Genomic DNA, 108,988 nt, shown 5'->3' with positions numbered 1-108,988 from the left:
AGCCCAGGCACTGGAGCTACAGACTCGAGGAATCTGCATCGCCTTGAGGGAAAGAGCCAAGCATGAAATTGCAGCAGGAAAAACAAAATGTTAGAACAGCACGAGGCATCGATGCTCAGAGCAGGGCAGTTTTTCCACCTGTCACTGGAACAAGTTCTCACAGACGCTCAGCCCAGAGACCAAAGGACCCACATGCTCAGGCAGAGGGACTGAGACAGGCACCCCCATTTGGTACTAGGGGGGTGACCTATCGGGGCAGTGATGGAGAGAGTCCTTGGAGTCCAATAGACCTGGCTGGGAGTCCAGGCTCTGCCCAGACCGTCTGGGCCACCTTGAGGCTGCTATTTCTTTGAGTATCTGTTTCCAGATGTTTTCAAAGGGGGAGAGTTGCATTTCCTCACTCCCAGGATCATGGTGCAGTAAAGAGCTTAGCACCCTGCCTGCTACACAGAACAAGCAGCGACTGTTCACTGCTGTTGTGATGACAGTGCCCTGGCAGGTGACCTGTGCTCATGGCGTCCAGGTGCACACACACTCACATACAGGGTAAGGTAGCAGACAGCACACATGCCCGGCCACAGGCCCGTTTTAAGGAGTCGGGGTGGGTGAGGACCCAGGCATGGTGGAGGGAGGAGGGAGACAAGATGCCTTTTTCAGCCTCCTTGGTGTCATCCCACAGTGCCTCCCTCAGGAGGGGAAAAGGGAGGGGAGTGAGAAAGTAGCTGTTTAGCTGTGTTCCATACTGGCTGGTGTCTCACACAACTGGCCCCACCCCAGAGGACTCCTTGGGGACAGAATGGGAGTGTATCCTCAGGCACCTAAATCACAGGCTCAGTGCCTACACGGGGAGACGGGTCCCCGGCCCAGGGTCCCAGGCAGCTTTCGGGTGTGGGAGTGGATTGACACACAGCCCAGTGGTATTCACGCCCAGTGTGCATACGGGTGAATTCACACCCATTCCTTCACTGTCACGCTCGGTCCTGGGGGACGGCATGGCACCTGTGAACGTCACGGGTTGGGTGTGAGTTCATGGTAGATTCTCACACGCCAGCCTCACAAGCAGCACTGCTGAGGCCAGGCTTGCCGCCACCTACTGTATGGCCGGCCCTGTGGGCAAGCTGTCCTCCACCCGCCTCCCAAGGCACCATCCGGCCCAGAGTGTGCCCGATGAGTCATGGGCCTGGGTCTCCCCAGCATGGGCGCAGCAGGGGGGCTGAGTCCGCCTGAGCCCCGGTGCCCAGCTCAGGGCCTGGCACAGAGCAGATGCTGGTGAATGAACGTCGGGCTGGATGAATGAACGAATGACTAATGCCCACTCCCTCAAACCACCGGCTACACTGTCTGAGCCTGCGGGAGGGCAGAGCCCACGGGACCCCAGAAGAGGCCGCACCTTCAGACCTCCGCAGCTGAAGCTTTGCGTCCCAGGGTCGATGGGGGAGGGGGCGGGGCAGTCAGCAGCCGGCGCAGCGCGGGGCTCCCCTCCTTCCCGAGAAGGAATCTGGGTCTCAAGACTGAGCTGGAGGGAGCGGGGGCGGGGGGTTGTGGCGTCCTGGAGGGAGAGAGCTGCAGGACAAGGGGGCGCGTCCCAGTTCGCGTTGGGTGCGTGGGACGAAGCGGCGGCCCCGGGACATCCCCTTCGGTGGCAGAGCCCGGGTCTGCCTGGGGCCTCCGGGGGGTGCAGATGGCTCCCCACGGCGAGACCCGCCCGGAGCGCCGCAGACCTGGCCCTTTCCAGCGGGGTCGTGGGGTGGGGGACGTGGTGTCCCGCGAGGTGACCAGGGGTGCAAAAAGAACTGAGGGCGCGCGGAGCCCCCTCTCCACGCGCAGGAGGTCCAGCCCCACCACCGCCCCGTCCGCCCGCGCGGAACCTCCGCCCACCTGCGCGAGGGGCTCACCTGGGCCGGCGGCCCCTCCTAGAGACGCGCGGGTCCCTCCCCCAGGCCCCGGCCCTGCCCTCCCCGCGCCCGCCCTCACCTGCACGGCCCGCCTTGGCCATGTCCCGGGCGGCGGGCTCCGGCGGCGCTGCCCGCGCTCCTCGCGCCTCCCGGTCCCGGCCCCGGCTGCCTCCGGCCCCGAACGGACTCCCAGCGCCGTGCCCGCGCCCCCGCCCCGCTCGCCTCGGCTGCCGCCACCGCAGCCGCCGCCGCCTCGCCGCTCCCTCCCGCTCCCTTAAAGGCGCCGAGCGGCGGCCGCGCCCCCCCCCCCCCACGCGCCGCCGGGGAGGGACTGACGAAGGAAGGCGCCCAACGCCGCCCCCGCGGGCCTGCACCCCCGCCCCGGGCCGCGGCCGCCGCGCTCCAGACCGCTCCGCTCCGGCCCGCGGGGCCACCGCAGCGCGCAGGGGGCGACGGCCACCGAGACCGGGGCCGGCGCAGAGACGCGGAGACAGCCCGAGACACCGCGGGCCAGGCAGAGATGGGGCGCTGGACTGGGAGAGGGGCGCAGAGACCCTGAGACAGCGCTGGAGAGGGACGCTCCTAGGGCCGGAACGCCGAGGGGGAGGGAGAGAAAGGGAGAAATTCAGAGGAAACCAGAGACCCAGAGCCCGGCTCCTGGAGAGAAGGACAGAGAGCGGGGCGAGAAAGGAAGACAGGGACCCAGGGAGGCTCCTACGAAGCCAAAAAGAAAGTCGCTCTGGGATCAGAGACAAGAGAGGAACCCCGCCATCAGCCCCCACTCCAGGAATTCTGGATCATTTAGGGCGTCTGACCTAACCTCAAAAGAGAAGGGATCCCTGTGATTTTAACTCTCAAGGAATAAGTAAAACACTTGCATATCCACCTGGGGTTCCAGGCTGGAGCAGAGTTGTGGAGCCCAGTGGCCTGAGCAGTACCCGCCTTCCACTTCCCAAACCGGGATGCAGACAGTCTAGTGGACATGCCTCGTGGGGCTGGGGAGATTTGGGTTATGACTTCTGCTTGTGGGTAGCAGGGATCCACAGTCCAGGCCCAACAGAGGGCAGGAGATGGCCAATCGTAGTTGTCGGTGCCTGAGAGGTGGCAACCCTCCACTGAGAAGGTGTCCGCCCTGCCTCCCTCCAGGAATTGGTAAAGCTGAAGCCCAGTTGCCATCTGTATAGCCAGGCACCCCACCCACCCTGCCCCACCCCCACTTGACAGGGAAAAGGTCAATTGGAGAATTCCATCCATGGTCCAGGCTCCAGGGTCCCACAAACTCCTCTATGGAAACAGGGCAAATAGGGCACACATGGGGTTAGATGGGGCCTCTTAGTCCAGCAACTCCTTTGGGCTTTGACTCCATCCTCAAGATTCCTGCTAAGCAGTCCTTCAGCTCCTGGTTGTTTACCTCCAAGGACCGGAAGCTCAGTATCTTAAGTGAGAGTTCTTCCATCTTTTTTTTTTTTTTTTTTTTTTTTTTTTGCCAGTGCTGGCTTTAAGAATGTTCTTCCTCACTTGAGCTGAAATCTACATCCCACATGTCCCATCTATGAGTTCTGCTCAGCCTTCTGACACCTCACCGGACAAAACCAGGGCTTCCCAGAGCCCTCTTCCAAACTCCCTAGTGTGGCTTTATTCAGGGAGAAGAGCCATCCAGGTTTCCCAGGGCTCACCTCCCAGAAAACCCATCAGTCCCAAGAGCTTTGGATCCCAGAGCCAGACACCACCACCAACTCCAATAAATGTAGAATTTCAGAAGCTCTGGGCTCCCGAATCCAATGCTGTTCACCAGCACCTGCTATTGGTCACTAGCTGGGAGGGCAGGAATGGACCTTTGCAGCCTTTCTCCACTACCAGGATGGGAGTGGGAATTAGAATAGCAAGGACCACTGGTTGGACAGTAGGTATTAACCCTCATGCATTCTCTCAGCTACACTGTATTATCCTCAGTGTACACATAAGGAAGTGGAGGCTGAGAAAGTTTGGTGCTTGTGGTCATGCGGGATTCAATTTCGGGCCAGTGCTCTGTCTACTGGGCCTCACTGGCCTCACCCTTCCCTGAAGTAGGAGGCGTTTCAGAGGCCTGACAGCCTGGATAATGTCCAGGCGTGGAGACAGACCACTGGCTGCAGAAGAAGCAAAGCACCTGCCGCAGAGGGGCCACGTCTGGGCCTGAGCTCCTCCGTATCCCTGGCTCACAGCAGCAGCAGTGACCACAGTGCCTCAGGGGCCTCCTGTTTCTGGGCACAGCTTCCTGTTGTGTTTGTGTGTGTGCCTGGGTATGCGTGCATGGGGTGTACATGTGTGTGCTTGTGTGTGCTCGGGTATGCATGCATGGGTGTGTATATGCACACTCGTACACCTGCTGACAGATGCTCCCTGGGTGGGCACCCAGACCCCTTCCCTTTCCATCACTTAGTCCTCACAAACCCTAAACTAGTCACCCTGGAGGGCCTGGGTGGAGCAGTTAAGGGGAGGTGCCAAGTTGATGGGAATTTCAGAAACCCTCTCTCCAGACCACACTCCACACCCCATTTCTCAGATGGGAAGACAGCCAGATCTATCCCCTGAAATCCACGTCTTAGAGGCCCAGATCCATGGCTTCCGCTCTTTAAACCTTCACCCCAGCCTTGGTCTGCCCCCAAGGCAGCTCCTGAAGGCACTGACTGTTACCAGCTGCCAAGGAAGTTCCAGCTCAGCCTTCTGACAGAGCAAACACATCGGGACTCAAGGCCGTTAGATTAACTGGTGGGAGTTAACTTCCTGCATCAGAAGAATTGTCCTTAATTGAAGAAAGGGATAACCAGCAATTTAGCGATGCTGACCTCTGCTGCCCGGAGGAAAGAGAGGCAGGAGCCAGCCAGCGCCTCCTGGCCTCCCAGTTCCCAGTGACCAGAGTTACTGTGCCAGGGGTACAGACCCAATCCCTTCTCTGAGACCTGGCACCCAGGCCCTTTCCTCTGACCACAGCTTGTTCTGCTCCTGCCTCCACAGTGGCCAGCTGCTCCTGGGTCCAGGCAAGCATTCTAACCCAGAGAACCAGTAAACATGAGCAGGGCCCCATCCTCTCAATGGCCGTGGAGGACATGTGCACAGATGTGAACAGGTTGGAGAGCTCCAGGCGGGTAGGGAGTGGGAGCTGGCTGCAAGAGAACTCCTTGACATGACAGCCCCCAGGCCTGGTGATCCAGCCTGGACAGCTGGCGTCAGCACTTGGAAAGGTAAGTGACAGTACTAGGAGCCAACACAGCCCCTGGAAAGCTAGTCACGCCAGGCAAAGCTCGTTTCCTATTTAGACATGGTTATAACGACTGGTGGAGTTGGGCATCGCCATGCCTTCTGGTCCTCGCTTGGGGCACAACTGCTGCCCAGCTCTCTGATGGTAACTCTGTAAACAACGCAGGGAGTCAGGAGCAAGATGATAGCCTGGTGAAGCGGCTTGCCCTGGTCCACTCCCTGATGGACTCCAGTGGAGGGAGCCTCCAGCAGGGCTTCAGCCACACCAAGCATCTCAGCAAAAGTGCTCATGAAAGAGAATAAGCTGCATAAGAAGGATGCAGCTCATGCAGACTGGACAGATGCACGGCCATTCACCACGGCCTTGACAAGCTAGGACCATGGGCCAAAGCCAAGAGGATGAGATGAACATGGACAAGCAAGTGGGTCCATCCTCCCAGGCCGAACACAAACAGGAATCCCATCCTCTCCTCTTCCTCCCCATCCTCCCTCTCCTCTTCCTCCCCATCCTCTGGGTGGGCACCCAGACCCTTTCCCTTCCCATCACTTAGTCCTCACAAACCCTAAACCAGTCACCCTGGAGGGCCTGGGTGGAGCAGTTAAGGGGAGGTGCCAAGTTGATGGGAATTTCAGAAACCATCTCTCCAGACCACACTCCACACCCCATTTCTCCCTCTCCTCCTCTTCTCCCTCCTCCTCCTCCTTCCCCTCCTCTGCCCTTCTCTTCCTCTTCCTCCTCCTTCTCCTCCTCCCCCTCCTCCCCTCCTCTTCCTCCTCCTCCTCTCCTCTTCCTCCTCCTCCTTCTCCTCCCCTCCTCCCCCTTCCTCCTCTTCCTTCTTATCCTTCTCTTCCTCCTCCTTCTCTCCTCCTCCTCCCCTCTTCCTCCTCCTTCTCTTCCTCCTTCTCCCCTCCTCCTCCTCCTTTCCTCTTTCTCCTCCTCCTCCCCTCCTCTTTCTCTTCCTCCTTATTCTCCCCTTCCTGATCCTCCTCCTCCTCCCCTGCTCTTCCTCCTCCTCCTCCTCCTCCTCCTTCTCTTTGCTGGTGACTGTGGCTTACCTAGTGTGTGCTTTTTTTTTTTTTTTTTTTTTGAGACCTAGTCCCACTCTGTTGCCCAGGCTGGAATGCAGTGACACAGTCTTGGCTCACTGCAACCTCTGCCTCTGGGGTTCAAGTGATTCTCCTGCCCCAGCCTCCCAAGTAGCTGGGACAACACACCTGACTAATTTTTATACTTTTAGTAGAGACAGGGTTTCACCATGTTGGGCCAGGTTGGTCTTGAACTCCTGATCTCAAGTGATCCACCTGCCTCGGCCTCCCAAAGTGCTGGGATTATAGGCATGAGCCACTGTGCCCGGCTAGCACCTGCTGTCTTAATCCCATTCTCAGCAGTTATGTTGACAACCATGGCTTTGCCCTCAAGGCAGAGGCTGTAAAGAAGGCACTGATCACCAGCAGTCTTATGTGTGGTCTCCTGCAGAGGCAGGAAGATGCCCTTAAGGTTAACACATAACCTTTTAGGTGAACCCTCGACCCATGTGTAAGGACCCCTCCCCCACCCAAGACAGACTCCCACCCAGGAGACCAAGCTAAGTGTTCTGCCTTTACATGAGACTGCTTTCCACTTTATTCTCACCAGGGTGGGCTGCAAAATCTAGAAAACATACACATGCATGTTTCCTTTTTGTTTTCAAAAGACGCCTGGAGACATATGCAGAATCTGTCGAACTGGATCTCATCAGATTTTTATTTATTTATTTTAAATTTGAGAGTCTCACTCTGTCACCTAGGCTGGAGTGCAGTGCCCCAATCTCAGCTGACTGCAACCTCTACCTCTCAGGTTCAAGCAATTCTCCTGCCTCAGCCTCCCAAATAGCTGAGATTACAGGCACGTGCCACCACACCCAGCTAATTTTCATATTTTTGGTACAGATGGGGTTTCACCATGTTGGCCAGGCTAGTCTTGAACTGCTGACCTCAAGTGATCTGCTCGCCTCGGTCTCCCAAAGTGCTGGGATTACAGGTGTGAGCCACTGTGCCCGGCCCAGATTTTTATTTGAGATGCTGAAATGAGTTGAGGCCCAAGTCTAGATTTCATTTTCTCAGTTGCTGTTTAGCTTGCTTTTGTCTTATTGAATGGGGTGTGCTGGTAGATGGGATTTTGGAGAGGGGGTCTGGAGAGGCTGAGGGGTGGCTGGGTAGAGGCAGGGAGAGATCTAGCAGCTGCTGCAAGGAGAGGAATTGTGGGGCAAGAGCTTAATTAGGGTGCCCGATAGGTTCTGCTATGGACCCCTCCTGTCTGCCCTTGAAAATGTCAGCAATAATTTATCTCACTCATGAAGCTTTTGCAGGTGGATCTGCGTTTTGTGTTTGTTTGCTGTCAAGACTTGAGATTGGCCCCAAGCAAGCCCAGGTGTCTTCAAGTTACACCCAGACCAAAATTAGAAACTGGGTGAAAATCTAAAACTCTCTGCAGGATGGGCTCCTTGTGTCTGCATTCCTGCAAACCCCCATCAGCACCACGTGCCCAAGAACAAGCCAATCCAGAGGCTCTGACCTCAGTCGTGTCCCTCCCCTGCCCCAGCCTCATACACAATATTGTTTGTTTCTGACAGATTTCCAAAACTCAGAAAATCAAACGCAGTGGCAGATGATAAGGCAGACAGATCAAGGGGGAAGAAACTGCCCGATTCCGAATGCAACGGTGTTGGACAAGGGCAGAAAAATCTCAGTGAGATCATGTAAACTGATGATGTAATAGACGGTGACTTTCTCTGCATCTGGTTTACTGACTCCACCTATTGTGGCTCTTGCACCTTCCCCCTGGCTACAGGTTTCCTTGCAGGCTCTGCTGCTCTGCAGGGTCCTCACTCTGGAGCCCACTGTTGGTTCCAGCTGTGGCTGTGCTAGCCAGGTCCCAACATGCTTGAGGCTCTGGACTGCATCCTACCACCAACTCGTCCAACTGATAAGCCCTTGCGCCTGCCTCTCCAGGAAGTCTATAAAATTGGTGGTATTGGTACTGTTCCTGTTGGCCGAGTGGAGACTGGTGTTCTCAAACCTGGTATGGTGGTCACCTTTGCTCCAGTCAACATTAAAACTGAAGTGAAATCTGTTGAAATGCACCATGAAGCTTTGAGTGAAGCTCTTCCTGGGGACAATGTGGGCTTCAACGTCAAGAATGTGTCTGTCAAGGATGTTCATCGTGGCAACATTGCTGGTGACGGCAAGAATGACCCACCAATGGAAGCAGCTGGCTTCACTGCTCAGGTGATTATCCTGAACCATCCAGGCCAAATCAGTGCTGGCTATGCCCCTGTACTGGATTGCCACACAGCTCACATTGCATGCAAGTTTGCTGAGCTGAAGGAAAAGATTGATCGCCATTCTGGTAAAAAGCTGGAAGATGGCCCTAAATTTTTGAAGTCTGGTGATGCTGCCATCATTGATATGGTTCCTGGCAAGCCCATGTGTGTTGAGAGCTTCTCAGACTATCCACCTCTCGGTCGCTTTGCTGTTCGTGATATGAGACAGACAGTTGCCGTGGGTGTCATCAAAGCAGTGGACAAGAAGGCTGCTGGAGCTGGCAAGGTCACCAAGTCTGCCCAGAAAGCTCAGAAGGCTAAATGAATATTATCCCTAATACCTGCCACCTCAGTCTTAATCAGTGGTGGAGGAAGAACGGTCTCAGAACTGTTTGTTTCAATTGGCCATTTAAGTTTAGTAGTAAAAGACTGGTTAATGATAACAATGCATCGTAAAACTTTCAGAAGGAAAGGAGAATGTTTTGTGGACCCCTTTGGTTTTCTTTTTTTTCGTGTGGCAGTTTTAAGTTATTAGTTTTTAAAATCAGTACTTTTTAATGGAAACAACTTGACCAAAAATTTGTCACAGAATTTTGAGACCCATTAAAAAAGTTTAATGAGAAAAAAAAAAAAAAAAACCCTGAGGGATCAGCTGGATGCAAACCATCTTGATTTTGTTTTAACCTAAGGTGTACGTAGTAGGTTATAATAGGACCGGTGTTACAGTGTTACCCCACAAGGCATCTCCAACCATTCTGGGCACAGTCCATTATTAGTCTGCAAACCCCATTCCATTCCTCCCCTCCAGGTCCACTCTGAATTCACACATTTCCCAAGCTACTTTCTTTTTTCTTTTTCTTTTTTGAGATGGAGTCTCACTCTATTGCCCAGACTGGAGTGCAGTGGTGCCATCTTGGCTCACTGCAATCTCCACTTCCTGGGAAGAGATTCTTCTGCCTCAGCTTCCTGAGTAGCTGGGATTACAAGCACCCACCACAGTGCCTGGCTAATTTTTTGTATTTTTGGTAGAGATGGGGTTTCACCATGTTGGCCAGGCTTATCTCCAACTCCTGACCTTGTGATCCACCTGCCTTGTCCTCCCAAAGTGCTGGGATTACAGGCGTGAGACACCACACCCGGCGTTTTTGTTTTTTTTTTTTTTTTTTGAGATGGAGTCTCATTCTGGAGTATAGTGGTGAGATCTCGGCTCGGCTCACTGTAACCTCCGCCTCCCAGGTTCAAGTGATTCTCCTGCCTCAGCTCCCCCAAGTACCTGGGACTACAGGTGCCAGTCACCATGCCTAACTAACTTTTGTATTTTTAGTAGAGACAGGTTTCACCATGTTGGCCAGGCTGGTCTTGAACTCCTGACCTCAGGTGATCTGCCCGCCTCGGCCCCCCAAAGTGCTGGGATTATAGGCCTGAGCCACCATGCCTGGGCTCCCAATCTACTTTCTAAAGCTTTTCCCCATCTGTGTGTATGCAGAGCGTTATACACTTGTGTGTATGCATTTGAAACATTATGGAATGTCACCATGGGGACAGCATGTTCTGTTTCTTACTTTCCCCCTCAGTATTGTTTTTTGAGATGAATTCACATGGAGATTTGTAGATTTGGCTTGTTCCTTTTTAACTGCTGCATACTATTTTGCTGTGTGATATACCTCATTTTATTTTTCTAATCTCCTCTAAAGGGCCATTTAGGTCTCATAGTTCCTCACTGTTACAAATGGTGCTGCAACAAACATCCCCTGCACTTCCCGAGAGTGTCTCTGGGGCTCAGATACAGCATTGAAATTGTCAGGCCACAGGGAACTTGCACATTCCACTTCCCTAAATAACTCATCAATGAATTGCCCTCTCAAAAGCCTGTTCTGCTGGTGCCTTCAGCACCCGAGCCCAGAGCAGGAAAGCAAGCACTAGTTTTAGAAACTAAGTGTCTGGAGGCCAGGCACAGTGGCTCATGCCTGTAAGCACTCTGGGAGACCAAGGTGGACGAATCACCTGAGGTCAGGAGTTCAAGACCAGCCTAGCCAATACAGTGAAACTCCATCTCTACTAAAAGTACAAAAAAAAATTAGCAGGGCATGGTAGTAGACACCTGTAATCCCAGTTACTCGGGAGGCTGAGGCAGGAGAATCGCTTGAACCTGGGAGGCAGAGGTTGCAGTGAACCAAGACTGCACCATTGCACTCCAGCCTGGGTGACAGAGTGAAACTCCATCTCCAAAAAAAAAGAAGAAAGGAAGGAAGGAAGTAAACTAAGTGTCTTAAAATCTAACTTAGGGATCCCCTGGCCAGAACACTCCACTGCCCACTGCCTCTACTCAGTCTCCCGCAGAGCCAGCAGGGTGGCTGCAGCCTCATTGAGCAGGAACCTCTGCCCTGGGATAGAAACTTCATCTCTCTCCTCCTCCATATTCAAGTGCAGTGGTGCCCACGACAACCCTCCCAGGAGTCAGGGGAGAAGAGTGGGTTGTGTGAGCTGAAGTTGGCATGGAAAGGCACCCGGTGCAACAACAGAAATAAGCCTTGATGCCCCCCACCCCCCACCCCACTATCACACACGCACATGATGAAAACTCCCTCCCACTACAGCCCACCCTACGGAGGTAGAATCTGTGCCGCTGACCCAGACCTGAAAGTGTACTGTTCTTGACTCCTAAGAAAGGACCCCCTACTGCTGGGAGCCCAGGCAGCTGCTGAATAAAAGCCAAGACAGTCATCGTGGAGAGCAAGCCTCCAAGAAAGGGTCATTCTGTCTTTCCCTCCTTCTCCCTGATTCCGGACTTGGAGAAAACCTTCAGGCCTCTGCTGGCTTAAAACTTGTAGGGAAGAAATCCCTTCACTTATAAGGAGGCCATTCCAGTTCTTTAACTCTACCAGCTGGGAAGCTCTTCCTGTTTGCTCTATTTCTCTCCTGCTGTACAGCAGCACGCTGAGAAAAATAACAATCAGAAGAGTAACAGGAATAGATATTTGCTGAGTGACTATTATGTGCCTGGAAGTGTTTTAAGTGCTTTTCACGTGTTCCCTCCTTTCATCCTCATAGCGTCATTAGGAGGGAGAGATTCTTAGAACCATTCCCATTTTACAGATAAGGAAACAGGTTTAGAGCGCTCTCGCAGCTAATAAGTAAGTGGTAGAGCAAGTATTCAAACCCGCATCCCACTAATGTCCACACTCCCGCCTTAACTGCGAGAGAGAAGAAGACGGGTAAAAATAAGACAGAAACCAGACACAGAAAAGCAAGAGGCTGAGGCTCTGCCACTAAGTCCTAATGCAACCTCAGGGAATTCACCAAAGCAAGCTCCTCCGTGTCTATACAGCGAGCCTGCTAGACTCACCGGTGCCCTAGAGCCTTTGCGGCTTGGCTAGGATCCTATGGTTTTCCTAATCCCTGTGCGAGGTGCCCTGGCAAATAGAGAAGGTGAGGGAGGAGCTGAGTCGGCAGGATTCTCCAGGTCCCAGAGGCAGCTGCCTCTGCCTAGGCAGGGCCTCCTGGGGCTATCAATGCCTTCCTCCTTTGCGGCTGCCAAGCTAGTATCCCGGTCAGATCTCCCCGGGCTGCTAGGGCTATCTATTCATATTGCAATTTGAACGCTTCTGGTCAGAATGACTAAAAGGCTGAATTTTACAAGGGTTTTGAAAGTGAATTGACTCCACTTATTAAAGATATACTAGATTACACGCTGAGTGAAAGGACACTCTGGGGACTCCAGGCATCGCAGCCTTTCACGAAGATGGAAACATCCCTTTCTGAGCCGCTCCCAGTAAACCACAGTGGGAGACGTTGTACCAAGCAGGTGCCAATTAAATTACCAGCTGAAGGACACAGTCCATCAAGGAAACAACTTGGTCCAGAAGGGCCGCTGGTGAATGAAGAGGCAGTTCTGGAAATCCCCTCTGGTTATTTTATGTAAATCAATTTCTAAAGGTAGGAAGGCAAAGGCAAAAAGAAGAGTTCCTGGGAAGGCTTGACCTTCAGTCATGCAATTTATAAGGGAGAGAGAGAGAGAGGTGTGAGAGGTAGAGAAAGTGATGGGCTGGGAGGGGCACACAACTGCTGTTTCTTTTCAGGTTCAGAACACCTGCGGAATGAGTCCTAAGTGGGTGGGGTCTTCCTCTGTGCAGCTGGGGAAGCCAAATAGCTGGAAGGATTTCCTGGACTTGGAGCCTGGTGGAGGAAGAAGGCCCTTCCCAACCTGCTCACGGATCCAACCCCAGCACCTCACTGTACTGATGGGGGAGCTCAGCACTGGGTAATAGTGGTGTGTGGGGGGGTGTGTGTCAAAATCAGGGCATTTGGTGGCACAACTGGGACTGAAAGAGGATCCAGGCTCCTAACGCAAGGCTCTCTCCTCCCACCCTCCCATGGAGACGTAGGGAGCTGTCCCTGGCTTGTGTCCGTAAGTCTCTTCTCTCTCTCTCTCTTTGTCCCCATGAGAATCAATCCTTTCCACCCATCGTTGTCAAGAGAAGCAGCAGCATGGAGCGGGTACACAGACCGCAGTTGCTTGCAGAACTCATAGAAGGTCTAGGCAATGTGTATGCAACACCGATGCTTCCCACTGTAAGTAACAGATACAGACTCAGTCTCTCCAAAGCAGAAAGGGGGTTTACTGGCAGGCTATCAGCATCTCAGAGAATCAGAGGAGGCTGCAGGGATAGGCTTCAAAAGCAGATGGGGCCGGGTGGGTGACTCACGCCTGTAATCCCAGCACTTTGGGAGGCCAAGGTGGGCGGATCACTTAAGGTGAGGAGTTCGAGACTAGCCTGGCCAACATGGTGAAACCCCATCTGTACTTAAAAAACACAAAAATTAGCTGGGTGTGGTGGCGCACACCTGTAGTCCCAGCTACTCGGGAGGCTGAGGCAGGATAATCTCTTGAACCCAGGCGGCAGAGGTTGCCGCGAGCAGAGATTGCACCATTGCACTCCAGCCCAGCCTGGACAACAGAGTGAGGCTCTGTCTCCAAAAGGAAAAAAAAAAAAAGAAAAGAAAGAAAAAGAAAAGCAGATGGGAACTGAGGCTACTGGACAGGCCAAGAACTAGAAAGCACAGCAGTCACCTTTTAGCAGAAGGACTTTAGTCTGATGGTCACTCTCTTCACTATAGAAACCAGCCCCTGAATGAATGGGTTCTAAAGAAACATCAGGCCAGGCACAGTGGCTCACACTTGTAATCCCAGCACTCTGGAAGGCTGAGGCAGATCACCTGAGGTCTGGAGTTTGAGATCAGCCTGACCAACATGGTGAAACCCAGTCTCTACTAAAAATACAAAAATTAGCTGGGTGTGGTGGCTTATGCCTGTAATCCTGGCTACTTGGGAGGCTGAGGCAGCATAATTGCTTGAACCCGGAAGGCAGAGGTTGCAGTGGGCCAAGATTGCACCATTGTACTCCAGCCTGGGCAACAAGAGCGAAACTCTGTCTGAAAAAAGAAAAGAAAAGAAAAAAAGGAAACGAAAGAAAATAGAAAAGAAACATCAATTTTGAATCACTCATTTCAGCCAAACATGATTAGTCAAACCTGGGATGTGCATGCTCCAGCTTCCAGGGATGGGAGACGAAGATTGGAGGGTTCTGTCTCGGGAGGCAGGGACCTATATTCATATAACCATATTCCAAGGGCATGGAGAGTGCAATAGACTTCTGAGGGTTGACAATTCTCATGAGGGATTGCATCATGAATTCTATATTACTTAAACAGTAGGGGCTGTGTCTTCACACCTACCCAGCAATCCCCCTAGAATTCATCCTTAGACCCCTGCCAAAGTTAAGGGTTCCAGAAACCTTCAGAAATTCTGTTTACAGGTGTGTGAGAGAGGCACTTTTCTGGGCCACCTGTGATGGGCACTCCCCCACCCCCACAATGAGGACGTGAGAGCATCCTCTGCAGGAAACTGCATAGAAGGGGCTTGGGGACGAGGTCTCTCAGATCCACCACCACTCCCTATTCCCCCGAGGGAGGAAGAGGCTGCTAGTCCTCCCATAGAGCTTTTCTGTTGGGGCTGCCACAGGCTGTGTGCGTTTCAATGTTTCGACATTGCAATATTTCATACTTGGGAAGTAAGAACAACCATGATTTTCAGAGTTCTATTTCTTGACATTCTATTTCAAGCTGTAGAAAGTAATACTTCACAAAAGCCTTCTTAGCCTAAGATGAAGTGAGGCTCCACTGGGGGAATTGGATTTCTGCTCCCCTCCGCACACACAGGGGAAGAGTTATTGGACATTCCTAGGGTGGGGGAGGATGAGGTTTTCTGTTTTGGTTTGTTTGGGTTTTTTTTCATGCATCAAAAGGGAGCATGGGCTAAAAAAGCAAGAGGAAACAGTGATGTAGCCAAATGAGCACCAGACCTTAGGTCTAGTCCAGTTTTGCTGCTGATTTCCTGTGAGACCTGTTTCCACTCTGGGATTTTGCTCTCATTCACAGAAAAAGGGTAGTAAATCCTTCTCTGTTTGGGGACACTGCAATGTACATGAACTATTCCAGAGAGGTGGTGTTTTTTGTTGTTGTTGTTGTTTGTTTGTTTTGTTTTTTAAAACAGAGTCTCGCTCTGTCGCCCAGGCTGGAGTGCAGTGGCGCCATTTCGGCTCATTGCAACCTTCACCTCCCGGGTTCAAGCAATTCTCCTGCCTCAGCCTCCTGAGGAACTGCGACTACAGGCATGCACCACCACGCTCAGCTAATTTTTGTATTTTTAGTAGAGATGGGTTTCATCATGTTGGCCAGGCTGGTCTCAAACTCCTGACCTCATGATCCAACTGCCCTGGCCTCCCAGAGTGCTGGGATTACAGGTGTAAGCCACTGCGCCAGGCCCCTATGTGTGTGTCTTTTTGAGGAGAGGGTCCACAGCATCTTCCAGGCTTTTAAAGGGGTCCTGACCCTTCAAAATAGCAAGAACCCCAGTTTCAGTCAATTCCTTTGTTCGGATGGGAAACAGGCCCCCTAAGTCAGTATGAGGAGCCTGGGCCTTGTTCATGCCTAAGGCTGTGAACGATTATCTGAGTTAATTAAGAGTTTTGTCGGCCAAGCCAGCAGCCCCGTCCCCTCATGCCCAGGCGGCCTCTGTCACACATGCTGCAAGTCACAAGTGATGGATGCCGGTTCCAGGCCCCAGCCTGGAATGGGGAGTCCACCACATGCCCCTCCAGAGGCTAAACACAATCAACACAGACAGAAAGAGCCCAGGCCTCCAGGCCCTGCCCGGAGTGTCCTCACAAAGACCCAGACGCCTGGTTGGCCCCGCATCTGTTTCAAATCCCATGCCTGGGATTTCTTTCTGACATTAAAGTAAATGTTGGCCAGAGAGCCACCTACAAGGGTGACGAAGGCTGCCGGCTTCTCATTGGAGGGTGAGGAGGAGATTCTGCAGGTCTTTGAGGACTGCCAAGACTCCTTCATCACACTGAGCAGATATAAAATCCATTACCAAGAGCTAATAAAGGTGAGGAGGCCCAGCAGAGGACGTGTCCGGCTTGCTGGGAGGGCGCACTCGGGCCGAGCATGGCAGGCTCTCCAGGCACAGTCACTGGCCCTCCATATCTGCCCCTCCTGCACGCACCTCCCTTGGATTCCCATTGTTCTCGATTCAATCGTTTGGGCACCAATTCTGTTTCTCTTTGACTATAAAATCCCATGCCTGCAGACCTCTCTGCACATTTATTGTGCAGCTAGAATTTATGACAGATTAGATTTCAGAGGAGGGATTGATTACATACAGGGCCTGGGGCTCCCGGTAGACTCCCCCATTTAGAAATGGAATAAAGATTAGAAAGTGTGAGCAAGGACAATCTGAGATAAGACTTGCTTTCAAAGGGAGGGAGGGAGGACAGGATGGGGGAAGCTGCCCACTCCTACTCCAGAGAATCTTCCGGAAGCTGGACAAAATTCTTTGCCTGGTGGAGTAATGAGCTGCTGAGGCTACTCCTCACTGCCTTCAATACATTCAGTCTCCTCTGGCACAAGACGCTCTCCTGGTCACCTGGGATGGGCTGAGACGACAGTGTGGAAGTCTCAGCTCTTATAAATCCCACCAGCACCTTTACTGTCTAATCACACTGTGTTCACACCCATGTCCTCCTCTTTCTAGACTTCAGGCTTTGAAAGAGCATCAACTATCTTTCCAGGTCTAATTCAAATGCCACCTCCTTCATGAAGATCATCAAAACAACAACCTTCACTCAGTAACAGTGAATCGCTCCTTTCAGTGTGCAACCACAGTACGCAAGCTTCCCTCTCCTCCCTCTTTTGTTTTTATTCTGCTTTGAGAAGGTCTGTATCTAAACTCTTTGCATTTCCTTTTTTTTTTTTTTTAACTATCTCTAGTAATAGGTATAAGCAACCTTTTTTTTTTTTTTTTTTTCTGAGATGGAGTCTCACTCTGTCACCCAGGCTTGAGTGCAGTGGCACGACCTCAGCTCACAACCTCCACCTCCCGGGTTCAAGCAATTCTCCTGTCTCAGCCTCCCAAGTAGCTGGGACTACAGGCATGCACCAGTATGCCAGGCTAACTTTTGCATTTTTAGTAGAGAGATGGGGTTTTACCATGTTGACCAGGCTGGTCTCTAACTCCTGACCTCAAGTAATCTGGCTGCCATGGCCTCCCAAAGTGCTGGGATGACAGGCATGAGCCACCGCCCCGCCCCTTTGCATTTCTGTAGTATGTAGTGAACCTTAAATGAAAGGTAGTGCAAATTAAAATGTGTCTTATGACCAGGCACACTGCTTTTTATATGTGCAGCAGCAGTTTGTCCCTGTTCAGTGTGAACTCCTTCTGCTTCAGGTAACAGGGCCCCCATTTTCCTCAGGGGAGCTGCCTGCCCCATGATCAATCAGTCCCTGTAGCTGAGATGAAGCTGATCCATCCGCTTTTCCAGGGATGGACATATGACTCCCATCTGACCAATCATAGCATAGGGATTCGATGGGAGATGGGCTTGTTACTCAAGTTGGGCCAATCAGAGGCAGGCAGCAGTAATCCAGGGGCATTGGCAGGCCCTCTTGGGGATCACAGGCTTCTTTTCTGCTGTGATTGCTAAATAGAAGAAACATCAGGCTGAGGCTGCTGGGCCCATTTTGCCACCACGTGGGGAAAAGCTGCCTAAGAATGATGCTTTTGGGAGGCAGGGGAGGAAGCTAGACAGGAGAGCTGGGGATGCTGGCTTTGCTGGAGGCTGGCCTGGGTGCAGCAGAAAGTCATCTGGGGAACAGCACTGCATGGGCACAGCTGGCCCAGGGAGAACCCAGGCTAGGGCTGGTACTGGAATGCCCAATTCACAGTCACCTGGCACAGGTGGCCGAGGCCACAGGGGAGACCACAGCACAGCATCTGGCTGCCACCTGACTTGTGGCTTCAGAGCAGAGCCCCAGCTCCTAGCAGGAGACTCTGAGAGTGGGACGGTCTGGCCAGCAGCAGGCTGGATGCCAGGGCCCAGGGAGCAGCACTGCAGTATGCTGAGAAGAGTATAAAATCCGTAATGAGACCTGGTGACAACCATTTTCTAGATGGGAAAATCTGCACTTTGCTTGGTTTCTGTTTCATCTGTAAAATGGGATGATACTCTTTTTTTCTTTCTTTCTTTTTTGAGATGGAGTTTCACTCTTGTTGCCCAGGCTGGAGTGCAATGGCGCAATCTCAGCTCACCACAACCTCTGCCTTCTGGGTTCAAGCGATTCTCCTGCCTCAGCCTCCCGAGTAGCTGGGATTATAGGCATGCACCACCACACCTGGCTAATTTTGTATTTTTTTTAGTAGAGACGGGGTTTCTCCATGTTGGTCAGGCTTGTCTCAAACTCCTGATCTCAGGTGATCCTCCCTTCTCAGCCTCCCAAAGTGCTGGGATTATAGGCATGAGCCACTGCGCCCAGCTGCTACTCTGTATTTCAATGCTAATGTGATTCAGACAAGGCGATGTAAATAAAGCACCGAGGACATAACACTCGAGCAGTGGGGTGATTGCTACTGTGTGGGCAGGATTCTGGGCAGGGCCTAGCCCTAGCAGGAGTGTAGGGGCTCAGAAAAGCAGACTATGATGGAGTAGATGGAAACTGAGGCCACAGCTCAGCTCTGACCTGACTGTGCCGGGCCATGGCGCATGCCTGTAATCCCAGCTACTCGGGAGGCTGAGGCAGGAGAATCGCTTGAACCTGGGAGGCGGAGGTTGCAGTGAGCTAAGATTGCGCCACTGCACTCCACACTCCAGCCTGGGTTACAGAGTGAGACTCCATCTCAAAAAAAAAAAAAAAAAGGAAGTGAAGCAGGACATCTCAGTCGTCTTTATATGCCCAGAACTAAGCACAGTGCCTGGCAAAGAGTGGGACCATAGAAAATATTTGCTGACTTTTTTAAAATGGAGACTGCCCTTATATTTGACATCTGCTAAGATTGCCTAGGCCATCTAAGAATCATCTACTTGGGAGAAAGGTCAAACTGTGTGGTTGAATGGAAAGGCTACCAGACTTGAAGTCAAAAGTTCCAGGTCGAGTTCTGGCTCTGTCCCCCATGCCTGCATGACACAGAGCAAGCCCCTTCATTTCTACAAGCCTCAGCTTCTTCATCTGTAAAATGGGGCTAATACTTCAACTGGCCTGTAAGGATGTGGTCCAGTTTAGAAAGCTCTGGTGGCACTGGAAGCCCTAGAGCAAGGGCGTCTATCCAAGGCAGCCCAAGAGGACCAGTTGGAGCGGGAAGCTGGATGTCGGGCCCAGGGCAGCCAAAGTCAAGGCCAGGAAAAGTGCTGTTGAGTGTCCAGTGTGACAGGCAAGGCGAGGAGAGACACAGGATTGTAAGCACGAGAGGGCAAAAGGGGTGGAAGAAGGCCAGGGACACGCTTCGGAACAAAGCCTGTGTGGACAAGCTGAAAGGTTCCCTCTTAGGACATTCTCAATGCAGTCTAATAGGTAACATTTATTGAGCACTTACAGTCTGCCCAGTGCTATTCTAAGTGGTTTCACGGGTAGTTCCCTTAATCGTCACAGAAACCTTGGGTGGGTGCTATTTTTTTTAATTCCCATTTCACATATTAGGAAACCAAGACACAAGAATCACACAGGAGTTTAACTTGTGGCTCGAATTCTTAATGAGCCAAATCACTGTTGGAACACAAAACAGGAATGGTTATAGTGACCTAAAGAAAGAATATGTTTAAATGCATTTTATACATTGTAAAGTGCCAGCTAATACGTGAGATGTTGTTCAATTCAAAGCATTCAGGGAATTTCTTTTGACCTCTAGTAACTCTCCAGCAGCAGCATATTGGATAATCATGGTTAAGAAAAGCCACATCTCTTACTGAGCCTGGCCCTGGAGATGGCACTCTCCCCCAGGAGGTCTTTTGGGCCACATAGGGCAGTGGCTGCACAAATTTGGTGGCCAGTTTGATGTCCACGGCTCCCTGGACTCCCTGCTGCCCACGTTCGCTCAAGAAATCAATGTCTGCTGAGGGCTTCCTTAGTCAAATTCAGCTCAGGCTTAGGGAACGCTGGGGCTGTAGGGCAGATGGCAGAGCCCACATGTCTGGGATCGGAATGCTCCTGTCCCTCTTGATCACAGCATTTCAGAGCTGGAAGTCTCCCTGGAATTCTCCCCAGTCCACAAGAGTTGCCAGGCATGGATAGAGCTATCTCATTGCACTGAGGGACTCCCTCTAGCAGGTAGCAGGAATGTGCTGTGTTGTAAGCTTCCGGACATAGGCATGGTGACCTGCTGCAGGGCTCTGCAGCCCAGGAGTGGGAGGCCTTAGGCTGACCTCACCAAGACCCACAGTGAAGACAGAGGAACGATGTGTGGGTGGGAGATTCTGGGGAGCCAAGCAGAGCAGAAGGGAAATATGCATGACTAAGTTCAGGGAGGGAGGCAGCAAGGAAGGTGGGGGTGGAAGAGGCCACAGAGCAACGCCAGAAGAGGAGAGATCCCAAGTGGAGAGGGTAAAAAGGGATGGGGAGAAGGGCTGCAATGAAGGCAAAGGGCCAGCAGTGACCAGAGGGCATTACAGAGATGAGTATGTGGAGGTGGACGGGGTCTCAGCTGAGATAGTGTTTAAGGGTGCTTTTTGATGTAAAGATGCTTCAGAAACAACTGGGGAAGATCTTTGAAGGTTCTCCACAAAGGAATTTGAGGTGTTGGAATGAGTGGAGGGAGGGATAAGACCATGAAACCCAGAGTGTCATGGGGAATGAATGACACCATCAGGAAGAGCAAGGACAGCATATGCGAGTGACTTGGACTCCCCAAGGGGAGTAGCCACCTGTGACGAGGTGGGGGGCTGGAAGGCAGCCTCAGTGGTGGGAATGGATGGACCTAACTCCAGGCCACAGGCAGAAGACCAGTTGGATGGATGGAAAGCGAGCCAGGGAAAATAGTAAAAGGCAGCAGGTCTGGTTCCCGAAAAGGATTTCCAGGTACATGAGGACAAGAACAGCCAAGGGGACTCTAGGGAGAGCAGCAGATAAAGGATAAAGGGGTCATTTGGGAAGGCAGGTGCAGGCTTGGGGAGAAGAATGGGGAGAGTGGAGCAAGGCCCTGGGCAGGCTAGCAGAAGGGAACCCAGCACTGGAGCTGAACCGGGAGGGGAGCCTTGATTCCAGAAGCCAGCTGTGCACTCCAGGTCAGGGAATGATATTGCTGGGTCTGTTGACTGAGTTCACTTGGGCCTAAGCACCAGCCCAGGGTTCCCTATCTTACTGAGGACTGACAGGAAATACACAGGGTATCAAGTGGAAGACCCTTGAATCCAGGCCCACATTATTGGGCTTAGTCAACAAGACAGCCTTGAAAGAGATCTGAGATCTCAGCTCCTGAACTAAAGGGGCTGAATGGGGAAAGGCCACTGCCTTTTTGCTGCTCTTCAAGAGCCCAGAGACCCAGGAGCCCTTTCACAGGCTGGCGCCTCCCAAAGGGCTCTTCTGTGGTGATAACAAGCCCATGGTGATACAGACACCCCTGATTTACAGGTTTTGCAGGGAATTCTCACTACTGTCTCCCGTTGCCAAAACAAAGAGAGCACCTCTCAGAAACACAAAAGCGTGATGGAAACCTACACTGTGCCACAGAGAGCACAGGAGACTTTCTAACCCAGACCCTTCCCCTTGCTGTTGGCCCTGGGCTTCCCTCAGACCCTTCCTCCTGCCTTTCAGAACCACAGGCCACAGTGCCATTCATGCCTCCACCTCCCCCACTCCCCCAGCACACACACACAGAGCTCGCCTTCAGGAAAGCAGGAATTGTGAGCCCAGGGAGGAAATGGAGAGAGAAAAGCCCTCCTCTCCTCACTATCTCTCCTCCAAACCCTGGCACCAACAGACAGAAGGAGAAGGGACCACAGTGCTCAAATAGTAACAGAGCATGAGAGCAAAGGGGCTTCCGATCACATCCTTCTGTCGTCTTCTCCAGTCCTTGGGCCGCCCCAGCCCAATCCCCAGGAGTACCCTGGCCAAGGCTCACTCAAGGTCAGGAGCAGCATGAGGGGTACATCCCCTGCCCTAGGAGGAGGAAGCAAGTACTTGCCATCTGAGCTGGAATTGCAATGACAACAATACCTCCAAGATGGGATTATAGTTCTCAGATGGCATTCTATCTCGGGGTCACAAAAGGCCAACATAGGTTTCTGTGGACTGAGATGCGACAAACCCCCTGTAGGAAGTCAATCAGTCTACTTTATACCTTTCATTAATTCAGAAGAATTTACTGAGTGCCAACGACCAGCTAGGCAGAGTCCCTGCCCTCAAGGAACTACACAGACTAGAGGTAAGCACAGAAATACACAGAAATCCCATGTGACCAAGCTGTGCCGGTGGAGAGCTCGGAATGCATTTTAATGTTTGTGCATTGGGGACGGCTTATGCAGCACAAAAACACTAAACTCATGCATGTTTCTGCTTCTGAAAATAGTACACGGATAGGTCGTGAGAAAGCTGGAGGGAATTACACAATGACTTACGGTCGGTCAGCCCTTGTTCATGAAGAACAAAAATTCTAGATGTCTGGGCTGGCTGCAAGGCAATAAACAGGAACTTTTATAGTCTCAGGATTTAGCTTCCATTTCCAAATGAAAATGTTTATTTCTTGCAGTATATTTTTGTGTCTTTGGAGAATGCCTTTGGCTGCGGATGTTCGCCATGAGCCAGGGATATAAAGTCGACACCTGAACACTGGGGCTGGTTTAAGCCCCACCCATGTGAGTCAGAGAAGAGCACATCCACCTGGTGGAAGGAACAGGAGAGGGAGTGGGAAAAGCCCAGGCTGGGCCTTTCAGGTGACAGACAGGCTGCAGCAGGAAGTGTGAGGAAAGGGACTGCTCCAGAGGGTGGTGTCCAGCACACGCTGAGTGGGGATAAGGAAAGGCAGGAAGATGCTCTCAGGTGAACTCTCAAACTTGCTGCAATTATCTTCGTGGGAAAAAGTGAAGCCATGATCAAGGCATCACAAAATACAAGTTTGACCAAACTATCTCCTTCTGTGCCTCACTTTACTCATCTATAAAACGGGAACAATGATGCTATCCATCCCACAGAGATGAGTGAAGATTAAATAAGTGACTACATGGCGAGCACTGAGAGCAATGCTCTAGTATGTGCTCAGTAAATGTTGGCTTTTATTGTCATTTATTTTCTTCTCACGGGGAAGGGGTGGCAAATAATCCACTATACTCGTATCACATATAAAAGTATTCTCAGTGGTTTCTGTAAATCACATTTCACTTTGCCTGTGGGAACAAAAGGAGATGTAAATTATTTCAAATAGAGAGGCACATACTTTAAAATATTGGGTTTATTTTTAAAAATCAGCACAGTACAAACTGCCACACAAATTACTTTACACTAGCAACGACAGGTGCTCCTATTAATTCAAGTATACACATTTCACTCCCCAGATTAAGGACCTTGTAATTTACCTTGAAGCTCTTTACATTCTGAAGTTATAAAAATTAAGCAGGAAAACATTAACATTAAATGAAAATCAATTTTGCACAAATAAGTGTGATCAAGCAGCTTAAATCATCTGAATTTCTTGTACGTCAGAGAAAAATCCCAGGTGACAACACTGTAGCGGTTCTAAAAAGAGTTCCATCATTCCCTGGGGAAGTCTCAGGCATTCTTCCCGCACATTTCCTTCACCAACCCTCAGGCTAAGAATTGAGTGAAAGTCTTTCCGGGCCGTGGCCTGAGTTTCACACACATTCCTTTTTCTGAATTCAGTTTCTGAAAACACAGGCTTTTCTCTTGGCAAACATGATTTGTAAGATGTTGGAGGACCAAGCTATATTGGTTCTTCCTTTCTCTGGGGAGACACGGAGGTCTTCACGCCATCCATCTGTTCTCCACTCCCACTCGGGGTTCCTTTGTGGTCTGAAATGGAGACACTTCTAACCTCACTGGAGATGGGGTGAGCGAGCGCTGTACCTTCACCCAGGCACAGCAGAAGGCCTGGTCCTCTCCTGATGTCCTCAAACTTCCTCTGATTTCAGAGAAATTTTTTATACCAGATTGTGTCAACACACAGCAATAAAATATGCTGAGGAGCTAAAAATGTGATAAATCACCTAGGAGTGGAACATTAAGGAAATGTGTGTCTATTACTGTGCACTGATGACGAGCAGACTCCTGTTTGTAATAAGCTGCAGCAGAGCAGAGGTTTGGCCACAGAGCCAAACTGTGCTCTCCCTGAGTCTACAGTCTAATAGGGACAGAGGTCCCGACAGAAAATCGTCAAAGATGCAAAACAGGAGTCCGGTGACAGGACCAGCTAGAAGCTGCACTCGTGTTGGCATTGATGCCACCGAGAGTTCAACAGCACACTGAATCCCTATGTGAAATATGAGTATCAATTATCTTTCAAAACATTTTCATCACCAAACTGAGCCAGAGGAATGAAGATCATATTTCAATAGGAAAAGTCTACATTCTGAAAATACCATCATCATCAAGTGATGTTTCTGGGCACTGGTAAGTGTAATACATTGCATCATACATTTCTAGAACCATTGCCATGACAAAAGAAATGCAAAGTGAGGATGGCTCCCCCAGCACTGCCTTCCTCTCAGTGGGCAGCACCTTCTGGGTGGACAGCTGAGGATAAACATTTCCTGTGGGCCAAAACAAAGGGTGGTGCCATCTCTTCTCCAGTGTGACACAGAGGGCCTTGCCTCAAAGAGCCTTTATGTAGCAGCCGCTAAGAATTCTGAGGTGAACACAGCTTCTGCATAATCTTCACACATATCCTGAAGTTCAGCAGCCACGGCACCCAGAGCTTCATCTACCAGCTCTTCTGAAAAGCTGGAAGACAAACAACATGACTAAAGGTATGTACAAGGCTGGGCACAGTGGCTCACACCTGTAATCCCAGCACTTTGGGAGGCCAAGGCAGGTGGATCACCTGAGGTCAGGAGTTTGACACCAGCCTGGCCAACATGGTCAACCCTGTCTCTACTAAAAATATGTAAAATTAGCTCAGCGTGGTGGCAGGCATGCCTGTAATCCCAGTTACTTGGGAGGCTAAGGCAGGAGAATTGCTTGAACCCAGGAGGCAGAGGTTGCAGTGAGCCAAGATCACGCCATTGCACTCCAGCTTGGGCGACAGAGAGAGATTCTGTCTCAAAATAAATAAAATAAAGGTATGTACAGCCATATAGAGGAGCCATTCTTTTACTCAGCTGTGGAAATTAACATGTCAATTCTGAAATCTAAATGGAAACTGAGAAGGCCAAAAATTGCCAAGATACTTTTAAAGAAGGAAAACAAGGTGCAAGGCCCTGCTCTCCTAAACAGAAGGATGGTGGTGCTTAGATCCCAAAGCCCTGCTAGAGGGATAGGCCTTAAACATACACAGGATGGACTTCATCCTCAATATGTCTGAAACCAGAGGTGACCAGAAACCAACCAGCTGCCACCTAGCCCCACCTCTAACAGCTGCTTGACTGGCTAACGGAGGAAAGGGGTGTGCCTTCTCTGCAGAAGCCCAGGTGCTCTACACACACACACACACACACACACACACACACACACTCTCTCTCTCTCTCTCTCTCTCTCTCTCTCTCTTTTATTTTCTGAACTGTTTGAGAGCAGGGTGCAGGCTTCATATCTCCCAAACAGCCCTACACACAAGGACATTCTCTTAAATAACCATGGTACAATTATAACAATTACAAAATTAACATTGATACAAAACTATTATCTAATCTTATCTACAGGCCTTATTCAAATTTTGCCAACCGTCCAATGTCCTTCAAAAGAAAATTTTTTCTAGTCCAAGATTCCAGTCAAGGATTCTATGTCACATTTAGTTGTCATATCTTAGTCTACTTTAATCTGAAATAGTTCTTCAGTCTTTCTTTGCCTCTCGTGACCATAACATTTTTTAAAGAGTAAAGGCCTTTTTTGGGGGGAGAATGTCCCTCAATTTGGGTTTTTTCTTTAGGATCAGATTCAGGTCATCTGAAAGAAATGTCCCAGAAGGATACTGTGTCCTTTCAGTGCACCATGATATCTATTTACTATCCTTTAATGATGACAGTTAATTTTGCATCCCTGGGTTATGGTGATGTCTGCCAGGTTTCTCCCTTGTATTACTGTTTTTGCTTTTGTAATTAATAGGTATAGTGGAGAGAGATACTTTGAGACTACATAAATTCCTGTTTCTCATCAAACTTGCCTAAATCAATTATTACAGGGTTGCCAAACACTGATTTTATAATTCCATCATTCCTTCTTCAATTAATAGCTGGCATTCTACTGTAATGAAGAGCTTTCCTTTTTCCTTTACTTATGGATTCATTCATATCAGTTTGGTCTTCTAGATTCTTATTTTATTGTATAGTTTGTAATCCACTACTATTACTTATTTTGAAGCTTGAAAATGTCCTGGCTTTGGCCAGTAGGCACCTCTTCAAGCTGGCACCTGTAGCATGTCCCAATCATTTTTTGAGCACTTCCTTTCTAGCACTGTATGTTTAAGGCTTATCTTACATTTTTCCAGCCCCAGCCCCAGTCCTGTAACCACCCCTTCTTCCAAGAAGCCCTAGTACCTTTTCAAGGAGAACAGTATTTAGAAATCAAGATGTGGGTAACAGGTGTGCTCATTGCTACTGGTGCCTCTGCTTCTGGGCCTTCTTAGCAGACAAACAAGAAAGACCCTGTATCTATTTCTACATCTATTGAAAACCATACATTCATCCTAGCCTTCCCCTAGAAACCTTGCTGCCATTATTCACAATGTACTTATTTGACCAATGCTAAAATATAGAGAAAGTAGTTTTAGAACTGTTAACCCATGCCACTGTGTAAAAGGAACCTACGAACTAGTATCCAGTTATGTGTTTACAGTTCTTTTTGTCTTTAGCCAGAGGTATAGAATCAATGTTTAAAAGTGACTTAGGCTTCATCCCATTAGTGTGATATTATTTATCTGAAATACAATTAGGTTCATGTTTCCTTTTATATTCAATTTAAGGGTCCCCCCCAATTCTTGTTGAGTAGAGGGGATGTATAAGAAACGTTCACATGGTTTCAAAAGTCAGAGTTACACAAAAAAGGTAAATAAATGCAAGTAAGTTTCACTCCCCCTCTCTTATCCCTTCTACCCCATTCCCACCCAGTTGTTTTTGTTCATTTGCTAATCTGACCATCTTTTGTCTTTTAACTGGCATGTAAGGTCCTTTTTCATTTAATGTTATTCCGATACTTTTGAATTTATGCTTCTAAAATAATAGGTATTTTCTGTATTTGTCTCTTTGTTCTCTCTTCTTTCTTGCTTTCCTTTAGATTTTGTGATTTTTAAACTACACCTGTTCTTCTCTATTGACTTGGATGTTACATGCACTTGTATTAGTCTTTGAGTAGCCACCCTAGGTCACAAGTATCTATGATTGACATCTAACATTAATTGATATCCTTACTTTTTTTCCTATACAATGCAAGGACCTTAGAATACTAACTCTACTTAACCCCTTCCTGATGTATATTCTTACATGCTATATCGTTAATGTATATTTTAAATGTGCAAGTACACATACACATGCATTCATAAAACATCAGTATTTTTTTTGTTAAGACGGGGTTTCACCATGTTGGTCAGACTGGTCTTGAACTCCCGACCTCAGGTGATCCGCCCGCCTTGGCCTTCAAAGTGCTTGGATTACAGGCGTGAGCCACCACGCCCAGCCCCATAAAACATCAGTATTATTGCTTCATACAGACAATATTTACTTTAACCTACATGTTTACCTATTTTTAAAACTCATGCCTTCCTATATTTCTGACCTTCCATCTGTGACTGATTTTAATATTTCCTAAGTGATGGTCTACTGGTAACTCAGCTTTGTTAGGAAACTCTTTTTTCACCTTGCCTCCTGATACATCCTCACTGGGCTTAGAACTCCAGATCAGTAGTTCTTTTGGAATTTTAAAAGATATGCCAAGTCTTCCAGCTTCCACTGTTTTTGTTTATATTTTTTTTCCTCCTCTAGCTAATTTTAAGATTTTCTCTGTCTGCAATTTTTCAGTAATATGAAGACATGAATAAGTATGGATTTCTTTATATTTTTCTTGCTTGGGGTTTTTGGAACTTCTTGAATCTATGGCTTGATGTCTTTTGCTACTCGGGGGAAGTGATGGCCATTATCTCTTGGGATGTTTCCGACTCATTTTCTCTTTCTCCTGTCCTGAGATTCCAACAACATGTTAGACCTTCTTACCTCCTCTATGTCCCTTTCCCACTCTTTCTTCTTCACTTTTCATCTCTGGGAATCACCCTGGATATTTTCTTCTATCCTATGTTCCAAGTCTCTGATTTTTAATTCTGTTGTGTCTAATTTGCTATTGAGCCCATGTAATGAATTCCTCATTTCAGAAACTTTATCTTTCATTCTAGAATGTCCATTTGGATTTTGTTTAGTTCCCAGTTCTATGCTGAAGTTCTAAGTCGTGTCTTTCATTTCTGTGAATGCACTAGGCACAGTTATTTTAATGTCTGTGTCTGATAGCTCTATATTTGAATCTGCTGTAGGTCTGTTCTTGTTATTGTCTTGTTTCTCTGTTGCCTGGTTATTTTTCACCATATACCAGACATTGTATTTGACAATTGTAGAAATAAATTGAGTCCTAAGATGATGTTATTTTCCTCCAGAGAAAATTTATGTTTCCTAATGCTTGGTGCCTGTGGGGCAGTAACAATCTAGAATCACCTCAATCCAATCTGAGATAATTTGGAGCTGAGTGGAGTCCATGAGAGGGCCTATTTATATCCAGGTCACCTGTACTTCCAGAGTGCAATCTTTTAGGGTCCCAATTAAAAGTGAGGGAAGTTCACCAGGACAACTCCCCCACTTTGGCAACCCATGGATTCCAACGTCCGTCCTCTGATCTGAAAAGGCTGTCAGAAGTACTGCTCATCTCTCTCCAAACTGAATATCCAGTGCTCAACAAAGGGCTAACCTCCCCAGGGCTCTGTCTTCTCCAGGATTCTGGCCCAATTATTCTTCATTACCTAGTTCACTTCTTGATGCCTTCAAGAATATAGGTTTTATTTTTAATACAGCTTTTCTATTAACAGTTATCCTCAGTGGGAGAGGTGGTCCAAATTACCAAGTGCGTCATCACTAGGAGCAAAAGTGATTACCTCGTTTTTATATTTGCTTCATTTTCTATATTCCTATCACTAATTTATACCCAAACTGCGAGAGAAATGCAAGGGTACTTCCACTACCTTCCAACACATTAGGTACATTTTCTTCTTCCTTTTTAATCTTCGCTGTTCTGCTTTTCCCCTTGTGGAACCATCCCCCTAAAGTGCTCTATCCCACTACTCTAATCTGGACTAGTTCTTCTCTATGCTTACTGAAAAATGTTGTCCTGGAAAGGCTTTTGCCATTCTTCTGGAAGTTCCATCGTAGAGTCTAAGTTTCCTAAAACCCAATTCTTCTTCTTTCTTAATGTATATCTTGCATTGGTAATTTAGATCTTCTAGTAGCATGGGAACTAAATTTTTAAACACTTTGCCCACCTGAAAATGTGTTTTTGTTTTTTTAAGAGATGCGGTCTTGCTCCATCGCCCAGGTTAGAGTGCAGTGGTGCCAACTCGGCTCACTGCAGCCTTGACCTCCTGGGCTCAAGCAATCCTCCCACCTCCGCCTCCTGAGTAACTGGGACTACAGGCATGTACCACCATGCCCAGCTAATTTTTTATTTTCTTGTAGAGACAAAGTCTCACTATGTTGGTTGGGCTGGCATCAAACTCCTTGGCTCAAGCAATCCTCCCGCCTCAGCCTCTCAAAGTGCTGGGATTAGATATGAACCACCATACCCAGCCCTAAAAAATGTTTCTATTCTATCTGTCCTTATCTTTAATTGATAATTTATCTGAGCACATAATTCTAGGTTAAATTTTGGAAGTAGGCTCTAATATCTTCTAGTTTCTGGTGTTGCTACTAAAAACAGTATGCAATTCTCATTTCTGATTATTTAAATGTGTACAGTCATTTTTCTTTTCCTTATACTGAGATGCTCAAATTTTCATAATGATGTGTCATGGTGTGTTCTGTTCTATTCATTTATTCCTTCACTCACTCATTCACTTGTAAGTGGACAGCTGATGAACCCTTTCAATCTAAAGACTAACAGCCTTCCGGGAAATTTTCTTATAGCATTTCTCTGATAATTTCCCATTGCTCCTATTTCCCTCTTCCCACATTCTGGAACTGCAGTGATTCAGATGTTGAATCTCCTAAAACAGTCCTCTAATTTAAAAAAATATTTTCTTCCTTATTATCTAGGTTCTCGTCTTTTTATTCTACTGCCTGAGACATTTGACTTTTTTCTTTGGATCCTTCCAGTGAGTTTACTTGAGCCATCATGTTTTTAATATCTCAGAACTTCCTTTTCATTCCCGGAAAGTTCCTTTTTTATAGTATCCTGTTCTTGTTTCATGATAAAACAATTTCACTTAGCTCTCTAAGAATATTAACTCTAGTCTGTTTTTAATGTCTTATTCTGCTCACTGTATTGTCTCTGCTTTGCTTCCACAGAGTGCTTATCTATTATAACAGCCTATGTATCCTTCATGGGTTTTATCAAATGTCTGGTCATCTCAGCTGTCTGCTCATTTTCAAGAACATGAATTTCAACCAAGCCTCCTATTTCCTGGCTCACCTGTTGATACTGTTTGTATATTTGTTCCTGCTCAAATCTCATGATGAACTGCAATCCCCAGTGCTGGAGGTGGGCCTGGTGGAAAGTGTTTAGATCATGGAATAGGATCCCTCATGGCTTGGTGCTGTCTTCACAACAGTGAGTTTTCATGAGATCTGGTCATTTGAAAGTGTGTGGTATCCTCCTCAACCCCTTGCTCACTCCTTCTTTTGCTATGTGATGCGACTGGTCCCCACTACACCTTCTGCCATGATTGTACATTTCCTGAGGTGTCCCTAGAAGCCAAGTATATGCCAGCACCATGTTTCCTGTAAAGCCTGCAGAACTGTGAGCTAATGAAACCTCTTTTCATTATAAATTACCCAGTCTTGGGTATTTATAGCAATGCAAGAGTGACCCAATACACCTATATCCATGCATTCACAAGCATCTGATGCTTCAAATTCCTGAGTCTTAACCAGTGTTCTTTACAAATAAATTTGGTTCTTGCCTTCATCCTCATTAGGCATTTAGCTTTCCCTAGCCTGCTAAGTCATTTACCATTTGTTTAACTGCTTTATGGCTTCCAAACTTTTATTGATCTTTCTTGTTTGCTGTCATTTATGGTTTCATGTCTTTTATTCATTCTTCTAGTGATATATAGTGGGATTGAGATATAGGAAGTAAAGATAAATATATACATTCATCTGTCCTTTTCAACCAGAATTCACTTGATTGTTTTTCAAACCAGGAATTCTTAAGAGTCTGATTTCAATAAAAGCACTGTCACCTTAAGCCTTTCCTTTCACAATCACTCTTTGATTTGCATTCAGTTTATATTACCTACTCACACTAATTGCTGGAACAGTGCTTTTCTTCAGGTATAAAGAGGAATAAAGACATTAAAAGAAAAGAAAAACCTCAGTTTTCTCTTTACCCAAGAGGCTATTAGATGAAGTCAACTGTCTTTGGATGCTTTTTAAAGATCTGATCAATATAACTCTCATCTTTGAGATATGATAATAATCAAATCATTAATTTTAAAAAAAGAGATAGTGGTTCATGCCTGTAATCCCAGCACTTTGGCAGGCTGAGCCAGGTGGATCACTTGAGGTCAGGAGTTCAAGACCAGCCTGGCCAACGTGGCAAAGCTCTGACTCTACTAAAAATACAAAAATCAACTGGGTGTGGTGGCTAACACCTGTAAACCCAGCTACTTGGGAGGCTGAGGCAGGAGAATTGCTTGAACCCAGGAGGCGGAGGTTGCAGTGAGATGAGATCGTGCCACTGCATTCCAGCCTGGGCAACAAAGTGAGACTCTATCTAAAATAAAATAATAAAAAAAAAGAGATTATAAACAAAACAGAGCTAAAATGTTCACATGCACTGTCACTTGAGGTCAAAGGCCAGCAGAGGAAAATACTGTAAAAATCCAGGCATATTTTAATAGCTCTGTCCTTTATATTTTAGCCTGCTATAGGCTGGCAGGTTTTCCCTACATCTACCTAACAACTATGAACAAAACATATCATTTGATCAGGTGGTAAGAACACACAAGGAACAGTCTACCTTCCTTGGCTTGCTTTTGGATTTCCCAATATGCTGGTTAGCAAGCCAGATAGGTTACAGAAAAACGAGTACATATGCTACAGGACTGTGTTAACAAAAGGAAGCAAGTTGCATTTACTTCTTTTCTCCCAGATAATCCTTCAGAATACATGTGAAGACAAATGTGTATCTCTACCAGCACAAGGCATCTTATATACTTTGAAGGGATTATTATATATACCAAAGAGAAATCTCAAGACTTCAGGGTCAACCCGAGTGCTTAAACACAAGTGATTATCCCTGATCCCACCCCAAATCCTACTTAAATACAAGAAAATAGATAAACAAACACATATTAGCTACAAAAAGAGACACAAGTGGATGAGAAATGTCCAAGATTTTCGGAAGATACAAGCATACAGAAGAATCATAACTGATTTAGCAGCACAGAGGAAGCTGAAACCTAAGCATCTGTAAGGGGAGGTGGGAGGGATGACAGGCAGAAACAAGCTGATTTGTCCCTTTAAAACACCAGAAAGGCTCAGGAAGTGAGAGTACTGAGAATCATAAAGATAGAGTGCAGTATGGGGTAGAAAATGAGGAAACTGGTTGAAGCTTTGTAGAGCAAGCAGTGAGACTGACAGACTCCACCCCTATTCTGGCAGCTAAATGACAATCCCTTTGCCACCCTCACAAAAGAAGGAAGGTATACTCTTTGGAAAGAAATAAACCAGTAATTTTAAATTCAGCCAAGTCATCAATCAAGTATGAAGGGAGATACTTTCACACTTGTAAGTTTCAAGAAATTTCCTCCAATACACAAAGCAGGATAGGCTCCATCAAAGTAAGAGAGTAAATCAAGAAAGCGAAGACAAGAACATCAGAAAATAGAGAATCTAATTCAGGGAGACAGAGCCTAACACGAAGGGTGATGAGGAAGGGAAGCCCCAGGATGCAAGCCATCCAGCAGATCTGGAGAGCAGCGCGGACTTGGGTAGGAGGAAAAGGGGTACCTCAGGACAAAAAGTAAGGGTGGGGCTGAGTCACAGAGACTAACTGATATTTTTGATCCTGACAAAAATTATATTATTGAGAGGTTGGCTACTGTGTAGGTAAAGTTAACAAATATATAAAACAACTAGCAAATAAAAAGAGGCAATTATTAACTCCTGGAGCATGTTTTAAAAAGAAATGTAATCACAGTATACTACTTAGCTCAAAGATGGAAAATATCTTGCATGTTTGTACCAAAGTGTTAACTTGCTAGGAATTTAAATGTGGGCCCTATTTAAAAAGAACAGATTTATACAGATCTTTTAATTAAGTACTTATAATGAAAAAAGGAGCAGGATCTTGTTTTGTGACTCCATAAAACTACCTTACCCACATAAAGAAAGGAGGAGAAGGGTTAAAGAAAATGTAAAATCTGAGGCCTGCTGCTTATAAAAGGAAATTTGTCCCCACCAGGAAGATTTCACGCTCATGGCTGTTTCCTGCCCGGAACATTTTGCGTTCTCTGATGGGACAACATGAGCATTAGCAGCAACAGGAAATCAGCTCTAATTGACCCCTGAGTATTGCAGCTCTATTGTTAGTGTCTCAATGTCTGTGTTTCCTCTGTATTCATATGTTGAAGCCCTAACCCCCAATGTGATAGTATCTGTAGTGGGGCCTTAGGAAGATAATTAGGTTTAGAGAGGTCATGAGGGTGGAGGTCCCTCAATGGGATTAGTGCCCTTCTGAGAAGAGGAAGAGACCAGAGTTCCCTTTCTCTGTCACGTGAGGACACAGCACGAAGATGGCCATCTGCAAGCCACAGGGAGAGGGCCCTCACCAGACGCTCAACCTGCCGGTACCTTGATCTTAGACTCCCCAGCCTCCAGAACTGTGAGAAATAAATTCTTGTTGTTTAAGTCACACAGTCAATGGTGTTCTGTGATGACAGCCTGAGCTGACTAGGACCCTCTGCCTAGGAAAAGAAGGCTGCAGAGTACCCCTGCAGATGGCACCACTCAGGCTGTTGTACGGTTCTGTGTCTGAGAACAGGCAGTTATTAGAGAAGGCCTGTCTCCTAGCCTAGCCAGAGAACAACCACTGAAACTCCAGGGCCCAAAAGCATGGAATGAGACCTTGGTTAATCCTTTCGCCAGCTTTTTTTACGTCTAAAATTTCGCACTTGGTTCCTAAACAGAGGACTGTAACATTTTACTGACCTTTCAGCTATCACCCATGGGTTGAAGGAGCCTACAGCCTCATGAGACAGGATCCGAAGGTACTGCTCAAAACGACTGCAGTAGTCACCAATGCTGTGACGCATACCCGCTGGGACAAAGAGGCGAGCTCGGCCTTCGTTCTGTTGAGAATCTTCTGCAAGGGAGAGAAGGGGAGCCTCTCTTTTCTCTGATCCCTCCTCTGTTCCCACACTTTCATCCAGGGAACTGAGAACAAATAATATGATGAAAGCATTCACAATCATTTGTAAACAAGGCTAAATAAACTGTTAATTTACCCTCATGGTTTGATAGCCAAAGGCTTATCTTGATTTGTCTTTCTCACACTGAACAAAACTCAACAGCCTAACACCAAACATTGCTTCCCCTTTTCAATGAACCAATCCTTACCACCGTGGGAATACCTGTCCCTTAGACAACAGCATTCTTAAAGCAAATCGTGCAGTAAATATCAGTACAGCCCACATGTACTGACGTGATGCTTTCCACATTAAAAAAACAGCTAAGTGTTACTGAATATGGAAAAGCTCCTTAAGATGCAACACACTCAACGCCCATTTTATAAACATGCTATTTACTCAGCCATCTTGGTGTTTGGCAAGATCTTGCTCAAAAGAAGAATCTCTCTCTGTTTTATGGGAACTGAAGGAATTCAAAATTTAATAACATCAAAGGTAACCAACTAGAATGAAATCAGAAAGTGTCTTTGCCACTTACTTGCCATTACAGGGCCTTTCTAACATGATGTTCACAGCTGGATCCTTGCGATCCACTGTCTTCATGATTCTGATTGGATGAGGAGACAGAGGCTTTTCACTTATTGCTGAGATTTTTTGGTCTAGAAAAGGAAGGTCATAAAATGACTGCATATAAAGAATACTTGGTGTCCATTTTAGAGCTGTCCTAGTGGCCAAGAACCTGACAGCAAGTTACATGGACAGCTCTTAAGCACAATAGGGTTGGCTAGCAGTGCAATGGGTAAATGCTTGTTTTAAATGCAAAGGTGGATTTACATGTTACAAAGAAACCAATGAGGAATAAGTTTTAAGAAATAACGAACTTGCTCTGAGGAAGGTTTTTTAAGGAGGTCTATGAAAAGCCCCTGGCTACATGGCTTCCATTAGGACCCAGCCACCCACTCAAGGAGTCTTAGCAATTGGGTTTTTTAACCTTTAAATGCTTTGATTACTGAAGAAGGGAAAAAAAACCCACTCACACCTGAACACTTAATTAGTTGATTTAATTTGTCTCTGGGCAATGCTGAAAAAATCTGCATGATGATAGTCAAAACATTAATTTATTAACTATAACTTGCAGACTTGACAGCTCTTCTGAGTTTCAGATTATTTATAATTTTAAATGTATTTCAAGTGTAGGAAGAAAATTTGTCCTCTTAAGTAGGGAGCATCTATATGTCAAGCGACTCAGCTCACATTTCTATGCTTATAATTTATTTGCTGTCAGACAAAAGTACTACATGTCAGGTTCCGTAAAACTATGACTGAAAGTGCAATCAGATTTCAACTGTTCTCAGAGGAGATAAGAGATATAGATACTGCACAACATAAATATCACTTTAAATTAGGTTTTGTCATGCAATTAAACAATCAGAACAAGTAGAAACAGGACTCTTCCTATGATTCCATGATTCCAGAACGTGTCCAAAGCCTTGTTTCAGTTCTTAGTGTCCTAGAGAGATCCTTTTAAATGCATACCTAGACTCTCGGCAGAGTCACAGATAGTGACTAATAATTTAAATCATCCTTGGAAACAGAGAACACGAAGTACTCCGCAAGACTGTCTTCTACGTGATGCAACCCAACTTTGTGGCCAGTGGCCAAACCATCAGGAAAACAAACTGCCCTCCAACATTTACCTTTCCTCTGCTTCCACACAGAAAGATGCTAAAATGCCCATGGACTGACTAAACAATGACGAAAAGGGCCCTTGCCGTGCCAACCCTGTTCTAGGCACAGTAGGGAATACACAATGACAAACTCTCTGGTCCCAAATAATCTGTGGCTTAGTTCAGAGAGATAAGACACCTTCATTAACACCTTGAATGCAAGGTAGGACATGCCAGAAAGTGCTATGGGCATTCACAGGCCAGGAAGGGAGCTGAGTTCCAGTGCAGAGACACCAGGGAAAGCATAGGCCAGTAGGATCACAGAGCCTGGCTTGAAGAACAGCTCGACTATTATGTGAGGATGAAAATGGAGGCTGGAGGAGGACTGAGGAGAAGACAGAACAACAGGAGCAAAACACATCGCACTTGAAAACAGAGAACACACAAAAGGAACACATTAGTGTTTTGTTTAAATGGCTCATCTTTTGGTCAAAATATGACAAAGAGAGTACTTTTTCTAACACAAAACCTCAAAGTCCTATTTTACATAATTAAATGTGAGGTTTACCACAGGCTGCTGTGGTAAACCTTCTATGCCCAATTTCCTTTTGTCTTCATAAGGGCAGAAGTCATGGTGCTTACATTCCTGTAGAGGTAATGTTTAACCATACTTTCTTCTCCTCCTTTCCTTGAGTAAGGCAGAAACTGACAAGCATGAGTCAAACAGAATTTGAGCTGAATGCTTCCCAGCCAAAGTGGGGATAGTAACCTAGTGATTGCAGCCCAAATACATATGCACAAATTTTGAAAAGCAGAAAAGCAAAAATCTTTTCAGTAAACGGAACTAGAACAAATGGATATCCATTAGGAAAAAACAAAATTAACCCTAACCTCTACCTCAAATCACAGGCAAACTTTTATGTAAGATGCATCATAGACCTACACATAAAATTAAAACCATAAAGCCTCTGGAAGAAAACAAGAGAATCTCTTCCCCATTTCGAAGTAGGTAAAGGTTTCTTAGGTCATAGAAAGCAAACACCACTCAAAAAAAATTGATGTTAGACTTTTTCAAAATTAAAAATGTCTGCTCATAATAAAACATTTTTGGAAATAAGCAGCCGAGCCACCAATGGGAAAAAATTTTTTGAAAAACCTCTGAGTAGACTGGTGGCTGCCAGGGTGGGGGAGAGAAGAATGGGGAGTGATGAAAATGTTCTAGAATTAGTTGTACAACTATGTGAACATACTAAAAACTAAAGAATTGTACAGTTTAAAAAGGTTTTAAGTATTTACATACTTAAAAAAATTTAAGTAAATAAATTACCTCTTTAAAATTATTTTTAAAAAACAAAAAACCAAACAAAAACATGTATCTGAAAAAGAACTTGGGCTGGGTGTGGTGGCTCACGCCTGTAATCCCAGCACTTTGGGAAGCTGAGGTGGGTGGATCATGGTATCAGGAGTTCAAGACCAGCATGGCCAAAATGGTGAAACCCCCTCCACTAAAAATACAAAAATTAGCCAGGCATAGTGGCGGGTGTCTGTAATCCCAGCTACTTTGGAGGCTGAGGCAGGAGAATCATTTCAACCCAGGAGGCAGAGGTTGCAGTGAGCCAAGATCGCACTATTGCATTCTAGCCTGGGTGGCAGAGCAAGACACAGTCTCAAAAAAAAAAAAAAAAAAAAAAAAAAGGGAAAATAACTTGTGCCCAGAATACATAACGAAGTTCTATGACTCAAAAACACAAGCAACTCAAAAAAAAAAAATTGACAAAAGATTTTGGATGCTTCACAAGAGAAAACATACAAATGCCTAAAAATCACTTAAAAAGAGCTAGGCGCAGTGGCTCACGCCTGGAATCCTAGCACTTTAGGAGGCCGAGGTGGGTAGGTCACCTGAGAGCAGGAGTTTGAGACCAGCCTGGCCAACATAGCAAAACCCTGTCTCTACTAACAATAAAAAAAATTAGCTGGTGCTGGTGGCGCACACCTGTAGTACCAGCTACTTGGGAGCTGAGACAAGAATTGCTTGAACCTAAGAGCTGGAGGTTGTGATGAGCCAAGATTGCACCACTGCACTCCAGCCTGGGCGACAGAGTAAAACTGCGTCTTAAAAAAAAAAACACTTGAAAAGGTTCTAAATATCATTATTCACCTTCACCAGGATGGTTACTTTAAAAAGACTGATGACACCAAATGTTGGCAAGGATGTTGGAAATAGGAGCAAGGCCACTTTGGAGTAGATTTGTCAATCTTTTATAAAGTTAAACACCAACTAATCAAGATCTGGCAAGTTTATTATTAGGTATTCATCCAAGAGAAAAACTTAACATACACACAAAGATTATACACATATATACATTCATAGCAGATTTATTCCTAGTAGCCCAAAATTTAGGAGCCAAAAGAAACAAGGAATAGATTCTTCCCTAGAGCCTCTAGTGTGAACTTGCCAACACCCTGATTTCAATCCTTTAAGACTCACTTCAGACTACTGACACCCCAGAACTGCAGGAGCATAAATTTGTGCTTTAAGCCACTAAATATGTAGCTTAAACTTGTTACAAACTTAAATTTGTTAATAACAGCAACAGGAAATAAACAATATAGGTAAATCTATAAAACACTATGGTGAATGAAAGAAGTCTAAGCAAAAGAGTGCATATGGTATGACTGCATTTAAATGAAACTCTAGACAATCAAAGCTAACTAAGAAAGCACAACGGTTGTCTACGTGGTGGCGAGGGCGGGGCATGAGGGAACTTTCCAAGGTGATATGTTCTATATCTTCATAGGGGTTTGCATAACAGACATGTATCCAGTTGTCAAAAACCAGCAAATGGCACAGTTAGAATCTGTGCATTTTATCATTGTAAATTTTATCTCAGAAAAAAAAAGCCATAAGTAAATATTAAACTCCAGTTGATAATAGGTATGCTGAATATTTAGGGGTAAAATGTGCTGATATCTACAACTTTGAAATGCAAAGATAAGAAGAATTGATAGATGGATAGAGGGATAAACAGATATGTGACAAAGCAAAGAGCGTGAAATGTTAACTGTAGAATCTAGAAGGGGAGTATATGAGTGTTTATTATATAATTTTTTCTATTTTCCGTATGTTTGACATTTTTCAGAATAAAATGTTAGGGGAAGCCTGGGGGAAACACTCACCATTGTTTTCTTCCTGCATCCAAAGGTGAGGATCAGCATATACAATTTTATGATATCTCTGACGAACTGACTCCTGGTATTTCTTTTTTTAAAAAAAAAGTTTAGGAGAAAAAAATGAGTTTCATTACAAAGCAGAACTAGTAAAGATGTAAAAGTTCAGCAGACACAACTGATACAAACATACTGTCAGAAATGGGCATCTGTCAGGCTAGGAAGTAATTAGTTCATGAGAAAAAGTCTAAAATAAAATAAAGCAATGAACATAAATATAATCTAGACCAGCACTGTCCACTAGAAGCTGCTGCAGTGAAGGAAATGTTCTATATGTGCCCTGTCCAATACAGCAGCCACTAACTATTGTGTTTAATTTTAATTAATTAATTTACATTTTAATAAGCACCTGTGGCTAGTGGCTACTGTTTTGGACATCCCAGGCCTAGACAACTATCACCAAGGGGAAATTTCAAGACTGGGGTAAATTGCATACCTTTAAACTTTCAAAAAAAATTGTTTTCCCTATAACGTTTCTATTTATCAGCAAAGCAGAAATTAGAGTTAATCATGGTACAGTTAAAAAGAAAATGCTGAACTGAGAGTCAGGAGACCTGGATTCCTATTTTGGCTCTGCCAGGATTTTTTTGTAACCTTGGTCATGTCACTCACTTCCTTATTATACCTCAATTTCCTGCACTGAACAATCCACGGGTTAGGCTGGGTGAAGCAGCATCACGGAAACTGAAGAAGATAAAATTATCTATGATTTGATAGGATCACACTCTAACAGGGAAAAGGAGGCAAACTGAATAGTACTTACAGGCTGACAGATGCAAAAGCCTATGATCCCATCTGTGGGCCCAGGCCCTGGTCTCAGTGTTCTTGGAATTACACATCAGTGATAGCAAGAGTAATAATGGTCACTTACTAGATTACATGGCAAGTAGTGTGCTGAATACTTTCTGCCTCATTTTATCCTTAAACTCCCTACTTATCAGAGGGGTTGTCTACACCAAGGTCATGCACTTAGTTGGCAATAGAGCAGGGATTTAAAACTGGGGACTGTGTGACTCTGACTTATGAAGCTGCAGAGACCAGCCCCTAGCGGTGAGCAAGAGCCAGAGCCCCAGACCTTACTTCCATTTCTTCCATTCGGCGCATCATGATCTCCAGATCTAGACTATCTTTGCTGTCCTCAATGGTGGCTAAGTTTTCAGACCCCAAGATCTTAGCATGAGTCATAGCCCAGAGCTCACGGGCAGAATCTTCCAAAAAATCATCAAGCTGATGAATGTTGTTGGATTCAGAATCAACAGCTGTAACCTACCAGATGCGGGGAGAGGGGAGGCATGGCGTGGATTAGGGGTGGGAAGGTGATGTAACGAAAACAGAAACATTTAAAAATTATTGTTAATCATAATAAACCAACAACATACAGATTCAAATGGCAGAGTTTCTATGCTAAAACAAAATTCTAAGTCAGTATCAAAAGCAATAACATCAAAACAATTTTTATCACAGTCATTTAAATGATAGCACTAACTAATACCATTACTGTCCACGTAAATTATCATTATCATCTGTTCTGCCAGTTGGTGGAACAAATATCTTCCTTTTGCTGCATTCAGGAGAATCTCCAATAGTTTACAAGTCACACATTTCAGAGGATGTAACTATTCTCTTTTGGTGCAGTGCTTCTGTGAAAACGTCTGTTCATACATCACAAAGTTCAGGATTCTTTGTCTTTGAAACTCTGTACCTATAATCCACTTTCCAGTTTCCAAAAAGCACTTTCCAGTTTCCAAAGCAATTTTACATGCATTGTATTTCTCTTGATTTGAATACATGTTTATAATCTGCCCTGAAAGAGGCTTTTGCAAAGAATGTTTGCTGTGGGAATTAATTGTATCAGGCAACAGAATGAAATATTTCTAGAATTAAATTCTGGTTCTCCCCACTCATAAGCTGGAAACTTTGGGCAAGTTTACTTGACCTCTCTGGGCCTCATTCCTCTTATCTGTAATATGGAAATACTCTTATATATCAGAGCTGTAGGGATTTCATAAGAGCTTGCATGTTGAGACACTTAGCATAGTGCTTGGCATGAAATAAGACACTCAATGAATGGTTGCAGCTATGGCAATTTAAGAAGCCTTTAATGATTCACAGAAGAAAATATATTAATGGCCAACAAAGATAATAAAAAATGTCCAACCTTAATCAAAGTTAAAGAAATAAAAATTAAACTGAATAACCAGTATAATAAAATTACAAAAAATCTAGAGACAACCAATAATGCTTGCATGCATATATTTTCCATCTATAAAGAATAGAACACCAAAAATACTATGTGCCATTATAAAAGATAAGGAAGGTCTCAATGCAATGATACAGAAAAAGCACAAAACTACATTATAAATAAAGAAGCAGACTATAGAACAGCAGATGGCACCTGCTTATGGGGAGGTGTAACTTTTCATATATGTCTTCTGAATTATTTAAATTTTTAGCCATGTGCATGTATAACTTTTAATTCTAAAAGAACTCATACATTTTGGAAAAATATATTTAATGTGCATGTTTAGTTAATGACAACAATAGCAGCAACAGACAGACATGTTATAATGGTACCTTTACAAGAGCTTTTTCCTGATATCAGAGATAATCTTGTCTACAAGTAAATCTACGGAGAGCTGCATTTCACTTGCCAATGTCTCCTCCATTTTAAAGATGAGAATACTGAGAGAATCTGTGTTCAAGGTCTCCCAGCTCTTTTATAAGTTAACATAGTAAAAACAATTTTCTATTTCATGCCAACGTTTATGAGTTTGTCTGCTTTTGTTTGTTTTCATTCAGTTTTTTGTAAACATTGACTCTTGATGGTGCTGTCTGGAATACTCTGCAATGATGTTGCTATTTAACAACAGCCCAGAATTCTAAATACTACATAGAGTTACTTTTCTGTTTCAAAGAATTGTGTTAAACATCAGGTAACGCCTACAAAATAATTCTAATATATAAGGCTGATCATTCCTAGTACACTCAAACATGTCTATTTCACTGCCAGTATTCATCATCACTTCATTTTCCTTTCATATTATAGTGCAGGATGGAGTTGCCTCTCTAGGTTAAATGTTAGCCTCATTATTCCTCTAGAATAAAAAATACATATATATAAAATTTAGTGGTTAAGCTGCAAAAAACACAAAGCCATAACACACCAGAATTTGCAATGGCCAAATGTAGGCTTTTAGCTTTCAGTCTTAGAAGTCTCACTTCACATCAGATTATGTCATAAAACTTTGGTACAATAAAGTTATAATCACAGAGATTATGAAAATATGTTACAGCTGAAATATTGTTTAATAATCAGAATAGGGATACATTCTTGAAATCTACCTTCTTCCTGCCCCTAAGGTCATTGGGTTGATGGAACTTCATTCCAATTTCCTTCTGCTCTGAAGCCTAGGAAGGAAGTTGGAATGAAGCTTCCTCTCCTTGCTCTGGGCAATTAAAGAAATAAATGTCTCTCCAAGCTCCAGAAAGATTAAATGGATACAACTTGCACCTTCCACTCCACAGCTCTAAGCCTAGGCAAGGTAGAAACATTTCCTCAAATATTAAAAACAGGTCCTCCAGAGGAAGCATACAGAGTGGACAACAATAAAACATGTTTTGATTTTTCTCAAATTTTCTCATTTTTTCCTGGATCACCTTTTTCTCTCTGCTAAGCCAGATACTGGTCACATATTAGGCACCCAAAACATGCTTGCGTAACAGTAAATATTAGGCCCCAAGTATAAAGAAAATTAGGACAGTAATGAGTAAAACTAGGCTGAATGAAAGGAAATGAGGGCAGCTATTCTGCCGCAAGCCATCGACATTCAGGGCCACACAGGGCACCTACACTCTGTTACCTGGAGGAGGAACAAAGAGCCACTAACAAAAACCTGTCATTGTAAGATTTCTGTGCTCTGCTTGCAAGGCTGACCTAAGTCATAATACTAAATATACACTGAAAGAATTTGCATGCCAAATGTGGAAAATAATATTCATACTTATTGAGTAGGATAATCTAGTGTTTGCAAAGCACTCTGTATATCATTTTTGTTACAACTGAAGACATTATCAAGCAATAATACCAGAATGCCAACACCACACAACACATACCTCCTGTGCAGGCTGGGCTGTCGTGTTTACTGATGAACCATTCTTCAAGTGAGTATCTGCTTCTGTAGCTGAATTGACTCTCTAGTAAAAGAGACAAAATGGAGTATAAAAACTTACAGCTCCTATTAGTACAAATGAATTCTACTACCAGAATAACTTGTGTGGAACCATTCATCAGCTTTAGCTACATTAGGCTTCTGCAGCAATTGAAAGCACTTTGTCTTCATGGAAATAAATGCCATGTGTTGATCTTGGCTTTCCAGCCTTTTTCTTCCCTCAACTCTGTAAACATTGCTAGAATAGCTGCATGCTTTTATGCAAGTCATTCAACCTCTCTGTTCCAGTTTCCTCAATGATAAAATGAGAAAGTTGAACTACTTGATTTCTTTTATTTTTTTTTTCTCAGCCACTCTACAGCTCAAGGCTACTTGATTTCTAAGAGTCTTCCTAGTTCTATACTACTGATATCTCCACGGACTCTAATAAAAATGTAACATTTCTCTAACTAAAAAATAGAGAAGTTCAGGGGCCTGTTTAGGGACCCCAAATGTCATTCATTTCATTTAAATGTATAATATTCTTCTGTGGCCTCATCTAGTCATACACACAAGATTGTTTCTATTTACAGGGTGGATCAACAGGGTCTGGCTACAGAATTGAGCTTACTGCTTATGGGAGGATGGCACAACCTCTTGGTGATACCATACATAATTTCATCCTCAAGAAGGTACTGGATTGTTCACAGAAACCATTGTAACATCTCTCTCCTTTGAAAAATAAAGCCCATCATTCCAAACCACTGAGGTGAAAAAACACAGCATTCGAGTGAAAGCTGTTAATGGAACACTAACTTCACCAACAGATCTATTTCATTAGGAACAAGGATTACAATCTCAACTTGCTTCCCAAACTGAAATCTCAACTTTCTCAATGTAGGACTTTCCCCTTGTCCCTTTATCTCTATCCCTTCTCCATGACGGAGGGCACGTCAGTAGTGTGTGGTAGTCTGGGGGCATCTTCCAGCTGCCACAGAGACACTTGGTCCTATAAAGGATCAGTGAGACCTCTGTAGCAACTCTTTTTAAATCTAGAACTTCCAAAAAGCAAGGAAATGAAATGAACTAGATTACCTGGGCTTTGACCAAGAGAGGCTTCAAACGATCCAGAACTGCCTCCTCTACCTTGTCTGCTAACTGGGTGGCAGAAACACTATTTAGAAATAAAACTGAAAATTAAAATCAAAGGCAATAAAATATCCTATTTTGCATATTTATTTACCACTCCAGGTGAAGGGAAATAGAATGATTATAAAAACCATGAGCTTCTCTAACCCTTAATGGCCATACCAATTAACCCAGGGATCTTGTGAAAATGTAGATTCCAATTCACTTGGTCTGAGTAAGGCCTGAGAGTCTGCATTTCCAACAAGCTACTAGGTGATGTGGCAGAGCTGGCCTTGGGCCTTACTTTATGCACAAGGATTTAGGTAACATGTGAAGTGTTAGGCACTGAGTACCCTTTAAAAAAATAATGGCTGCCATTAACAGCTAAAGAGGATAGCAAACTGAACAAAAGAAACTAATTTTATTCCCTCTCCAAATCCCACTGAAACAAGGGGAGTTAGCTTTACACCCACAAAAACAAAGAAGAAAAAAAAGGCGCTGGAAAACAAAGGACAAAATGATAACTAACTTAGCTGATCTGAGGAAGTTGACTTCTAAGGCCAGTAATGGGAAAAACTAGAACCCACACAATTTGTACTGCTAACTTAACCAGGCACACAACTGGTAGTACCAGGTACACCTAGGCCTGGGCTAAGCTGGGAGGGGGAGGTGTAAAAACTGACAAGAGCCAAATGACGTTTGAGAAATTAAGACTCCTAGATACCTTTCCCTGCTTCAAACAACTACACAGCCGCCTCTTTCTAACTCTAAGAGAAGTCTGATTGCTCATTCTCTGTGTGAGGGTCTTTTGACTAGAGGCAGCCAATCACAGCTGAGGCTGTAGGTACCACACTGAAAAGAGGTGGGGGTCAGGTATGCACGCTGAATGCTGTGTCATTAGACTCACAGTCCTCTTCCCAACTCGGCTCCTAGGATAGCAACATCCTGATCCTTACTCTCTGGGCCAAAGATCGGAAAACTTCTCTGGGCAGTCTGACCCAGGCCAAAGGAAAGACCTAAAGACCAACCTAAGTGTTCTTAACAAACGATCCAGACGTTACTTTCATCAGATGGTGTTGGAATAGCTAGATATCCATGAAAGAAAATGAATTTTGATCAGTACTTCATCTCATACACAAAAAATTAATTCTAAATGGATCACAGACATAAGAATAAACACTAAAACTATAAAGCACTTAAAAGAAAACATAAGAGAAAATCCTTGAGACTCTAACATAGGCAATGATTTCTTAGATAGTTCCCCAAAAATGACTAACCAGAGAAGAAAAATTGATAAACTGGTCTTAATCAGGATCAAAAGACACCATTACGAAGACATATGGACGAGCCATAGTACTGAGAGAAAGTATCTGCTGCACACATATCTGGCAAGAGGCTCATGTCCAGAAAATACAAAGAACTCAAATCAATACTTACAAAAAATTTTAATGGGCAAAAGACTTGAACAGACACTTCACAATAAGCACTAGAAAAGATGCCCAACATCATTCGTCTTCAAGGAAACACAAATTAAAACCACATGGAGACACCACCGCATTCTCACCAGAATCACTAAGAGATTGACAAGATCAATTATTAGCAAGAATGTAAAAGAACTAGAAATGAACTCCCATGCACTGCTGATGACAGTATAAAATGTTACTACTGGCCGGACATGGTGGCTCCTGCCTGTAATCCCAACACTTTGGGAGGCGAGAATGGAGATCACAAGGTCAGGAGATGGAGTCCATCCTGGCTAACACAGTGAAACCCCATCTCTACTAAAAATACAAAAAGTTAGCCAGGTGTGGTGCATGCCTGTTTTCCCAGCTACTCAGGAGGCTGAGGCAGGAGAATCCCATGAACCCAGGAGGCGGAGGTTGCCATGAGGTGAGATCGTGCCACTGCAGTCCAGCCTGTGCGACAGAGTGAGACTACGTCTCAAAAAAAAAAATTTGTTACTACTCTGGAAAATGTATATGGCTGGTTTAATAAAATTAAACAACTGCCAATCTAATACCCAGAAATTATACTCCTAGGTATTTATCCAAGAGAAATGAAATCATATTTCTACAAAAAAGCCTTGTGCAAGAATGTCTGTAGCAACTTTATTCATACTAACTATAAATAGGAAGACCCAAATGTCAATTACAAGAGAATGAAAAAGCAGACTGTGGCATATTCAAACAATGGAATACTATTCTGCACTAAAATGGATGAACTATACTGATACACATACAATGTGGATGAATCTCAAATATTTCTTGAGCAAAAGAAGCCAGATACAATGGAGCAGATCTTGATAATTCTATTCATATAAAGTCTGAACAGGCAAAGCTACTTACAGTAAAAGAAATCAAAGTAGCTGCCTCTGTGAGGGATGGTAGGGAGGAGGGTGGAGTAGAGAATGACCACAAAGGACATGTGGGAACTTCCTAGGTTGAAGAACAAATTATTTATCTTGATTAGGGTTTTGGTTACCCAGGTATATACACTTGTCAAAATTCATTGAACTGTACCTTTAAGCTCTTTGCATTTTACTATATGTAAATTATACCACAATAGAAACAATTATTTAAAAAAACTAAAATACTAATTCCAATCCATATGCACTGAGGTTTTGATCAGTAATCAGTCCTACATTTAAACATGAGAAGATAGCCAAGATTACTAGATATCTAAGGAAGGAAAGAAAAAGATTATGTCGGTCAAAAGGCAGGGGAAACATGTTAGCATACTCAAAATAGCACTGTATCTATGAAACAAGGATAGGAGACTACTGAGTAAGAGATATTTGGAGAATATAATACAGCTCTCAACATTTTTAATTTTAAACACTGTGGCAGAAATGACAAACTCAGTGGGTTAAATATTAAAGATGGAGGAAATCTCCTACTGGGGCAGGGTAGGGGTGGAGGTAGAAGAGAGGAAAGACAGGGAAAGAGAGAAAGAAAATAGGAAAAAACAGATAAGAAAATCAGAGGACCAGTCAAGGAAGTCCGACAGCAAAGAACAGGAGCTTCAGAAAGAGAGAATAGAGAAAACAGAGGCAGAAAAAAAAAAAAAGAAAGAAAACTTCTCAGAACTAAAGGAAATAAACTGCCTGATTGAAAAGGTCTACTGATGAATGAAAATACACCCATAGTAAGTCCTATCATTATGACTTTGAGCTACCCTGAGGAGAAAACAGAGTCTGTAAGCCTCTAGAGAAGGATAAAAAGCAATTTTGATTTCTCATTGGAAATGCTCAGATTTTTGCTTCTGAAGAGGTTGAAAAAATGTACTTTCCTGTATTCTTCCTGTTAATTACAACTAAGAATCCTGGACATTAAATATACGCACTCATGAGAGGACTTGGAAAGGAGTACAGAAGGCACACCAGCTAGGAACACTGGGACCAAAAGAATGACAGGGCAGCGAGTTCTCTGGGATTTCTCTTTGCCTCATATACCCCAGAGTAGGTACTAGAGAAGCCAGCAACCCAGAAACACCAACACACACAGACAAAAAAGAAGTCTCCAGTGCAAATAAAGTCTGCTCTCTCTAGCAACAGGACCAAGAACGGGGCAGCCTAGAAAGACGGAAAACAGAAAATAACTGCCCTACTGCAGCCAAACCCTGCAGAAAAACCCACGGCCGCATGCCACAAACAAACACATGAAAAGACGTTCAGATGCCACGATACACCCATCAGAACACCTGAAAGAAAGCATAGTGACACCACCACGTGCTGGCAAAAATGCAGAACAACTGGATCCCTTAAACACTGCTGGTGGGAACAGACAGAGCCACTCTGGCAAACAGTATGGCAGTTTGGAACAAAACAAAACAAAACATACAACTAGCATACAACCCAGCAACTGCCCTCTGGGCATTTATCCCAGAAAAAAAGGAAAACTTATGTTCACATAGATACTCGTACACAACTGTTTATAGAAACTGGATTCATAATAGCCCCAAACTCAGATTTTTTTTTTTTTTTTTGAGACAGGGTCTCACTCTGTTGCCCAGGCTGGAGTGCAATGGCACGATCATGGTTCACTGCAGCCTCGACTTCACAGGCTCAAAAGATTCTCCCACTTCAGCCTATTGAATAGCTGAGACCACAGGCTCAGATATTCTTGAAGAGGTAAATGGTCAAACAAACTATGGTTTGTTTGCATCCACGCCATGGAATACTACTCAGCAACAAAAAGGGATGAACTACTGATACATGTGATAAGCTCAATAAAATTTCCAGAGAATGATGTAAAGAAAAGAAATCCCAAAAAATTATATACTATATAATTCCACTTACAATAACACTCTTGAAATAACAAAATTATAGACAGGGAGAGCAGATGAGTGGTTGCCAGGAGTCATTTAGCCAAGCAGTGAATGGGGGCAGGAGAGAAGGGGGTGTGGCTACAAAAGGGCAGCATGAAGGATCCTCTCGGGGTGGGAATGTTCTATATTTTGACTATACCAATGTTAACATCCTGGTTGTAGTACTGTACTGTAGTTTCCCAAGAGGCTACCATTTGGGGAAATTGGGTTTTTGTGTGACTCTATAATTACCTCACAATAAGAAGTTTAATTTAAAAATTTCCAATAAAAATAATCTTCTACACCCAGTAAGGCTACCAGCAAATATGAGATTAGTAAGGTTTATCAGCAAATAAAGACATTTTCAGACTTGAAAGGTATGAAAGGATTTACTTCCCATTCATCCTTTTTCAAGAAGCTAAATTAAGTAGGGTACAGTGGCCCATGCCTAATCCCAGCATTCTGGGAGGCTAAGGTGGGAGGATCACTTGAGCCCAGGAGTTCAAGACTAGCCTGGGCAACATAGTGTGACCCTGTTCCTAATTAAAAAAAAAAAAAAAAAAAAAAGCAGCTAAATTAGCATGTGTTCCATCAAAACAAGCAAGCAAACTGAAGAAAATTACAACACAATATGGGAAATGGGAGATCCAAGCCTAGATTCCTGGCTTGTCTTGCCCTTTTGCTGATGAAATTTCTGCTCTTCCCTCCATGATCTGCTGTCTGCTAAGGATACTCATCTCATCCCCACCAGAAAGATCTGAGAAGCAGTGTGTTACAAGACAGCCCCTCTCCTGACCAGGCTTCTTCCTGAAGTCCAGTGGACCTGGCTCACCTACAGCCCCTCCAGATGGAGGATGCCCTATGTGTGCCAGGACTCACTCGTGACCCTGCTCAGTGACCTCCTGAGTGGGGCACCTGCAAACTCTCATGAAAGCACAAGTCAGATTGGGATCCAGACTCCGTTCAATCTGTCCTCCCCTAGGAGTCTTCAGATGATACCACCATCAACACTGCCCTTGCCAATTTCAGCTAGATTTGTGCCTGTTTCTCAGTTTTCAAAATTAAACAAGATATTGTTAGGGATACACACATAGACGACAGGTCTATGAAGAAGAGTAATGAAAAGATTAACATGAGAATCAGGACAGTGGCTGCCTCTGGGGGGAAAGGGATGCAACCGAGGAGGGACACACTGGAAACTTCTGCAGTAGCGGCAATGGCTGATTTCGTGGCTTACGATGGTGGTATGTGCAGGTTCATTCTGTAATATTTTGGATTGTACATGTGCATTTAGTATGTTCTTCTATATGTATGATATGTTTAATTTTTGAAGTAAAAACACACAGAGAAATAAATGGGGCACAGAGGATTAAGCTTTTGCTATATGGCCCAAAGGACAAGTGGGTAAGAGTTACAGAGAATCAAATTTCAACACAGCCTAAGGTCACACCTTCTTAGCTATAAATGACCATGAGATGGATTCCCTCAGACAGTAGTGACTATCCCAACACAAAGGGTGTGTGTAAATATACTGTACAGTTCCTTGATGGAGATAGCAGAGAGGAGTCAAAAGCATCAGTTGGAGGAAAAAGATCCTTCAAATCCCAAGATTCTGAAATTGTATGAGTTGACAAAAAGTCTCAGCCCTCTAATGATATACCCACAGCCCTTCTAACCTGAGATGAACAATCCATCATGAATGGTGACAGAATGCACAGATGTCTCAATAAGTGTTCTGTTAATGTGACTACAGAGTGAATTATTATCAGAGTTGGAAAAATGAGGCAATTGCAGCAGTAGCTGAACTAAATCTTTTAACAAGCTTCTTTATGCCTACAGTGCCTATAGCTTTGAAAACACTTAGGGAGTGAATAGAAAAAGGGAACTGCATTTGAAAACCATAGCCTGCATTCAGATTAACATGTGAAACGAAAGTAGCTATATGTTGACTTGTATGAGCAGCACATCATACTAATCTTCTGATCTGGGAAGGACTGATATCTGGCTAGAGAAAAGTACTTTTGAGGGTAGTCCAAACAAATCAACATAAGACTCTGATCTTGGCCAGGCGCGGTGGCTCACGCCTGTAATCCCAGCACTTTGGGAGGCCGAGGCGGGTGGATCACGAGGTCAAGAGATCGAGACCATCCTGGTCAACATGGTGAAACCCCGTCTCTACTAAAAATACAAAAAATTAGCTGGGCATGGTGGCGCGTACCTGTAATCCCAGCTACTCAGGAGGCTGAGGCAAGAGAATTGCCTGAACCCAGAAGGCGGAGGTTGCGGTGAGCCGAGATCGCGCCATTGCACTCCAGCCTGGGTAACGAGAGCAAAACTCCGTCTCAAAAAAAAGACTCTGATCTTTCAGACAGAACTCCAAAACTACAGATTTTGTTCAGTCCTCCTTCAAACTCCACACAAAAGAAACATTTCCTGCAAAAACTATGGTATAATATACAGGTAGACATGCAGGTATTCATTCATTCACGTAATGAAGTTAGGCCTTAACAGTCCAGGTTGGTTGTTAGGACTATCCAGATCAATTAGAATAGGCAAGCATCCATTATTCTTCCTAAGAAGCAAATACATACCTCAATTTTTGGAGTCTATCCATTTCTTCAGCTTTGAGAGCATTAAGTTCCTTTGCTCTTCTAGAAGTTTCAGCATCAAGCCAGTCAAGCCTAGAGAACAGTATCAAGAATCACCCCAACTCTCCTCTAAGCAGAGTCAGGACTCCCTTGAGCTCCAGTCTTGGCTCCCTGTAGGCTTCTTAGGTGACTTCACAGTCTTTTAAGGAGGCAGAAAGCCAATAAACATAAGAAGGGTAGCTAGACCTAAACAACCTCTATTTATTGCTAATGTATAGAGATGTAGAATAGGCCTGCTTAACTTTTCCTACCTCAGGAACAAATACTTACCTCTGTTTTTGCATGTTGTCAATTTCTTTGGCTTTTAATTCTTCTAGTTCCCTCAATCTTTTGGAAGTTTCAGCATCAAGCCAAGCGAGCCTAGCAGACAGTCAGAAGAGTCAAACCAATTCTGACTCAACACAGCAGGGTGTCATTATCACAGAAACAGACCAGAAGTCAGGACCCCCCTGCAGAGCACCAATCCTGGCTCTATTAAGGAACTCAGTAGGTAACATAACCTCTCAGTACCTGTAAAGCTCTCTAGAACGTGTTCCATGTGAAAACACTTTTATGCACAAAAGTACTCTGAGTTAGTGTACAACGCAGTAAGAACCTGTCTCAAAGGTTCTCAAGAAAACTAGCTATCACTTGTACTTTGGGTTTCTTATTAGACTCAAACAAAATCCTTGCTGTATTTTCAAGTTTAGACTAAACAATGAACCCCCAGGAGCCATATAGGCATAGTGAAGTCAAATAAAAACAAAAGGGAAAAGTTAACTGTGGACAACTCTGTTGTATGTAAAAATGCTTTGATTCTTTTGGTTTAGGATACATGAATATTGTCAAATTATTTAATGGGCCACTTTCATTTTTGCTTTCCTATAATTGCAAGAATAATTTCAGCCAAACAAATGTAGAGAAAGCTGTTTTCACTGCTCTCTTCCTATGGTGGAATGTTCTCATCTCATCTCCCATATTGAAATCCTGCCTGTTCTTCAGGTCCTAGTTTAATTTCCATCTCAATCCATGAAGACTAGACCTCTGCAGCAAGAAGTAACTTTCTCCCCTTTCTAAACTCTCTCAGTTCCTAGGTTACACACCTCGTTCTATCTTAAATTATAGCTAATTACATATCTTCTCTATTGACTGTAAATAAGCAAGGGCTGGGATTATGGCCTATTTGCCCTTTTTAAAGTCTCCATAGAGCTCATAACAGTGTCATATACAAAACTAGCAACTGATATATAATTGACACACATATAATTTATGAATGAATGACATAAGAAAAAATAGAGGAGCTCACTGCAAGCTATATAGTTTGACAGAAAAGTTTAATAAACTACATTTCATTTCTTTTTTTTAATAGCCTACATTTTAAATAACCAACTTTATACACAGAAAAGAGAAGAAAGGGTTGACTTCCAAGTCTATGTAAAAGGAGCTCTTTAACTCTCAAAGATCTGAAAAATAGCAGCACAAACCTGACTGCCTCATGCTCAACAGCACCTGTCAAGTGATTTTCCTCTTGAGTATCTTCTTGCTGGAGAGACTCTTTTATGGCATCTCTGGGGCTAGATTTCACCTTTAGCCATGCAGCACTGCAAAAAATGGAAAAGCACCTTTGTCATCATTCACTCCGTGTCCAGTGACTCATCCAAGTAGATGCCAGCTCAGAGAAGACGACAGCATTAAATTAACAGTGATGTGTAGCATGGGGTCCTAAAGTAGAAGCTGCATGTGAAGAAGAGTGAGATCCTCTAGCACTCAGGCTCAGTGTCAAAGGCGAGAAATTCTCCTTTGCTTCAAAGAAGCCATGAGGATTTTAAATGAGAAATAGTGATCAATTACAGAATACTGGGTGAATGTCAACAAAACTGTTACAATATATAGATTTGGATCACTAATTACATTCCATAGTATAAGACAACTCTGTATCTTTACAAGGCCTAACAGTACTGTGAGCCTAGAAGTCCCACCCACCGTCCCCTGCCAACCACCCATGCACTCTAACAGACAGTCCACTGTATATTTGGTTTGCAATACAAACTTCAATTGAGCTTACCAACTGAAGGTACATCTCCATATTAATACTTGTATACAAAAATACAGAAAACAGAATACAGTAATAAAAACAAAAAAAGCATATTATGAAATCAGAAGACCTGATTTGAGGTCTGGCTGTTAGATGTAAGACATTAAATTCTCTAAACATTGTTTCTTTAACTTTAAAACGAGAATGGATGGATGAGCACAGCCATTCCTTCACATTCATTTGGAATCTTAGGGGCTTCTCTTCCACCAGGCTGCTCACCCTGACTTCTGATGGCTCCCAAAGACAGAACCCTCCAGTCACCTATCTTCTCCCTTGTTCTCCCCAACATTACTGCTTTTTACTTCTTTCTTTTTTCTGTTCCACCTCCTGGTCCTTTCCATTGTGTTTTCAAGAACTACTGTCTCATGGCAAATAAGCTCCCCTTTATCTTCAACCAATTCCCCCAAAGATTATTTCCACCTAACTGGATGCTGCTCTTCTTCTCTCTAGCCCTGTGAAATGGCAGCTTCTCATTCTCCATGTGCTATGAATGAGGATGACAAGACAGTAATGTCAACATTATCCTAACTGCTCCCCACAGCTAAGACAATGTTGGTGACATCTACATGGTTTTACAGTTCACAATTATCTTGATACAGAGTTAGAATTATTTTAAAATATTTATTTACTCAGCTAAGATTTACTGAATGCCTACTATACACCTAGCACTGGACACTCAAATATAAAAAAGAAAGTCCCTGGCCTCAAGTTTCTCAAATCAATTGGCAGAAGAGACAAGTGAAGCGAAGCCTATCATCTTCCATACAATGACACATGTCCCGGGTGTTGGGGTGGGCCATGGAAAAGTTGTTCCAACCACGGTCAGGAAGAAGGAACCAACAAGCTTCCAGACAAAGACTTCTGACGTATGACTCACCCAAAAAAGCATTTCTTCTTAATGGAAAAAATTAAGGCTACTACTTCATTTGCTCCTTATGAGCTATAGGTCACCTTTGATATGTGGAGGAAAACAGAATCACATAAACAAACGGTCCCATGAGTTTTCACATACCATTTAGGAGATGCTGGTGGGGATGTGGGGTTTGGGGGTATCCATGATGCCTTGCAGTCTTTCACAGGCTGTCGGTTCATTTTTAATCTGGATGAAACTGTTGTCTGCTGCACTCTGCTTTTACTGTGAGGTTGGCTTTGTCTACTTTTTTCAGCTTTCTGGAGTCCCTGTGAGAGTAAATAAGAATTACAAAGCCAAACAAATATCAAAGAAACTATGGTTTCAACCTCTGACTCACTGAAGCTTCAAGTTCTCTATGTTATTCATGCATCCATTCAGTAAAACCTGAGTAGAAAGCACTATGGTAGAAATTTGGAGGAGGGTGTAAATTACACTGAAACAACCATGGTAGGGGATGGGAGTGGAGCATATAGAATTGGAATCCCTGGCTCTGCCTGACACCTTTAAACATATAAACTATATATAAAATACATTTTTATTTATTTACAACTTTTTTCCTAATTAAACAACAACAACAAAAAAAACTCATTCCATATTGTTAAATTATTTTTCTATTTTCTTTTCTTTTTTTTTTTTTAGAGACAGGGTCTCACTCTGTTGCCCACACTGGTGTGCAGTGGCATGATCACAACTGACTGCAGCCTCAAACTCCTGGGCTCAAGTGACTCTCCCGCCTTAGTCTCCTGAGTAGCTGGGATCACAGGTGTGTGATATCATGCCTAATTTTTATTTTTTGTAGAGCCAGGGTCTCATTGTGTTGCCCAGGCTGGTCTTGAACTCTTGGGCTCAAGTAATGTGTAAAACATTCTTAGTTAAAACACTTAACCTCTCTGAACCTTAGGTCTAAATAGAATGAATCTAGCTATTTAAAAAATGCTATAGAGAATGAGGCTCTGTCTCTGGAGAAGAGCATCCATCTGAATTCTTAGAAGTTCAATCTTGACATCTCAATGACCCCTGCCCCCCAATCCCCATAAAAGTTTGGGAAGAAATGGACTTGATCCTAATCCATTATCTGTCAATAACTTGTGGTAACTGCTAACTCTCTTTTTTTTGGAGGCCACCTGAAAATAAACAGATTTGCTACAGAAGCCTTTGGGCAAGACCACCAAATGTCACTAATACAATAAAGGTGTTCAACTAGGAGGTGGTCTTTCAGCCAGTTTTCCACTGATAGGGCCATAGGTAAGTTAAAACAGAAGCTTAAAATATAACATAGTTTCAAACCAAGTTTTACCTTGCTGGCTCTCAAAGCCATATTAGAAAGCACTCACCCTAGGATGCCCTTTCAATATTCAGTAATTATTATTGATCAATATTTATCTTTAGCAGGAACCAACTTTTTTTTCTTTAAGACAGGGTCTTACTCTGTTGCCCAGGCTGGAGTACAGTGGCTCAGTCATAGCTCACTACAGTCTCAAACTCCTCGGCTCAAGTGATCTCCCTGGGACTACAGGCATTAGCTACCACATCTGGTTAAGTTTCTTTTTAATTTTGTTTTTAGTTGAGATGGGGTCTCACTATGTTGCCCAGGCTGATCTTAAACTCCTGGCCTCAAGCAATCCTCTCACTTCCCAAAGTGCTGGGATAATAGGTGTGAGCCACCACCCCTGGCAGGAACCAGATCTTAATCCCCTCAAATCTCACACTTCCAAATCAGAAGCAGAAAAAAAAAAACTGAATTATAAAATCTCCTGCCCAATTAGTTATTGGTATCATATTAGTTAGAATCTTACCGAACCAGGAATAGAAAGAATTCTCTATTCTAGTAACAATATTAAAAATTGTTATTTTTTTTGTTAAAATATATAAATGACTTAAATAGCCAGACTCAAGGACTCTAGCATCCAACTGCCTGAGAACTGGCTCCACCACATACCAGCTTATATGACCTTGACAATGTCAGATAAATATAAATGGGCCAAAAGAAAGGAATGATTTCATACTTGCTGTCTTGCTGGTGCCAGAGTATCTTTCTTCCTAAATGGCACTTTCTCAGTCATAGGCTTCTTTTGCACTGCTTTTGTTTTTGCCACGGCTAACGCCTCGTCTTTGAAGTTTGCACTTTGGTCTAGGATAAATGGTCCTTCTTCCGGAAGGATATCCGCATCTAATACATCAAGCTCACTCTGCAACCTCTGGGTCTCTGGAAGTTCCATTTCAGGCTGATACTTATCTACATGGAGATTTTTGAAGAACAAACTAAGGAAAATGCTATTCAAATCAAATTGTTGAGAATGATTATCTATACACAGATAAGCTCCAAATATCTATCCTAGCCCTGCTGAGAAGCGGATATTTTGTTGTTAACATTGTTCCTCCTCCTATGAGTATTATTCAGGTTTATAAGTAGAAATCCAGGTGTCACGGTTGACTCCCTGAATCTTCGCTCTCATGTTTACTCATTCACTTGGTCCCTTTGATCCTAATTCTAAAATAGCGCTTACATTTATTCCTGTCCTTCCTTCCCTTTTGCTATTACCCAAGGTCAGGCTTGCCATATCTTGTGACTAAAATAATAGTGTCTCCTAACTGATCCCCTGTTTATCTTCACACTGTCTCCTGGCTACCAAAATTTTTCTTCTCAAATGTAATACTTAGATGTCACTTATATACTCAAAACCTTCAACGGCTCCTAATTTGATAGAGAATAAAGTCTGAACTACATACAAGACATTCAACCTGCAATGGGAAAGGAAGCTGTCTTTATTTGAAGATGAGACAATATAGAAAATCAAAGAGACTCCACAGACAAACTATTATAGCTGAGAAGAGGGGTTAGCAAGGTTTCTGGACATAAGAAGATGAACACATAAAATCAGTATTATCTCCACATTATCAAAATAACTAATAGAAAATATAAGAGAAAAAAAATCTCATTAACATTGACAACAGAAACTATAAGGCATGTTAGAAGAAATCTAATGAAAGAAGCATAAGGCTTTTACATAAAAATGTAAAAGGTAAAGGACATGAAAGAAAATCTAAATACATTGTTTTCACAAATGAACAGACTGTAACGATGTCAGTTCTCCACCCCAAGTAATGCATAATTTCAAATGCATATGCAATTAAATCTCTAACAGATTTTTTTTCATGGATCTAAACAAGTTGATCCTAAAATTCATACAAAGTATAAAATCCCAATAGCCCAAATAATTTTGAAGAACACCAACAAAGTGGGGAGTGGGTGGAGGCAGGAATCTTACTCTTGCAAAGACAAAGTCTTAGTGAGAAAGCATCAAAGGCAGTGTGGGAGTGATGCAAACACAGGCAGAAATCAATGAAACATGATGGATGTGACAAAGGCAGCATGATAAATCATTAAGTATGAACCGGATTGTTCAAAAAACAGTGCTAAGATCACTAGTATCCATAGATTAAAAAAAAAACAGGATCCTTGTCTCACAATTGAACACTTAAATTCTAAATGGAATGAAGACCTAAATGTGGAAAGAAAACCCTAAAGCTTTAATTAGAAAATACAGGAGACTATCAGTATGACACAGGGGCAGAAGAGACTTTCTTAAGCTCAAATATAATACTGACATATTTGAACTTAATTGGGCTAAACTACAACTTCCATCTGACAAAAAGACATCCTTAAAGTCCATAGACAAGCCAAAGTATGGAAGTAGATCTCTATAATGCATATAATCAACATAGGATGAGTATCTAGACTATATAAAGAACACCTACAAAACTATAAGACAAATAAACAATCCAATGGAGAAACAGGCAAAGGAAAGAAACTGGCAATTCAGACAGAAAATCTGAATTGTCAATAAAAATATGAAAAGATGATTGAATTCACCTAAAATAAAAAATATTCAAACAATGACATATCATTTTAAATCCATCAAAAGATGTGGAAAAACAAGTACTCTCACAGACTACGTGGCAGTAAATTCCCCAGCTGCTTTGGAAAGCAACCTGATGGCTCTAGTACAGTTGAAGATCTACATACACTGCAACCAAGCAATTTCAATCCTGGGTATATACTAAGCCTAGAGGAACTCTCTTATGTGCACAGAGGAATGAACATTCACTTCATTATTGTTTATAAAAGCCAAAAAACTGGGAACAACCAAAATGTCCATCAATAAGAGCTGAAAAATAAACTATGGTATATTCATATAAGGGAAACCTATACAGCAGTAAAATCAATAAATGAGAATTCATGTGTCAACATGAGAAAATCTTACAAACGTAAGTGGGGGGTAAGCAAACTGCAAAATGATGCATATCATAAGATATTTACATAAAACAACACTATACATGGTTTATGGACAGACATACAAGCAGTACAAATATAAAAACAACGGGTCTAGAATATAATAACAATAGTAACTTCTAGTGAGGGAAAAAAGAGAATGGAATGAGGAGAAAAATACAAAAGGGACCTCAACTGTACTGTCATCCCATTTCACTTTCCCCAGTTTCAGTTATCCTTCAGCAGCTCTGGGTCCAAAAATATTCAATGGGAAATTCCAGAAATAAACAATTCATAAGTTTCATTCTTTTTTACTTTTTTTTTTTTTTTTTTGAGACAGAGTCTCACTCTGTTGCCCAGGCTGTGCAGTGGCATGATCTTGGCTCACTGCAACCTCTGCCTCCTGGATTCGAGAAATTCTCCTGTCTCAGCCTCCCAAGTAGCTGGGACTATAGGTATGTGCCAACACACCTGGCTAATTTTTGTATTTTTAGTAAAGATGGGGTTTCACTATGTTGGCCAGGCTGGTCTCAAACTCCTGATGGCAAGTGATCCACCCACCTCAGCCTCCCAAAGTGCTGGAATTATAGGTGTGTACCACCACGCCTGGCTAATTTTTGTATTTTTAGTAGAGATGGGGTTTCACCAAGTTGGTCAGGCTGGTCTCGAACTCCTGACTTCATGATCTGCCCACCTCGGCCTCCCAAAGTGCTGGGATTACACGTGTGAGCCACCATACCCAGCCCATAATTTTTAAACTGTGTATCCATGCTGTTGACACTCTCTGCCTGCTAGTCACCTAGTAGCTGTCTCGGTGATCAGATCAACTGTCCCGTATTGCAGTGCTTGTGTTCTAGTAACCCTTATTTGACCTCATAATGGCCCCAAAGAGCAACTATGGTGATGCTGGCAATTCAGATATGCTGAAGAAGCTGGAAAATGTGCCCTTTAAGTGAAAAAGTAAAAGTTCTCCACTTAATAAGGAAAGAGAAAAAATCATATGATGATATTACTAAGTCTAGTAAGACTGAATCTTCTACTCATGAAATTGTGAAGAAGGAAAAAGAAATTCAAAGCTAGTTTTGTTGTTACATCTCCAGCTGAAAAATTATGGCCACAGTGTGTGATAAATGCTTAGTTAGGATGGAAAAGGAATTAAACTCATGGCTGGAAGACATGAACAGAAATGTGTTCCAAATGACGGCAAATGAGTTAGGCACTATCTTCAGTGTTAGGTATACACTGGGAGCTTTGAAACGTATCCCCTGTGGATATGAGGGACTACAGGTTGAGCATCCCAAATCCCAAAAATCCAAAATCCAAAATGCTCCAAAATTGGAAACTTTGAGCGCCAACAAAATGCTCCCAGGAAATGTTCATTGGAGCCTTTTGGATTTCAAATTTTTGGATTTGGGATGCTCAATCGGTAGGTGTAATGTAAATATTCCAAAATCCAGAAAAAGTTTAAACCCAAAGCACTTCTGATTCCAAGGATTTTAGACAAGGGATACTACTCAACCTGTGCTGTATTTTATTTCTTAAAAAAAAAAAAAAAAATCTGAAGTAAATAAGGCAAAAATGTTAAAATTTATTAAATCTAAGTAGTGGATATACAATATTATTCTTTTTATTCCTTTCTGTATATTTTAAATATTTCTAATCAAAGGAAAACTACATTTGGACTACTTTAATAGTCAAGGGTCAGATTTCCTGGCACTACATCCTCTTTAATTAGGTACTTTTCAAAGCTATAGAAGTTACACAGCAAGGAAATATAAATCAGAAGAGAAGAATGGTAAAACTAAATCCTTGGTCTGTAATTTATTTAATTCCCAAGCTTATATATATCCAAGCAACTCTGACTGTAGGTCCTGATACCTTTCCAGTTATGATTTGCATACTGTAGGTCCTGCCCTTCCAGTTATGATTTGCATAGATCAGCATGTAAATGCAGCATAAGTTTCAGGAGTGAGTTTGAGGACACTACTGATAGTGGGAATGAAGCCACCATCCTCATAGCTGACAAGTTACACTAATGCAATCAACCACTGCAAGAACAGTTCAGAAGCTACAAAGAAACTGTACCAGCCAACTATTATGTAAATCACAGGACAGCTGATCAAATCAGGCTCAAGCATATATCCCAAATGAAGAGTGCATACGGAGGGTTTTCCCTAGGGTAAAGTGATTTCCTAGGGTATTTTCTCAGGGGTGGGTGGGGAAGAGGAGACCTCAGGAAATCAGAATGGAAAAACTCGGTAGAGCGATACCTAAAACAGAAACAGGAAAATGTAACCTGAAATCCAGATCATAAGGACAAGAAAAAAATAACAAATATAAAATAAGACTAAGAAGGTTACCACAATCTTAGGTGTTTTACTCAAGGTCCCAAGGAGTGGCAAAGCCAAGTCTTCTGACTTTCTGTCCCAGGCGAGACCCATTCATTCTGCCCTGTCAGGGACTATAGAGCTGTTCCCCATAAATACATTTCCCAGAGAGCTGAAGTTTACTTCTCTATGACCTCAAAAAACTCCTTTTAAAACAGCCACCAAATATTTGTTTGCTTAGTTAGAATATGCCTAACATAATCTAGCCTTTTCTTAACAACTTGGCCCTATTATTAAGAACTAAAAATGCCACCTTACATTTTCACAGCATTTAGCAATTAGATAATTTACCACTTAAAACAACTAAGTCAGTCACAAAACACAAAGACTATCCTTCCCATTTTATAAATGAAAAAATTAACATTCAGGCCAGGTGCGGTGGCTCACACTCATGATCCCAGCACTTCGGAAGGCTGAGGCAGGTAGATCACCTGAGGTCAGGAGTTCAAGACCAGCCTAGCCAACATGGTAAAATCCCATCTCTACTAGAAATACAAAAAATCTGCTGGGCAGGGTGGCACATGCCTGTAATCCCAGCTACCTGGGAGGCTGAGGCAGAAGAACTGCTTGAACCTAGGAGGTGGAGGTTGCTGTTGAGCCAAGATCATGCCACTGCACTCCAGCCTGGGCGACAGAGCAAGACTCCGTCTAAAAAAAAAAAAATAAGATTCAGACAGATTAAGTCAACCCAGATTTACAAACTGGCAGAGCTGTGACTGGAATCTAGGTCTTCTTGGTCCAAGTTTTCTCCTTCTGCCTCCCAGCCTTCTTACATTTGTTCCTGTAACAAGTTTTAGGTCAGCAGGTTTTCCAACTTCTCTCTGAAACTGGTCTCTATTTTTCACTAGTCAGCTGATGGGCACCTCAAATCTTCTAACTCATTTAGCAAATACTTCTCTGTGTGAAGGCCTGGAATGTTCTCTCCATTTCCTCCAGTCTATCAAAATGAGCTCCCTAGCACCCAGGATTCAAGTTACTGTGATTTGCTGCTCAGAAATCTTTTCTTACTCAATTACACTTCTTCACAGGTCTTTCAACAAGCACTTAGGTGCCTAACTATATGGCAGATGCTGGGCTTGGCATAGAGAATATAAGGGCAAATAAATCTGACACCCACCCTCAAGGGAAAGGCTGGCAAATGCAGCCTTCCTAATTAGAAGGAAGATACTATATTAGTTCTACCTGCCTACCAATGAAGGAAAGAGAACATCCCATTAAAGTGAGTAAATATCTAATGGAAATGAATTAATTGGATTTTTATTGTAATACAATAAAAAACATATATCTGGTCTCTAGCCCAGTTTCTGGAACAGAGCTCCTAAAACTACTCTAATTTCCTGAGCATTAGGGGTGCTAGGTTCATCTTTTTTCCTAATATTTGGTCTTTAACCCCACTGCCTGATACAGAGCTCTCATCTCTTGGAATTTCCTGGCTAAGGAAACTTTTTTTTTTCCTCTAATGAGGTGACTCTTGGAGGACTTCTGGATGGGAGCTGGTCACCAGAAAGAACATGCAATGATTAGAAGCTTGGAACTGCCAATTCCATCCTCCATCCTCCAGGAAGCGGAGAGGGGCTGGAGATTGAGTTAATAATCGATCATGCCTATGTCATGAAGCCTCTGTAAAAATCCCTGAACTACAGGGTTTGAAGAGCTCCTGGGATGGTAAACATGTGGAGGTCCCTGGAGGGGAGCTTCCCTAAAGAGGGCATGGAAGCTCCATGCCCCTTTCACATGTTATACTTTGTCCTATGCACCTCTTCCATCTGTGTCCTCTATAAATAACCTTTCTGATAAATGGGTAAACATAAGTAAAGTGTTTCTCTAAGTTCTATGAGCCATCCCAGAAAACCCCAGGAGTGGGTCAAGGGAATCCCAATTTTATAGCCTGTTGATCAGAAGTATAGGTCACAACCTGAAACTTGGGATTGGTGCCTGAAGTTGGGGTGTCTTGTGGGACTGAACCTTAACCAATGGTATCTGACTCTAATTCCAGGTAGATGGTGTCAGAATTGAGTTGAATTACAGGATACCCAGTTGGTGTCCCCTGGATAATTGTTTGGTGTGGCAAAAAACACCCACACATTTGGTGTCAGAGTTGAAGTACTGAGTCTTAAGTAAGTAGGAAAACAGTCCTGTCTCTTACAGTTAACGCTTGTGATAGAAGTGGCACACTAAACTATTAAGGTTCCACAGAACAGTGGCAGATTGAGAAATAAAGCAGCTGAATTCTGGACTGATAGATATATAACTTTCAAATCAGTGAGGAAAAAATGAAATAAAATCTTGGATTAATGTAGTAAATTACAACAAAGAAAAAAACTTTGGCAAATGAAAATCAAAATAAGGTAGAACAAAGTTCAAATATGTCATTAATCTCATTAAATATAAGTAGATTAAATATAGAACTCTAAAACAGTTAAAAACACCAGTAACAGGCCAGGCAAGGAGGTTGATGCATATAATCCCAACACTTTGGGAGGTCAAAGCAGGTAGATCACTCGAGGTCAGGAGTTCAAGACCAGCCTGGCCAAGATGGTGAAACCCTATCTCTACAAAAATACAAAAATTAGCCAGGTGTGGTGGCACATGCCTGTAATCCCAGCTACTCAGGAGGCTGATGCAGGAGGACCACTTGAACCTGGGAGGCAGAGGATGCAGTGAGCCAAGATCGTACCACTGCACTCCAGCCTGGGCAACAGAGCAAGACTCTGTTTAAAAAAAAAAAAAAAAAAAAAAATCAGAATAATCTGGGGAAGATGAAGAAGATAAAGATTGAAAGGGGTGACTCAAAGGGGAATTTCTTAGGTGCTGGTAATGTTCTATTCCTTGACTTGGATGTTAGTTATACAGATGTTTTTGTTTTCTGGTAATTAATTGAGCTATAAATCTATATTTTGTGTACTTTTCTATCTGTATGTTCTACTCTTTTTTTTTAAATCAAGGGCCCACTCTGTCACCCAGGCTGGAGTGCAGTGGTGCAATTTCAACTCACTGCAACCTCCACCTCCTAGGCTCAAGTAATCCTCCTGCCTCAGCCTTCCAAGTAGCTGGGATCACAGATGTGAGCCACCACTCCTGTCTGTTTTTGCACTTTTTGTAGAGACAGGGTCTACTTATGTTGCCCAGGCTGGTCTCAAACTCCTGGGCTCAAGCAATCCACCTGTCTTGGCCTCTCTAAGTGCTAGGTGTGAGCCATGGCACCCAGCTTGTATGTTCTACTTTAATTTAAAAAAAAAAAAAAAACAGTTTACTGGATTTGTCCATATTTATTTATAGGTAATCTCATCTGGCTAGAGAAATATAAGAGTTAAGTAACCAAGCCTCATATTTCATCAAATCTAAAACATTAATTATAAGACACATCAGTAGTTTATACATCAACAGGAATTTTAAAATGTTTAAAATGTTTACAGTGTTAAAATGTTACAATTAACTACAAGTTATCATCAACTAATAATGATTTCAGAAGCATTCAAATGTGTACCTCAGACCAACAAAATGCAGTATCATAACATATACATCCATAAGCAAAATACTTAGAACCCAGCAAGGAGATGGATAAAGAATATGAACAGGCAAATTACAGAAGAGGAGATAACATGGCTAAGGAGCATGTGAAGGAAACAATAATCCTCACCAGGAATCAGGAAATGCAATATGAAACAAGAAGATGCCACTGTCCACTGAGACTGGAAACTTTTTAAAACTTTATTATATAATGTACTTGGTGAAGATGTGGGGAAATATACACTGATGTCACTGCTAGACAAAACATAAATGTTGCCCACTTTAAAGGGGCAAGTTGGCAGTATCTCTTTAAATGTGTATACTGTATCACCTAACAATTCTGCTTTTTGGAATAACAAAAGATTATTTAACTATCTGAGAAAAAAAAAATATATATATATATATATCGAATGCATGTGTCTTTTCTCTGTGTGTGTTACACACATCAATCATTAAAATAAAATAAACTTTTTTTTTAAAGTAGGGTTCTAGCTTCCAGCTCTAAGGGAATTTGCCTTGGGTAGCCCAAACACTACAATGTAGCAAAAGGAAATGTTACTCTCAACCTTCCTCTCTATATAGAATATTCCAGCCTCTAACCTAAGGAAGCATCTTGGTTGCTATTTACTGATCCTAAAGTTCATCTGTTGTGGGCTAGGTCCTAAATCCTGACTTTCCCGAGTGCAGTAACTGTTATAGCCCAGATAATTTTAATGAATAAAATATCCTGCAATAAAAACTTTAAGAGACATACCAGCAAGAAGCTTCTTTGCCACGGGAGGGTGACTTGTTTCCTGTGGAAATGTGTCCTTTGCTGTGAAGGGTCTCCTCTCACCCCTTGGTGATGTACTTGGCCATCTCTCTAAGGTCTTTTGGCTACCAATAGGAAATCTGCTCCGAATTTCACTGAAACATTTTTTCACCTTTTTTGGTGATAGTTTCTTTTCCAGGAGAGATTCCAAAGCCTGCCATGAAACAGTCAATTATTTTTAGTTTATCTCACAAAAGTATACTTTTAATCACAAAACTGAAAGTAAGGACTCCAGAGAAATGTGTTATTAAATGGCTATCTCTGACAGTTAACAAAATCTTAACTTAAAAATGTCATTATTTAGGATATCTAATTAATTAGTAACAACAATTTCTGTGAGTTCTTTCAGATGTGTAGCTCACCAAAGCCAACAGCAAAGAGATAATGAATATGACTACTTTTAAAGGCCTCCAAATCTTAAAGGATCATCATTTCAGAAATTATATTCTTCAGAATATTATCCTATCTGCTTCAAAAGCAATTTAATCATCAACAAAAATCTCATAAACTCAAACAGTCTTTGAAGTGGGCAAACATCCTATATTTAACATACATTTTCATGAACTAAAGGACACTTAGTAGGTCCAGTGGCTTTGGTCACTTGTCCAACACAACAAGGGTAGAAGATCTGTGTCTCATCTTCCTAAAAAAGGCATTTTCTCTAATTAAGTTCCCACCCATTCATTACCGGGAAGTCAGGGCCCAGTCTCCACCTGGTCAATACAGATTAAGGACAACTGCACACAGTCAGGAAGATTTAGTTCAGAGAATAGTAACATAGTAAGAAAATGCGCTGTGAAATGGTGTAGGGCCACAACAGGAAAGATAACACATGTCTTGCATTTTGAAAAGTAGGGGAGATAAACATTCTGTTTAAGAAACATGTTGGGCTAGGCACAGTGGTTCACATCTACAATCCCAGCACTTTGGGTGGCCGAGGCAGGTGGATCACAAGGTCAGGAGTTCAAGACCAGCCAGGCCAATATGGTGAAACCCCATCTCTACTAAAAATATAAAAATTAGCCAGGTGTGGTGGCAGGCACCTGTAATCCCAGCTACTTGGGAGGCTGAAGCAGGAGAATCACTTGAACTTGGGAGGCGGAGCTTACAGTGAGCTGAGATTGCACCACTGCACCCCAGTGTGGGTGACAGAGTGAGACTCCATCTCAAAAAAAAAAAAAAAGAAAGAAACATGATGTTAGAGGTACTCTTACTCAAGTTCAAAATGTGGGAGAGGGCCTAGACAGTCTCTTCAGATCCCTTCTAGGATTACGAAGATGTATACTCTAAATGAAGTTATTTCAGCCCATAAATGCTTCTTATGGATAAGTTAAAAAAGCATCACATGACTAGATATGCTGTCTAAAATTCTGAGGTCTGCATTTGACAACAGCATTCCTCACAGTGAGTTCTATACATACGAATGTAACCAATGAAAATCACAAACACATTTTGCTTGATAATGAACCTGTGAAGGCAGAAGGGGCCTTAAAGACCGCCAAGAGCTAGTTAATGGTGGCAGAACTGGAGTGTCATTAATCTAGAATTCTTCTACAGCTAACAGCTTACTATGCCACACTAACATAAAGATCACCTTTCTATTTGTGGATGAAAATGTATGGCGTAGGGGAACTAATACTAGCATGGGAGTCAGAAGATAGAATTTGATCTCTAGCTCCCAAGAAAAAACTGTCATCTCTCCAACTTTTGCTTTTTCTAAAAAAATCCTAACCTGTACAACAGTAGTAAAACCAATTGCAAAGCATACTGCCACAGAAAAGTTCAAACGGCATAATTATTCGGTAACACCATGCAAACTTCGGAGAACTATAAAATTAATAGCATATTGCTATTGTTGTCTTTGTCACCAATGAAAACTAAGGATATTATCGATTCCTGTCTAATACACGCCAGCTGAGATTTCTAGAAGTCTCTAGCTATATCACAAGATTTGAGGCTCTGATTCCACATACTGTATCTTTCAGTGTTTCTTCTTTTCTAAAATCCATCTAAATTAAACACTGATATTCTAATTTAAGAATGTTTTACTGGTTTCCTTTTCTATATTTTTTTCTTAAATGGCATGGGCCAGGGAATGGAACATTCTGTTTAGTTAATGAACCTGGTTTAAAGTTGTTATATGTTTTATACTCAAGTCACCAATATTCAAAGTAGTGAAATACGATAATATAGGCTAGACCGTAAAAATAACAAGATAAAAATGAAGTGATCCTTGGGCCCTCTGCAAAGCTTTAATTCACTAGGTAGCAGCTTTGTCTTGTATTCTCCATATATCCTAATGAAACTAGGTAATAGTAAGCATTACTTGCAATACACCCCTAACAAAAACTGTAATCAATTCCATACCTCAATTTGTTGCAGAATGTCTATAACCACATCAGGAACAGAAGGGTCCGCATCCAGCTTGGCAGAACAAAGTGAAAGCTGGCGAATAAGGCTGCCCAGTTCCCTGTACCGAGCAGGAAGGGGGTGCTCCCCTCGGTCAGTAAACTGAGTGACGAACATGTGCAAGGCCCGAATGGCTCCTCGATGGGCAGCTGCCAGCCTAGACATTGCCCATGACTGGTAACAAACAAGATGGAGAAGTTATTTCCACACTCAGAACTTCCTAACATTCACCCAGCTTCTAACAATATTTATAGCCTATCTTCTTTCTGTATAAAGTGCTTTCTATAGTGAAAACTTTTTCATAGTAAAGGGAGTGGTAAAGTTTAAAGTTTTCTAGTGACGGTGTTTTCCCTACGACTCCCAATTTCTTATATCAGCAGCAACAACAAAAATCTATTTTTTAGAACCTGTTCCTTGGAAGGCAACCATATTCAGAATATTTAAGGTGCTCACTCTCTCACTAACAGGTTTCTATAAGTACTGAAAATAACATTAGTGCAGAGGGCCCTATACAATAGTAAGAAAACATTGGGAAATGTAATTTTTAAATAAGAATTGATCATAATTTAATTGCAGCATACCTTCTTAGTGTGTTTAATTTTATGTGGACTCAATTTATCCAACTCTTCCTGGATTTCTTTTACCTGTTTTGTAAAAAGGGGAAAGAAGAAACTTCATACCTTTCCACTGATCTTTTTTGTAGAAAAGGATACACTGATATATCTTGTCTTGTCCAAACATAACCATTATTAATTCAAGTCACTTGAAAATGAAAAAAGGCACCCAAAATACCGTTACTAGTTTTCAGCTCAAGATGGTGACTAGGCAGTGTTCACCTTCCATCCCTTGGTCCCCAGTAGAATAGGAATTTATCATGAAGGAGTGAAGGTGGAGGTGACTCTAGAAATGGAGGCGGGCCGGATCATGAAGTCTTACATGCCATGCTGAAGAGTTTAGCTTTCATCCTCTAAGTTACAGAGAGCCACTAAAGTCTTTTCAGCAGAGGTCTGACAAGAATCATGTTTTAGAGCAATCTCTACAGCAGCAGTGTAGAATAAGAACTGAAATAGAACCCAAAAGAATACAGTGCAAAATCTAACTCAGACATTTTCTTTTAAATGAAAAGTACAGTTTTTGGTTCAAGCAGTAAGGCTACCAAGTGACTTCAGTGACCAGAAATGAATAAAAGGCTTGCCAATGTATAAGGCATTAAAATCAAAGCAAACACTTCTTTAAAATCCATCACAATGTAAAGAATATAAATGTCTGTGGATCAGCCACTAAAGATGTCCCGCAAGACAGTTAAAGTGGTCTTTACTCTTTGCTGTAAAGAATAATCAAATTAATAAAGGATAATCAAATTATTTACTATCTACAAGCTTCTAATATTACAAACATGAAATACATGGGAAACTAACAAGGTCTCTTTCCTCTAACACTAGGGTCCATAGCTGGGACCAAGGGTTCAGGGTAACTGATCCACCTGACTTCCTATACAAAAATATGTGCTATAAAATGTATAAGCATCTTGGGGATGGGGAGGAGTGGCTTTTAATAGATTGTCAAAGGTCTATGACCTCAAAAAATCAAGAACCTCTGTTTAAGAAGTTTGGCCACACACACACACAACGGCAGATTACAACAAGAATGAGAATTATTTGACCATGTGTTCAGGAAATTGAGCCTCACAAATCTGTCAGAACTCCTATGGGATACTCTAGCACTAAACTGTCTGAGACAAAAGGAAAACTGAAACTCTCTAAGGAAGCAGTACACAAGGCTAACTGCACTACTTCTCCCTGAACTTTTCACACCTGCTGCTGGAGGACGTAGAGCATTCGGGCAGAGCGAACAGCTTGCTCCTGTCTCCTGATACGGACTCGACGTTCTTCATCTGGATCCAAAGCTTCTTCTAGTCTATCTGAAAATATTAATAGTTTTCCCCAAAAGTGGATTATAAACCTTATAATAAAGCTTATAGAAGTTGATTACTTACAAAAATAATAAAGTTGAAGATCTCTGGTTTTATTAAGAAAAAAATGAGGCTATCATAACAGAAAATTTCATTTTTCATCAGCCAAGAAACCAGCAGTAAGTGGACCTGTGCACTGACTGAGAGATGGAAGAGACATGAAGACATTTATGCCATCAAGCTCCCCTCCAGCCAGAATTCCCACTGGACTGCGATTTCACTGTGAGGCATCTCTTACTATTTTAGAATTCCTTATATTGAGCCAGAATCTGTTATTCTTGCTATTTTTTCAAAAACTCCTTATTGGCCTATTTTTATGTTTAGCAAGATTAGTTTTACAATGTAAAGAAGGTATTAATAAACGCCTGTTTATCAGCCACTCGATATGTCCTGAAAGACACTTAACACGCTCTTTACTCTTTGCTGTTTAACAGAGAATAATCAAATTGTTGAATTCAAAAGAGAAATCCTGGCCAGGCATGGTGGCTCATACCTATAATCCCAGCATTTTGGGAGGCCGAGACAGGCAGATCTCCTGAGGTCAGGAGTTTGAAACCAGCCCAGCCAACATAGTGAAACCCTGTCTCCACTAAAAATACAAAAATTAGCCAGGCGTGCTGGTATGCACCTGTAATCCCAGCTACTCGTGAGGCTGAGGAAGGAGAACTGCTTGAACCCAGGAGGCAGAGGTTGCAGTGAGCTGAGATCGTGTCACTACACTCCAGCCTGGGCGACCAAGTGAAACTGACTTTGTCTAAAAAAAAAAAAAGAGAGAGATTAAGATAGCATCTTATCTTAATCTTTTTTTTTTCTTTTTCTTTCTGAGGCAGAGTCTCACACTGTCACCAGTCTCATACTGCAACCTCCACCTCCCGGGTCAAGTGATTCTCATGCCCCATCCTCCTGAGTAGCTTGGACTACAGGTCCACACTGCCACTCCCAGCTAATTTTTGTATTTTTAGTAGAGACAGGGTTTCACCATGTTGGCCAGGCTCATCTCAAACTCCTGGCCTCAAGTGATCTGCCCACCTCAGTCTCCCAAAGTGCTGGGATTACATGCCCAGCCTTAATCTTGAATTCAAAAGACAAATCCTTTTTCTAACATATTAAGATAGCAAGTCTCAAAATTATTTGAGTGTCTAGAGTCTTCATGTATTTCTCAGGAAGCATCCCCTTGTACACACTGGTGCTCTACATCTTCAAAAGATTGGTTCAAAGAAACTTTCTGGAAAATTGCCTGAAGGAGATACAATTTTTCTATTCCTTCCAGGATGTGGTTTTCAAATACACTTACACAAACAAATTCTTATACAAAACTTCAATATATTCCAATTGTCAAAGAAAAGACAATCTTTAATTAGTAAAAGTATATTTTATAAGTTCAAATTTTTAATACTTACTCTTTAAAACATCAAACAGGCTGACAAAGTGAGACCTCCGTCTCAAAAAAATAAAAATAAAATAAAAAAGAATGATATGGGAGTTAAAAAAGAAACATCAAACAATGCAAAGAGTGTAAGGCTGTTTGGAAGAAAGCAGAAATCTGCAGTCAGGAGCTGTACATACAGATGCAGTCTTATGAGAGCCTATATGTCTAACAGTTTTCATCTCTTGTTTGGGCTGCATGGTAGGGAGAAAATCTGGATTCCTATACTTATATGAACAGGAATGGGACAGGCTTAGGTGGCGGGTTTTGAAGGCTCATTGCAGACGACTCTGATGCAGCACTTGCATCAGTCTACAAAGCAGCATTTGGGAAGTACAAATGGGTGCTTCGGGGTTACTTGAAAGAGGATTTGCAGCAAGGGGCTATCACAAACTATTATTAGTCCATGAAAGGTAAGGACAGAAATTTAAACTATACATTTATGTGTTTCCATACCAGTTTGCCACTACTGTGACATTTTTATTATAGTTCACAAAGTATTGACTTGTGACAGATTGAAAATCTTTGTAAATAAAATAAACCAACCCAGTCCTTCCTCATGGAGACTTTGAAAGCTCTATTCTAACAGTTCCCCCGTATTAGGCCAGATCACCAGAGCAGTGGACTTCGTGGCTTCATTCCCCTGGTAGCAGGGCTTCTATTCAAAGTGTGTAGGGAGTCATGCCACAGGCTGACACTAAGGAGTGTCAGGAGAAACAAACCACAACATTTCTGTTACTTTTATACTGGAACATTTTTGAATTGTTCATGATATTATATAACATACTCTTTAAGAAGACCCACAGGAGAAATTTCTTTCTGGCCTTAATATGTGGAATAATTGTTTTCCTTACACAATAGCTTTTTTCTGTCATAGACTTTGTAAATTCTCCAGGTGATTGAAGTTCCCTCTTTAGCTGGCTTCTAGAAGCTCAGAAGCAAATTTGTGACTCATCCCTAGTAAATGTTTTTCCTTTCCTTATTTTTTCCTCTGCCACAATATCCTCATGTACATTTTTGTTTTATCTTGTTCAATCACAGGTATTTCTTAAGGTACCTTAAATTCTTTACATAAGATGCACATATGTACATATGCATATATTAAATTGAAAATGCAAAAAATAATTCTAGGCTGTGTAGTATCCTAGTGCAACAGTTTCTTTTGATGCTCAACTCTGTACCCCTTGCTGTCTGAAAGCTGGGCTTGATTTCCTACTTGTTAGTACAGTAACCCCAAATTCTCCATGTGGAACCAGTCTTCTCCTCAGCAGGGAAATGTAAGGGCCCTGAGAACACTGCAGAACTGTAGAAAACCATATATGATGATTATACTCCTTCCTTTCTACCCTGTGGTCAAACATTTTACACATATACTCACAACTTCCCTTGTCATTGGTGTGTACTTACCTAAATATTGCCCAAGGAAGAATGGGTTTTATCTATAACATACAGACATTATGCTTTTTTGTGAGCAAATTAAAAAAATAATTTTCCCAGAAGAGGGAAAACATGATAGGATAATTTGCACTCAGGAGCCAGAAGACCTAAGGTTCAGACAACATTAATGCCACCTCCTAGGCTGGGCCCTCAGGCAGTGCACATTCCAAGGGCAGCCACAGTAAGGAAGTTCCTTCATGTCCCTCTGCTGGAAAGAGGAGCTGGGGCAAGATATGGGTCAAACTCCAAGCCTGTCTTGTCCTGAGTGCTCACACTCCAGTGAACCAACACACAAAGGAAGGAATGAAATTGCTGTAGGGGCTAGGAGTCCTGAAGGAATGCATTTAAACTATCCCACACTCACAAGCCTTAGGTCGAAGTAAAGAATCAAATTTTTCTCACCTTTTTTAGTTACCTCTTCAATTTTGTGGATACAACTGCTCAATTCTTTCTGGAGTCGCTGGATTTCCAGTAGGCTTTTCTGTTCACTGATGTTTTTGTGGTCACCTAACCTGGGATGAGGCTGAAGTCCCGGATCATGGGTGGGAGGTGAATTTGGCATGGTGAGATCTGACTGGTCTGGATGAGATGAGTAAAGGTATACTTTGGCGCCCGAGCTGGAGATTTCTACTTTGGATGGCTGGTGACTGCACTGACAGACTGCTTGACTCTTTGGTTCCTTCCTTTCCACCCTGTGGTCAGGTATTTTATATTTAGTATGTCCACACTTCTGAGAGCTTTGAGGCTGACTTCTGAGATGATGTTCTTTTATGTGTTCTTCGAATTGTCTTCGTTTCACATCTCTTCTGGCCAGGTGGATGGCATAGCTAAGTCTCTCTTCTGATATGACGGAAAATGAAACAGAACTGCCTAGGTCAGGACCAACTCTACAATCTGCATCTTTACAATGGTATGATTCGTTGTACGAGTGCTTCAGTTTTTCAATTCTAATGGCATGTGGGCAAGAATATCGGATTGCCAAGTTGTTTGAATGGGTAGGAACATTCCTATTAAACTGCAGCTGGTTCTTTAAAAAGCAAATACAAGTAAGCAGACATTAGAAAAATTACCTATTGCACAATTGGTACACATCTATAATCAAATTTCTAAAATTTCGCCCACCAGATAATTAGTGCTAAGAAGTATTTTTCGGTTTTACTGATAGACACAGCCACTCTCCTACATCCTTGGGTTCATCGCATAGCCCTGGTTCTATCCTGCAATCATCCAGTCTCATACTATTATCCTTCTGGGTACTAATGTCATACTGGGAACCACCTCTAAAAGTCAACCCAGAAAGATTCAAGTGACAACTGCTAAGTCCTTCAATTTCCCAGTTACGGACTTCTGTCCTATTTCAAAATGTCAGGCTCCAGCAAGTGGCCAATATAAACCATTAGAGCTTTCTTAAAATTTGCTCCAGGGATAGTGTCACACAGCACACCAGACCCAAGCCATCTGATAATACTTCTTCAGGTCTTCCTGAGACTTCATCTGGTGGCTAGATCCATCTTTTATCCTGCCCCTAAGAGCATCTTACTCGAAACAGTCCACTTATGCTTTCTTACACAGGCTCAAGTTTTGGTCAGTTTTCCTCATAATAAATAACAAGTTTGTTTTGTTTTGCACTTAAACATAAGCATGTTTCCATATCCCTACAGTTCTTATTTTTCATGGTTGCATTTTCCAAAATCCAGTGAATGGTCTTTTCATGCTTAACTATAATCTTATTATCAAACATTTAGATTGTTTCAGTTTTTCCACTAATAGAAATATTACCTCAATTAATATCTCCACACATTTAGTTTTTTAACCTTTTAAAATTATTTCCTTAGGCTAAATGGTCTGTTCTGGGATTATCAAGTTAAAGGAAAGAAACAAATATATGGCTTTCAATATGTACCCTCCTTAGGTCTTCCAGAATGAACCTATCAAAGACAGGTAAATAGCCTGAGGAGGATCCATGCCTACAAATTGAATCAACCAAGTCCTGTGATGCCTTTACCTTGGAGATGGCCTCCCCAGCTCTCACAATGAATGTGTTTATATAATCACATGCATCAAGAGTCACTTAAAAATAATCCACAGTGATAAAACTTCAGGAAAGTATTTTGGATTTTTAAAAAGTAGTTAAAAACCTCACTAAAGAAAAAACAAATAGATATCACCTGACAAGTACACAGACTAATGAACAGTGTTTGGAAAAAAGTTTCCTTCCAAAATTAAAAATAATCTTAAAATATCTTAAGGATTTGACAGAAGTACTAGAAAAAAAAAATATGAGTGAATTTCACTTTAAGCTAGGTATAGGGAAAGGCTTTCTAACTGACACAAAATCCATATGCAACAAAAGAAAAAAGTCACAGGTTTGACTACATTAAAATTAAAAAAAACTTTAAACTTCTGCCTGGCAAAAAATACCATAGGTTAAGTCAAAAGAACAGAAAAACTGTAAGAAAATACTTGCTAATACAAAGGGCTTCTATACATTGACATTTTTTTAAAACTGAGGTATAGGCCTGGTGCAGTGGCTCATGCCTACAATCCCAGCACTTTGGGAGACTGAGGCAGGTGGATCATTTGAAGTCAGGAGTTTGAGACCAACTTGGCCAACATGGTTAAATCCCATCTATACTAAAAAAAAAAAAAAATACAAATTAAAAAAGGTCCTTAATACATAAAAAGAAGTTCAATCTCATAAGACAAATTAAAAATACATGGAAATACCATCTCCTACCCAACTGATTAGCAAACATTTCAAAGTACAGCGATACATGTTGTTGGTAAGGCTGTGAGAAACAGGCACTCTCATAGAAGAGGTGCTGGTGGTAATATAAATTGACATAATTCTTAAGGAGGGAATTTGGCAATATCTAACAAAAACACATGCATTCATCACTTTTTTTTTTTTTTAAATTAAAAAGCTTTACAGCAGGAAAGAAAGAAAAGACACTTGAAAGAGACCCAAGCAGGCAACTTGAAGGACAAGTGTGGCATTTCCCTTTTGACCCAGAAGTCTCACTTCTAGGAATTTACCCTGCAGATACACCTCCCACAATATACATGTATAGAGTTACTCAATGCCATGTTGTAATTGTAAATTACTGGAATCAATCATAAATGCCCATGGAGGAGAGTAGCTGAATTAACAATGGTCTATGCACACAATAGAATAAAACAAAGATGTAAAAAAAACATGAGGAAGATCTCTATGGCATTTCTACGAATTGATGTGGAGAGATTTATTTGTAATATACTACCCTTCATATAAAAAAAGATAGGAAAATATATATGCATCTGAATCACTTGCGCAAAAAGAGAAAACAAAAATCAGAGACTAATGAGATTATTTACAGGAACAGGTAGGAATAGGATGGAAAGGCAAGAGGGAATGGAGTGGCAGATAACTTTTCTGAATACACCTTTTTGTATATTTGGAACCATGTTAATGTTTCACATATACACAAGAGACAGGAAGAAATAAATAAATGAATGGAGGAAGAGGGAAAGGAAGAAAAAAAATCCATAAGTATAGTGGAAAACGCTCAAATAAATACCAACAGAAATCAATGAACCAAACTGAATCTCAAATAATATAATCACACTAAAAAATGAAGATGAAACAACTTAACCCCAGTAACTTTTGAACATAGCATTTGGACTATACGTCTTCAGACTAAAGATAAATGTACTCTAAACAATTACTGAACTCTAATTTGCAGGCTTCTTTTTTCACAGAGACACAGATTACAATTCTGAAACTACTTTTTGTACATTCTAGGATTGAGCAAAAAAGTAAATGTATTGTGAATAATGAGAGCCAGCGTTCATGCTCTTGGACAAGGGAGTTAGAAATATGGAGTGTTGCATTTGAATTGGGGATTATCTGTGTGAACTCATGAATTTTAGTACAGACATACAGGCAGACAGACACAGAGATACATAGAAGGAGGAAGAGAAGAGGAAAAAAAAAGAAAGGAGATGAGAAAGTGCAGAGATACATGTGAGTGCGGATGTCCATTTATGAAGGAGTGTACATGTGTGTATATGCACACAAGTATACATCTATTTCCTAGTTCTGTCTCTGAGAGGGCCTAGAAACAGTGACACAAGGAGCACATCCAGCCCCAGATATTGATTTTCTAAATTTCATTCTCCACTGAAGAATCAAAGTGTCCTTGGATAAATGGTTAATTCCAGAGCTACGACAAGGAAAAGACAAACTGAGCCTGGAGTATCTTTTTATTTTTAAATTTTTTTTGAGATGGAGTCACCCAGGCTGGAAAGCAGTAGCACAATCTCGGCTCACTGCAACCTCTGCCTCCAGGGCTCAAGCGGTTCTCCTGCCTCAGCCTCCTGAGTAGCAGAGACTACAGGTGCACACCACCATGCTCAGCTAATATTTTTGTATTTTTTAGTAGAGATGGGGTTTTACAATGTTGGCCAGGCTGGTCTTGATCTCCTGACCTCAAGTGATTCTCCTGCCTTGGCCTCCCAAAGTGCTGCAATTACAGGCACATGCCACCATGTCCAGATAATTTTTGTATTTTCAGTGGAGACAGGGTTTCACCATGTTGGCCAGGATGGTCTTCATCTCTTGACCTCGTGGTCTGCCTGCCTCGACTTCCGAAAGTGCTGGGATTACAGGCGTGAGCCACCATGCCAGGCCTTGGAGTGTTTTTTAATACCATAAAGTGATCAAAGACTGATGAGACCATGTCAAAGAGACACTGGGGCCAACTCGAAGTAGCTGTCACTGGCTAAATCAAAAACCATTTGAACATCAAAATAAATATCTGCATATCAAAATAAATAAAGGTAATAAAAGTAATAATGAGTCTGTGCTCAACTAAATACATAAGTGCTAGGAAAAGAAGGGAAAGTTCTTCCTTACAGTAACAAGGCAACTAGTAAATGTAGAAAGAAGGGTAAAATTAGAAATCCCCATTAGCCAACCATCATAATAAAATTTTGATTCAGGCAAAAATGCTCAAAGTAGTTGGTGAAAGTTTGAGGTGTTAAAAAGACATTAACATAGTCTCAAACACAAATAGTTACAAAAAGCAAAGGAGTAACTATACAGTGAAAAAACTAGGCAGATACCACCTTAATCAAATGATGAAAGTCAACACTGTCAGTGCTGGGACTAAATTGGCAGCAGGTACCTCCTGATACAGTGCACTGAGAAGCACTCAGTATCATTCAGTGGTTCTCCTGCCAAAAGTTCATTACCTGAATGTAATTGTAAGAAGATATCAGGCAAATCTAAATTGAGAAAAAATCCACAAATAACTGGCCTATATTCTTTAAAAAATCAACATAACTAAATATAAAAACAGACTCAGAAATCATTCACATCAAAGGAGACTGAAGAGACATGCCAATGTAATACACCTTATGATCTCGGATTTTCTTTTGCTATAAAGGACATTATAGGGACAACTAACAAAATCTCAATAAAGTCAATAAATTATATGATAGTAGTAACTTAACGTTAATTTCCTGATTCTGAAAATTGTACTATGGCTATGTAACAGAATTCTTCATTTTTAGAAAAAAAAATACTTAGAGGTAAAAGGGCATTGTGTCTGCAATTTACTCTTAAATGGTTTAGAAAATACTATGTGTGTGTACAGAGATAGTGAGAGAGAGAAGGAGGGAATATGTAGCAAAATGTTAGCATTTGAGGAATTTGGGAAAAGAGTATCCAGAAATTCTGTGTACTGTTCTTGGAACTTTTCTGTCAGTCTAAAATTATGTCAAAATTTACAAAAAAATTTCTTTGTACACCACGATGTTACTACACACCCACCAGAATGGCTAAAAAGACAAGTGTGGGCAAAGACGTGGAGCAACTGGAGCTCTCATACACTGTCAGTAGGAATGTAAAATGGTACCGCTAACTTTGTAAAAAGTCCAGTGGCTTGTTGTAAAACTAATTATACACCTACCCCATGACCCACCAACTTCACTGTTAGGTATTTACCCAAGAGAAATGAAATCATGTTTATAAAAAGATCTGTATAAGAATGTTCACAGCAGCTTTGTTTATAACAATCCCGCCCAGGTGTCCATCAATTGGAGAATGAATAAACAAATTGTGGCATACTCATACTATGGAACGAGTAAAAAGGAATAAACTACTGATACATACAATAACATGGATAGATCTCAAAAACTTTACAGCTAATGAACTAAGTCTTAATACCAAAAAGTATGTATGATCTCATTTATATAAAGTTCAAGATCAGGGAAAACTACTCTGTGATGGAAAAGATAAGACTGGTGGCTGCCTCTGGAGGGGAGGAGTGGGGATTGACGAGGAAGGGGAGAACTTTCTGGGATAATAGAAATGATCTATATCTTGATAGAATTATGGGTTATACAGGTGTACGAGTTTGTCAAAACTCAGCAAATGTGAAAAGATGTACACACTGCAATGTATCCATCATTTCTGATGTAAAATGTATATTGAAAGAAAAAAACAGTAAACAGAGTGAATTTGAATGTACAATATGCATGCAGAAGTAGTTAGGGTACTCTTGTCTGTAACTGACTTTGAAATGTGTCAAAATATAAGATGGATTGATGGATGATCTCTAGAGGGATGACTGAGTGAAAGATATGCAGTGAAACAAATATAGTGAAATACAATGGAATCTAGGTGCTCACTGTAAAATTCAACTTTGCTGTATTTTTTTTTTTTTTTTTTTTTTGAGACGGAGTTTCGCTCTTGATACCCAGGCTGGAGTGCAATGGCGCGATCTCGGCTCACCGCAACCTCCGCCTCCTGGGTTCAGGCAATTCTCCTGCCTCAGCCTCCTGAGTAGCTGGGATTACAGGCACGCGCCACCATGCCCAGCTAATTTTTTGTATTAGTAGAGACGGGGTTTCACCGTGTTGACCAGGATGGTCTCGATCTCCTGACCTCGTGATCCACCTGCCTCGGCCTCCCAAAGTGCTGGGATTACAGGCTTGAGCCACCGCGCCCGGCCTTCTTTGCTGTATTTTTTAAGATTTTCATAATGCTAGAAGAAAAGACATTTTTGAGATAACTGAGTAAAGCTGAATAAAGACTAGTTACTGAGTAACGGGATTTTTTTGTCCATTTTCTTAGGTATGAGAATAATATTATGATTAAGTAGGAGAGTTTATTTTTAGGAGAGGTATTCTCAAATATTTAGAAGTGTCATAACGACTACAACTTACTTTGGGGTGATTCTGCAAAAATTTTAGAGACACACGTTTTGAGTATGTAGAAAAACAGGAAAAATTGTTAGCAATTGCTGAATCTAGGAGGTGATTTCAAAGAAGTGTTGTCCTTTTCCTTCAAATTTTATGTTTGAAATATTTCATAATAAAAATCACAGGTAAAAACAGAACTACCTGGGTCTGAAGTACTGTGGGGCCACTCCTCCCATCAAGTTGGGTCCTAGATGCCAGATGAACACAGGTTGAAGCTGGCTGGCCTGGTCCCATCACGTCAGGTTACAGAACAATAGTAACAGCCTTGTCATCAGGCAATAGTCTTCCCTAAAACCATTCCTAAAACGAAACAAAGCTACTTCAGACCAACAGCATTCAAACAGGAGGAAAGAATAGATAAAACACAATGCCATGCTCATGTAACAATATGCTAGAAGTAGCCAACAGCAACCTCACACTGAGAGTGATTGCTTAAAGACAGGTAAATGACAGTTTCTTCATTTATAAAAGCAACCACACTTTGGAAGTTCCCGATTTAAAAAAAATAGGGGAACACTTACTATTTTAAAAATAATCTCTTGGGCCCTTTCCATTCTAAATTTCAAAGCTCAAAGGTCTCCAATAAGACATTATTTCCAAAATAGAGCTTTGCCCTGGTAAACTAGCATGTTCCAGCAGGGTGGTTTTATGGACGTGGGGTCTACATTCACAGATCTTAACACTACTGAAAAAGAGTATGCTTCACTCTATCGGGTGGCCCAAATGCATGTAACTCTCCATGACTCTAAGGAAACCTGTAGGATCACAATTCCTAGATTCAGGACAGGATCTGCCATTTAGAGAGCTGAATGATCCTGCTCAATCTTCATTTCCCTCCGTCTTTCCCCTACCCTACACATATGTACACAAGATAATAGATATGAAAGCATTTGATCAGCTGTAAAGGGCTCTACCCTTATCATTGCCTTGCCCTACTCTGAAGGCCTATCGCCTTTATTATCACTGCCACTCACATACTTATCACATGTAGTGTTGTCTCATGCTGTTATTTACCTATTTCACATGTATATGTCTCATCTTCCCAGTCAGACAAAGCACCTTGAGGTAAGGGCCTTGCCTTGCTCTCCTATTTCCCATAACAAAGTGCTTGGAGCATAGCACATAACTTGACATGTTGAGTTAAGCTCATTTTCTGTAAACTGACTAGTTTTAAATCACTGGGGAATTTGTTCTCTCAAATAATCCTATAGTATATCAATCAGGAAATTCAAGGTTAAAAAAAAAACACTTAAATTTAAGCTTTTGAATAAATCCAAAATTTGCAGACTAGATTTGCTTAAAGACAGACACATCTTAGGAATATAAAGACAGCTGTCTAAGAGTTCTTATTTCTAAGGCTGTAGACACACAATCAAAAAAGCAGATGGGAGGAGGCACATGAGCAAGGCAATCCGAACTGGCTTGATGTCGTCACAGGTAGTGGGCAAAGTCTGCAGAAGGAAGTCTGCGGAAATAGGGCCCAGGTATCTCCAACTCTTAAATGGTTAGTTCTTTCCCCCCGGCTGCTTCCATGTGCCAAACGCCAAATAACCCATTCTCCACTAGAAAAAAACTAGGCGATCCCTAGCTCCAGGATGCCTCAAGTGATGCTACATACACACACACACACACACACACACACACACACACACACACAGTGTCCAGGGATACCCTCCCTGAAACTATCCCCCTATACAAAGTTCTGGGACATTCCTTGCCATCTGTCCCTTTCCCACTGCTCCAGTAAGCTTCCCAATTTGTCCCTCTACAGACACTGAGGCATCTCCACAGAAAACCTCTCTTCCCCCATCCTGAGATGCCTACAGCCTGTGCTTTCATCACCCATGACAAACCTCCCCATAACCTGCTCCCTCCCACAGAGCCCCAGAACGCCTACCCCCAACTTCTTCCCTACACACACTACCGGAACATCCCCCTCAATCTGGCTTCCTCCTCATAACTCTCTCCCAAATTGCTCCCTCTCATTCTAACTGCAGACACTCCTCCAGCCAGCCTCCTCTCACTTGGCTGTGGGAGGTCTCTGAAATGGCCAAGGCCTATGTCCTCTCTTGAAACTGGGGGTATCCCCACAGCTGTTCTTGTCCCTGACATGCCTAGAGCATTCTCATAGGCCATTTCTTCCCCCGTAGACCTTGGACAGCTCCATAACCTCGCCGCGGGGAGACAGGTGTGAGATGCCCCCACAGCCTGGCTGCTCCCAGCCAGTCTCAAAATGCTCCCACCTCCTGTCTCATCCTCTGAAGCCCCCACTGTGGACTGTCTCCACATGTCATCCTCTGAAGCCCCCACTGTGGACTGTCTCCACATGGTCAGACCTGAGACACCCCCATCTGCTTCTGCTCCTGAGGACCCAGTCACCCACACTGCAGCAGGCGCACGCCCTGCCATGGGAGCTCCTACAGCTGCAAGCACCCCCAGAGGCAGAGGCACCCTTCCAGCCTCGGGAATGGCTCCACCATGTCTCCTTCTCCACAGGCCTGAGACAATTTCAGGGCCTGTCCCCGCTTCCACAGGTCCAGGAACCTTGGCAGTGGCAGGCCCCTCAGTGGCCAGTCTCCTTTCCCATGTGCTTGAGCCATCATCCCAAGAGCTGGTATCCCCTACCATTGGCCCAGGGAGCTCGGAAGCTGTGGGCACTCCCACAGCCATGGAACCTCTAGCAGCCACAGGCCTCCCAGGAGTCTGCCTGCTTCCAGACAGGCCAGAGACATGCTCAGAGAATGTCCCCTCCCTCACAGACCCCAGCAGCCCCACAGCCATGGACGCTCCTGTAGTCTGTCTGCCTCCCAACAAGCCTGAGACACCCCCAGAGCCAGTCTTCTCCCCCGTGGGCCCAGGCATCCTGGTGGAGTTGGGTACCCCCATCCTTGTGGGACCCTTGGCATCTGCAGGCCCACCTACTGTCTCTCTTTCTCCCCACAGGTCTGAGCCAGTTTCCTCCTGCATAGGCCTAGGCACCCCACTAGCTGCAGACAGCCCCACAGTCCCAGGCATTCCTGCAGTTTGCTGCCTCCCCGACAAGCCTGAGAAGCCTCCAGAGCCAGGCTCCAGCTCCAGAGAACCAGGCATCCCAGGAGCCAGGAGCACGTTAGTGGCCACAGGGGCCCTGACCCTCTGTCTCCATCCCCAAGGTCTTGGGATACCCCCAGAGTCAGTCTCTTCCCCAAGTCCAGGCCCCTCAGGCACCATATGAACCCCAATAATCTGTCTCCTTTCCCATGGGTCTGGGAAAGCCCCAGAACCACTATCTTCCCCACCAGACCACAGCTCCTCCCGAGCCACAGGTCCCCCTGAAGCCACTGATAACTTGGCAGACTGAGCCCTTTCCCACTGGCTCAAAATGTCTCTAGAGCTGCCTTCTTGACACACAGGGCCAGACACCCACACAGCAGCCGGCACTCTAGCAGGCACCTTTCCACAGCCTGGAGCACTCATCGCCGTGGGGACCCCTTCTGCCGCACACCTGTGCTGGGTCCCATCTGCTGCCCTGGGTATGCCCATTGTCTCAGATACCCCCACAGCCTGCCTCCTCCCACACAGGCATGAGACATCTCCACAGTCAGCCTCCTGATCCGCAGACCCAGGGATCCCTAAAGCTGAAGGCCCCAGACTCTCTGGCTCCCCTACAGCCTGCCTCCTTTCCCACAGGCTCAGGACATTCCTACCATCGGTCTCTTCTTCAAGCCCAGGCACTGCCTCAGCTGGGCCGCCCCCCAGAGCTTGCTGTCCATCCCACAGGCCCAGGGCCCTGCTGTGGCTCAGCTCTTCTCCCAGGGCTCCCGGTACCACCACAGCCTGGGGCACCCCTACCGAATGTCCCACTCTCCACAGCCCTGGGACACTCACACAGCCCATGTCCTTCCCCAAGGCCCTGGGTATCCCTGTAGCCTGTTCTATCCCCCACAGGCCTGCCGCCTGCTCCCCAGGACATGATGGCTCTGCAGTCTGTGCAGCTCCCAGTGACCCTGGGTCACCCCCAGAGCCTGTCTCCACCCACATAGGCTGTCCCCTTTCCCTGAACCCTGGGTCACCTCCGTATCTAGTTTCCTCTTCAATAGCACAAGGCACCCCGACAGAGTGTCCTGTGCCACACAGGCCGGGGATACCCACAGAGTCTGTCTCCTCCACAGCCTGTCTCCTGTGCCATACACCTGTGGCCCCCACAGAGGTAGGCTCCTCCACCACTGGGTCGAGCACCCCCACAGCCTGTCCCCTCCCCCATACACCAGGGCTGGCCCCACAGACTGCTTCATGTGCCAGAGCCGCAGGAATCTGCGGAGACTGTCCTCTTCCCCATTGCCCTGCGGCACCCCCGCAGCCGAGCTCTCCCTCCACAGTTCTGGGCGCTCCCACAGCACCAGGCCACCCCACGGCCCCAGGCTCGCCCACAGCCTGTCCTTTTTCACGAGGGCCTGGGGCAATCCCATAGCCTATCTCCTCCCCAGCCGCGGGAACCCCCACAGCTTGTCCCCTCCACAGATGTGGGGCCATCTCAGACCTTGACTCCAGAGCCCCAGGCACACCCGCAAGAGGAGGCACCCTCCCCGCCTGTCCCTGTCCACAGAAGCCTAAGGCTCTTTTGTAAGCTGCCCCTAAGCCCAGAGCTGTAGCCCCTGAGGGGGCCCGAGGGAACCCCCTTGCCTGTCCCTTCACCCAGGGCCCTGTAAGACCGCCGTGGCTTGTTTCTACCCAGGAAGCTCGGCCAGGAACACCCCTTTCGATGGGTCCCTCTCCTGCAGGCACGGGATGGAGCTCGACTCTACTTCCTTCCGCACATCCCGAGGCGGCTCTCATAGCCTGCACCTTCAGCCACAGGTGAAGAATGCTCTCGTGGCCCAGAGATCCAGGGCGACCTTTTCTTTCGCAGCCCCGGGGACTCCTATCTTCGGTCTCCTCCTCCCCAGACCCGGTCACCCACACAGCCCCGGCAGGCCCCACCACCTCGGGCTCTCCCACGGCTCCGTTCACCCACACAGCCCCAGGGTCCCTTGCAGCCTCGATGGAGCCTGCGGTCCCAGGAGCTCCCGAAACCTCATTCGCCCCGGCGGCGTCGTTGGTCTCCGCAGCTTGTCTCATCCCCCACGGCCGCCGACAGCCCTGCGACCTTTCTGCACTCACACAGCGCGTCTCCCACTCCGAGGACCTCGCCCGGCGCCTTGCTCCAAGGCCTCGGGAGGTCCCCGCGTCCCGTCTCTTCCCCCAAGGCCGCCGAACTCCCCGCCCCGACCTGCTGGGCCCCACGCAGCGACCCGGCATCTTAGCCGCTTGCTCGCCCCCGCGCGGCCTGGGCAAGGCCCCACGGCCAGTCGCCCGGCTCATAGCTCTAGGGCAGTTCCCTCTCTCCCTAAGGCGGCCCTGGGGGTTGTCTTAGCACCTCGCTCCCTAAGCTGCTCCACACACGCACTCATACACTCAGCTCCCGCCTCGCAGCCTTTCTCCCTCCCAGCCCCCAACCCATCCCACCCCCGCCAAGGCTCGGGAACCCGCCCCCAGTCCCAGGCCCCCCTAAAGCCTAGACGGCAGAAAAGGTAATTGGGGAGACATAGCGACAAAGGCTGTCTGGGTCAGGTGTCCTCTTCCGCAGCTTCAAGACTCAAAGCAGCTTCCCAGAATCCCCCCCGAAGCCCCGGCCCGAGCCCACCTGGCCTGGGGCGAGGCGCGGCTACTGGGAGGCAGGCAAGGGGGGCCCTCAACTAGGCCGCGCTTCCGGCCGCCATCCCAGTCGCCATAGCAACAGGCGCAGGGCGGCTTGGGAGCTGTTGAAGCTCCTGAACTACTTAAGGATTCAGGTGTTGCAAGGCGGTAAGTTTCGCAGCCAGTGTCCATGGGGCCGGGGCTGGGACTAGATTGGGGTAGAGGCCTGGGCTTGGGAGTGCAGCTAGCCCAAAAAGAGCTGAGAAACGAGAGCAGAAAGCTATGCGAGTGCATTATGGTCCTCAGAGGCTCCCGTACTCTACAGCGGCTTAGACTTCCGTAGGCCCAGCCCCTTCTTGTCCGCCCGGAAGCAGCCTCGCTCCGCCCAGTGGGCCCCGCCCGCGGCGGCGAGACGTGCAGTCTTCTAGCAGCAGTTCCACGTCGTGCCAATGGCCCACTACGAGGAGGTGAGTGTGTCCGGCTTCGAGGAGTTCAACCGGGCCGTGGAACAGCACAATGGCAAGACCATTTTCGCCTACTTTACGGGTTCTAAGGACGCCGGAGGGAAAAGCTGGTGCCCCGACTGCGTGCAGGGTGAGGCCGGGATTCGGGGGCTCCTGTACAGCGGAAACAGCAAGAAGGTGGAGGCTACGGCCAGAAAGGGGGCTTAGTGGAGGCGGAGTGTCTTGATTCCAGACATCCGCGGGGCAATCTGATCTGTCCCCGTCTCCTCCTATAAAATCCTACCCTGCCCTGCCAAGAGCACTCTTTTTACCATTTTACCCGGATGATCTTGGAATATAGTTCCTTAAAACTTCTCACTTACCCATTACTATTAGTGTCTTACAGGATGCGTGAGTTGGTCAGCAAATGCATGTGCTTTCCATTGTTATGGGCGCGGTGATGCGGGGGCAAATTTGGACTGGAATTTAGTCCTTATCCTTAATACGGTTCTAAGACCAGAAGTGAACGCCTGACTTCTGTTGACCTCTTCAGTTAGCTGCAGGTTAAAGTCTGAGTATTTACCAAGACTAGGGGAAGGGGAAAGGAACACTGTTTATTAGAGCTCGATTGTAGAGTTGACGGGTTTATCTCAACTTTTTTTTTTAAGCTGAACCAGTCGTACGAGAGGGGCTGAAGCACGTTAGTGAAGGATGTGTGTTCATCTACTGCCAAGTAGGAGACAAGCCTTAGTAAGTGGCAATGTATACTGTACTTAACAGACATGCACTAATTGTAAACTTAGGCGGGAAGGGCCTCAGGGACTCACCCAGTTTCTCTGTTACAAGGTTATGTCTGACAAGTTAAACAATTAGAAGCTATTAAATACAAATTTAAAATGCCCACCTGAATTAAGTAAGGGTAATTCAACGAATTTGGTCTGGTGTAAACCCAGAACTTAGCTGATTTTACTTTTATATCTTAGTCATGCTTTAAAACTTTGCACAGGGTAATTAATAGATGAAGCCATAGTCCTCAAGGTTTTTTAAGTGTCTGCAACAACGATTACTAAAAAATATAGGATATGTCAAATATTAAGCAAACTGTAATAAACCAAGTAAATTTTTTTCATGGTCACTTTTTCTTTTGGAATAGTTGGAAAGATCCAAATAATGACTTCAGAAAAAATTTGAAAGTAACAGCAGTGCCTACACTACTTAAATATGGAACAGTAAGTATCTTTAAATATGCTGGGCCTGTAATTCACTGTCAAAACTCTTTTAACTTGCTCTAGATCAAACTTTGAAAAGATCTTGACATTGCATCTCAGTTCCACTGTGGTTTAGCGTGCTGCTGAGAGTCCATTCCTATGGCCAATCCCAATAAACTAATAATGTAAATATCTAGCTATTAAGTCTTTTTCATGGTAAGTCACTGTTAACAAATTCTATAACCAGAAAGTAGGCTGACTGATAATTCCTTAAAACACTTGCATCAACAGTTGTTTTCTATGTAATTCATAATTCTGGTTAAAAAGGGCACCTCCTCTACTTCAGTCATGCCCCTGGGATCCTAAATTACAGAGTTGAGGGGAAGAAAAGGGTACTGGGCTTGCTGTCTCCTGTTTTAGTCTGTGGAGCTTCCTGGCATTTGGGATTTAAGTCCCTTGAGCCAAGTATGTTAGTGATTCATCTTACAGCAAATATCTTGATTCTTTCATAAAACTTGTTATAACTAGTTGATAGGTTCTAAATTGCATAATTTCTGTCTTCAAAGATTAGTGTCATTCAATGCAGAACTCATTCCACTCCTAGTAATGTTTTATAGGAGTAGTTAATATTTGACTGTTCTTCTCTTACAGCCTCAAAAACTGGTAGAATCTGAGTGTCTTCAGGCCAACCTCGTGGAAATGTTGTTCTCTGAAGATTAAGATTTTATGATGGCAATCATGTCTTGATTTCCTGATTTTAGTATCAATAAACTGTATACTTGCTTTGAATTCATATTAGCAATAAATGTTAAAAAAAAAAAAAAAAAAACTGGCATGTGTCTATAAACAAGAGTGCTATTAAAATGCCCATGAACCTAGAGTTTGCCTGTAACATATCTTCAGAAGTAGCAGTAAAAGCTCAAAGGAATGTATTATTGAAAGTGACAGAAATGCCTAAAAGCCCCTAAAGGTACAGAGGACACCTTCCAAATCTCTAAAAAGATCAGGATCTTTTAAATTCTATGCATCTGCAAAGCAACTGATATTCTTCACCCCTTCTTTGATTTTGGAATGTAGAACCTAACCTCACCACTGAAGGGAAGCACAGTACCTCTAATCCAGCCTCTGTTTAATTCAGGCAGTTTTGTTTCATTTATTAAAAAACAGACTCCTGAGCAATAGAGGCAGTTCGTTTTACAGCTATCTCAACGTGCTTTACTTGGGATGAGGCAGGTGGCACAGAGGGGCTAGAGAGACTATATAACCTAGTGGTGGGAAGAACAACCTGGGAGTCAGTCACACTGATTCTACCACTTACTAGCTGTGTAACCATAGGCAAGTTAAGTTACTCACCCTGTCCAAACCTCAGTTTTCTCTTCTATAAACAAGGTTCTGAGAATTCAAGGAAGCAGTTAACATAGCACCTGGTTTGTGGTACCTCCCAAATCAGTGTTAGCTTTCCCAAGTGAGCACAAGTATTTGAGGCTCCTCATCTTTGTTCTAAAGTCAAGAGATCAATTAGTAATTAACCACTAGTTGTCCTGCCCTGCCTAGGTCAAGGGAGGTCACAGTGATTCTTAAAGCCACCTTGCAAAGCAGGTATACAGGTATTTCCTTTCCTGCAGAATTTAAGAACCTTTATGCAGTTCCTTTCTGGTGACTTAAAGAAGTCACTGACTCCGCTACTCTCACTACATAGGTAACAGTGGTAGAGTAGTTGATCTGAGACACAGGTTCCAGGAGATGGCCTTGCCCTACTCTATGTCAGGAAGAGCTAGCCTTAGAATTCAGTATACTTGGTGGCCCACCCCTACCCTATGCCCCAATGCCTTCTTTATTTTGTCTAAAGCACCGAACTTTTCCATTCTTAATCAGTTGATTATACTAAATGCTTAAAAAAGAAACCCCTTAAAATCCATATGGAAATCAAAGTAGAACACTTCAGGTTTAACAGTGATAGTCTATTAACAATAAAAAGTTAGTTGGATTAAAAAGCACACTAAAGGTTCTAGGGGCTACCATAGTAAAGCTAGATAGGAAGAGTTTTCATTTTTTTTGTCTTCACTGTACATAATAAATACATTATATATATACATATATCTTCAGAGCCTCGTCTGTATCCAGTTTTTCATTTTCCTGATGTGTTATTTTGCTGTTGCTGCTCTGCCAAGGCTTGCTGAAGGCGCATCCGCTTCCGGGAATAGTGCTGCCAGTGTAGAATCTGCTGTTCATCAATAAATTTCGCACACTGGGCATTCACCAGCTCCTTTCGGAAGTGTTCGTACTGGAGCAGCTCTAACATGTGTAAACACTGAGGGTACCTGGGTTTAAGTTTATAAGTGAATGAACAACATAATTTAAGTAAATAATGCCAAGGTCTAATACAGTTATTCTCTTAAAAATGATCTTGTAGCCTACCATTTCTACAACATTAACTTAGTATACTCTAGTAGCACAGGGTTTTTCCCCTGCATAATCAAAAGTCAGTGTTCAGCAAAATTTTCAAGTGAGAAGGTTTAAGTTCAGAAAGATTAAATTAACTTGCTCAAGACTACAGAACACAGTAACTGGTAAGCAGAGTGAAAATTTAGGGACAAACCGTGCTATTCCCTTCTAGTGGCTTCCAAGGTGAAGAATATGAACGTATTTTAGTAATTATGTGTTTAATTGATAGTTACTGGTTTTTCCATCGATAGTGATAAAAAGACAACTTTCAGTTTGAAAGAGGACTATGCATATACATTGTACTCTTGTCCGCAGGGGTATACCAATTCTGAAATTAGGTATACTCTAGGATTGGACAGTAAATATACTGTGGATACAGAGAGCCAAATTTCTGGCTATCAGAAAAGGATTTATAGACAAGTAAAGGAAAAAGGCTAGAATGAACCCTGTGTTACTGAGCTGGTATTGAAAACAGCATGTACTTATGCCTTTTAATATATAGAGACATAGACAGATATATATGTGTGTGCATGTATACACATACATACATATATAGAGTTCTTGAGCTTTGTGTACTGAGAGGGCCTAGAAGCAATGATACTGTAGTACTAATGAACACACAGTGCCCGGTTTCCAAGGAGCAGGTTTCCTTGGAGAAAAGGCTGATTCAGGGATAAGACAGGGAAAGGACAAGATGAGCCTGGAACATTACATAATGCCAGAAGAAAAAGTGCTAAAAATTCTGGGGAGGATCAAAAGTATTCAGGAGCCAACTTGAAGGGACCCCTAATGGCCAAATCTGGAATACTCAGAGCAAGAAAATACAAAAAATTCACAGAATAAAATAAGAATCCAAAAGTCCATTCTAAATGGATGTAAATTTCTTTAATAAAATAATAAATAAAAAACAAGGAAAAGTACTTCCCTACAATCGAATTCCAAACTAATAAATGGAGAATGAAAGAATTAGAAAATCACCACAATGAAAACTGTTTCTTCAAAAACAAGTATCTTCAAATGATGCTAAAATTAATAGGCAAAAATATATGTAATATGATATTTACATAGTCTCAAAGGATTTCCCCATAAGATACTTATTAAATATACAAGGAAAAATAGTAACTTGATATGGAGAAACCTAGAAGGTACCACCCTCAACCAAGTTATCAAAATTAATATCACCAGTAGTGGAACAAACAGACTTCACGTGACTGTAGATGTATGACGGATACAAAATCATTTCTGTCATAGTCATGGCAAAGAAAACACCACTGAGATTAAAGGAGACTGAGAAAACATGACAATAAATGCAACATGCAGGCCTAGACTGGATCCTGTACTGCATACAGCACGCCAGCAGGACAACTGGCAAAAATCTGACCTCTGTAGATTCGGTAATAAATTCATATTAATGTTCTGATTTTTGCTGATTGTATTGTTAAACATCTGGAATATCTGGGTGAAGAACATACAGGAATTCTCTTTACTATTTTTTCAGGTATTTTGTAAGTAAAATTATTTCAAGTTGAAAAGACATAAAAGCATTTAAAAGAGACAAAATACATTGAAATATAGGAAGTATGCAGATAAAGCCAAAGTTGTAGGAGTGATATGCAAATGACTAAAATTTGGAAAATAGGATGCTAGAGCAACGCTTCTCAAACTTTAATGTGTGTATGAATCACTTCTTAAAATGCAGACTGACTCCTTAGGTCTGCAGTGGGGCCTGAGCTCTGCATTTCTAAAAAGCTCCCAAATGGAACCAATGCTGCTGATCTGAACACGACACTGAATAGAGGGCTTAGTACCATGCTTCTAAGAGAGTAACTTCCAAGGTAGTAAAGGTTTGCTATCTACACACTAAAAATACACAGTTGCTCTAATTGCTGGCTGCTTATGCTAGAATGCTCTATTCACACCTGCCCTGGCTAATTCCCTTTCATGACAGCATGAGTAGTTAAAATGACCAGGATGTAAGTTCCAGCCGGGTAGCCTTTAACAAGGTACTTAACCTCTCTAAAGTTCAGCTTCTTCAGCTGTAAAATAATGTGACAACCAAAAGAAGTCTCAAGTAGCACTTGGTCAATAACTAGAATTTAGACAGGCAGCGTTTATATCAGAATATATTAGATGACAATAAAGAATCATACTCTGGAGAGGCTACAAGTCAACAAGATGAAACAGAAGCAGTAGAAAAGGAAAGTTCTGCATTTGGTGTTTTAAAAAATAAACAAGATAGGGAGACCTCAACAGCATTGATGAAAATAAGAACTGAAGGATTTTAGTTGACATTAATGCTCCCAGCAAGTCAACAAGGTGATCCTCTCCCCATCCCCACCCCAAAAGTAATATAAACCTAAGTTTAATTAATAGAGGTGTATGTCCACATAAAGAAAAGAAAGGACCTCTGGCCCACTGTACTCTGACCACATCTGAAGGCCTGTGTTTAGTTCTTGGCTGAACTGCATAAGGTACAACTGCCAAATATCCAAAGGAGGGAACCTGAACTCATGAGAAGTCTGGGCACCATGGCACAATGGCTGAAGGGAATTGAGTAAAAGAGATATAAGAGAGATGTTATAGTGGCAGCTACTGGTTAGCCATGAAGCAGGCCAAGTAGTAGAAAGTCTCTTCCACCAGGTGGAAAGCAGCTAGTAGTGACAGCTGCTCTCAGCTTCAGCCAGTTGTTGACTTGGAAGAATTAAGATCTATGGTTGCTAGATCTTCCAGATTTTAAAGAGTATCTGGAAATCTGCATTTATTAAATAAAACTTTCTGATCTTTAAATGTTGGCAAGCATTAAAAAAAAAAAAAACTAAAATCTTGGGCAGACTAAATAAAATGGCCAAAATGGGCTAATTTGCAATCTCTCTTGAATGTAAATATCTAAAAGGCTGTTGTCCTCAAGAGGGTATAGAATGGTTCTAGCTTAATCCAGGGGACAAACAGATTGAAGCTACAAAGAGGTATATTATATCGCAATATAAGGAAGAACTTTATAACTTCTGGCTAACAATCAAATCAGCTGCCCCTGACAGAGTAACATGGGATCAATGGAAACTTCCAAACAGAGTGTAGATGACCATCTCTCAGCAACATTGTGGATAAAATTAAACTTACTGATGGCTAAGGCTTCCAACACTGAGTCTAAATCTATATACATACAACATTTGTTGAAATATACTTTTTAAAAAGTCTTTTCTTTGGATTATTAAATGGATAAAAAGCCAGAAAAGATACAAATGGTCCTGCAGGCAACACAAGATGTATATGCTTCATGAGTCAATTGTTACTGCATATAGAAAAGTGACTTCAAGACAAGTTTGAAACATTTTCCTCTCAAATTTTTGTTTAAAAAAAAGTTCACTACTGCTTTCTGACTACCTGCTTAAGACAAAGCAGGGGTGTGAATTCAAGGTGTAGTTTTTTGTTTTTTACCATTAAAAGGGAATTGCTTTCTGGTTATAATATGCTTCTTGCAACTTAGTAAGCTTAAACAGGAAAGTGTCTGCTGAACAACCTGAATGGTAAACGTATATATACACATAAATGAGTAAATGCGTGTGAAGTATTTAGCACTGTTCTTGGCACACAACAGGCCTTAAAGAAAAGATGGCAGTTCTAAGATTCAGGTAAGACTCCTCCAAACAACCCCAAACACCTTCCTTACAGATACCCTCTTTTTGTGTTAATTTCAGCCCATGGCTATGTCACTACATTTACAGATTGTGAGTTCTTTGGGATCAGAAACCTAGGGAGACGGGGAGGTTGGTAAAATACAAGGTCAGACAAAGCAGAGCCAGATCATACAGGGGTGTAGCCCAAAAAAGAGAAACTGGATTTTATTCCACATGGAATGCAAAGCCATTGAAAGGTTCTAGGCAAAAAGTAAAGTGTTCTGATTTATATTTTTCAGTGATTAAGTTGGCTTCTGTGTAGAAAGCTGTTTTGCTTTGTTTGGTTTGTGGAGAGGGGCAGGGGAGCAGGAAGGTAAAAGTGGAAGCAGAGATAACCAGGGAATAGATTACTGCAGTGATACAAGTTAGAGATGAGGGTGTCTTGTATTAAGGTGGCAACAACTAAAAGAAGTGGAGAGATTCAAAATACATTTTTGCCAATGTGAAACTAAGAAATCTATTATATAATAAAGTATACACATGCTTAGGATTATAAAAATTAAACTTACTTTAGATACTTGGCATATTCTGGGTCTTTCCAGTAAAGCAAGTATTTAAGATAATTAACAAAAGCTTTGTCTTTGAAGTAACCTCTTTGGGCAAGAACTGAAAAGCATTAAAAAAAAAAAAAAAGAAAATCTGTAGGTCAAACCAATTCTTGAACTATGATTTGTTACCCCTAATATAAAGGATCTATTTACATAACACTCCCGCCACCAACACACATCGGATTCAAAACACAAGCCCCAATGTGCACAATTACATCTATACACCAGCATAAGTGTAATTTCATTTCATTGAGAATGTGTACAAGCAGATACTATTTTGAATTGCAACTCGTCTGTCAGAAATTAATAGCTACTCAATTTAATGAGGTGCTTAACAACTTACAATTAAGGTAATTTGGGTTGGCTAAACATTGCACAAATTCCAACTCCAATTGAAACCGAAGTCGATTTCCAGCATCATCTAGAAGACAAGACAGCAAAAATCATAGAAAATAAAGGTCACTGTATATAATACTGATTTGTGGTAAGGAAAGAATAAAAAAACCTGACTAATATTGAGATAGTCTTCCTAAACTGGGAGTGGGTGAAGATAAACCTTTCTTCAAAATCTAAGCAGAGCCTTGATTAAAAGGATTAAGTTAGAAGTTTCTCTAAAGTTAAAGAGAAATCATCAAAGAAAACAGCCACACAAGCGGAGCAGAATTCCTACCAACTCGTGGGCCACTTTGCAGGAATTTTAAGTGATCACTTAAGTAAGTTGTAATAACTGTGGCTTTCCCTATTTTAATAATGCGTTGTAACAATTGTTAACAGTGATTAAGTTTCGCAAAAGCTACGTGCTGAATCCGTTAAGAAAACTTAGGATGCGAGCCGAAAAAGAGACTGAAGAGAGCCTAAAAGATCGTGGAGTGTATGCATATGTGAGAAGCACCAGCAGCAGAATGATACACAAGTCTAGCGACGATATTTCAAACACGCAAGCTCGTGAGAAGCAGAAAACCAATCAAGGAGGACACGGTTTAACACACAAGTCCTCTCTTAATCTCGCCCACGCTGCGGAGCTGGTGGTTTTTGAATAGCAAAGATATGGAATAAACCAAATTAGGAGAACTGCGAAATGTACCTTAGACTTTCTAGACGTCACAAGAGCCTTCTCTCCTCCCTGTCCAAATACGAACCCTGCAGAGTGATGCCTGGAAGAAAGCCCCGGAGAAGCGGTCTGGGCCTAGGAGAGTTCCATCTGCGAAGACTCCAGGCTCAGGGCTACTCACCTGTCTCCATAGCGACGGCAGCGGCCATAACAAACAGAGACACCAACTCGCCACCAGCCCGACAGAGCAAACACCCAGACTGGCAAACGCCCAGAGTGGCGAGGGAAGTTCCGGAAACCACGGTTCCCTCTTCCGGTCCCGGGGCATTGTGGGATATGGGGCCGGCCCGCTCCATCCCCGCTGGCTCCCGGACGGCGAGGGGGCGGGGACAGGGCCGTGGGAGCGCCCAAAGGGCAGGAGCCCAGTGTTTTCGCCTTCGGAGGACCATGGTGCTTCCACGTCATCGTGTTGTGGCGCTCCCCTCTGTGGTAGTACAGTAGTTTTCCTCTCTTCTGCCTGCGGTGACGGTTGCTGTGTGGGGTGCCCAGAGGCCTCCCTGGCCCCCTCACGCCTGGCAGAATGGCCTCAGCCCAGGGGGCAAGCAGTCTTTGCCCCGGTGGGGACCGCCCGCTACGCAGAGACGTCCACGGTCCGCGTGGAGACGTCGTCCCGATAGGTGGAGACCTCACAGGGCCACAGCGAGGAGCCTTCCCTCTCCCCGTCGGGAAAATGGCTCCCTGGCGTCCTCGAGGCGTCCTCCTGGCACGTGGAAGCCTCCTCGCAGCGCATGGAAACGACCTCCCGCCACGTCAGGGACCCTGCGGGTGGAGACGTCTCTGCACCGCGCGGAGAGCCCGGCCCCGCGGGCCAGGCCGGCCGCCCCCCAGAGAGAAAAAACAGCCTGATGAGATGCTGCTTCCCCAAAGGCCACCAAGGGGCCAGGGCCCTCAGCCAGGACAGAAAGTCCTCCAGTTGCCAGCCAGCCAGCTGCCAGGTGGACGAATCTTTTTCGGTTTCATGGAAACAGCCCATAAATCAATGTAAGAAACAGCTAAGCTGCGGTTCCTGAACACAGCCAACGTTTTTTGACCATCCTGCCGGCGTCTTGGACCAGCCTGCTTTTGACCTAGTGAATTATATTCACTTGAAGCTAGCACAAAAGGTTTTCAGGCCCAGGATGCTGTATAAATCAGGTTGATGGACAAAGAGGCTGTTTGAGCCTCTGAGCCAGGTGAGTTTCAGATCCAAAGCCCTCAGATGACCTTCACCCCTTAGGAACAGAGACCAAACTGAAATCATGACCTTTGGATTGATTCCATGCCTGCTAAAAGCTTGAGAGGCAACAAACATACTCATAAATTATTAATTGGCCTTTGTTTGTTTCAAAGTAAATGGTTTTCTTTTACCTGGCACCCCCATTCACACACTTTTTTAAGGTAGGTTAGATGTAGTTAAAAATGACAGCAAACCCACCAGCAAGCAAAAATCATCTTAGAAGAGAAAGTGAAAGGAGGTCATTGAAACCTGACCTGAGGTTTGAAGAAGATGGACAACAGTCATATTTATTGAGTACCTGCACTGTGCCAGGCACTACAGATGCTCCTCTACTTATGATGCGGTTACCTCCCAATAAACCCACTGTAAGTAGAAAATACGGTAATTTGAAAATGCACTTACTATCTACAACCTACTAAACATTGTAGCTTAGCCTAGCCTACCTTAAACATGCTCAGGACACATTAGCTTAAAGTTGAGCAAAATCATCTAACAAAGCCTATTTTATAATAAAATGTTGAATATCTCATGTAATTTATTGCTTACTGTACTAAAAGTGAGAAACAATGGTTGTATGAGTACTTAAAGTAGTATTTCTACTGAATGTCACTTTTGTACCATTGTGAAATAAGTCAAACTGTACTAAAAGTGAGAAACAATGGTTGTATGATTACTTAAAGTAGTATTTCTATTGAATGTCACTTTTGTACCATTGGGAACTGTCTGTATTCTGGGACCTTGGACTATAGCAGTAAAAAAGGCAAAGACCCAACTCTAGTGGAGCTTACAGTGGTGAAAAGGCAGACAAGCAATGATGAAACGAGACAATTTTCTACTGTGATTAGCATTGAAGGAAATATATGGGTAATGTGTTAGAGAATGGAAGTAAGACGTTTCTTTTGATAAAATGGTCAGGGAAGACCTTACTGATTAGGTAACATTTAATCTGAGATATGTGTGAGTGAACAGTGATCTGGAAAGGGTGCATTTTAGGCAGAAGTAACAGCAAATACAAAAGGTGGATGCAACAAGTTTTGAATGTTCAAGGAACAGAAAGGAGGCCAGTGTGGCTGGAGTGAGAGAGGGGCAATTATATATACATGGAAGCAGAATGGAAGACAGGAGATTAAAAGCAAGCAGGGGCCAGTCCACAGAAGGTCTTCTAAGCCACAGTAAGGAGTTTGAGATTTATTCTAAGGTCAACAGGAAAATACTGGAGGGTTTCCAACAGGGGAATGACATGATGCTATTTACATTTTTAAAATATCCTCCTGGCTTCTGTGTGTAGAATATGGGACAGTGGTTCTCAACTAAGTGTGATTTTGTCCCCTAGGCGATATATAGCAACGTCTAGAGACATTTTAGTTTGGTGGAAAAGTTGGGGGGCGGTGCACAGAAGGTGCTACTAGCACCTGGTGGGTAGAGACCAGAGATGCCACCTCACATCCTACAGTGCACAGGTCAACACCCCACCCTCTACCAACAACGAAGAACCACTGGTCCCAAAATGTCAATAGTGCCGAGGCTGAGAAACACTGACAGTTCTAGCAGTTTGAAAAGCTAGAGCATGGTCCACTGGGGCAGCACCCCACTTCTGCATATCAGGATTGTAGTGAGACCTAAGAAACAGTCATGGAAGAGGGTTACCTCTAAAGTTAAAAAGAAGTCATCAAAGAAAACAGCCACACAAACGGAGCAGAATTCCTACCACTCGTGGGCCACTATGCAGGAATTTTAACAGTGATCACTAACTAAGGTAGGCTGTAATAACTGTGGCTTCCCCTATTTTAATAATGTGTTATAACAATTGTTAACAGTGATTAAGTTTCCCAAAAGCTACGTGCTGAATCTGTTAAGAAAAACTTAGGATGCCAGCTGAAAAAGAGACTGCCGAGAGCCTAAAAGATCATGGAACATATGAATATACAAGAAGCACAAGTAGCAGAATGATACACAAGTCTGGCGACAATATTTCAAACTTATGCAAACTCATGTGAGAAGCAGAAAGCCAATCAAGGACACGATTTAAGACACAAGGAGGACACGCTTTAAGACACAACTCCTCTCCCTTAGTGTCGCCCACGCCGGGGAGCTGGCGGGGTCGTGTGTGAACAGCAAAGATGTGCAAACAAACCAAATTAAGAAAACTGCAGAGTACCTTAGCCTTTCTAGACTCTACAAGAGCCTTGTCTCCTCCCTGTCCACATACTAACCCTGCAGAGAGTGAGGCCTGGAAGGAGGCCCCGGGGAAGCGGGAGAAGCAGTCTGGGCTGAGAGGTCTATCTGCGACGACTCCAGGCTCAAGAGAGCTACTCACCTGTCTCCATAGCGACCGCAGCGGCCATAACAAGCAGACACCAAATCAACACCAGCCCAACAAAGCAAAAGCCCAGAGGGGCGGGAGAAGTTCCGGAAACCACGGCTCCCTCTTCCGGTCCCGGGGCATTGTGGGATATGGGGGCGGTGGCTCCGCCCATTCCTGGCCCTGCCAACTCGGCCCACGCTCCCGAACGGCGAGGGTTCAGTGCCCGACTGTGGGAACGCCAGAGGGGCAGGAGCCCAGGGAGGCAGAGAGTTTTACCCTCAGATGGAGTGAGTCCCGGCCGGGCGCGGTGGCTCATGCCTGTAATCCCAGCACTTTGAGAGCTTGAGGCGGGTGGATCACGAGGCCAGGAGACCAGCTTGGCCAAGATAGTGAAACCCCATCTGTACTAAAATACAAAAATTAGCTGGGCTTGGTGGCGCGCGCCTGTAATCCCAGCTACTCGGGAGGCTGAGGCAGGAGAATTGCTTGAACTCGGGAGGTGGAGGTTGCAGTGAGCCGAGATCGCGCCACTGCACTCCAGCCTGTGTGACAGAGCAAGAATCTGTCTCAAAAAAAAAAAAAAAAAAAAAAAACTCCTAAAACTAATAAGTTTAGCAAGATGGCAGGATACTAGCAAAGAACAACTGAAAACCAAAATATAAAGAAAAATATTTAAAATAGGTCTAAAAAATGATTAACTTAGGCATATAATCTGACAAAAATGTGTATAAGATCTGTATGCTGAAAACTACAAAATGTTGATCAAAGAAATGAGAGGAGACCTAAATAAATGGGAAGACATACCATGTTCACTAACCAGAAGACTCAATGTTAAGATGTCATTTATCCTCCAATTGATATATAGATTCAATGCACTCAGTCAAAATTCCAGAACTTTTTGGTAAGTATTGACAAGATGATTCTAAAATGTATGTGGAAAGACAAAAGAACTGGAATACCCAAAATAATTTTGGAGGAATCACACTGCCTGGTTTTAAGGCTTACTATAAAGCTAAGTAATCAAGACAGTGTGGTATTGGTGAATGAACAGATCAACTGAATACAATAGACAGTCTAGAAATAGATCCGCATGTTATAAATATGGCCAGTGGATTCTTGCCAAAGGTATGAAGGTAATTCATTGGAAAAAGGATAATTTTCTGAACACATGATGTTGAGACCACTGGACATCTTTATACAGACAGATGAACTACAAGCCACATTTCACACTTTACACAAAAATATGTTCAAAATTAATTATAAATCTGAATGTAAGACTTTTAAAAGAAAACAAAGAAAACCCTTGTGACCTTATCCTTATTCTCAGGCCACATGGTCATCTCTGTGGCAATTCCCAAAGAATCTACAAAAATAACACCAAAGCATGAGCCATGAAAAAAAAAATGTCAAACATTATCAAAATTCGGGCCAGGTGCAGTGGCTCATGCCTGTAATCCCGCACTTTGGTGGGTGGATCACTTGAGGCCAGGAGTTTAACACCAACCTGGCCTACATGGTGAAACACCATCTCTACAAAAAATACAAAAATTAGCCAGGCATGGTGGTACGTGCCTGTAGTCTCATCTACTCAGGAGGCTGAGGTAGGAGAATTGCTTGAACCTGGGAGGCAGAGGTTGCAGTGAGCCAAGATTGTGCCACCACACTCCAGCCTGGGTGACAGAGGGAGACTCCATCTTAAAAAAAATTTTTTTTAATGTGCTCTATGAAAGACACTGTTAAAGCAAAAAGACAATCTCAGACTGGGAAAAAATGTTTATAAGTTACATCCAACAAAGGATTTGTATGCAGAATATAAATAACTTTCAATACACTACAGTAAGAGAAACTCAATTTTGAAATGGGCAAAAGACATTTCACAAAAACAGAGTATACAGATAGAAGATAAGCTCATAAAAAGATGCTCAGCATCATCAGCCATTAAGGAAATGCAAATTAAATCACAATGAGGACACTCACATGATTTAGATGCACATATATTTAAAAGGTTGGGCTAGACCGGGCTCAGTGGCTCATGCCTGTAATTGTAATCCTAGCATTTTGGGAGGTTGAGGTAGGTGTGTCATTTGAGGTCAGAAGTTTGAGACCAGCCTGGCCAACATGGTGACACCCCTTCTCTACTAAATTTTTTTTTTAATTAGCTAGGCATGGTAGTATGTGACTATAATCCCAGCTACTCAGGAGGCTGAGGCAGAATTGCTTGAACCCGGAAGGTAGTGGTTGCAGTCAGCCAAGATCATGCCACTGCACTCCAGCCTGGGCCACAGAGCAAGACTCTGTCTCAAAAAATAAAAATAAAATAAATAAAAGGTTGACTGGGCATGGTAGCTCACGCCTATAATCCCAGCACTTTGAAAGGCCAAGATCACTTGAGCCCAGGAGTTCCAGACCAGTCTGGCCAGCATGGCAAAACCGCATCTCTACTAAAAGTACAAAAATTAGCTGGATGTGATGGCACACACCTGTAATTCCAGCCACACAGGAGGCTGAGGCAGGAGAATCGCTTGGACTCGTGGGGCGGAGGTTGCCATGAGCCGAGATCGCGCCACTGCACTCCAGCCTGTGTGATGGAGTGAGACTTTGTCTCAAACACACACACGCACACATACACACACACACACACACATATTTAAAAATTGTTTAATGCTGACAGTACCAAGTGTTTACAAGGATGAGAAGCAACTAGAACTCTCAGACATTGCTGGTGGGATTACAAAATGATATTCCAAACTGTCTGGAAAACAGTTTGGCAGTCTTATAAAGTTAAATATACTTTATAATATGACAACAATTCTTAGGTATTTACCCTAGAAAACTTAAAGTTTATATTCACACCAAAACCTCTAAATAAACAGTTGTAACAACTCCATTTATAATTGCCAAAACAGGCCAGGCACTGTGGCTCACACCTATAATCCCAGCTCTTAGGGAGGTAGAGGCAGGAGGATAGCTTGAGCCCAGGAGTTTGAGACCTGCCTGGGCAATATCGCAAGACCTCGTTCTCCACAAAAAGTAGGGGGAAAAAAAGACGAAAAATATATATAATTTCCAAAACAGCAACAACAAACAACTGGAAACAACCCCATATCCTTCAATGGTGAATGGATAAACATAATATTCCTCAGTGATAAAAAGCGATGAACTATTGATACATGCAACCATTTAGATGAATCTTGAAGACATTATTGAATGAAAGAAGCTAATCCCAAAATGTTACATACTGTATGATTCCATTGACATGACATTCTTAGAAGGACAAACCTATAGTGATACAGAACAGATCAGTGGTTACCAAGGCTTAGGGATGGGATGGACAGTGTGATTACAAAGAGGTAACAAGAGGGGTTTTTGGAGGTAATGAAACTGTTCTGTATCTTGTGGTGCTTACATAAACCAACATAAAATTCATAAAACTGTGACCAGTCACAGTGGCTCACACCTGCAATCCTAGCATTTTGGGAGGCCAAGGTGGGAGGATTGCTGGAGTCCAGAAGTTGACACCAGCCTGGACAACATACTGAGACCCTGTCTTTATCAAAATAAAAAATTGTTTTAATTAGCCAGGTGTGGTGGCAGCCTCCCAGTGACATAGGAGGCTGAGGTGGGAGGATTGCTTGAGCCTGGGAGGTCAAGGCTACAGTGAGCTGTGATCATGCTACTGTGCTCCAGTGACAGAGCAAGACCTCATCCCCCCCCAAAAAAAATTATAAAACTGTCTACCAAAAAAGTCAACTTTACTGAATGTTAATTCAAAATTAAAATTAAAACATAAAGCTGTAAAGACAAAGATATTTTCAGATATGCCAGGTTTTAAAATTTTACCTCCTGGAGCATCACACACTGGGGTCTGTTGGGGGCTAGGGGAGGGACAGTGGGGGGTGGGGAGGTTGGGGAGGGATAACATGGGGAGAAATGCCAGATATAGGTGACGGGGGGAATGGAGTCAGCAAACCGCATTGCCATGTACCTATGCAACAATCCTGCATGATTTGCACATGTACCCCAGAACCTGAAGTACAATAAAAAAAAAATTTACCTCCCACACACTCTTTCTCCAAAAGCTACTGAAAGATGTGCTTTTGTGATGGCATGATGAAGAGAATAAACAAGAAGAAGGAAAACACTGGATCCAGACATGAGAATCAACACAAAAGGAAAATGATGGAAACTTCTTGAACAATGGTGAAGACAAGTGCCAGGAAGACAGCTGTACAGTGTGTCTAAGAAGTAACCTGTCCAATTTGTAGTAGGATGACAGAGAGCTCCCAGAGGATTGACATCAAAAGAAAAGTGGAACTGATAGATCATTTGGGGTGTCTGAACAAAAATCAAAAAGACTTCCAGTTCTGGTGGAAAATTTCATAACACAATAGTATAAGGAAAACAACACAAACAAAAAAAAAGAGGCAATTATTAACTTCAGGAAATAAAAAAGTTACAGTGTAATTATAGTACAGTATATAACTCACCTAACAATGTTAATTGCATTATCTTGATAATATAAACACTAAACCAATGGCATACCAAAGATGGATGGTGAGGGCAGTCTGCCTCAAGTGCTGGCAGTAAGAAGTGCATTACTGAGGGTATCCTTTTTTTTTTTTTTTTGAAACGGAGTTTCGCTCTTGTTACCCAGGCTGGAGTGCAATGGCGAGATCTCGGCTCACCGCAACCTCCGCCTCCTAGGTTCAGGCAATTGTCCTGCCTCAGCCTCCTGAGTAGCTGGGATTACAGGCACGCGCCACCATGCCCAGCTAATTTTTTGTATCTTTAGTAGAGACGGGGTTTCACCATGTTGACCAGGATGGTCTCAATCTCTTGACCTCGTGATCCACCCGCCTCGGCCTCCCAAACTGAGGGTATCTTTGAAACAATCATAAAACTAGAAGTCAGTCTGGTTTTCATTGTCACTTGCACTAGCAATTCTAAATAATGTCAATTATAAAATTCTTAAAATTTTTTGTTTGTCTAATTTATAATTCATAATTTCTGAAGTTACTGTTGAGCTTTAACATTATATTTGCAAGCTTCAAATGAACACATTCTTATTATTTATTCTTTAATAAGCATTTTAATATTTTACCTGAAAGCTAATTGAGCAACACCCAGTTGTACATTCCGTCTCCAACACACACAGATTCAGCTACAGGCAATTGTTTGAGAGTAAACTTATAATAGTTCACAATCACTGTTCAGGTTCATTTCTAATTCAGTTTATGTCTCTGCCCCTGTGGTACCACACATTCCTGCTTTTAAACAGTATACTAAAAATAAACAATGCAAGCACAGTATTGTAATGGCAAAGAAACAGAACTTGAGTTACTTCAGCTTGTCATCCTGTGCAACCAGGAGTTTAAAACCATGAAACAGTGCACACACAAAGGTACAATATAATATTTTTGGTGGGTAAACACCAGGTTTTGTTCATATATGATACACTTTATTTAATTTAAATAATTTTAAAAAAATTTTTTTGGAGACGGAATTTCGTTCTTATTAGCTGGCTGGAGCGCACTGGCGTGATCTTGGCTCACTGCAATCTCTGCCTCCTGGGTTCAAATGACTCTCCTGCCTCAGCCTCCTCAGTAGCTGGGATTACAGGTGTGCACCACCATGCCCAACTAATTTTTGTATTTTTAGTAGGGATGGAATTTTGCCTGTTGGTCGGGATGGAATTTCGCCTGTTGGTCAGGCTGGTCTTGATCTCCTGACCTCAGGTGATCTACCCACCTCGGCCTCCCAAGATGCTGAGATTACAAGCTTGAGCGATCATGCCTGGCCTAAAATTTATTCTTTTTAATTATTAGGGTTTTTAAAAAATTTTTTAAGTATTAGTTTTTTTAAGCTAAAAAATGAATCCAGATAATTTAATGTGTAATTAGTGTTGTTATTAGTAATTTCCCAAATGGTACCCTTTGGAGACATTTGTTTTATTTTAAAAGATCACTTAATAGTTATTGAATAATTATGTACCTAAAATATTAATAAATCAGATTGTAATGAAAGGATAAAAATTTTTAGGTAGATATAAGAATTCTTTGATAAATAGTTGTGGTTTTTTGTGCTCCAGGAGCTTGGAAGAACTTGCAGTCATTTGTAATATTGTTGTGAAATCAGCAACTGATTCAGTTTGTAATTACTCTGAATTTTATAAAGAAATTTGAATACCAACATGAAACAATATTAATCTAGTGGACTTCAATAGGGAAAATAATGTAAAAAAAAAAAGCAATGTATGGCTCTATCTTGAAACATATAATACCTTCAATATTACATAAAGTTACTGAAAAAGCTAAAGAATTACAAGCTGGGCATCCAAAGCACCCACCCTAAAAACAATGCAATATTAGGATGATTTTTTTTTTCTTTTTTAGTACTGCAATATTCATTTTTTATTTTTTACCATTGTTTTTATATGATGTTCAATAAAAGAAAAGGCTTACCGTTTCTTTTCCTTACTATTACATATTTGTTTTTTTCATGATTAATATTAGAATAAAGTTTATCACCTAGGAGGTTATAAAAAAAGATCCAGTCCAGGTGTCATGTATGTTGGCAGGCCTCTGCACTGGATCTTGATTTAATGAAAAGTGGTAGCAATTATATTTGGAGGATGAGAGGAGACTGAGCATATATATATGTGTGTTAGGAGAGGTCTAGTAAATAATGGAAAAGCTCAATTGCCGTAGCAAGAAGTCATTGTTTGGGGGCTGTGAACCTGACAGCAAAGGAGATCATTGTAAGAGGTAGGATTACTCCCTCAGAGCTGTGAGGTTTGGATAAATGAAAATATGGAGCAGAGAAATGCAATTTTTCATGTAGGGCCAAGTGGTGAAACTTGACTTTTAAAACTATGTGCATGTCTTACTTTGAAAAGAAATCATTACAAAGCCAAAAGGACTTAAGAATAAAGAAGACAGTGCAAAAAGTTTGGGAAGTAAGCTTTAGACACTAATTATAAACGCTAGGAATTACAATTATAGAACAAATATAAATAATGAAAATCCCAACAAGAGGAAAATCAATATAAGTAACAATATTGGGAGATTGACAAAGGGAAGAGGAAGTGTAACTGTGCTAACTACCTCACCTTTTATAGCTGGGGATCAATCAGTACTGTCTGAAATTGAAATGCGTGAGGTTTGAAAAATCAATGACTCTAACTTCTTTATGATTTTATGGTTTTCATAATCACTTGTCCTTAACATTATAGGGATCTTTTAGTAATTAATATCTCCTGGGGTGGAAACATTATTTAAAGTATAGCCATTCCTTCAGATCTACTTCAATTTATTTTTCCTCTGTTGAATTTTGTTAAAATTTCAGAAGCTTAATTTATATTTTTAATAAAATGTAGAGTAGGGATTAATTTTTACAAAATCATTTTTTTCTAACTTTATCTAAAACTTTCTCTTTCTATCCATTTATTCTTCTTTTGTTTATAGGCATAGAAAGATATTTGAAATAATACCAGTTACTGTCTTTACCATTCTAAAATACTGATTTTTTTTTCTTTTTCACATATAAACAACTCTGAAATCTAGTAACCAGATAATGGCTGACAGTCAGGTGGCAACCATGAAGTAGTTGTCATTGCTGACATCTTCTGGTAAGATCAAGCAAGTGCCGGCATCAAAACTTAAAGCAGTACCTTGGAAATAAAGTCCAGAGACAATAGCTGAGCACTCTTTTAAGAAATGCTGCAGGCCGGTTGCGGTGGCTCACACCTGTAACCCCAGCACTTTGGGAGGCCGAGGCGGGTAGATCATGAGGTCAAGAGATTGAGACCATCCTGGCCAAGATGGTGAAACCCTGTCTCTACTAAAAATACAAAAATTATCTGGGTGTGATGGTGGGCACCTGTAATCCCAGCTACTCAGGAGCCTGAGGCAAGACAATCACTTGAACCCTGGAGGTGGAGGTTGCAGTGAGCTGAGATGGTGCCACTGCACTCCAGCCTGGACAACAGAGTGAGACTCCGTCTCAAAAAAAAAAAAGAAAGAAAGAAATGATGCATTATTAATACCCTTGATGCACAAAGGATATTGTATTCACACACACACACACACACACACACACTACTGAGTCAAAAAGTGATTCAGAAGAGTTGAACACTAAATGTGAAGATGTTTTAGAAATATATTGGACCAATTTATTTCTTATATTTTTTGTTTCTGTTTGTATATGAGTAAAATGTTACAAAATATATATTTATACAGGCTTAAAATAGTTATTTTAATAAAAACTCTATATAAAGCATTTTATTATGGTTTAGGTTTTTTTAGTGATACAAAAAATAATTTGAAGTATAATCAAAACCTAGATTTGATGAACTATCATATTTCTGAGTGATAGAACTGGGTGGTTTGTTTCTTCTTTAAACTTTTCCATATGGCTTAATTTTACAATATGCTATGAGGAATATTACAAATAGTACATATTATTATATACAAAATATAGACTGTATTATATATGACATAAAATATGTAATTTACTTATATATCATACATATTACATAATGAATATGTAATAAATATGTAAAATTTTCCATATAGCTTAATTTTATTATGAACTCTTTGATATAATAACTGGTATTTCATTTGAGCCATCTTGATATTGCTCTCCCAATATTGTTCATACTCACTCAGCTTTGCTTAGCCTCATGCAAAAATTTCTCCCTATTCTTCAGCTTTACAGTATTTTGGCCATGGTCTAGGTCTAGGGTGGTTTCCTTCATGATGGAAGTGAAATATTAATATTTCAAAGCCAAAGAACTCCCTGACATTCTCTTGGGGCTGTGCCTTTCTAAGAGCCTCTGTGTATTCTCTCCCCAACTCTGTATCCTATATTCCTTTACCTTCTTCTTCCATACCTATTTCAGGATCTCTGAAAGATGCTGGACACAAGTCACCGACGTTCTTGTGTTAGAAGCAGCATTCATGTCCTAAAGATCAAGAGTGGTGTTTCAGGACCATGGACAGTAGCACATGGCTAGCGATGCCTAAACCAGCTCCCAACATTCACCTCACCCTACAAGTCCCTCCAGAGGGCCCATCAAGGCTGGCAGTGGACATGTTGCAGGTTGAATCCATGGTCTTCCTCCAAATCAGGCTTAGAAAACTCCTCCCCACAAAATATCACATAGTAGGCACTGAATAAATTTTTGTTGAATTAACAAATTTATTACAGCAAAGGGTTATACCTATGTGCTCAATTCACCCAACAAATATTTATTTAAGCCCCTATTGTGTGACATGCATGAACCTTTCAGACAGGATGTTTTGTGACTGAGTTCCCTGTTTCATGGTGTGTGGCTGGTGTCTTATGAGTATGACAGTAGGCGCTACATGGGGCTGCTTCCTGCCTGCATCTCCAGTAGAAAGTGAAGTCTAATACAGTTTTTCCTCTTTTCTTCTGTTAGAAATATGGACCACTTGTTTGTCCATCAACATTTCTTCTTCTCTCCTGATTTCTGTCACTCTCCCTAGAGCCTAAGACATCAAAGAATGCAAATAAGGTCTTTCTTCCCTATGTTCATTCCCAGCCCTACAGCACCAAACATTTCAGATAGTGTACTGTGCAACCAAATCTTTCCCCACTCCTACTCCCATTTCCATCACTCTCCCTAGAGCCTAAAACATCAGAGAAGGCAAATAAGGTCTTTCTTCCCCGTCTTCATTCCCAGCCCTATGGCACCTAACATTTCATATTTTGTCCTGTGCAACCAAATCTTTCCCCAGTCCTACTCCCACTTCCATCCCTACTCCTTAAACAAGTACAAGTGTCTTAAAGGAAAAAAAAGCACTGCTTTTTGTCATCATCTCTTCTGAATTACCTAGCATACAGCCTGGCTTGTAGTTGTGTATCAGTAAATAAATGACTCAATCAATCAATGAGAATAAAAGCCCCATGAGGGTGGGAACTTTAGACTGTTTTATAACATATTAGACATTCAATAAATATAGGTTCAATTAATTGATTAATACATTAACATATTTATCTGTAATCAATATCACGGAGAAAGTTTAGGCTTATCTGCTCATTAATTCAGCCAGCAAATATTTATTAAGCATCTGTCATGTATTGTACACTAGGAATATAACAGACAAAAACCTTTGCCCTATTGGAACTTACATTCTAGTTGAGGAATAGACAAGAAACAAGTAAATACACAGAAAAACAGAATAATATAATTTGAGACTGGGTAGTGAGATAAAGAAAGCAACTATGAACAGTGGTGGTTATTTCAGGTCATCTG

At 42.9% G+C, this 108,988-nt stretch overlaps 6 protein-coding genes across 15 annotated transcripts; 3 read left to right on the top strand and 3 right to left on the bottom strand.

The window, feature by feature from the left end:
• The first annotated feature begins 8,054 nt into the window (after positions 1-8,054).
• LOC110568690 (elongation factor 1-alpha 1-like) lies at positions 8,055-9,075 on the top strand. Its single transcript, XM_064367440.1, has one exon. It carries the CDS (start codon positions 8,055-8,057, stop codon positions 8,760-8,762), a length of 708 nt encoding a protein of 235 aa, XP_064223510.1. The 3' UTR covers positions 8,763-9,075.
• Positions 9,076-12,958: 3,883 nt separating this feature from the next.
• Positions 12,959-85,850, bottom strand: KIAA0753 (KIAA0753 ortholog). 10 transcript variants are annotated; one of them, XM_064367590.1, is made up of 19 exons: positions 81,119-81,949; positions 80,246-80,404; positions 73,262-73,886; positions 69,839-69,945; positions 68,606-68,668; positions 67,983-68,198; positions 65,559-65,769; positions 56,641-56,870; positions 54,734-54,900; positions 53,111-53,227; positions 51,918-52,007; positions 51,591-51,680; positions 44,662-44,740; positions 43,532-43,612; positions 40,499-40,684; positions 39,368-39,449; positions 35,062-35,182; positions 34,327-34,551; positions 12,959-13,007 (listed from the first exon to the last, which is right to left on the bottom strand). In XM_064367590.1, exons 2-19 carry the CDS (start codon positions 80,336-80,338, stop codon positions 12,974-12,976), a joined length of 2,817 nt encoding a protein of 938 aa, XP_064223660.1. In that variant the 5' UTR covers positions 80,339-80,404; positions 81,119-81,949; the 3' UTR covers positions 12,959-12,973. The 10 variants fall into 10 exon arrangements, with proteins under 10 accessions (XP_064223660.1, XP_021528451.2, XP_021528448.2 ...); XM_021672776.2 differs by lacking the exon at positions 12,959-13,007 and adding an exon at positions 22,240-23,148; XM_021672773.2 differs by lacking the exons at positions 12,959-13,007; positions 81,119-81,949 and adding exons at positions 23,196-24,718; positions 85,767-85,850.
• Positions 82,009-85,561, bottom strand: LOC135270972 (collagen alpha-2(I) chain). The gene has a single exon (XM_064367589.1). It carries the CDS (start codon positions 85,442-85,444, stop codon positions 82,025-82,027), a length of 3,420 nt encoding a protein of 1,139 aa, XP_064223659.1. The 5' UTR covers positions 85,445-85,561; the 3' UTR covers positions 82,009-82,024.
• A 304-nt stretch (positions 85,851-86,154) lies between the features above and the next one.
• Positions 86,155-88,199, top strand: TXNDC17 (thioredoxin domain containing 17). The gene is made up of 4 exons (XM_012460507.3): positions 86,155-86,353; positions 86,871-86,952; positions 87,356-87,431; positions 88,062-88,199. Exons 1-4 carry the CDS (start codon positions 86,209-86,211, stop codon positions 88,128-88,130), a joined length of 372 nt encoding a protein of 123 aa, XP_012315930.1. The 5' UTR covers positions 86,155-86,208; the 3' UTR covers positions 88,131-88,199.
• Positions 88,200-89,350: 1,151 nt separating this feature from the next.
• Positions 89,351-98,781, bottom strand: MED31 (mediator complex subunit 31). The gene is made up of 5 exons (XM_012460506.3): positions 98,725-98,781; positions 95,313-95,950; positions 94,424-94,501; positions 94,042-94,138; positions 89,351-89,731 (listed from the first exon to the last, which is right to left on the bottom strand). Exons 2-5 carry the CDS (start codon positions 95,578-95,580, stop codon positions 89,539-89,541), a joined length of 636 nt encoding a protein of 211 aa, XP_012315929.2. The 5' UTR covers positions 95,581-95,950; positions 98,725-98,781; the 3' UTR covers positions 89,351-89,538.
• Positions 95,579-98,086, top strand: CUNH17orf100 (chromosome unknown C17orf100 homolog). The gene is given in 3 exon segments (XM_064367458.1): positions 95,579-95,591; positions 95,711-95,945; positions 95,947-98,086. Coding segments are annotated over 3 exon segments (339 nt in total). The 3' UTR covers positions 96,038-98,086.
• Positions 98,782-108,988: the final 10,207 nt, after the last annotated feature.

This window comes from Aotus nancymaae, unplaced genomic scaffold (assembly GCF_030222135.1).
Source record: "Aotus nancymaae isolate 86718 unplaced genomic scaffold, 86718_ANA_hifiasm-v0.15.2.pri h1tg000072l, whole genome shotgun sequence".
In the NCBI taxonomy this organism is placed as follows: Eukaryota; Metazoa; Chordata; class Mammalia; order Primates; family Aotidae; genus Aotus; species Aotus nancymaae.
Note: the sequence above shows the minus strand (reverse complement) of the source record. Positions and strands in the feature narration are given on the sequence as shown.

Coding starts and splice junctions, on each gene's coding strand:
- LOC135270972 (XM_064367589.1), bottom strand. CDS start 85,444: ATGAGCCGGGCGACTGGCCGTGGGGCCTTGCCCAGGCCGCGCGGGGGC.
- MED31 (XM_012460506.3), bottom strand. CDS start 95,580: ATGGTCCTCCGAAGGCGAAAACACTGGGCTCCTGCCCTTTGGGCGCTC. Junction 94,139..94,423: donor CAACCCAAATTACCTTAATT/GTAAGTTGTTAA, acceptor AATGCTTTTCAG/TTCTTGCCCAAAGAGGTTAC. Junction 89,732..94,041: donor GAATATGCCAAGTATCTAAA/GTAAGTTTAATT, acceptor ACTTAAACCCAG/GTACCCTCAGTGTTTACACA.
- LOC110568690 (XM_064367440.1), top strand. CDS start 8,055: ATGCTTGAGGCTCTGGACTGCATCCTACCACCAACTCGTCCAACTGAT.
- TXNDC17 (XM_012460507.3), top strand. CDS start 86,209: ATGGCCCACTACGAGGAGGTGAGTGTGTCCGGCTTCGAGGAGTTCAAC. Junction 86,953..87,355: donor CAAGTAGGAGACAAGCCTTA/GTAAGTGGCAAT, acceptor CTTTTGGAATAG/TTGGAAAGATCCAAATAATG. Junction 87,432..88,061: donor CACTACTTAAATATGGAACA/GTAAGTATCTTT, acceptor CTTCTCTTACAG/CCTCAAAAACTGGTAGAATC.
- KIAA0753 (XM_021672773.2), bottom strand. CDS start 80,338: ATGGGACCAGGCCAGCCAGCTTCAACCTGTGTTCATCTGGCATCTAGG. Junction 68,669..69,838: donor TCTACGTCCTCCAGCAGCAG/GTGTGAAAAGTT, acceptor TTTACAAAACAG/GTAAAAGAAATCCAGGAAGA. Junction 51,681..51,917: donor GACAACATGCAAAAACAGAG/GTAAGTATTTGT, acceptor ACTGTTCTCTAG/GCTTGACTGGCTTGATGCTG.